The sequence below is a fragment of the Phaethon aethereus genome, assembly GCF_964289735.1.
Source record: "Phaethon aethereus genome assembly, chromosome: 12".
In the NCBI taxonomy this organism is placed as follows: domain Eukaryota; kingdom Metazoa; phylum Chordata; class Aves; order Phaethontiformes; family Phaethontidae; genus Phaethon; species Phaethon aethereus.
The window spans coordinates 973730-1084469 of record NC_138588.1 but is presented as its reverse complement, the minus strand read 5'-3'; the positions used below and the strand labels follow the sequence as shown (position 1 = coordinate 1084469).

General features: G+C 53.5%; 2 protein-coding genes across 3 annotated transcripts; one reads left to right on the top strand and one right to left on the bottom strand.

Annotated features, from left to right (window-relative positions):
• Window positions 1–22194: 22194 nt before the first annotated feature.
• MORF4L1 (mortality factor 4 like 1) lies at window positions 22195–48494 on the bottom strand (the record flags this gene model as incomplete). Of its 2 annotated transcripts, XM_082005270.1 has the most annotated exons (13): window positions 22195–22401; window positions 24064–24148; window positions 24487–24659; window positions 25940–26028; window positions 27680–27781; window positions 28089–28177; window positions 30093–30118; window positions 35457–35519; window positions 38141–38221; window positions 38946–39032; window positions 41352–41419; window positions 44582–44628; window positions 48455–48494. In XM_082005270.1, the coding sequence occupies 13 exons, from the start codon at window positions 48492–48494 to the stop codon at window positions 22317–22319; spliced, it is 1035 nt and encodes a 344-aa protein (XP_081861396.1). In that variant the 3' UTR covers window positions 22195–22316. The 2 variants fall into 2 exon arrangements, with proteins under 2 accessions (XP_081861396.1, XP_081861397.1); XM_082005271.1 differs by lacking the exon at window positions 35457–35519.
• Window positions 48495–50016: 1522 nt separating this feature from the next.
• Window positions 50017–98956, top strand: ADAMTS7 (ADAM metallopeptidase with thrombospondin type 1 motif 7; the record flags this gene model as incomplete). The annotated part of the gene is made up of 24 exons (XM_082004924.1): window positions 50017–50092; window positions 50721–51073; window positions 55292–55463; window positions 58044–58240; window positions 59455–59538; window positions 60164–60288; window positions 61317–61466; window positions 62201–62344; window positions 66338–66482; window positions 66646–66738; window positions 67710–67855; window positions 69446–69615; window positions 69820–69953; window positions 71836–71956; window positions 72487–72731; window positions 76157–76298; window positions 79018–79144; window positions 79751–79964; window positions 83181–84974; window positions 86745–86897; window positions 87518–87691; window positions 88272–88418; window positions 88623–88782; window positions 98784–98956. 24 exons carry the CDS (start codon window positions 50017–50019, stop codon window positions 98954–98956), a joined length of 5439 nt encoding a protein of 1812 aa, XP_081861050.1.
• Between the last annotated feature and the right edge of the window lie 11784 nt (window positions 98957–110740).

Sequence of the window (110740 nt, the reverse complement as noted above, 5' to 3'; positions counted from 1 at the left end):
GGGGGTGGAGTCTTACCCCGTGCGGAGCCGCCCGCCCGCCAGGGGGCGCGCCGCGGGCGGGGCAGAAGCACGCGGCAGGCGGTGCGCCGCTCTGGCGCCAGGGCAGCGCCTCAGGGGCACCACGGAGAAAGCGGTCGGGCCTTGTCCTACTGTGGGGCTCAGGAGGCGGCGGGGGCTGCTCTGCCGTCTGTGCCCGTGCCGCGGGAAGACGCCGCCTCCATCGCTCCAGGCTTGCCGGGTTGGGGAGAGAGGACAGAGCTCCCAGGCCTGGTGGCGGGAGGGAGAGAGTAGGAGCCTGGCACGCGCTTGCCAGGAGCAGAAAATGCAAACCGATCGCTGGCCTCGGAAACATCCTCCCTCTTAATAAAGGAGGTGTTCATTTGCAAAAGATCTTACAAGCTGAGTAGAGGCAGCATTTAAAACAACGTAATTAACTCCCTGCTTCTGCGTAAGGAATGTCTGAGGGTGGCAGTTTGCTTGTTATGGTCCCAGCTTTGTTCAGCCCAAAGTCTATTTAACATCTCCTTTTCATCACATTACTCACAGCCCTGTCACACACAATGGCACAGCACTGGGAAGTTTAAGGTCATGTACAGTTTTCAGACTATTTAATTACAACCCATGGATTGTGTTTAAACTTGTAAAACCTTGCTTACTGCAGCTGGATTGGAACTGTTCAATCAATATATCTCTCTAATATAAGCAGAGCTTGAGGTAAATGTCACTGCTTTTTAATCAATTCAGGTCAACCATGTATTCAAATGCCTAGGTTTCTCTACAGGTGGCCCGTTTAGAGGGAAGGATACCTGGTGTCTTTAAATATATACTGTCGTTTCGTGCACATCAGGGTGGCTGGGAAGTACCAGCATGCTCTGAAATTAAAACCTTCCCCAGATGAGTCTAACCTCCAGCCTAGCCTCATCTAAAAGGGATTAAGCCCAGATTTAAGCTCTTTAGAGAAAAGACATTCACGCTCTGAATGCCATTTAACGGTTTCGGCGTTCTCCTCCCTAAAGAGCCATGCTTCAGGCAGCCTCTTGCCTTTCAGGAGCCACCTCCTATCCCTCTGTGGATGCCTCCAGCTCTACACTTCAAGGCACCGACAGAAACTGCAAGACCAGCTTCTCCTCAGAGCAGAAATAAAATACCTCACGACACTCCTGTCGTTCAGCCACCGCTCTGGCTCTCGAAGGCTGGTGAGTCCCCTTTGAGCCCTGGTTCTCACCACTTTCAGCCTGGTATTGCCACCTTGTCACTGCTGGTAGAGGCAATTCGACTCTGCCTGGCACAAATCAAAGTGACGTGGTGGGTAAAATGACAGCCGCAACTGACAGCTGATCAGGATTCCCTGGTTATTTTCTACCCGTGGCAATACAAGCAGTAGTTTTCTTTAGTTAGCCAAAGGTACAGAATTGAAAAAGCAAATTCCTAGAGCGCACCCAAGCCACAGCACCTCAAAAGGGTGTTTGCGTAAGGATCTGCACAAACATGAGCCAGCAGTGTTCATGTCCACTCACGAATCCAAGCCCCGGCACTAGTCTAACCTGGGGCAGATGAACTGGTTTGAGTTGTTCAGAACATACTGAATAGTTTCAGCTTTATAAAATATTATCTTTCAGGACCAAGCTAATAGCAGTAGCTTTCTTCTCCTTCCACCAACTTTATGATGTTTAAAGGAAGCTCCTTCTGAGTCACTCCAGTATGAGGGAAAGCAGAATTTTAAAAATAACTCCTTGGTATCATGTCAGTGCTGAGAAGCTGCACATAGCAGTTCCCAGTGCCCAACCAATTCCAGAGCCGTTCCCTGTCCCCAGAGAATCACACGCATACATGCGTTTCCACCAACCCGCTGGGTCTCTGCTCTTTTGAGGGCTCAGCAGCCACTGCAGTAAGAGGATGGCATCTGCCTTGTGAACCAGCCTCCTCCTGCTGGACTCATCGCAGGCAAAGCTGGTCCCAGTCACACCACGTTTCTCACTGGCCAGCTCTCTGCAGGGTAAAGCAATCAGCCAGATGAGCCAGAGAGGAGCCTTCCCCTTTTTTCATTCCTGTCAAAGCAGAAAGCTCCCTGTCTGAACACCATCCTTCAGCCCTGGTGAGGCATGTGTCAGCACAAGAACAAGATGTTTCATGTTAAATTACTAGGAACTGACTTGCACATTTGACTGGCATTCAGGCTGTAAAGATTCAGGAGGGAACCCAGCTAACCTTACTGCCTCAGCAGCGTGTACTGCAGCTCTCACCCCTGACTCACCAGCCCACACTGGGCCATAGCAGTGCAGGCTGGACAGATGTCCATGCTCTGGCCCTTCCCCTGACCACGGTGCCAGAACTATTCCCTGATTCTGGACACATCTACTGCAGTCTTTTTCTCCAGGCTTCTCACTTTGCTCTCCAAATTAATTCAAGCTGCTGCTGCTGAGATTCTTGGCATGTAGTTCCTGCTACATCACCCCTCTCTACATCTCATCCCTCTCTGCCTATTAGCTAGATATATCCTCGTTTGTTCTGCTGTACGCTCTCACCATCACTGTTATCGGTTCTTGGCTTCTGTCACCTCACTCCCCACTTGTCTGGCTAGACTTTCTCCCAGCTCTCTTGTAAGTGAGATGAGCCAATACAAGCCAATCTGCTGTGGCTTGTACTTGCTTTGCATGGGCACAAACAGTAGAGCACAACCTGAGGGTGGTTAGATAAGGTCACTTCACTGCTGACAAACAGAGACCAAATGGAAATTTGGAGCTCTTGCTGGCAATTTGCTCCACTGTCTCCCCAACTCCACATACTTCTTTCTCTGTGACTTTATCCTTCAAGCTGTAAGTTTCTTCGGAGCAATGACTGACACTGACTGTACGTCTCCTTGTACGCTGACACACGGTTTGGTGGATGCCCATTAGATGCTCATGCATCAGTGATACGGTGTACAGGGTAGCCGTTGTCCTCACTCCCCGCTGCAATGTGTGGCCTGCCACGGGACTGTCAAGTACTGCTGCGCACAGCTGGCTGCACGCACTAATACACTCTTGGTGCCATTTCAGTAACCATGGCTAAAATCTGATCTAAGCAAGCAGCTTATATAGCTCAGAAACTATCACACTCTGTATCTGCTCAAATGTTTCATCTTTGTGACAACCTTCACTTACTGCAGCACAACAAAGGGTATATTTATTCCAGCAATGTTTGTGTGATAAGTACTGAGTTAATGGCACACAAAATTTGCTGGCCGGTCCTCTAACAGGCCTGGGATCTAATTAATCTCTGGCAAGATCCCCTGAAATAGAAGTAGTGTTGGCCTGCACATCTAGCAGTCGAGACAAACTAATTGGAGCCAAGCTGTACAGGGAGGTAGGAGGAAGGAATAGCTTCACCATGGTGGAGGTTTTTTCAGAGTTACAGTGCCAAAGGCTGCCTTTCTGCTCTATTAGAAGAGCAACATTTGTGCAGTTCTCTTACCCGCAGAGTTCAAGAAGTATTTGAATCGGAGTCACAAACGAGCACAAAGCCAGGTGGTCGTGCACTCCACAAAGCGAGGTGATACCGACTTCCTGAGCTCGTGAGCAGGAGAGACAGGCGAGCAGCAGTTTTCCACGCAGACATGACTCTGGGACCTCCACCTACGCTCAGTGACATCTTCCCTGCGGCCACACAGGGAGCTGGCTGAGGAGCACCCTCTGAACAACCCACTGCATGGCAACGTTTCCAATAAAAGTCTCAACAAGCTTTGGTTCTCAGCTATTTTATAAGGCAGAAAAGCAGACCAGTCTGAATATATTACACTTCTCCAGGCATTTGACTCATCAGTCTGTAACAGGACATAAAAATCAAACCCCAACAGGACTGAAAGGGAAACACGCTCCTTGCTTTCTGTTTCTACCTGGGTCATTGAATTACCCAGCAACTTCTTGCATCACTTGCTGCTTTAATCATCCAGATAAATTAACCTCCATGCCAGACACACGCATGGAGGAGGATATAATTTTATCTCCCTTTGCTCTTTAACCCATGAGGAGTCACAGTCTTCACAGCAAGGACAGAGTGAGGCCTTGTTCTCCTAGGGCGTCTCACACCCGGTCTCATGCCCAGGCTCACGGCTGGACACTGCGCATCTGGCAGAGGCACACTTCTCTATCCGGTGCCTTTCTGAGATGGGTCTCGTGCCACGCCAGGCAAGCCCCAGAGCCTGGCTGCTCTGCCTGCTGCTGACTCCCACCATCCCCTACGGCCGCTTCTCCCCATCGCCCAGGAGCACCAGCCATGTGTGCACAAACCTGCCCGCACGTCTCGCTGCCTCTGCGCTGGGGATGGGGAGGAGACACGGCTGCAGGTACGTACAAGCAAGCAGCGGGAAGTCTTCTACAATGCATAGCCAAAGCAGTCCAGTGTCCAAGCTTTCATTTAGCTCCTTTCACCCCCATTTTGTTCTGGGTTCCAAGACAGGAAGAAAGGAGGAAACATGTTTAGACAGAAACCTCCATGCAGCCAGTGTTTACACACTGTGCTCCTGAACCAGTCTGGCATGGTGCCGAGCTTAGGAAAAAACAAAATATGTGCCAGCCTCTTGGGAGCTGAATTTGACAAAAGCTCAGCTGCCAACTTGGCTGCTCTCGCTTATTACTAGTGGCTATTTCAGAACAGTGCCTGGCAGTCGCAGGAACCACTCAGCCCTGTACACAACGCACGGTGCCCAGACCGAGCGGGAGACCGTGCCTGTCGTGAAGAACTGCCTGTGCGTAACCAACAGGGCAGCAATGGGAATGGAAACGGTTGGGATACAACTTTCCAAAGCTGTACGTCAGGTCAGAAGTGGGTGTAGAAACTAGGGCTTCTGCCTACCACCAAGACAGACAACAGAACGGGCTGTCCCACGTATTCATTACTGATTAAAACACACCCCAAAAGAAGATAACACCCCAAAGGAAGGGAATCTGTTTTGGCAGTGGCAGCGGGTGAAGCTCAGGTTGTGGATGAAGACTGAAACAGAACAGCTCCTCAGTTTTTCCCACACACACACATTTGCAGGAAAGTGGCTAATTTGATTTTCATGACTGCATGCGACTCTAGTTCCAGTTGTAAGGGGAAGATTTTGAAGTATTGCTAGGGAAGATGTACATGTAAAGGCATCTTATCTTGGGTGTCCAAGCCTTGCCGAGCACCTCTGCTGCTGAGAGAAAGCAGATACGTTTTCAGAGAAGTGAAATTGTTGTGATGAGGCAACAGCACTGAGAGACAGCCGTAAAACTGTGTTTTAGCACTGTGCTCCGCAGCATTGTGTGATGAATTATATTAATTAGGCAGCACATTCCAGCACATGTAAGGGAGCTGAATTTCCGAGTGAAACTACAGGCAGTGTGTCACATACAGACTGCAGTACTCACCCCAGAAAGCTGTGACTGAACTCTTTGTAACACGCGCTGTGGTCGTACCCGAGGATGTGAATGCTGCCTAGCCAGAATTAGAAGTGGGTGCAAGACACATACCAAAAACTTCTCGCATTCACATGTGCATCAGGAAATCATCGGGATTAGATTCTGGTTCCCAACACCGCAAAGAAAAGTGGGTTTTTCTGCTGCCTCTGTTTATCAGCAGTAGTAGGCAGGAGCTTCGGTCAGATAATGGAACTCCTGTAACACAGGAGTTTCTGTCCAGGGGCAAATCTGCAGAGAGTGAAGCAGCAGACACTGTGCAAATGGAGAGCCCAGCGTAGCCCCAGTGGATTAGCAAAGCAGTTCAGGAATGGCTGTGGAGGTAGAAAACATGAAACAAGCATCTGGAAATGTGGAGACCCTGAACTCATCCAGTAAGCACTCCCTGACAAGCAGCTCCTCCATGGGCTGGCTTACAGCAGAGAGCTGATGGGGAGCCGCAGGGGCTGTTTCATTCTGGCAGGCTCTGAAACTGCTCAGAGCAGCGGCAAAGGGAACATCAGTACCCTCCGTGCCTGGACCAGTGCTGCTGGGGATGTACCAAGTGAAATATGGCAATGGCAGGACAAAGCCCCATCACTCATGGACTGGTTTGGTCACAGAGATAAAGCCTGACCAGTAACAGGGAGGACAGACAAATAGAAGGGATAAAGAGAAGTGATAAGGAGCCTAAAGGAATGTAAAGATCAAAAAGAACTGAACCAGCCCTGAACGCCTTCCTGCGCCTGATAGAACAGACTAGCCAGGGAGTAACCACGCTCTGGTTTAACAACTGATTCATTTGCAGTGAGACAGGGTAGAAAAATGTGTCTCTGTGGGCATGTATAGTGTGCAAATCCATCTGAACACTAGCAGAGCTGCAGACAGGTCTTCAGAGGGACGATGCTCTGTCTATGGGGAGCCAGCCTGGTTCAGAGGAAAACATCTCAGATGGCCGTTTGTCATTAGCACATCTTTCTCCATCCTCACTGGATTGGTTTTCCTGGCTGGCTACACTGGAAACCAGAGCTCCGAGACACCACCAGTTGCAGTTTCCAAAGCTTTAGCAGTGGAGTCAGCAGCAAAGGCAAGGCTCTTCTTGAGCTTCTCATCCTTGTCTGTATGATGTCTGGGGTTGGACCATCAACAGCTTGGAGCCTTGTTTAAGCTCCCATGGATAAACAGTGAAACCAGAGCCCCTTGACCTTCAGTAGCTCCCTCACACTGTGTCTCCTCTTGGGAACTCCTGTCAGCACAGGAGAGATCCTTGATTCATTTTTAGGTTGATGAGGAGCAAAGCAAGCAGGGTCTCAGGTTAGCAAACATCCAGGCATGGATTTGCAATGTAATAATAGCAACCACAGCGTCTCCCACAATAATCCTAAATAGCAGTGTCTCCTGAAGCCAGAGGAACACCATGCAGCCCTCCAAGCCTCGCAAAATAGCTTCATTATCTCGGCCATACTTTGTCTGCTCTCCATCTGGTCTAATCAGCGGGAAACCGGCAGGGGTTGAAATCCTGCCTTCTGCTGAGATAGCAGCTGAACCCGCAACCGCAAAACCAGCAGCAGCCTGGGGTTCACAGGAGGAGCGAGAGCGGAGCTGCAGCAGAGGAGAAAGGGGCAGCGGCTGGGGGACGCAGAGAGCCCCGGGGTAATGCAGGAGAACAGGAGCGCCTGGGCTGACCCGCGAGCTGGCACACGGCTGTCGGCTCGCGCCGGTGCTGCCCGCTTCCTGCACCCGCCGATTGCACGATACTCCTGCGAAATAAATGTGCGTTTACAGCTCCCGCTTGGATGCTGGCCGATGGCAAACGGGGTGTGAATTTCCTGTGAATGGGATTCGGTTCTGGAAAGGAGCTTTGGCTCATGCTAGGCAGCAATCTGCACACAAATCCAGGAGCTGATCTAGCGCTGATCTAGAGCGGAGGCCTCGGCCCTTGGAGCGGTCCTGGAAGAAGGCGGCAGGCACACTGTGTCCTAATTCCTGTGCCTCACCACAGGGTGCTGGACAAAGCCACCGGGCAGCGAGAGGCTGCCTGAAATACCTGCCGGTTCGGTTCAGCAGCCGCGTAACGTGAGCCAGCTCTGTGTGCTGCAGTCCTGTGGGACCTATTCAGGCATGGATTTTCTCAAAGTCTTGTCATTTTGGGAGAGAGGGAAAAAAAATACCTCTGGGTCAAAGCATCCAAACAGCCTGAGAGCTACTCTGAAGAGAGTCCTTTCCTCTGCCCCTTTCATGTGCTTTTGCACGTGCCAAGTCCCAGGGTGCACTCAAAGCCCACACCAGACACTGTCTCCACAGGCAGGAGCTCCTCCAGCACCGCCGGGATGGCGCGTCTCCCCGAGGCGAGCACGCACGCCTCCGAGCACCCCGCACGGGCTGCTCGCTGGCTCCCAAAGAGCACGCTTCCCTGGCTACACGGGAAACTTCTGCCCCTAGACTTCATGCCTAAATTCAGGGCTTACTTTAGCTGGTGAGACTCCAGCCCTGCTAAACGGTGTCAGTCTTCATCTCTCTTGGATTTTGTTATTTGAACATACTTGTTTGCTCAGTTGGGTGAGCAATCTGCGTTGTAACTCCATTGATAAAATAACCTCTGTCCTGCTAACAGGGCAGCTTCCACTTTCAAATTCCTCCTCGCATACAGCCTGGGAGGCGTTCAGGAATGGCCTCTGCAGCAAGGGCCTCTTAGACAACAAGCTAGCCAGCAACGATGGCCCACGTGCGCGCGATTGCACGGCACCGCTCCCTCCCCGCCTCCCCCGGAGGGCCCAGGCAGCCACGCACGCCTGTGCAAGGGCGGGTAAATCCATTTCAGTCCCAGTTTGCTGCACTGGGCTGAACTCTGCCGTAAGGATTTCCCCCATGTCACATTCCGCTCCACAGCAGACGGCTCCCTGGCCTCCCCCTCCCTGCATTTCCAGCGCGAATAAACACAGGAGCCTGAGTTACTTCAGAAATACCAACTACAAAGACCTGGAAAACAAGGGTTGGGATAAAGCCAGCAGTGAAAAGCACCGAAACTAAGGACTGACCTAGTCTACTATAAAATAATTTTAAGTGTTAAAAAATCAAAAGCTCAGGAGATCATGTTCAGGAGCGAAGCCTTTCCATCTGCAAACTTCTGCACAGCACGGCGCAAAGTGTTTTTCAGCGAAATCCGCAGGTCCGTACAGATGCGCTCTACTTGCACAAATCTAAGATTTGTGTCCCGCGTTGCACGTTCAGGCCTGGAGGAAAAGCGAGTGTACTCCCAGAGCCCCAGCAGCCGTCCGGGCTGCCGCGTCTCACGCAGAGCCATCCAGCCGCCCGCCTCTCCCTGACCCGAGCCCCGGCACGCCGAGGCCCGCAGGGCAGGCGTAGCAGGGGTGTTTGTGCTAACGCTAATAACCTGCCGCTTTAACGTGTCCTCGGAAGAGTGCTCTGGGCTGCCTGCGTGCATCGCTGCGCTGATTTACAGCCGCTGTATATTTTGACATTTTTGTTGTTCGTACTGATGAGGGCAAGAAAATTACTTGTATTTTAAATAAAAGCTTAAATCCTGGAGCACGAGACCCAAACATCAGCAAAGAGAGCCTGTTGCCAAGCCACCCTAATCCGAGCACTTTCCTCCTCTGTATTTAGCATTCCTGTTAATGGAATTTGGACTACAGCTGATGCTGATTAACATTTCCACGTTAGTTATTTCACATAATCTTTTCCTCAGCTGTGGCACAGCCTAGAAACACGCCGTTTATACTTGCTCCGTCTCTGATTTAGCATGCTTTCCTAGCTCTTGCCAGCCAAAGGCACTGAGAATGAAAGGCTGCTATGTTTAACTGATCCTAATATGGATCAATTCCTAAATGCAGGAATGGTGTCCTTTCCCTATAAACGTCCGCCTGGATAACAAGATTTTGATTGCAGGCTAATCCTGGGGCAGGAAAATGGCGGTAGGCGATTGGTGTGGCGCAGGCGAGGCAGAAGTGCGGGCACGAATGAGCACTGTGCTTTTTAGTGATGGAGCACTGGTAACCACCAGCCATAAATAATACATCTAATTTTACACCTGCATTCATTCTTCCGTGCTGGGAATTCAGTGCAGATATACTGCAGCTAAAATTAGTGCAGGTTACAGACATGATCTTTAACATGTTAAAAGTAGAAACATGCCAATGGATGCAATGTTCTCGCCCCATCGCTCCAGCCTGTTTCCACCCGGGGTTGGCAGGAACGTACCAGACACCGCTCGGGGCACCTACAGTGTTTGGTTACATGGCTTGGGCAGCGCGGCACAAACACGGCACCCGTCGGGACCGCGTACCCCAGCACGGTGCTGCGTGCCGCGCTGCCTCGGGGCTCTGGCCGGAGCAGCCCCCAGCTGCTGCTCGCGGTGGAAAGGAGGTGTTGGGGGCTCAGAGGGAGGCGCCCAGAGGAGGGGCTCTGAAGGTCGACCACCGAAACATTCAGTCACCTCTGTCAAACGCCGGCTCTGCCGGGCAAACCTGCCGTGCTCCCCGCCTCAGCTCCTCCTGGCCCCATCCCTCCCGCAGCCTTCACCGCTGCCCCTCGGCATCGCGGCAGCGCTGGGCGGTGAGAGATGCAGGGAGCTGAGCGTGGCTGAGCAGAGGCGAGAGGGTCCCCGAGCCGACCGCTGACAGCTCTGCGTGACTGCAGACATGAGGTCTCTGCCCTACTGCCGTGCTCCTTCCAGCACCGGCCTGCTTGACCTCCTCTTACACCCGCCTGCCTCAGTCTCCCCTGCTCCAGTGCCCGATTTCATCTCCCTGCGTGCCTCAGGGGACCGGCTCAGGCACCAGCTTGGGATTACTCTGGGGTAGCTGAGTTTTTCCTCATTAAAAAACAAAAAAAAAGGCCCAAACTCTTTGTGATAGTTCTCAATCAAAATTATTTTTTATATATCATTAATTCTCGCAAGATGAAAAAAACCCAAACCACTAGCGTGTGTAACTGCATCTGGTTGCAAGATATTATTTGGGCACGAGAGGTACCTCTGCTGTATGGAGATGAGAAAAGCGATTCCTGGAAAGCAGAGGGTCCCTCGCAAGCCGCAGGGAAGAGACGCGGCTTGAGCTCTGTGGACCCTTACAGCCACCACGGATGTTGGCTTTACAGCAGGACCGGCATTTTATTTGTCTTGAGTGTGGGCAGGCGAGGTTACGGCTGCTGCACAGGTTCAGCTGGGGCAAAGAGAAGCAAGGAGTACACATCGGAGCAAATTACGGGGAAGAGCTTCTGATGTGAAACTCCCGTGAGAAAGAACGCACAGGAGAAACTACTCCCCAGCCGCTCCCAAGGGCTAATTGCTGAGAGCGACGGACCAAGAAGCACGCAAGGAAGGCCCAAGCAAGTAATTATCCCACCTCGGGAGGAGAATCATCAGCTTCATCTGCAGCCGGGTTCACGCGGAGGCTTGGAGGTTGGCGCGGGTCAGGGCTCCCGCATGGCAGCCCTGTCGCGCTGGTTTGGGCGCGGTGGAGATGCCAGCCCTGGGCTGGGCTGGCGGCAGGACCAGGATATCAGGACTGGCAAGGGCTGCCGGCAGCAGGCAGGAGCTCAGGCAGCCCTGGCATTCCTCACTCCCGGCGTCCCCAGGGGTCACACATCACTGATGTACTTAAGGCAATCCAGGGAGTAAACAGGGAAAAGTGGAAATCCCTTGAAAATCAGCACAGCCCACTCGTGCCATTCAGCTATCCTGTTCTGTCCTGGCGTCCCTCAGATGTCAACAGGCATGGGAGCAGCAAGCGGGGCAGCCGAGCGTGCCAGGAACCTGCCCTGCAGTTTTGCAGGACCCATGAGCGAAGGGCCCACCCGTCCCTTAAGCTCCGAGCACCTCCACGGCCTGGGGAGGGGACAGGGCTTGGCGGCTGAGGAAGCCGGCACGCAGGGAGGTGACCGGGAGCAGAGCTGGGAGAGACCGCAGAGCCCCCGGGTCCCCCCCGTGGAAACCTGCCCTTCCCCATGGTTTAAAGAAACGAGGAGAGAGAAAGGGACGAAAAAGAGACTGGAGATGCACGTGCCCTCTGTCCAGAGGAGAAGGGAACGTGGATCCTTTGACCTCCAGAGAGCCTTTGGGAGAGGACAAAAAGAAATCCCCTTGCTGCCGCTAGCTCTCTGAAAAAAATTCCCCTTCCGTTCTGTTTTTCACGAATCTGCGGATCAGCTGTGCGAGGCAGCAGCCGTGCGAGGCAGAAGCTGTGCCTTCAGCGGGGCTTGCTCCGGGACCTGACTCTGCCTCCGACTTCAGAGCAGCGTTCAGGCACAAGTCCTCAGCGCTCGCCGTGGTGGCAGGGCCACGGCTTGAGGCACGGCGGCAGCTGAGCCAGAGAGAGGAAAACCTTCAGCTGCCGTTGGGCACATCCGTGCGGCTGGGCTGCCGTTGGGTACGCTCCGCAGGGAAGCAGCGCTTCACTCCTCTGATTGCTGTTGGAGCCTCAAGAAATTGGGGAGCGGGTTTTTTTGCAAGCTGTAACCACACAGGCAGGAACTCAAGAGCCCCCTTCTGACCCCTCCAGGGGTATTTTGAAACAAACATTTTAAAAGGTTTATATTGACAGCAGATTTTTCTTGAGTTGTTTGTGGGGAAAGGAATGGGATGGAAATCGCCAATTACCTTCCTCCGATTAAGACTGAGCCCTTCCAGCCACGCCTGCGCGGCGGCTGCCCCGGCACGCGTCCCTCGGCACGCATCCCTCTTCCCCTGCGGGCAGGGCCACCCGGTGGGACCTGCAGTGGGCTGGGCCAGGCTGGCAGCACCGCCAGCGGGGACCCCGAGCCCTTTCGGTGCCAACTTGGAGACCAGCCTCGGGCACGGGTGCCCCGGCCCCGATAAAGCCGACGTTGCTGGGGGGCCACGAGGCTCGCAGCGATGATGCTCAGCCCATTTCCATGGAGAGCTCAGCAACGAAGATAAGAAGAGATGAGAGAGGGTTGGAGCTTCCTTAGTCCGATTCAGAGAGCTGGGCCCCTGGGTAATAAATCCCTCTCGTTTGTACAGCACGGCGACGGCAGGTTTCCACTCTCCACCCAATTAAAAAACAAAAGCAGCGATTGCAGCAGCAGGAGCGTCGGGCTGATAACGCGCCCTGGCCGCAGACGCAGCAGCCGGCGGGATGCCTCCGGGCTGGCCTCCTCCGTGCCGAAGCCGCTCTCCCGCTCCCTCGGGGCGCGCACAAGGGCTGTCGCAGGGCCAGGAGCCAAGGTGCACGCGCCGTGCCGGCTCCCGGGGACAGGCTCCCGGGTTCAGGTGTGCCTGTGCCTCGCCAGAGACCTGCAGACCCGGTCTGCTGTGCTGGGGACCCGGTAAAGCCACCACGGGGCCACCTGCAGCGAGAGGACAGCCGGCAGGAATGGGGCCACGTCTCATCCAGACACCAGCCCGACGCTCCAGACGAGCGGGAGACACGCTCGTCAGCGCGCTGCAGCCCGAGCGGCCGCGGGCTCGACAGCGACAGTAACAAGGTCCAGCAAATGCAATGACAAATGTGACAATGGGAGAAATATTCCCAAAACAGCAGCAAGCAACTTTGCCGGGAACCCTCCCCAGTCAGGGACCCGCTGGTACGTTGCTCCCCAGAGCGCACGCTGGCAGCGCGCCGGGCCCCCTGCGCCCCTCTGCCCCACGTGCCCCGGCCACCAGCCGCCCTTCCTGGGGCTGCATCGCCGCCCATCCCGCAGGAGCTCCCGTCCGACGCCCTTCTGGGTGCTGTTCAGCCGGCAGCACAAGCCACTCGGGACGCCGTGGGGAGGTTTTCAGCCACGAGCAGCCTTCCCACCGAGCTTCTGCAGCCTCACCTCCACCTCCCCGATCCACCGAGGGCTCCGACATGGGGACAGGCAGCTGTGGGCTCTCAGGGTCACATCAGCCCCGGCTTTTCCATCAGCATCTCTGCCAGACCCAGGGAGGCCCATAACGCACCTGCCCCCCCAGCTCCTCTCAAACATGTTTCCAGGCAGGAGCAGAACACGACGGAGAGGGCAGGGACCCAAAGCTGCGGTTGCCCAAGGCATCGCGCCTGGCCAACCCTAGGCGGGCTGGAAGGAGGGCTGCCCCGCACGGCGTCTGGGCAGGGACACTCCATTACCCCAGAGCCCCCCAGCCAGCACCTCTCCCAGCCCTCCCAGGGCACAGACGCAGCCCCACGGCGACGCATCCAGGCGCCAGCTGAGCAGCTTCTTCCTCTGGTGACGCTGCAGAAGACCGATGAACCAGGTCTGTACCAAAACGGCACAGGGACCAGAGCGAGAAACTGATGCTCTTTTGAGGGCATGACAGCAGCTTGGGCGATTTTCTGTCTTTTAAGCATCATCTCATTTTGCTGTCATGGGACTCGGGACTTCTGCTGCCGCGTCCATGTTCACCAACTACGGCTCCAAAGCTGCCGGGGCAGAGGGACGGCAGCCCCTTCCCACACTCTGGCTTCCTACCGGGAAAGGGCCCCAAGCCCCCCAGGGTTTGGGCGGACACTGCCCCGCTCGCCAGCTCCAGTGTGCCCCGGTGCACCCCGGCAAGCAGCCCGGCTCTCCCGCCCCTGCCGTGCACGCCCACTCCCTCCTTCCCGGGGCCGGCGGCTGAATCCAGCACCCAAAATCCGGGTGGACAATGGTTTGTGTCAGAGCGTGGTGGGCAGCTGCCAGGATACGGCCCAAAGCCCAGACGGCAGCGTGCCTGGCACAAAATGTCTCCCTGCCCACACAAAAGCTTTAGGCAGTGTCACAAGGCAAACAGACTTTAATGAAAAGGTATGCGCCGGCATGCCTGGGCACCGGGCGCTGTCGCAAGCCGCCCTCGGCAGCTGAACGCCTTTGGGGAGTTGGGGCAGGGCTCCGGGGTGCACCCGAGAGCTCCTGTGCGCTAGAATTAAAACAAGGACAAGCTTTTACTTCCTGGAGCACAACGGGAGGCTGCGGAGAGGGAAAACATCTCGGCTTCTCTGCTGGTCCAGCACCGCCAGGATTCCTGCCGGGGGACATACGAGGGGCCGAGAGCCTCCCGGCCTCGCAGTGCTCGTGGAACCTCGTCCCTCTGTGCAGCCACAGCGTCATCGTCTCGTGCTGCGGAAAGGCGCCTGGTGAGGTTAGAAGGGCCCAGACCTGCAGGTATTCTGCCGTCCCAGGACTGCGCCGGGAGGACGAGGCTGCTCCAGCCAGACTGTGTTGTAGTGACCGGGGGAGTCGCTCGGAGCTAGCGGAGGTTTGGGGCAGTTAGAAACCCCGTTCTGACGTGGCAGGTAGCCACACGCTGGCATTTTGAAATGGAAGAATTTGGGGATAAAACTTTTTTTCTTTTTGCACAACATTCTCCAAATTAAAAAAACCCAAAAACCTAAACCAAAACAAATCCCGAAAACTTCCTAAAGCATTGGTGCCCCCCTGCTCGCTGAGGACACGCTCTCCGGCCGCCGCCCCACATGCCCTGGGGGAGGCGAGGTGATGGAGAGAATAGGACAGAGGAAAAAAAGAGAAAGTGAGAAGAAAACCAATAAAGAACTAAACATTGCACAGCCCTGTATTTCATTTGTGGAATTTGTTCAAACACACAATTTATCCATAGCCCTTCACAAAATTTCTCACACTTCTCCCCAGAATCCCAAGTAGCCCTGGGAATGAATGTGATTTCTCAGCAAGCCTGCTCTTAAAAGCGCTCACGGCCGGAGCAATGTGCCGCGTGTGGGGAGGAAGCAGGGACACCACCCCACGGGAGCCTTCGCTGCTTGTTTCTAAATGAAAGCACCAGGGGAAGGAGGGCTGGTCGCAGCTGCTGCTTTCAGCCGGTGACACCATGTGCTGTCACCCAGGCTTTGATCTCCGCAGGCTCCGGGAGATGCGAAGGAGGGAATGTGCACAGGGGTTTGGTTTTTTTCAGCTCCATTAGCTGACCTAATGCAGTAATGACATCCCTCGGCAGCCCTGGCAGGAGGAAGCGTTTCCAGGATGATTTAGTTGCTCCTGAAAGGCTGCTTTAAAGAATAAACTAATTAGCAAGCAGCCTTTGTTTCTGGATTTAGCAACCCTTCAGTGCAAATTAAAGGTGATGAGCAGGGTCCAAGCCGAGAGCTGCACGCAAGCCTCGCCGCACACTCCTCCCCGTCCTGCAAGAGACGGGTGTCTGCGCGGGGCCGAGCAGCTCCCGCGGGCTGCCACCCGCCGCAGCCAGGCTCATGGGAGCTTGCTCGTGCTGCCGGCGGGCGCTGCCCAGACAAGGGCTCCCAGACCTGCCGAGGGGCTGGTGGGACGCGAGGGTGATGTGAAGCTGTTTGGGAAATGAGGCACGGGCAGCCAGCGCTCGCTACAGCGGTTCTGCGCGTCGGGCATCCCTCCTCTTGCACGCAGGCGAGGAGGCACAGCCAAAGGCCGATGCAGGCGTGCGTTTTTAAGAGCACTGAATATTGCAGGCACGTCCACGCATCACCGCCCCCGCCTTCCCAATCCAACAGCATGAAACCCAAGAAGAAACGCTGAGATTTTTGCGCAGAAGCGAGCTGCGGGCCAGGCACGGCCACGGCAGAGCCAGCCCGCTTGGACTGCGGCAAACAGCTCTGGGCAGGAGTGCAGCAGGGTGCCACGTCCCAGAAAGTGCCAGCGTGGGCTGTGACGCCCTTGAAAAGCCAGGCCCCTGCAGCCCCAGGAGCAGGGGCGTCCCGCGGGCAGCCGCTGCTCACGGGCAGGAGGAGGCAGAGCCCCTCGCCCTTCCTCCTCCTTCAGCTCTGGACACTGGTGGGGCCCTTCATGCAGCGTTAGCGCGAGGAGGTGGTAGAGAAAACCACCCAGGCCATTCATCTGCTGCGGTTTAGCTTCCTCCTTTGCTCACTGTAATTCTTTCTTTAAAGATACCGACCTCGGCTAATGGGCTGGGCTTTCCTCTGTGGCTTTTGGGGGTTCCCCCAGGACCCCCTCCCTGCCCCAGCTGCAGGTGAGCCCCTGCAGACGCCTCAAGCCCCTGGGCAGCAACTCCAGGCTTTTCCTTTCTCTCCCGCCTTTACACAGATAGTTAACAGCGACGGGAGGTTTGGGTGACGCTTTGCAAACCAGCTTGGAGAGGAGCAGCAGTCTGTTGCCGCAGCTGGGCTGCGGATTTATTGAGCAGGGAAGAAAATCAGGCTTTCCAGAGGGACAGGATGTTCCTCGGAGTATCCATTCCCCAGATACGCTGTGTCTCCAGGTTCTCCTCAGAGCTGCTGTGAAATGATGGCAAGGAGGGGGAAATAAGAAAGGGAATGCCACGGAAATCAAAACCCAGCGGTGCCAGGCAGCAGCAGCCGCTGGAGGATCCTCAAGGGGACACGCAGTTTCTGGCAGCCCCAGTCAGCCTCTGCTCCCTCCCAGCCCCAGGGCAGCTGCAGAAATCTGATTTACTTGGCGAGAGGCTGATGACAGTTTCCTGACACCCAGGAAGGCGGCGCGGGCAGCAGATCCCGCCGCGGGGCCGGGAGGCTTTGGAGCCATGTTCATCGAGGGGCACCGGCGGGTCCTTCGGAGCGCTGGACCGGGGGCTCCGCAGGTGCTCTCTGCATTCCTCTGCCGTTCAACTCGCTAATTCCACTTTGTGTTACTAATTAACAGGAGTGAGCAGGGCAAGGCTTTGGCATAATCCGCGTGTGGCATTAGAGCGCGCGTAAAGCCCGGTGGGCGCCCGCACGCAAAAGCCTATTGCAGTTAATAGGAGCTACACAAAGACTTAATGGACTTTGGCTCGAGCCCCACGGGGGGACATATTAGCTCTTCTCTCGCTGGCGTAAGCGCCTTACCTCTCGCACGGAGGCAACGCAGGCAGCTCCAGCACCCCCGGCTCCTTCCCTCACGGCGGGTCTGAGCCCCCGCACGCTGGCACGGCCCCATGTTCACGGGCAGCCAGAGCGGAGCGAGGCAGCTCTGCCGCCTGAGCACAGCCATGTGCGGTGCCGCCATGTGATGCGCCGGCACCGAGAGCAGAGAAACGGTGCCGTTCGGCCCGACCCGCCGCGGCACAGCCCCCCAGGAGGGCACACGCTGCCCCCGGCACAACCCAAAGCGGCACGGACACCACGCACACAGGCCACGGCCAGAGGGGACACCGGGGAAGTGCTTATGGGGGAAGTGCTCACCTGTAGGGATGCCATGGCTGAGCTGGGGCAGTCACAGGAACACACTGCTGCCTCCGCTCCTCTCCCGTCTGTCCCGTGGAGTCGGAGCGACGGCCGAGGCAGCCGAGCTTGCGGCGCAGGGCTCGCCCCGAGGATGGAGGAGCATTAGGACCTCGTTTGACACAAATGCTGCTGCGCTGGGCAGACTCTAAATGGCAGCAGGAAAACAAGGCGAGGATGCACCCAGCCCTCCGCACCCCACGGCACAGGAAATCACCCTCAGATTGGAGCAAAGGAAGGAAAAAGGCAAAACAATGCGTGGGGCAGGATACACGGCCAAAACGCCGGCCGCTGCGCAGCACCACCTTACAGCCACAGAGCTGGGGTCAGCCTGAGGAGCACAGTTAATAATCACTGCTCATCAACAACCTCCTAAATAAAATAATTTTCCACGTGTAAAAGCATTTCTGCAGGAGGGAGTTTGGCCCGTTTAGCTCCTCCAGGCTCAGTCACCCCATGCTGGGTGCCAGGAGGGAGGCAGGGGCTCAGCACAGGGCTTGTGGTGCCCAGTTCCAAAAGCTTCCCCTCCTGGGCCACCCTGTTTGGGCTCCGGCACCCCGCACCTGCAAACACTTCGTTTCCTTCTCTACAAAGGCCGCCTGGGCTCCTCCGGCGGGTGCAACCCTGTCTGAGGCACCCGGGCACAGGGAGCTCCGGCCCTCCGAGCACACACAGCCTCCCCCGGCGCTCAGTTCACCACCCACCTCTCCAGGGACGCCGGAGCCTGACAGACACACGGACACTGGCACGGCTCCAGTCACTCACTCCTTGCAGAGCCCTGCTGGGAGGACAGGCTGGCAGAGCTGGGGGGGTTCAGCCTGGAGAGGAGAAGGCTCTGGGGAGACCTGCGGCCTGCCAGTCCCTGGTGGTTACCTTCCAGTACCTACAAGAAAGCTGGAGAGGGACTTGTTACAAGGGCTTGTAGTGACAGGACAAGGGGTGATGGCTTTAAGCTGAAAGAGGGTAAATTTTGATTAGATACAAGGAAGAAATTCTTCACCATGAGGGTGGGGAGGCACTGGCACAGGCTGCCCACAGAAGCTGAGGATGCCCCGTCCCTGAAGCGTTCCAGGCCAGGCTGGACGGGGCTCTCGGCAACCTGGCGGAGCAGAAGGTGTCCCTGCCACGGCAGGGGCTTGGACTGGATGATCAGTAAGGTCAAACCCTTCTGTGGTTCCATATCTAGCTCAGAAGAGACCCGGCTAATGAGGGAGACGAGTCCCCACCCGCGGCCTGGCCTCTGAGCAGCCGGGAAGCTGCGCCTGGGGACAGGCCCGGGGCGTTTGGGGCAGAGGGTGCTTTGATCTGAGGAGGTACAAGGCACATGCTGGAACCCTTCATCCGACAGACACAGCCTGTATTCGGCCGGGCTTTAGCGCCGCGCTCGGCGGGAGATTGCTGCCTGGAAGCAGAGGATTAACGCCTCGGGCCAGAAGAGCTCACCCTTCCCAGGAGGAGCTGTGAGGGGCAGAGGCTGCCCAGCTCAGAGGGGCAACAGGGCCCTGGGCGCGTCCTCTCCCTGGGGCTGCCAAGCACAGCAGGAGCAAAGCCCGGGGAACCTTCCGCTCCGGCAGCCAAAAAGTCCCTTATCTGAAATGCCCGGGGACACGGGGACGGGGCTGCAACGCTCACGAAACCTCGATACTGGCCGAGCCCCCGCCTGCTGCTGGCCTTGCTTCCCCGCACAGCAACTCGGCACCGCGTGCCAACACGGCCAAGGGAAGAAGAGCAGAAAATTTCTCCCGAGTTGAGCACGGAAGCAGCGAAGGGGGAAAGCGCAGCAGGCTTCCCCCTGCGAGGGGACCACTGCTTTGTGACCCCCCCTGAGGTACAGGCCTTGCCCGAGGGGGGCTGCGGGCTGGCACCACCTGCAGCTCCCTCTCCCACCCTCAGGCCAGCTGTCCTGCCCTGGGGAAGCCACCCAAGTCAGCACCAAGGCAGCACCAGAGGGCCCGTGCGGGTCTTGGCTACAAATGCTCTTCTGCGAATGTGAGCCCAGCGACAGCAAAAGGCCATTTTCGCTCTTGGGGCAGTTCGGCAAAGGATAATCCCATTGTTCTGACTCAGAACACAATCTTGGCTCTTTGTTTGGGTAATGGCCATGATAAATAAAGAGCAGTAGCTAATTAGCCTCATGAAGCTCTTCATGAAACAGAGAAGAGCATGCAGGGATTGTAATAATAGCAGGCAGCAAGTGGTGCATACATAGTCTCACACCCACTTGCACATCCCACACAGCTCCAGGGCTTCTCCTCCCACCAGCCCGGAGCTGGGAGAGGGAGCCCCCGGCCCCCTCGCCTGCCCCTGTGCTCCTCTGGACGGATTCCTCCGCAGGAATGCGCCTCCGCTGTGCTGCGGCTGCTCCCCAGCTTCCATGGCAACATCTGCTGACATCATGGCTCAATATTGTTCTTTTCCATTTAAGAGGGCCCCGCTCCTCCTTCAAACAGTTGGGTTTCATTTGTGCTCCAGCAAACGGTCCCTCAGCAGCACCGCCCCACGCAAACGGAACCAAGGGGTAAGGCTTTGCGCCTCGGTACAGAAGGTGGGACATGTCCCAGACAGATTCGTGTCCGGGCCCTCGCCTCAGGAGACAGCCAGCACCGCCCGGAGCCTGCGCACCCCTCCCCGGGCCCGGGCAAGCCCACTCCCACCCCTGCGTGCAAGTAGCTGCTCTGGGCAGGGCCAGCCCGTGCTGGGGGAGCACGCGGTGCGGGGCTCAGGGCCAGCCGGTTCCACAGCCTCCCGCGGGAAGGGCACACTCACACCCACCCGTGGCAGAGCGGTTCTCAGGTCCCCAGATACTGTGGTTTCCTGCAATAACATCTGTGATTAAAACCTGGTATTTTGCCTAGAAATAGCAACTCCTTAGACAACTGCCAAGTCATGCAATGCTTTTAATAGATGTGACCAAAACCCTCATGCTTCATCCCCTACTCGCCCCGAACAGCACCGCTCTCCTGGCAGAAGGGGTGCAGAACACAAGAGAGATGGAGCTTAACGCTTCGCCATCCACAGGAGATGAAGCCATCCACAGGGCAACTCTAGATCCTGCCACAGATGCAGAATCAAAGTAAGAAAGCATTTGCCACTCAATGCAAACCTGATGCACTGAATTCAGTCTAGCTGACTTCCCTTCTTACTGGGTTGGGGAAGTAGCTTCTAAGTAACGAAGTCTGTAGGCACACAGTTTACAAACAGAAGTAACTATAACATTGGTCTAAATGAGCCGTTACAGAAGAGTTTCTCAATACGCCCAAGGGCAGAAGGAGACACAGACGGGAGAGGTGAACAGGAGATGGCTGCCAGACAGAATTTAGCCGAGCAGGCTGGAATAGCGAGTTCGTAACTTCACAATGCCTGAGCACAGAGAAGCTGTCTTGGGAAATATGCAGGGAAGCAAGGAAAAGAAACAAAAGCTAGACAGGACAGACTTGCACAACAGTGTAAGCCGTGTATTGTGTGGCTCAGTTAATTCCATTAGTGACCTTCCCAGAAAAAGTGCGTAAGCTTGCAGGGAACTTGCAACATCAAGAGGAGAGATAAGCTTCACACACCCAATAGTGAGAGGCCGAAGCCAAGTACAACACAACTGCCCCAGAAAATAAGATACACAGGGCATCCGCAGCGTCAGACCCTCTTCCCTGTCAGCATCAGCTCACATTCCTCTTAAGTTTCTTTACCACAGCTCTTTTTGCAGTGGTATTGAGACAAGAATAGGAGCACAGGGAACTACAGCAGCACCCTGAGCGAGCGCTGCCATTCACAGCATGCCTCACTTGCCCTCCCTCCAGTTTACCGCTTAAGATGCTACTGGGCACATAGAATTGTATTAGAACAGCTAAGTACGTGACAGAAGCCAGGCAGTGTGCTCTCAGGATTCAGGCTATTAAGAACAAGCCTTTGAACAATTCTGCAACAAATGTAGTAAAACTGCATCATCGCTACTTACGGACTATATAATGATCCTAGAGCAAAGAATCCACTTCACCCACTGGAACTGGATGCATGGGCTTTAACTACAAGTCCTTAGAATTAAAAAGAAACACAGCATCTCCAAGTTAGTATCGCAGAACTTTATACTACACTTAATACACTTAGATCATACTTGACAGGACACTGTCCTAAGGTAGTGACTGATGCAAATACAAATATTGGAAACAACATCTGAAATTAAAAAAGTTTATTTGAAGAATTGTAAGACAGCTCTGTGAAAGACCAACATTTCCAAGACGCTACAATATGATAATGCATTTTCCTATTGTTAGAATATAAAAAAGTCACAGTCCTTCAACTATCTAAATAAAAGCATACATTTATGGACCAAACATTTTACTTCCAACACCAAGAAAGTCAATGGGTTTGAAAGTCAGACTAATCAATAGCACCAACACTGGGTGATCACAACCCTCATGGGTCTGAGCGTCTGCGTTCATCACTACTAGGCAATAAAGCAGGTTAGTGAAGCAAATCTTAATGTCAAAACAGACCCACGAGTTCATGCAATGAAATAATCACAATGTATTCTTTTTACATTCCATTGACGCAAACAACAGTAGCAAGCCAGAAACACCAGAGTTCCCGTTAAACTCCAAGCTTCCATTTCGGGACAAGAAATCTTCAGAACTTAAAAATGCCAGCTCCATTTTAAACACACAACTTTATTCACTTTATGTTTACATAATTTGTGCAAGAGACATGTGCAATAGAAAGGTGAAGAACAAGATGTAGAAGCTGACAGTATTACAAGGACCCAATTATCACTTCATTGTAAAGCAGCACAGTATTATACTGCTTTCCGATGATACTCAGGAGGGGCTACTTCATAGTCACTGGCACTGAACAATGCAGAGGAATTCTTTGCTAAATACCTATGAAAGATAATAAAAAGATTAATTACACCTTCTTGCCTGAAGTCTCCATTGTTTAACATCACAAGTGATTCGTTAGGTGTCTGCTGAGACCATAAGACATGATTTCAGGAGTAGAAAACCAACATGTATCTACTAAAGTCAGCTGTGTAAAGCAATTAAAGATTTGACAGCTCATGCCAAAAAAAAAAAAATTCCAAACAGGTTGTCAAACAACTCTAGCCCCAAGTGAGCACAGGGAGGTTAAGATTAACAGGATGAAATAGTTTACATCTGAGGTTCAGTCAGCTGCTGTACCAAGAATCCATTTACTACCGACGGTACTCAACAGGGTAGGAACAAGGAGCAGGACAGCATGAAGTTCTGTCTGCACAAATACGAACAGAGACAGCTAATGAGTGAGTACTATGGTTGACCAGTGCTCCTTTTGCTACGTGCAACAGCCGAACATAAGCATTATATGCCATTACTTCTCAAACGGGTTCAGGGATTTGTGGTCAATGCACTGGCTTCACGTTTCTATCTTTACAGCTGAAAGCTCCTTAGCACTTGCGTTTACTTCAGACTTACCCAAAAGACTACGATCAGCTCAAGACTCTAGGACTACTCCAAGGCAAGTTTGCCCGGGAAGTGAGGCTGATCCATTTCTAGTTGTACTGCAGAGCTGTCTTGGATTTCCTGAGGGTTTTCATTCAACTTCCAATAGTTTATCCAATCACACAGAGGTAAAAGCTGGTATTTACTGGCAAAACGGCTTAATGCTTTGTTACCCTAATTATTTGCAAATCAGGATCTCCAAACACTATCAGTAGACCACTGAAGCCTTGTATGAGAATACACAGAACATTTATCTTTTCCATGATGTAATCAATCGGAAGTTTACAGCTTTAGTAAACTTGACCAAGAAAAGCTCCCAGTACAGCAAAAGCTAAAAGCTGTGCCCATGCTGTGAGGTCGCACAGTTTCGTACCGCACACCTTCCCTACATATATGTATAAATGAATTGAAGCAGCATAATCGTGCTGAATGTGTCCCTCCAGCGCGGTACAGATGCATGGAAGCTGCTGATGTCATCCTCATACATATGTATCACAGAATAGAGTTATGACACCTCAGACACTAAACTGAAGTTTAATTCCATTTTAGAATCTCACATTCAGGAAACATTTACAGGTGAACTAAGCAGCAAGTGACTCCGTAGTTCCTTATAGCAGTGAGGAAGTATTTAATCACCTGTCTGAAATCAAATGTGTGATTTGTTTTTTGGTTTTTTTTTTTGTTGTGTTTTTTTTTTGTTGTCATTGTTGGTTTGGGTTGTTTTTGGTTTTTTTAAGAAGCATTTCACATTAGAGGTTTGCATCCCAAGTAACACATCTCCAGCACCACAGGGTACTGCAGTGCACTAAAGCTACAATGACAGCTTGTCCCAGAAATAACATCGGTAAGGTTCATCAGTTTTTAACATTTGCTCAATTGTTGTTGAGTAACTGTTGTGTAATTCAATCGTTTGCTGTAATTGTCATCTGCTTTTTATAGCAACTACAAATAAATGTTTGTAACAAGTAGCAGACTTGGACAGTTTAAAAGTGCAGGCTAATAGGTAAACACACATCTAACTAGCAATAACCTCAGTATAACTGGAGAGACTTAAAAAGTACTTACTTTAAGAAGTCATGCAAATAGTTTAACAGCAGAGCCAGACTCTTCTCATCAAGAGGAGTATAAGCAAGCATAGCTCCAATTCGTACTGTTTCAAAAGAAGTAGCACTTCTTAGTTATAAAGAACTTTAACAAGTATTTAAGTACAGTCTAAAACCTTATAGTAGCATATAAAAGCACTGCAGGAATCTATTCCAATATACACAAGCTCACCTAAAATAACTGGACTGTTGAAAATCCATTTCCATTCAGACCTCTGAATGGCTCTGAACATTTTAAGCACATGTAGTAAGGAAAGAATGGAACCACGTTTCATAGTTGCTTGTCAAATTTCTGCAGTTCATACCCACCGATACTCAAGACAGGAGAAGGAAGCATTTGAATACTTTTAACTGCTCTGCTTCCATCTCTAGAGGTCATACTCACCAAATAACCTCAGCAGGTGTGGGGCACCATAGACTTGAGACATTGGAGCATCTGGGTGATCTGCTAAAATTTCAGCATATTGGGGCCTCTCGAACTTGTACAGCAGTTGAGTTCCCAGCATGACATTGAAGTATTCTTTAATTCCAGCCACAACTTCATTGACTGCGTACTCCCTGGTAAACAGAGAGAACACTGCAAGTCTTGTTCTACTGACTGGATGGACACAAGATGAGACTTGGCTTGGTAAGTCCATCAAAATCGTAAAGGTCTTTCACAAGCCTTCAGATTTTTCAAGGAAATTTGCCAGGAGACCTTAAAGTGTACAGCTGCAGGGAGCAATGTATTTCAAAACCTCCTTCAAAAATGGACTGTTCTGAACTCAGGAAGAATTTAGGCAAACCAAGAAAAGTCTTGCTTTTAGTCATTTACTCAAAGAAGCTAACTCTTAGAGTAGTCCTTTCAAAGCCAGTATTTCTAAGGACACTTAACTAGCTCTTGTGTTTTCAACCAACATTAATACCAGCTCACATCAGTTTAAGAGTACAATACTATAAGTAATCAGACTGAATTCCTGCTTAATGGAAAGGGACAGCCAGACAGTATTTCAGGCAACTGACCCTTTCTAACTAGGCCTCTCAATGCCATACTACCGCAGGACTCCAACTTCACAACTAATTGCAGAATAACTGTGCAGGAATTAGCAGTGACACTGCAAATCTGAGAAGTATAACCCTCACTCCACCCTGCAAACAAGTTTAGAACAGACATTAGGACAATTACATAAGAGAATGTTAAAACACCCTGACAAGTCAATAGTGTGCTTCCTCTTGAATGGAAAAAAATAACGTCACATATACCTAGTTTCTCTCCCTTTAAAACAGGAAAGCTTCGTTCAAGAAACAACAAACAAGGTGTGTTTACAGGGCTGGACTGCTGGGGTAATTACTAATAAGAATCTTCAAAGCTATCACCTCAAGCTAATTAGCTCTGCCCATCTGATTCTTTTAAAAGTCATCATCTACCTCCCTGTCCCCCACCCCTCTACCTCCGTGAGAGTCCACCCATACAGTAACACTTTGCTCATCTGCTAGATAGCTTTTTTGATAGTTTGTTCAGCTCATACATAGCAACTGTCACTGAATCTATTCACCCAGCATAGGAAGCCTGAGCTAGAATGAAGGGGTGGAGAACGAGTCACTTGGCTTGTATCAGCTTCCTTTAGGAAAAGGCTTAGGGGAAGTGGGGGAAGCAGAAATAATGTCAGAAAGCAGAACTGCATTCTTGAATTACCTCCTCAAAGACTTCTAAACTCCTCGATCACTTTGGTCTTGGAACATGAAGCTAGACATAGGGGTGGGACATGTTGAACAGCCTTACCAAATTCTCCATGAAATGCAAGCCCAACAACAGCAGCAAGAGAAGTATTTAAAAGTTTGAAATGACCACTACTTACTTGTTATCAGTATTTCCTCGTGATTTTTTGTAGTTTGCATAATCCTCTAAAATGGAGTCAACATTCTTCTTGGCAGGAAGATAGAAGAGCTACAAAAGAAGTAAAACTGAACAAATAAAAGTTGTCTAATTTATGCAGACATTTACACCTGCATGCTAAATTTAAGCCAAAGTACATAAGGGCATTTCTAGAATAAAATTAACAGGTTAAGATGTTAAGTGTTAAAGGACCAGCCAACTGTTTTAGTTGTGCATACCAAAAAACTGTAAGAACAACTATATCCATGTTTCCTTTTAACATTTGTGCTGCTCAATAGCAACCTGATGATGAACTGCTGAAGTCACCTCAAGAATCAAAAGGTACACAAAGCACACACACCCCCCTACAGACCTGCCTGCACCAGGCCACAGAGCAGTTAAAAGCAACGCTGACCATTTTGCCCATTCTTCTGTTTGCTCTTCGTGCATCCACAGTTCAGCACCTGGCACTACTACCACTGCAAAGCAAATAAGCCTGCCAAGCACCTGCTGGGAAGGTTCACTGCCTGCACAGTCTGAAGAGTATTAGAACTATAGAGCTTACAGATATTCCCAGCCTTGATTCACCAAGGATTAACTTCCTTCTTTAATACCATACACAGATCACTGTACGCACAGACACTAGTTCAGTAGTATATGGCAAGGCTCAGTAGTACGGCAAATTCACATACTTGGGTGTTTTGGTTTGTTGTTGTTTGGGTTTTTTTGGTTGGTTGGGTTTTTTTGTGGCATGGTCCCGACTTCACTTATCTATTTCCTCGCACAAGAGCACTACAGTCTGAAGACATCCGGGCAGAAAAGAAACCCTAATTCTCCATAATTGGAGTCAGCATAACACATAGCAGTGCTTAAGCACCTTTACTGCCAATGCAAGTTTTAAGATTTGTATTCACCAAGAAAAGTCAGCCTTATCCATGCAGGACTTGAACAAGATTTTTATGTGTCTGGGACTGCAAGAACAGAGACAGTACCTGAGTAGCAGTAAGCTACAGCATTCAACTGCAGCCTACCAAACAGCAGCAAATAGTTTGCAGCAGTTATTATTTTCCATGCTTCTTGCCCATTTTAGTAAGCAGTTTCACACAAGAAACAGGTCATGATTCATTAATATATTTTAAGTTCATGAAAATGTTTTATGCTTTTAAAACAGTAAAGCAAAGTTTAATTTACTTAACAGGAAGCTTTATATGGATCCAGCCTGTCAGAAGTTAAGAATCACTATCCTGAGCGACAGCTTTCTGTCAGAGCTGCAGAACAACTTAAGATACTCGCAGAACTTGGCAGTGAGTGACATGTAAACAAGGCAGGAAGGAGCTGAGGCAAAATATGCATCACATGTGATGTTCCTACAGACCAATTCTTTACCAGCTAAGTAAACTGTTCAAAACATACCAGCAGGCCAAGCATGCAGAGTTAACACTGTACTTAACACTTAAGTAAGTTTAAATTATTTGCATTTCTAGCTTATGCTTGATTAGACCAAGTCTATTCCACAAGTTTACATGCAACTCTGCTGAGCCACAGTCCTACTCACAGGTGACCTTTGCTTAAAATCCAACCAGAATGAGGACTATCAAGTAAACCATCAGGCTGCTGTCAAAATCTACAAGAGATTTCACTACACTGCATTCGAAGAGGATATGAAAGTCTAGTTTTAGCGTCCTTGCCTATAAATGGCCAGATTGCTCTTTTGACAAGTTACCTGCTTCTGCCTGGTGATCAAGTCCCAGTCATCTACCAGCCATGGTTTCAGCTCTTCTGGGATTTTCACCTTTACTTCCACTCTGTTCATAAATGTTTCTTCCTAAAAAAAGTGAAGCCAGACCAATTACTTTCAGATAACTGTCCAAGATAAGAGTCACCCATATTCCTTGTTTTCACAACTGAAATATACCACTTCACTGAGGAATTACCACAGTAATTCCTGTAGGCTCTGCAGGGAACAAGGAAATAGCTTAGTTTTTTCAAGGCCACTTGGGAACCTTAGTTTTGCAAGTTGTAACATTTCACAGTGCCATGCTGCAGGACAAAGTATTGCTGCCTGTATTTCTGAGCAAATCAACTCTCCTGTTTTCTATCAAAAATGCTGTGTGAGAATCAGAAATACATACACTTTCAACAGTTGGATCTACTCGAGCCCTCTTCTTCCTAGGAGGCTGAGGAGTCTCACTGGTACTGCTCCCTTCTCCAATCCCTGGAGCTGTACAGAAAAAAAAGACATTATGCTGCTTAGTAAGTTAATAAGAAATACCAGTAAAAAAAGATTTGTAAGGATTTAAAAGTAGACTCAGATTTCTCCCAGGTCGCCTCTTCACTTGTTTTTTTTGTTTTTGTTTTAAACATTACCTGTATTCTGGAAGTTCCACATATTTGTGACAGTTTAAACTGCTATATTTACACTTATCCGAAGATCACAGTTTCTGCATTAAAACCAAACCAGTATGTCAGTATCTGTAACATTAAGAAGAATTTTTGGAACCAGCAACTCAGCTTTGCAGATGTCATAGAGTCTTTGGGTGGGAAGGGACCTTTCAAGGTCATCTAGTCCAACCCCCTGCAGTGAGCAGGGACATCTTCAACTAGAGCAGGGTGCTCAGAGCCCCGTCCAGCCTGACCTGGGATGTGTCCTGGAATGGGGCATCCACCACCTCTCTGGGCAACCTGGGCCAGTATTTCACCACTCTCACTGTGAAAAATTTCTTCTTTATGTCTAGTCTGAATTTGTCCTCTTTTAGTTTAAAACCATCACCCCTTGTCCTGCCGCTACAGGTCCTGCTAAAAAGTCTGTCCCCATCTTTCTTATAAGCCCCATTTAAGTGCTGGCAGGCTGCAGTAAAGTCTCCCTGAAGCCTTCTTTTCTCTAGGCTGAACCACCCCAACTGTCTCAGCCTGTCCTCCCAGCAGAGCTGTTCCAGCCCTCTGATCATTTCTGTGGCCTCCTCTGGCCCCGCTCCCAACAAGACCACGTCCTTCCTGTGCTGAGGGTTCCAGGACTGGATGCAGAACTGCAGGGGGGGGGGTCTCACCAGGGTGGAGCAGAGGGGCAGAATCCCCTCCCTCGACCTGCTGGCCATGCTGCTTTGGATGTGGCCCAGGACACGGTTGGCTTCTGGGCTGCGAGCTCACATTGCCGGCTCCTGTCCAGCTTTTCATCTACCAGGACCCTCAAGTCCTTCTCAGCAGGGCTGCTCTCCATCCCTTCAACCCCTGGCCTGTGCTGATACCAGGGGTTGCCCCAACTCAGGTGTAGGACCCTGTACTTAGCCTTGTTGAACCTCATGAGGTTCACACAGGCACATTCCTCAAGCTTGTCCAGGTCCCTCTGGATGGCATCCCATCCCTCAGGCATGTCAACCGCACCACTCAGCTTGGTGTCATCTGCAAACTTGCTGAGGTGCACTCAATCCCACTGCTGACATCACTGATGAAGATATTAAAGAGTACTGGTCCCAATACACACCCCTGAGGGACACCACTCATCACCAATCTCCATCTGGACATTGAGCCATTGAACACTACCCTCTGGATGCAACCATCCAACCAATTCCTCATCTACCCAACAGTCCACATATCAAATCCATCTTTCCCCAATTTAGAGAGAAGGATGTTGTGGGAGACAGTGTCAAAGGCCTTACAGAAGACCAGAGACGACATCGGTAGCTCTTCCCTTGTCCACTGACCTGGTCACTCCACCACAGAAGGTCCCTAGGTTGGTCAGGCAGGACTGGCCCTTGGTGAAGCCATGCTGGCTGTCCCACATCACCTCCCTGTCCTCCATGTGACTTGGCATAGCTTCTATGTCACGTCTCCATCTCAATAAGGAAGCATAAGCTTGACTTATTAAATTACTTCAACAGCTTCATGCTGTTGAAAAGCATAACTTTGCTTTTAATTTGCAAGAGGTCAGAATCTTGACAGATTGAAACAAGTAGTTTATGTACAAACCAGAAAAGTACGCATTCCTCCTGACCAAAAGGAAGAGACATCTGAAGTCCAAGAGGAACAAAACAAGGTGAGAGTAAGTAAACTTAGCTGGAATAAGACCTTAAATCTGCTTCAACTAGGAAAGCTTCACTAAGATTATCCACTTATATACAAAATAAAGACATACTTACTTTTCTGTTTGTTCTTTTTTGTTTTCCTGCAAGAAGAACACAAATTATTGCAAATATAAAGATAGTGGTACTTAAAGAATCGGAAGTAGAAAGCCAGAAAAATTGTCCACTAGGTTCAGAACAATGAGCAAATACACTGTGGCCTATGGGGTATTTAGATAAAAGCACATGAAAGAAGTGTCTGGTATGATTTAGCACAGTTATAATACTACCAGATTTTTCATTTAACAGGTTATAATTCATCATTTGGGGGGGGCGGGAATCACTAACTTAAACCTACAAAAGCTCAGAAGGCATGCCAAGAACACACGAATACTCAAAAACAGTACTGACTGACACTTATGCAAGTAACATCTACAGATGCTTCATGCTCTTGGAAAACCACACTAGATTGGTAGGTGGTTTATTTCTGTATTTCAGGGATCAGAGATAGAACATGGGACAAGGAAACAGAAGTGCTGTGAGCTATCGGATAGATCTCAGTCAACTGAATTAACTTCCAGTCAAGTTCTGGAAAAAAACCCCAACAAACCCACAGTTTTACCACTACGGCAGTAGAGGGAAGTTTAAATAGCGCTATCGGAATTCTATGCATGAAGCTGCATGAACTGCCTACAATTCTGTCATCACCTTTTAGGTGAGATCGCAATTATACTTGCCACTTACTAGAAACATTTGGAACAGTACTGAATAGCATTGTCCCTAATATTGATCTTCTTCCAAATGCTTCTCTCAGCACTTAGTGTTTCTAATTTACACACTTCACACTTCTCTAAAGTCTCTATCTCTAGCCCTTATTTTTATTCCAAATGAGGACCTGTACTTCCAAAAATTTTAAAGACACCTGAAATAAATGCACACAACATGTCAATATTCAGAAAGGTCAAGAGTGTCAATGACAAAATTAAACTGTCCTAACAAGTATTTTTGTTATTATCTTAACTTTGTAGATTTACTAACCATTTTCAGAAAATTTTAATTCAGAGTACTACTAGTCATGTTTCAGTTTGCTCACTATTAATAGGAGTCCAGTTAAACCTCTCAAAAAAACGCAGACTGTGTGGATAAAACTTTATCAGTACAAGAATATTTCCTTGGAAATTCACCACTATCTCAAGTGACTCGTGTTCAGGCTTTGAACTGGGTTTATCTGGGTCAGGAAGCAGGCAGAGTTTCTAGGAAGGTCTGAACATAGGAAGAGTAAGGCTTTTTTCAAGCTTCAAATCACAAACAAGCATTAGGCTTAAACTATGGGCAGAATAAAGATCATCCCTCCCAGGAAGAAGGAACAATTGCCAAGTTAAGTCACTGATAATGGATTTGTGTATTGAAGAGAAAGTCTTTTCTTCCAAACCTAGAGTAAACAAGGAAGAACAGGGAGTTCTTTCCAGAACTAAAATCACAAGATAAACATAATGTTAAGCATTAGTCTAGAAGTAGTCTCCTAAAAAAATGGAACAGGCAATATAAAGTACTTAAGGAACTACTGCAATTAAGACAGTAAACCACATCTATGTTACCGAAGCACAAAGTCTAGCATAAACCATTCTAGGCAGTTGCTTGTGCTCTCCCACCTCATTCCTTATATTTCAAGTCATATGCCTCTGCTTCAAGACAAAGCAGCCATCTGTTTGAAAAGTCTAAAAGACAAATCTGCGTTAGGGAACAAACAGGAAAAGCTAGGGTTAGAGACAAAACATTAGCATTTGGCAGGTTTTTAACAGCCTGTGCAGCAGACTGTCTGGAATAATGCTCCTCAGTAGGTGAGGGCAGCTCTGCAAGGTGTAATGCCCCAGTTACTGTACACAACAGCAGCACACAGAGCACTGGACATCCAGGAGAAAGATGCAGCATCTGTATCACAGATGTTATAGGCAGCCCTACTGACAGAAGCTGGAGACCGAGATGAGCAGCACATCTTAGATAACTAGATTCCATTAATCAGACCAAGGAGACTCTCATTTTGAGACATACATCTGAAGAACACCATATGTGTTCCTCATGATGGCAGATAATGCCTTCCTGCAAGGACAAATGGAATGCAAGTCCTGAAGTGACAAAAAGATGAAACTCACCTAGGATAGGTTAAAACACATCCTTTTGTGCCACTTCACAACTACATTATGTACAGCAAGCCCTATACTGCTATGTAGAAGCAGCGCAAAAGCCTTCACTGACTTCCCTTTATACAGCAAGTACAGCCCAGCTGCTATTCTTCACTCACATATTTCTCTTACTGGCTGGCATTTTTCACTGAAAACTGACAACAAAACTAAAAAGTAGCATGGAAGTTTCAAAGAAGCTTCTGCGGAAAGAGTTTTAATTAAAAGACTGAACAGAAGTGCAAGGTGCTAAAGACCTTGCAGTTCAAACTTAGAGGGTGCATCCCACTGCAGTCAGACATGACCTCCTCAAAGAAGCAGGGTCAGCAATCAGCTCTGGTGAGAAGCTAACCCAGCCCCCATTGCAGGGTTTTATTTTAGCAGAACAAGAACACACAGCTGCAACAAGAATATTCAAGTATTAGGGACTAAAATGTGAGACTGAATTAGAAAGCCGAAAATAAATGAATGACTGACATAACCATCTGAAATTGTAGAAACAAGATAATCAGTAAAAACCAAACAGTATCACAGCTTACAGAACAGCTCACAACAATGCAATGCTATGTATCAAAGGCAACAGACTCAGAAGGAAAATAAGCAGTCCATGCCATGAGAGTGTAATACTGAACTTCCAACCTCAGTATCCAAAACAGGACTGTGTTCACAATCAAATGGTGAGGCTAAAGAGGACGCCATAGAAAACATACTGAAAGAATGCAGTTCACCTTTCCAGACATTCATCAGAAGAAAGATAATCAATTATGTCAGCAAACCCCAAGAAGCCAGCAATCTTTGCACAAAAAAGTCGGTATTAATGCTCAGAGCTCTAAACTGGAGTGTCTTCTGGGTCATGTCTCGAACTGTCAGTAGAAAATAAAAATAGCTTAGAAAAGGGGAGTTCACAGACAAATGACATCAGGAAAAAAACAAGACTTTGGGAGGTTTACTTACTCCACACAACAGTTAGGAGTCCATGAGCAGGTAGATAAAAGTGGTGTGGACGATAAGAACTACTTTACATTCCCCAAATCCATGTGCCTTTTAAAGGGACTTAGAGGTCTGTTAGAACCTCCCTACAATAGCTTGGTAAAATAGGAGCAGCAGAGAATGAAGGTAGCTACCATTTGGTCTCAGGCATTTGAGTTCAATACATTTTTAAGTCACAGAAGAAGATTAGGTGCCAGTTCACTGATAAAACAACAGTTGCAACTAAGCCATATGAAATCAAAAAGTCTCTCCTAATACAAGGTGACTAGTAATAAAAAAGTAGATTAAAAGATTCAAGTGTGAAAAGTAAGTATGTTGGAAAAAAGTACGAAATCGGCCACTATTGCTCAAGCAGCTCAGTCACTAACTTTGAGAAGCAGCATTCCTGTGAAGATTCAATTAAACCATCAAACACTCTTAGCAAAAGGATAAAAACCAAAGTCAGGATTTTATACATGTATGTCTCCTGTACCTGGTCAGGCAACCTAACCTTAGAAGGCACACAATAAAAGAGAGAAAACAAAAAAGCTGTTGTACACTACCAACTCTTCTATACCAGGAGTAACCAGGCAGACAAGGGCTTTCTCAAGCTGGCAGTTGGGCAAGAAAAGTGTGGTAGAGGTATCACTAGTGATAAAAGGTGAAGCTCGAAGAACTAATCAATCTTTCCTCAAGATTAATGAAAAAGACCAAAAAACCCAAAGCAGCAGATATGAAAGAGAAAGGAGTCACCCGCTTTCCTCCTCTCTTCAACACAGCACTGAATTAAAATGAGAACACGCTGCCACAAGATGGGGATGCCAGAAGTCCAAAGGGTTCAGATTAGATAAACATAAGACAGTCCTACAAAGGGTTATTAAACCCATCACATGGATACAGCCTTCAGCTCGAGTCCCTTAACTACAGACTGCTAGAAGTAAAAAAAAAAAAAAAAAGAGGTATTTGGGGGAGAACAGCATTCTAGACTTGACTCACTTTATTATCCCTAAGCACATGTTACTGGAGACCATCAGACAGCAGAAGAGGTTAGCAAAACCTCTGGCTTCAGCTGGTGTAGTCATTCCAATGCTGTTACAGCCCTAGACAACTGCATGTAGGCAGTGTTCACGTGCCGCTTGACATTTACAGGACTTGAAGTAGCTTGTGAGAGAACTCCTAGCTGTGCCAAAGATAGCAGAGGATGCCACAAGAGACATGCAGCAGGAGCATATGCTTTTGAGTAATATGTTCAGAGTAAGAACAAGACTTCTAATAGAAGAAAAAACAATAACTCCCAAGTTGAGATACTGTTTTAAGAGCATCTCTGATGAGACTGTTTGCATATATATCATTTAAAAACAGATGCTATTCTCAAATTTGTTATTCAGTGCCTTATCTTCCCTCCAGAACACTCTCAGTTGTCCTCCTTATTTTCCAAGTACCCATTAACTCTGATTGTTTACTGATTTTTTGCAAGTTAATCATATTAGGCCTATCAAAAGTAGCATCAACTTTTAGAAGTTGGAATTCAGCAGAGCTACATATAAAACAGTCTGGAAAAGCCAGTATCTGTAGTGTTGTATTTCATTTTTGGCAACCTGCTATAAAAATACAAAATTTTTTTCTATGATAGCTTCTAGTTACTGTAAGAGGAATAATTATTTTAAAAACCAACGTATACAACCTGCACTTCATGCATATTTCTATTTGATCAAATATTGCTCTACAAAGTCTCAAAAGCTTTTGAACCAGTTGCTGCAGTTTACAGAAACAGTTATTCTGAACAGACTCAAGTCAAGAAAAAAAATATAGCACATTAAGGAGCAAGTTCAAACCTCACATTTCTAACCACCTATCATAGCAGCCTCACTCACAAGACTTAGAGCAGACAGTGCAGTTTGTTACTGATTCCCACGGAAGCCAAACTCCAGGCTACAGTAAGCATGCAGACCAACCATAACCTGCTAGAACTACCCAGTTTCAAAAATCTGAAGTCAGTTGTCCTCCACTTCTTTTTAAACAGTGGACACACTGAATGCATATTGTACCCTATTCCAGCTGAAAAGGTATACATTTCAGAGAGACTAAAAACTGGTAGTCCATACTGGCTTTAAAAAAAAAAACAACCCCAAAACCATATACTGCAGTGCTTATAATTGTTAACCGAATTGCTACCAAAGCTTACATTATTACAACTGAAGACTTTAAGAGTCTCTAAAAAGAAATCTATGAAAGCAAGGAGATTTGGATTTCAGGATGAAAATCCTGGTTTGACAATCCATCCTTAACTCACCGCGTCGATATTGTAGGGGTCTCCAAACAGCAAACAGTATGCGCTCCATCTCGTCTGAAAAATCTAGGCACAATGGGGGTTGAGTTAAGGAAAGAATGTCAGACCTAGTGTTTAGCCTTAAAGAGAATCTATTTAAGATTCAAAACTTTACCTTTTTAGCAGCATATTATAGTCTTACTGAACATTCCTGGAGGATAAATTGTGCTTAGATTGTTATTTCCTTTCCATTATTGTTTGGCTATCTGAAGAATAAGGTTCAAAATATAAGTTACCTTTCCCTTTGTTCAATCCTCCAAGAATGCTACAAAAGGTAAATTTTGAGGCCCAAATAGGTTGACAGCGTTACCCTTTTAGAACAGATGCATGATCAGTTTCTCCCCCTCCCCGCCATCCATACTTCATGTATCTGCAGTGACCTTAGTTTCGTAACAAGGGAACAATCCAGAAGTTTTATTTTGGAACTGTGTTTTGAGATTTTTCAGAACCATCTTGCCTTTAGCTGTAAGCAGGTTGTGAGAAGCAGTAGTTCAGTCAATAATATATCGGTATCACAACCCTGCATCGCTGCTAGGGTAAGCCAAAGTATTTACTCTCCCTCAGCCTCCAAACAGGGAAGAAAAATAGGGAGATTTTGTCGAAAGAAGCACAAGTCTAATTTAGAAGGATGCATTGGATGCTAGCAACAGCTAGAGACTAGGAGCAAGATCAGTGCAACAAGCATATGGGACCCTCTTATAAGTAACTTTCACAATGCAAGACTGCTGTTCTCATGACAATAGTTTTCCTTCTTCCCCTTTACAACTGAAAGTCCACCATCAAAGAATTAATTTTTCCAATCAACATGAAACAGAAGCTTTAGAGAATTAGCTTATTGTCTGTTCTGCTATGCTGGAAACAGCCACCCATGCTAGGGATAGTGATGATAGCAAAAAGCAAAGCCACTTCCTTTCCCCAACTGGTTTCAACCAAAGAGTAAAGACAGACCTGGTAACATGCTTTAGAGTTACACAGAGGCTTAAGACGAAGACATTTTTGCTGTGTGGGTCTCCCTTGGATGCAACATTAAGTATCGTTGAGAGGATTAAGCCAACTCTGATTTCAAGCGCCGGTTAACATTTAGCATATACTCAGCCAGAGAGAAAAACTCATTCCACTGCAATCTGTCTGAACTACCAAGATGACTAAAGCTGACAGTATGGGGAACCGAATCCTGAAGTTACCACTGGTATGTTCCCTGTAATGCAAATTGTAGGCATGTACAATGGAGTCATCACTACCTGTGTCAAAATCACACATTAAATTAATTCTACTCCCACTGACTAAAACGCAAGAAGACTCTAAGCAGCTGAATTAGTACTGGTCATAATTTACATCTGTTTTAATCAGATTTTAATGACATTCATTAGAAGATGTCAAAACAGAGATTTGCGTTGGGTTTTTTTTCAGGCCCAAATCAACACAAACAGGTGACTAGGTCCCTGTCAGCAGCCTGTCCTGAGCTGACAGAGCACACCAAACCAGTGGTGTTAAAGCACCTCAGATTCTACAGCAACAGACCACAAGGGAGCAGGCATGCAGCATTACAGCCAGATCCATCAGCCTCCCCATTCCAGAGGCCAAGAGCCAATTTACAGCCTTGGCTAAGCTTTGAATAATCCCAAAATGAAGTCTGCATTCAGGATCTAGAGAAAAAAAACCAAAACAAGCTGCACCCACTACCACTGCACTTCTCAAATCAATGATGCATATTTCATAACATAAAGTTGCCCATAAACGAGATGTGAAATCTGAGGCTGCTGCCAAATGCTCTTCTTAGGTATTGATGTCATTTCAGCAGCTTCCTTATGAAGACTAGAATCATAAATGAAGTCAGGAGTTCAAAGCATCACATTAATTATGAAGATGGTCATTACTAAGTGAAGTACTACCCCAAACAGAAGAGTTTCATGGCACGTGAGCAAAGCAGAAGAGCTGTACTGATCTTAAGAGAATCTAAACATAACACCATACAAGCCTATTCTTGGGGAAAAAAAAAAAAAAAAGATGAAATGAAAGAAATCTGACAGTTACATCCTGAGATTATTTTTTCTAATAAATGTCTGAGCTTGCTTCTGGTCTCTTAAGATGCAAAACAATTTTTAATAGCACATAGGTTTAGTTTTGTCAAAAATGGCAAAACAAAGACTCCTTAAATAAGGTTTTAACAACTGTACAGTAAGAAGGCAAGACATTTTAAGGATTTTATTCAAAAGTGCTTGAACAGCTTGGAAGAACTACAAAATTCTATATAGAAACCAATTTAACAGAGATAAGAGTCTTACAAGGACTCACCACTTTGAGTGTCAATTCACTAACTTAAGAGGAATAGAGTGCAAAGAAAGCACAGAGCGTTAGTGTCTACTCAGTAGCTTGATTCAGTATTAAACATTGAACAATTTAAGAGGGCAGTTTTAATAAAATACTTCAACAAAGGCCTTTTTGATGCCACAAAAAGTGAAACAACTTTTGTATGGGTTATGCCAGAATTAATGTAGTTTAGCCTGCAGAACCATTCTAACAAGGATACTAAAGATGAACAGTAAAACTGACAAGCAAAACTTAGGGAGGGGGTTTTGGGTGGGGTTTTTTGGTTTTGTTTGTGTTGATTTTGGGTTTGTGGGTTTTTTTAATAAAAAGCTTCTTACACTTCAACATTTTTCTGCTGCAGACCAGAAGTCTTCTTGCCCGGAGCAGCACCTCTCATCTTCCCCTCTGCATATTGTTCCCTTTAAAAAGAGTAAATTCATAAATAAGACCTTAATGGAAAAAGAAGCTTGTTTTACCTCAAAGGGGACCAGGTTATGCAAAACATTTAGAGAACGTCTAGCAAATGGCTTTGTGAATCCGCATGTGTCATGAGCAGGAACATATTCAACTCATTATCAAGAAGATTTAGGCTTCTTCATATAGCACTTGGCAGTATAGATACCCACTTCCTCCCCCTCCCACAATCCTTGTTATTCTGAATCACGTGGAAGCGGCACTCTGCTTCAGAAGCTTCTCAATAAAAGATCATCTATTAAAGAAGATTAGCATTCATAAAAATCAAAGTATTTGTAGGCATCTTGCAGCTGTCTGAGGAGATCCTTACCACTTAATCTACTTTCAGGATACTGCACAAGGGTCATTTTTAGCTACATAATTTCCACATTACAGGATGTACTTGCAGTTAGTCAGGCTGCCCCTCCATTTCATCAGCCTACCCCTTCTTGAAACCTCTAATCACTCTTTTAAAACTAAATAGCAGTTTGTTCTTCCTAAACTGCTAGAGGACAAAGATCAGAACAACTCCATAAGCCAAAGCATCTCAAGGGTAAATGAACATATGAACACCTCTTGAAGTTTTTGTTTGTTTGTTTTTTTAAACTAACTTTCCTTGATATATAGTTGTTGGATTGAAGCTCTTCAAAAAAATATATACAGACAAGGACTTTTAACAAACATACTTACTGATTGGCCTTTTGAAGTTCTTTTTGCTTCTGCAAATTGGTATCCACGTATTTGAGCACCCTGCTTTCTGGAACCCATTCATCCCAGCTGAAAAAAGATTAAAAAAAATAATCAAATGATCATTCAAAAACATTACCTAATCGCATTCTACAGGCAATAGTAAATTAAAAGCTTCACAGAATTTGAGGCTGAAATCTGCTTTTGTGTCAAGTCATGGACTGGCACAACTGAAAGTGCAAAGTACCAAACGCATTCCCCACTGACTGAAGCTGTAACGGTTTTTCTAAGGAAGTGTAACCCTCAGTCATTTCCAAAGAGTTTCCCAAACTTGAAGATGGGCGATTTAGGAGGGAGGGGACTGTCTTTAATTTAAAAGAAGCATCTCAGGAAAACAAAAATTTTCTACACTTACTAAATTATGGGACACCTGTAGCCATAATTATGTTATGAAGCAAGTTTCCTTATCTATTCCAACATTTTATAGGTTAACAAATTCAGCAATAAGATCTTACTGTAAGAAGAAGAGCTCTGATTTCTGTCTGTGAAGGAAACCAAGATGGCATGAATATTTGAAGAATCTGAAGTGAACGATTTAAGAGAACAGGTGTTGGGGAAAATTGCCATTACCAGCAAGAATTCCACTTTGACAAAGGTGGATAATCTGAGCAATCTGACAATTTATATCAAATAAAACACATTAAAAGTGGCCAAGTTATTCTAAAGTACACAAATTAAAGCTCTTTTGTACAAAAGAGCTCTGCGTCATTTTCCTTTCATGGCAATAGCTGCCAGTCTTGCAACATCAAGGTGGCAAAACCAATACTACTACAGGAATGCAAGGTCTTCAAGAGTGTTAAGACAAGGCAAGCTTAGCATCCAAAACTTAGAGAAACACACATCCAGCTGTACACATTCTAAGACTATGTTTTTAGGATAGTGCTTTGGTCAGATAATTAAGCCACTTATCTTAATCCTGCCTGTACAGCTGCAAGAGACCTTCAGAAGAAGTGCTACATAACTGTGTGGCACATTATACTGCAGGATGAAGAAACTTTTTTAGTATCCTAACTGTCGATATTTGAAAAAAAAATATTAAGAAGTCAAGCAATCAACAAATAATAAAGGACCATAATTACAGAAGTCAAAATTAAGGAGTCATATTGCCCAGTTGTCTAGATCTTGCAGCAACGCCACTTTTAATGTAGTTAATTGGAAGCTTGAAGGCAAAAAACTCAAACAGCACAAGCGAGAAAAGCAGGAGTCACAACATCACTTATGGCACCCTTCAGAGATAAACGAGGAGCGGAAGGATCAAATTTATGCTGCTCATTAATATACAGCAGCCACTATAAAAATCAGTTACACTCCCTGTAACTGTCGGTGTTTACAATAAGACATTTATCTGTCCATTTGGCAGGGGAGTGTGCAGATGCATTTAAAAAGTCACATATTAAAACACGAAGTTCAGCTTTTAGTCACATTGGTGAGATCAAGATACTAGTGACTAAGAGTCTTCACTCTAGAGTCTGCAGCATTGAAATGAAACAAACCCAAATAAAACAGGAAAAAGTGCTCTCTGAAAGACTTCTGAAGAGCTGAAGCTTTTAATCACTAAGAAAAAAACTCCACTTTTCCTGAATTTGAAACCTAGTGATAACACAATTCAAATGAAAGAAAAAAAGACAAGTACATAAATGTGATAATCTCATGAAAGCATTTACCTTTAATAGGCTGAACATTTATTTCATGGAGACATCTTTATTCTTCAGAAATCTCTTACCTAGAATCCTACCATTTCTGTAGAAGGGAAAAGTATCTCTAACTTTACCTTAGCATGAGAAGTAAGAACTGAAATACAGCCTAAATCTGCTTCTGTGAAGGAAGCATTCTGAAGTTCAGAATTCATCCCATTCTGAAAGCAGCCTTCACTAAGGCACACTTCTCCAATTCTCTGCTACCAAACTTTGCTGCCAAAAGTGGTATAAAAGTAAACTACACTGTGTATTTGAGTAGAGAGTTTTGCTCCACCTCAGTAGGGGTTGCCTCTCCTACCAACACATAACAAGGAAGTTTTTGTACTAGATATTTCTGCCAGGGAGGAATTACAGGAACTATTTTCAAACTTGAACAAACAGAACGTTATAAAGCATTCCCATTAGTCTACTGACACCCTGAGCTAGTCTGTCTATACAACCAAAGCGCTAAAGGAAAAGCTTAGTTAGGCAATGGGGTTTTTTTGTGTTACTATAAATCATTGGCTTATGTATAAAAACCAATTTCAGAAACAATCTCCTAACAACACAGACATGGTAGTGCTAGTCCATCAAGCTCAAATTCAAATGGACAAAGCTTGCATTTTCCCGTAAAGGAAAATGAAATACTGCTTTTCTTTTATGCAATACTTACTTTTTATTCCAACCACTGTAATGGATAAAGTATTTCACTTGCTTGTCCTTTATGGCAACCTTTACACACTGGAACAGAGAAGAAAGTTCAGTCAGTACCAATGAGAACAAAGGGAGCTGAATGAGTTTTGGTTTTTTAGTTTTTGGAATTTAAACATGCAGAGACTTCCATGCAAGCGAATCAAACACTCACAGCTATTTCACAGCAGAAAGTACATTCTCTCACACAAATTACTGCCTATTTACAGGTTTGGAAGGGCTAGGCAAACAAGCAACTCTCCTCAGCTATCCAAAGGGACACCTTCATTCACGAGAAGGATCAGAAACCCCTGAGGATGACCAGAAGAGTAAACAAGCAGTCACTTTACTACCCCCAGGTTAGCCAAAAGCCATTCACTAGAGAGCTTGTTCACATGCAGGCCCCTACCTCACAGACAGGTAAGCTGGCTGAAGTAGAGGAGTCTTCAAAAGTAAAATAAATAATATGGATCTCTACAGCCACAGAGAGAGCATTATACGCAGTAAAAAGAGTTGCAGTAAGGGCTTTTTCTATGTTAAGAATGTATACATGAGGTAAATAAAAACAGTTATTTCCATCAAAAGACTGGCCTATGAATACAGTAACTTCCTCATATACTGATATTAAAGCAAAACCATCAGAAGAGGGAGCAACCTTGTTATGTATGTGTTCCCACCACTCCACAGTATCACTCAGATTCAGAAGCATCCCTCACAAACTTTTCCACCGTATGGTTTACACGGCCCTACTTGCAGCCTGCAAGACCCTGCTGCAGCTCATCCAGACAAGTATGTTCAGGTGAGCTGGAACAACTGTGCACGCTGCCCGATAACAAAACTTCCTCCTACCCCTGCCGTCTGGCATGTAAGAGCTCAAGCTACCACACCTATGTAAAAGAAAAACATAGCCAGAGACATGCCTCTTCCTGCAAAAGCATAGCCCAGAACAGAAACTACATAACCCACCTCATGTCCCTGAACTTCTTAGCTATACCAAATTAAATCCACCAACTTCAGCTTGGATACAGCACTTCATGCAGAAAGGTATCAAGTCTTGTTCTGGATACACTGAGATGCAGATGCCACCGTACCACTTTAATGGTGAAATAATGAGCGTGTTGTAAAACATGAAGAATCACCCTCTCCGGCTCTAGCTTTTAGTCCCTTTTTAAGGATTTTTTTCCAGTGAAGTAAAAAACGACTCAAGTCATAATTGCTATTTTCTTTCCATGCTAATTCAGTTACCTCTAAGTACTCAAGAGGGCAAAGCCTTCTACCATACCGCATTTTCTCAAGACCTTTGTGGTGACTCCTTCCTGTACTCTCACCAATTAAAAAAAAATTAATTGACAACAGAGAGGAACATCATATTTCAGTACTAATCTCCAAAATGCTACATATGGAATTTAAACCCAGTCTCATAGACCTGCAACTAGGAGCAAGGATATCCTAATCTTCTTTGATATACTACTGCACCTGTGGCTCACTGTGATAGTCCTGGAGTTAAAGCCCGCCAAATACAGACTGTGCGCTTAAGAAGTGTCTATTTGTTTTGAAGAATATAAGAACTGAGCATGAAGTAAAAGGAGATTCAAATGTATTTCTATACCAAAATATTTTTCTTCCTGCTGGAGGTTAGAATTGTCTTAAGTGAATCTCATTTAACTCTACATTGCACAGAGATATACCAACAGTTACTGTTTGTCATAATTTTTCATACTACTTTAACACAAACAAGTGCTTCTGTGATCATCTTGCTATGGAAAACCAAGGATACAGTCATCAGGAACAAAATAACTTACATATTGAGAATCACAAAAGAAAAATAAATCAAATGAGCAGGAAGAAAGCTAAGGTTATTATTCATTACCACCTACAAAGCACCTTTGTACAATTAAACCCAGTTCCTTCTGCCATTTCAGGAGCCCAGAAGGATCCAGACTTTCAATATGAATAGCCAGCCAAAAGCTATCTTGCCAACTGGGAAATCCCTTCTAGCACACCAAGCTGGCAGTTCCTGCAACACTTATTCCACCCTTGCGTACAGAAGAGGGGCACAGCATAGCATGGATAAGCACACGGCTGTAGCAGCTCTAAGCTGTTTAATTGACCAAAGAGTTAAAGTTGCTGCTAGCAGAAGTTTGTTTCCACAAAAACAGAAGCCTTGATTACACTCCTCTCTGTACTAGCACCTGGGCAGGCACTGGAAGAAGACAACACTCAGAGCCTACACTCACAAGGAACTTGTCCTCTAGTTCTAGAGCAAGGGAGAGAACAAAATAGAATCACTGAAGTGAAAATGTTTTAGACAAGCAGATCCCTTGTCAATGCTCTGGATGTTATTTTAACATTAGAACAACTATTTCCTGATAGCATGACGAGAGAGGTCATGTACTTCTAGCTGCCTCCCTACTACCACCTTGCTGAAGTTGTCCCATCAGTTAACATTTACTGATACTAAAACCTAATGGATTAAAATTCTTTGTTTAAAGTGCCCCAGGAATTTCTGCAAGTCTTCTAGTCCACACAGCTACAAAAGCCCTTCATTTCAATTTCAGAGGAAGTGGAAACAGGCAGTCAAATTAGGAGCTATTCCTTCAGTAAATCAGATGTCATGGCAGTGACATCCGCTCAAGGCCCACAAGAAAAGGACATCCTTGAAAGTGTTGCAGCAGAGGCCTGCAACTGAAGCAGGGGGGACACTCCTCCAAATTTGCAATGCATCGTTTCTGCAGTTACAAAGCCAGAACTGAGAATGCCACTTCCTTTGTCACTTTAATCCAGCATTGTCTTCTGCAGTGCTGTCCCATTTGAAGACCTCTGATTGTACTCAGCCACCTACACCTCTGAGGAAGCTCAAACTGCAGCTAACTTACTAGCTCATGCATTAGCACCAGCACCGAGTCCTGCGGGCACAAATGCTTTCCAGTGTTCTAGGAACACAGGTGTATCAGATGTTCAGCACGTAAGACCACCCAGCCTCTAGCTGTTTTCCAGAATAGCTGCATAGTACCATTGTGTTTTCTGAAATTCTTCTATAATATAGAGCTCCAGAATTTAAAACTAATTAATTTCATACATTATCAGGTTTTCCTTCATTTTAGTTTCAGTCCTTAATCCCATCTAGTGAGGCACAGCAGGTAAACTAATACAATTCCTTATTTTCTTGGGGAACAGTCGGAACCGTCAGCAGGAATAAGCAACCACACATACCTTTGCTTCATAAAGGAGAGGTCCATGAAAACAAAGTACTCGTTCACCTGAAAGAAAGTTGCAGATCAGAACATCTTTGAACACAACCAATGTGCCATTTCTGTAAACTATACATCATCAGGTACAACATTAGAATGAATTCAGTGTCAGCCTAGAAAGAAATTCAAAGGAAGCAAAGATTCTTCAGGACCTCCCTGAAGAGCACTCATGCAAGGACAGCTGCATGCAAACCATGTCCAAGCCTGCCCAGAGCTTTGCAGAATGGTTGGTGACTTCGGCAAACAACTGGCACCAAAACTTACATTCCTGCCCATACCTCCAGCCACTGCCACCTCAAGTTACAGGCACCCTTGCATCCTGTTATAAGGCTGGCACAGAGAGCTCCTTCAAAGCCTTGAACTTCAGGTGGAGACACCAAAACACACTGGCTTGATACAAATTGGACTACTTCAGCCTAAGTACTTAAGCAGTAAGTAGGTAAAACTGTCTTACTGTAAGGGAGTCTTTAGTCTCCATGACATTGCATTTTGATTCAGAGCAGGAAATTAGCTCTCATAAGACATGTCACCTCTGCATCTTAAGCTTCTGACACGAACAAAAGCAAATGTTATTAGTACTCCTTTTCCTGTAGGAAGTACACCACCTGGTATTTCTAGTTCAATGAAGTCAGGAAGAGAGAGACCCCAACATTGTTTCCCCATCCGACTTACGGGACAGAAGAATGCCAGGTTTGTGCAACAGCAAGAAAAATTGTTCACTTTGTGGTTTTTAAGTAGGAAGAAATTGTTCTTCAGTCTATTTCCCCCCCCCGCCTCAATGGCAAGGTCTTATTGTGTGGTTATGTTGTGGGAATTCAAACGTACTTAACACAGGATATCTGAGTACAGATGTTTCCTTCTTGAAAGCTGCACTACCTCACATTTTCAGGGAGACAAGCTGCAGAATACACTCCAGGGTGTAGCACACATCCAGTCCTTGCCACTATTTCCAGGACATACAGGACAGAAGAGAGCTGTCACAGTCACCATATGCAGGCTGTACAGTACACGTCCACAGGTATTTATTCAGTCCCCTCACAGGGCTGGGAAGGAGGCGCGCAGAAGCGGGCCGTCTCACCAGTCACAGAACTCCGAGTGCCTTCTTCCTTGTGAGCTGCTCCGGAATGACTAGGGTGGGGGAAGGACCAGTTCATGGGCTACAGGTTTAAAAGTACCCTCCATCATAAATTTTATGCTTCAAAACTGGTTTCTGCATATTCAAGCGATAAATAGAGTCAATGGCACATCAAACCATTAACTTTGACTGTCCCAAATCCTGTTCAGTTCTGGCTTTATTTGCCTCTTTACCCCACAGACACATAACATGACGTTAATGAAACTTTTAACCAGATGGGGTCTAAACAGACACTCGCTCTGCAAACAGGAATTGAATGTCCCCACCTCTCAAATTTTTTTTTGTTGAGGGGGCAGAGCAGCTCATCCACTCATTCCCAAAACACTTCTGGCAGAGTCAGGGCAGCTACGCAGTTTGTCAGGGAGCTGATGACAAACCACCTGATTTTGCCTGAAGCAGATGCAGGAGGATTCAGACACACCACTTCACCACTAAGACTGGAAGATGAGCAGATACAGCAACGGCCTCTTTAACCAGCACGGCTACCATGACATTTCATCTAACACATCCAAACTCTGACTGAACAAAATGCAACTATAAATTTACTAGTTCATTCCTACATTGACTAGAAAAAAAACTACTCATGTTTTAAGTTTTCATTATAATCCATTCTGTAGGATCCCATGCTCTCCATAAAGCCAAAACAAGTATTCACAGTAAAGTTGTTGAATCTGACATCTGAGACATTTGTATTTGCTTTAAAAAAGCCAGCGTTGAGATGCAGAACTCCTTAAGTACCCACAACTCTTAATTCATATTTGTCCAAATGCTGATCTCCTTTTTCACGCATACATAAAAACATCAGTCCATTTTAAGGGGTACTTGTACATCCAGCTTGGCCTTTAGGTTTTCCTAGCTCCTGTAGATTTTCACCATAAGTTCAGTCACCTCCTCACCCTTTGCTTTCTGAAAAATACCAACATGGGTAACTTCTAAGTCTACTTACCGCTCTTTGATGTGCATTTAGCTTGAAAAATCTACAAGTAAAATAATTTTCACTTGTCACGCAGTGAAGGGCCACAATAAAGCATTTAAGTTTTAGCCCTGCAGGAAGCTTTATTCATAGCCCTTTTCTCCCTTTTAATGTTACAGCTGAGATCACAAACACATTTACATTTGTGGAAAAAAGCCTAAAAATTTTAACTTCTGTACTAAATTTAGGTTGCTCATATTCCTACAGACATAATTTCAGCCTAGAATTCTACTTAAGTTTTAGTTTCCGCAGTTCCCTTGATTTCAGATTAATTATTATAATGTGAACCATACATTAAAATCTTGATTATTTCTGCAGGTTAATAATACCATTGGTATGAACACATGGCATGGAATGCTGATGCACGACTGAACATGCTCCGCTATAAGCGGCCATGAAGCACACACAATTAGTGTTGTTTAAGCTACCCAGAATGGCTGCCTTCCAGTCATTCTTCTGCAAACTGCGCTTTGAAAGCTACATCACAATCGTGTGGAAAGTCCTGCTTAGAAGCCAAAGTGAGGGACAGGTAGAGAGGAAAGGGTAAAGTAAGCTTTCCTTTACCATTGTCTAAGCATTTTCATTTATTAGTATCAACCACAACCATTATCTAAAACTCAAAATGTATGCAAAGTCTCAGAAAAAGCATAATTGTAACCCTTATTCACCTAAAAAAATAATCTGGTGCTTGTGGTAAATATGGATTCCACCACAGCTGACAGCTGTAGTCCAAATACAGCCCCCATGAATCCTCCTGTATGAGGATCCCTAACTGAGCTCCCTTTCAAGGAAGGGTAAATAATAACCGTGTTTCAAACTGAAGAAAATAAAAGTCCTGATCGACTTAGGAGATTTCAACAGTTTTAATGCCAATGAATGCCCATGCCTGCAAGAAAATGAAGCCTATTTAGAATAATAGGGGATCAGAAAACCCCACATCTTATTGGTAGGAAAGGCGAGGAACAGGAAGAGAGGCAAAAACTACGGCAATGCATTTTTTCCACATATTCTCACGTTGTTAGGGGTGAGCAGTGAAAGCTAAAAAGCAAATCATCCTCTGTGCTGAGGGATCATAAACACTGGAGTCCAAACCTGGTCTAGCTGAAAGCCTTACTGAAAGCTTGCCTCAAGGCCACAAGCACTGCAAGATGGAGCAGATCGCAATTATTCCCTGCTTGATTACGAAGGGGAGTCCTGGCTGAGGGCAGCGGCTGCCTCCAGCAGGGGCTGGGCCCACTTGAGCCGCGGTGCAAGCAGGCAGCTGTGGGGATCTGTCAGGAGCCCCCTCCAAGGCCGCCGCGGGCCCGCCGGCGCTGTGGCTGCCCCCGCCGCTGGCCCGTCTCCTCGCAGCACACCTCGGGCCGCGACCCTTCAGAGACAGCAGCAGGATTTCCGCTCCCCCCCGCCCTTTAAAGCGGTTCCTTTGTTTCTTTTTGGCCCACCCACCACCACCGCCACCACCACGAAGGCAGGGAAACGAGCGGCAGCAGCGGGTTTAAAGCCGGCCTTTCGGGAACCCACCGCCACCCCGCCGGGAGCCGGCCCCGGGCCCCCAAGGGGATCTCCCTCCCCACAGCACCGCCGCCCGCTACCAACCAGGCCGCTGCCCCTGCCACCTTCCCTCAGGCCTGGCCCCCCCATCTCACCTCAGCCGCCCCCCCCTCCCCACATCACCGCCTCCGGACCCCCCACGCCCAAGGCGGGGCGGCCCCCCCATCCACACTCACCCTCCTGGAATTTGGGCTTGGGGTCCTGCTTGGGCGCCATTTATAAGTGCCTCTCCCTCCTCCCGCCCCCTCCCCGCGGGGGCCTCACCACCTCCGCCGCATTATGCGCGGCCTGCCCCGGCCCTCGCCGCGCCGCGCAGGCGCGCTGCGTCCCGCCGCATCCCCCGCGGCACGCTGGGACTTGTAGTCTGCGGCGGGAGAAGGCCGCATCTGGGGCCCCCCTGCTCCGGGGAAGGGTGGGGAATCAGGTACCACTGCAGTTATCCGTCGTTGGCTGCAGGGGACGTGAAGAGCGCGAGTGGGGAAAAATCAGATAAAGGAGGAAAAAGAGATTAAGGGGGGGAACAAAAGGATATTACGCCCAACGTGGGGCTCGAACCCACGACCCTGGGATTAAGAGTCCCATGCTCTACCGACTGAGCTAGCCGGGCACCACGCGCACTCCGTTCCCTCCGCCGTACTCGACAGCGCTCCCCACCCCTGCGCCCCGCCCGTCCCTCGGCGCGACCGCCAGGGGTCGCCCGCTCGGGAGAGCACGAGCCGGGGGGGCGCGCTGCCCCAGCTCATTTGCATACTTAATATTATCGCTTAAATTAAAAAATATTCCCGCCCCCCTCAAGGCCGGCAGAAGCGGAGGGGCAGAAGACGCAACCGCTGCGGGAAAGCTGCGAGATGGTCAGGACCATGAGCAGTCCGCAGCCCGCCGGGCAGGCGTGGGAAAATCCCGTTATTCTGCTTTTCTACATTTCCGCGCTCCCTCCGCCCCGGCCGGCGCGGGGAGCAGCCCGCCTCGTTTCGCCCTGCGGCGCTTCCATCCTACACAACAGGCCTCTCGTGCGGTGTCAGGGCCGCGCCGCGCTCAGAAGTGCGGGTGTCTGTGCGGGGGCCGGCCGTGCGGGGGGCGTCCGCGCTCCGGGTTGGCCGGGCTGGAACGCACAGCCTGGCTCTGCTAGACCTCACGCACCCGGCCCCCTTCGGAACGGGCTTATCGGAAACCAAACACTCGGGAAAATGTTCATTCAGCGTTTTTCCCTTCTGGCTTGTGCGGGCGGACCAGGGTGCTCAGGTGCTGCCGGGCGGGGGCGGGGCGGGGAGCGGCCGGGCTCCTATGGGGGCACCGGAGCGTTTCAGGGGTGGGGGGTTCCTGCGGCCTGTGCGCCCTCCCGAGGGGCCCTTTACGTGGCGTCAAAATACCCGAGTGCTGCCTCTTCCACTCATTTCGTCCTCACAAGCGAAGGCGCAGCAGGTGCCCGAAGGCAGCGGCGCGGCGCGGCTCGCCTCGGCTCGGCTCGCCTCGCCTCGCAGCCTGGGACGGGGCAGCCCCGCGGAAGCGCCGGTTTCTATTTTTCACGGCAATTTGCGCGGCCCCGCGGCGGGAGGGGCACCGCTCGCGGCAGCCGCCGGGAGGCGCCATAGGGCCGCAGCGGGGCCGGCAGGCGCGCGCGCGCCGCCCGACCCGGCCCGGCCCTGCCCGCGCCCTCCGCCGGCGCGGAGCCCCGCCCGCCCCCCCGGCGCCCCCCGCGCCGCCGCCGGCCGCGCTGAGCCGCGCGCTGCCCGCACTCATGCCGGCCCCCGCCGGCCTCGTGCCCCTGGCCGCTGCACTGGCGCTGGCCGCGGGCGGGGGGACGGCGCGGAGAGGTCCGCGGGGCGGTGGGCGGTCGCGGGGGCGTCCGCGGGGTGCGGGGATGTCGGCGGGGCGCAGGGCCGCTCGGAGGCTGCGTGGGGCGCTCCGCGGGGGAGCGCGGCCGCGGCGGGAGCCGGGCAGCCCGGTGCCCCGCCGCGCGGGCGGGCTGCGCAGGGCCGGGACCCCGGGACCCCCGGCTGGGGAAGCTCCGGCGCGCTCGGTACACGGGCGGTGCTTTGCCCTAAGAGACGGCTTCCTAGCACCGCTTCAGAACCGGGATTTGGGGTTGGGGGGGGGTTTTGTTGTTTGGTTTTTATTCTCTTTGCTCCGGAGCAGAGCCCCGGCGCCGCGCGGCCCCCCCTTACCCACCTCCGTCCCTCCCCACCCTAACCCTGGCCTTAACTCTCTGCCACGGAAAATCCCAGCGCCGGACCCCCCGAGGGCAGGAAGGGCGGCATGGGGCCCCACGCACCCCACAGCCGTGTCCCTGCCGTGCCTATGGCACAGCGGGCACCAGCGATCAGATCCCACTGCTATTTGGGTACCCACTGGGCTGCCTTGGGAGGTCAGCGTCCGGCCAAAGGGGCACGAGAGGGAAGGTGATGACCCCTAAAGCTAACCACTGAACCCTTTTCTTCCCAGAGCCTGCTCTGCCCTACTCCAGCAGCGACATTGTTCATCCCATCAAGGTTGACGAGAGCGGATCGTTCCTGTCCTACGATTTGTCCCACCGAGCGCTTCACCGAAGGTCTCCTTCCTCCAGGAGCAAGTTTCTTGCCTTCTATGAACTGCATTACAAAGGACAACCCCTGAAATTCAACCTGAGCCTCAACAACAACCTCCTGGCGCCCGCGTTCGTCAGCGAGCGGCGATACGGGGGGATCGCTGATGCCAAGATCCAGTCTCACGCGTACAACTCCTGCCATATGATCGGGGAGGTTCGGAGCCGTGCGCGGACGGGAGGTCTGGCCGCGCTCAGCACGTGTGATGGCCTGGTAAGTACGGAGATCTTTAATCGCTAAGGAAGTAGCAGAAGCTATGTGAAATCCTTTTTTCTGCTGAAAGCGATAGCAAAAATCCTGACAGCAGCAGAGTCAGGATGTCATCGCGTGGGTTTGATGCGGCCGAGGGTGAGCTGACTGTAAATTTCCCATGGGAAATGAGTTTGGGAACTCTCCGGGACTTTGTTTACTTGTTTGTGCCCAAATTCCCAAAGAGAGCCATTCTCATGTCGCCTCTGCCTTCTAGTACATAAACGTGGGATTATGAGAAACGCGTCTGAAAACAAGGTGTTTGAAACCTGGAGGTATTTGTGGTGATGCAGCTCACGTATAGTGAAACTTCTTTATGTTCCGTGAATACCTCCCCAGCCTTATTCCACTGCAAGTATTTTCAAAGGCTACGGTGACCTGTAAGAGCGTAAATTTTGCTGAAAGCCAAGGTCACGTTCACAAATAAGACTCTCGTGTCGGCGCTTCGCAAGGCGAATTCACGGCTTCAGCGCGAATGTCCGTATCCGCACTAGCTGGCATCCAGCTGGCGCAGGTACCAGGCTCCCACAGGGTTCAAAACCTCCCGGGGGGATGCAGAGGCATCCTGTGATGCACAGAGCCCCATTCCCGAGCGGGGGCCGTGGGGTGACAGAGGCGCTGGGGTTCCCTGGAGGCGGAGGGCGTCGGGGGGTTCCCCTTTGGGGGCAGAGGGAGGCGTTGCTGCGGAGGGGGGTGCTCCCCAGCGGGGCTCGCGCCCGGCGCCACTGCCTTCGGAGGGACACTAACGCGGCCGGATCGTCGCTCTGCTGCCGGGGGTGGCTTTGTTCGGCTGGGGGCTGCGTTTGCGATTGAAGCTTCCTGTGTTTAAACAAAGGCAGCGAGTGTCTGTACGCCAAGTTAGCCGGGTAGAGCGGGGTGGCTTTTATTTAAAAGGTGTGCTGTGGCCACCCGCATCGCTGCGCGTAGTCTCGGGGCGCAAGAGCGCGCTGCTGGATTTCAGGGAGAGCGGAGCGTGGCGCGGAGGCGTGCGGCAGGGAGCGTCACCGCCGCCTCTCCGTCACCTGAAGCTGCAGGAAGAGAGCTCAGACCTTCCCCGCCGTGGCAGTGCTGGCGGGACAGGAGCTGGGCACATCCTGGAAGGTGTTAGTTGCTCTTTTCCTACCAAATGTAACAGCAACTGAAGGGTGGTCGGCGCCCTGCGCTGCATGCAGCACCCCTGTCTCCAGGGCGTTGGATGCTGCAGAAAATAGCCAGGCCCATCACACGGATTAAAAACGGGCCGACGCACCTGGGAAGAGCCCACAACCTTTTGGTTCATTTTCCCGCGAATGTTTGTTTGTAGGAGAGAAACACTGATGGCTGCAGCGTACGCAGAAGGCGAAAGTGTCGTGAATGCTCCCTCGAATGTCTGTTTACACATGGACACCCCCAGTAGTAGATGATGGTGCTGGGAATGTTTGCGCGGTCTCGTCCTGCCAGGGAGCTGAAACCTGCCGTCAGGCTCAGGAATCCAGTCTTGCAGTGCGAGTCGGGCAAAACCGAGCTGCTAACAGGGAATGGGCTAAGGGTCTTCGCCCAGGTCATTTGAAATGCATTCTGGTTACGAGAATTAAACTTCCCTTTGTGAATTAACCGCAGATGGGAGAGCAAAAAAAGGAGTTACTCCTTAAATAATTTGTCTTCCACATAATGTGTCACCTGAAAACACACATTTCGTAGGGATGTTTGGCGAACCCCATCATTAAGGTCTGTAAAGCGTTGAACAGTATCATGCAAACGTTACAGATTAGTATTATTTTTTAAGAAGCAGAAAAAATTGTTAGCTCACAAAAGGCATTAGCACAATATTGTGAGAGGGTCTGCGGCCCATAAACTGCGAGTGGTGGGCGAAACTCAGCCTGAAGTTGCTTTAAACCTTCTCTACTGAGTCTTAAAATAAGCTTGGCTTTTTTTCAAGCAGGTAGTAAGCCACGGAAAACTACGCTTAGCAATATGCTGCACGTCTCATAATTATTATGGAAAATAAAGTGTGTTCTGAGCTACCGCTTCATTACAGGGAATTACTCACACACCACTTGTAAACATCTTTGATGTTACAGGCTGTAAACAGGGAACGCGTTACTGGTGTGGGAAAGCCCAGAGCTATAGGCTGAGGCAGTTCATTACGTTTGTACAGGTGATACGGTGTGATACCTGGTGTTTCAGGCCCGGCGCCGCCGCATCAGAAGCTCTCCATCGGAAGAAGGGTGCAGAGCGCCGCCGGGCTGTCCCAGCCTGCTGGTGGCAGCTCGCGTGTTGAACCGCGGCACACCGGCACCTCGGAGGGCCGAGTTGCCTTTTCCCGCAGCCCCTGCTCCGGTGCCCATCCTGGCGTAGCGCGCAGCGAGCGCACCTTGTCTGACGCCCTCGGCCAGCCTCCCACCCCCCCGTTCCCATGACCAGGCTTCACCTTTCTTACAACACTACTATAACACTTTAAACTCCTCCTGTCAATGATTTTAAAATAAAATAGAGTCGTTAAGAGCTGGGCTCTGCTCTCTCGGGTAGTTTTGCCAGTGGAGGTTCACCTCCTCCAAGGCTATTTCTCACTCGTTGCAGACTGTGGCGAGGGAGCAGGAGACAGGGTTAGGGATGCTGGCGCTGCTTACTGGGGTGAACTGGGACGCGCAAGGTGCAGAAAGGTTAACCAGGTGTGTTTTAAACGGAGAGAACCGAACCTTCCCACGGGCAGCAAATGCCAGTCAGTGCTACCGCAGAGCCCGTCGGCGACGAAACGTGGTCCCTGGGCAGGGCACCCCGGGCAGGTTTCAGCTGGGGCAGTGACCCCTCTTCCATTCCTGGCTCAGAATAACCTGCATCAGGAAACAGAAGGAATCGTGTCTGTGGCCTCTGACCCTTCCTTCCCCATCCCCGTGGTGTTTCCTCCTTGTTGTTTCACATTTGCAAGGAGTTAATGAGGGAGGAAGCCGTTTTCTCTTCTGCGGCACCGCAGGAGCGGTGAGAAAGCATCGCCAGTAGGCTCAGTCCCGTTGTATCTTGGAAACGTTGGAAACAGTTGTAGAGGCGTGTTGTGATCTTGTCTCTCTGTCCCTGCCCTGTCCTGGGGTGTGAAAGTGATGAACATGTCCGAGCAAAAGTGTGGCAAGCAAAGCTGAGCATGAGCGGGCCCCCGAGTGAGCGTAGGACACCTCCGCCTGCTCCACTGTACGGCCGCTCTGAAGCGGCCAAGAGCAGATGGAGTTGTCTTACGGCACAAGCTACATTTGCAAAACGCTCGTGACGGCAGCGCCGTGACTGGCTGAGAGACGCTGCGGCCTCCCGCGGGAGCTCCCGTCCCTTGGGATGAAGCCGCCCGTCCAAAGAGGTTCCCGCGCGGTGAGTGCAGCTGTGTGTTCGTGAGACGCAGCGTGGAGCTGGGGGGCCCTGGGGGAGTCTGTAACGACGACTTGCAGCTGGGCCAGGCCAGGGGGGTCGTGATTATCCACGGAAAGTTTTAGGGTGTCGTTTCCTGCTAAAGGAGAGATGCCAATAACACGTCCTCCCGTTGTTGTGCGGAGGGGCCACGCTCCTTGTCCTGGGGCTGCCTTTCCTCGATCGGAGTTCCTGCCGTGACCAAGTGCTCCTGCAGGTTGCTCTCCCCTGGAGGCTTCCTGCCTCGGACGGCGGGAGGTCTGTAAGGCGATGGTTCACGGCGGTGGTGCTTGGGCAGCGCAAACGGTCAGAAGAAGCTGGCCACACCTGAGGAGGGCGTCCTCGGGAAAACACCTCCGTCTGCGCAGCGCTTACTGTGGTCCAAGCCGTCCTTTGGGCCGTCTCCCTGGACTCCCCAGAGCGTCTCCAGGACGGTCAGAGAGAGGTGGCGTGAGCGCAGCGCGAGGCCACGCGTGTGCCTGCTGCTGGTGTGCTCTGGGTCTCTGGAGAAGGCATTTCTCTGCCTGTGCCTGAGCTCCTGCGTCAGACACCCGCTGGGTTCACCGCCCAGCTGCACTTTGCCGTGGGATCTCTTTAGCTTTTTGCTTTCCTAATGCTCACTCCGTGCTGGCTTGCTCTCTTTTGCCTGGGCGTTTACAGCGCAAAATACACATAAAAAGAGTTTCTTGGGAGAAGTCCTGTTTCTTCCTGGAAAATTTTGCTAAACGCTCTCCCATTCCCAGGCTCTTCAGTGTGAGTCTGTGCTAGGTGCGATGGCTGCACGGTGACAACTTTGTCTCTCCTTGCCAGAAAGGCGTGTTCCAGCTGATGAATGAGGACTATTTCATCGAACCGGTGTCCAGCAGCTTTCGGGAGGATGGAGCGGCGCAGCCCCACAGGATATACAAGCGCCAGGCGCCCGGGCACGGGGGAGAGCGAGGCAAGAGGCCGCCAGCTGCACGGGAGGCCTGTGGCGTGCAAGGTATGGGCCCCTTCTTGCATTTTTGCAATGAGCTGGTGGCAGCCGCGTCCTGGGATTCGTAGGAAGGTAAAAAGGGAGCCGGTCCAAGCCTTAGACCCCTGCAGACTTGTTGGTCTTAATCCCCAGCGTTTGGCTCCCGTGTTAAGCTGCCGGCATCCGTCAGTGACGCTGGTTGCTCTCGGTTGGAGTTTGGCAAGCTGGGCTGGAGGTCTCTCTTGCCACGTAGGCTGGCAAGAAAGAAAACCCTGGGACCAAAGATCTGAGCCGGCGGGGAGGGGCGGACCGCGGGCTGTGCGGCGGCGTGGCGTTTGGCGCGGGAGGCGCAGGGTCGGCAGCGCCACGATGCTGCTGGTGGGCGTGTGTCCGTCGGCCTGGAGCTGCCCGCTGGGGAGAGCCGGTGCGCCCGGGGAGCCCGCACAACCATGCCCACAGGCATTTTTATTATATTTTATACTCGTTTAAATTGCTGGTCAGGAGGGCTCGCTTGCCGAGTGCCAGGCGGCAGGTTTGTGGCATTAACGACTGGAGCCCACGAGTCATGGGAATCACTGCAGAGCACAGGGCTGGTTTTTCTTCTCCTGCCAGTTCTTCTGTATTTGCTGGTGTTTCTCCCATGCATGACTCAATGCGTGCCAAACCTCGGGCCTCTCGCTCTCGTCTTTCCTCCCGGCCCGGCTGCAAGCATCCCATGATGTGGAGACTGAGTATTTGTTTCATTCCCGTGCAGACATCGGTTTCTGACTCCCGGGGCATTGGACTTTTGGAGTGGAACCCGGCTGCTGCCCCGAAAGTGTCTCTGCTGTGGGGCAGAGAGGGCATGCCGGTTCCTTCTCCTCTGTCTGGAGCCGATGGGTTGGAAAAGTTTGGAAATCTTTCCAGTAATGAGGAATTCAGCGCATCCCCAAGCCGCTCATGGGCGCTTTACTCCTCGTCTGCAGCGGTGAAGCTGCACCTTCCAGGAGGTGCATCTTGCTTTGCGTATTTCCTAGAAAAAATTCAGAATTCTTCTTTTGGAAAAATGTTGAGGTTTTCTTTCGGAAAAACTTTTGGAAACTGTTGGAGTTTTTTTCTGTAATCAAGTTATCTTTAGGCATTCTTCCGTTAATCTGAATTAATAATGTAATCTATGGCAATAATCATAATGGCTTCTAGACTTTGAAATCTATTCATTGTAAATGAGTTTTACTGGGTGTAGTATGGCCCCTGCGTAACGCCTGTGGATCTCTGCTGCAGTCTGGGCTAGCAAAGTGGACGTGATGTGTATGCCCTGGACGGGAAACCAAAAGCCTGTAAGATTTTAATTACTGCAAGCCTTTCATTTCGTAGCGATGTGTTGCCGTTTTCCTTTGCAAAACACCGCACAGCCAGACGGTGTTAGGCTGTTAGGTGTTATTTAGCTTCTGTCGGTACATAGTGCAGCCTGTGTGTGCAGCTGGGCAAGCGCTCAAGAGGGGTCTCAAAGGGGAGATGCCGTGCGAGCCCTCCCTGGGGTCCCGGGAGCCCTCCGCACCCGTCCCCTCCGCAGATACCTTCACGTCCCGGCTGGAAGCAGAGCAGCAATGGACACAATGGAAACAAGCTCCAAGGAAGCTGCTGCGATTAAACTGTCACAGTGGTATTAGCAATTCGTCAAATTATCCAGATACTTGGGATTTTTCAGGCTGGGGGATAAAACACTCTTTCACAGCTAAAGTACAGTATAGTCCATAAAATGTAAAAGTCCATTGTTAACAAAGTAAGGCTGAGCCCTTAGAAACTGGTCATAAAAGCAATCCCCACTGGGTGGGATGTGGTTTGTAAAGCCTTTTACCCGCTTGGGGCTGACCCTGACCTTGATCTTGGAGCAGCGTCACAGGAAAAGTCTCCGCATGAGAATTCCCAGTTGCTGGTGTGCGTGAGGAGCGTCCGAGCTCTCCTCCGCCTCCTGTCCCTTTCAGCCCAAAGAATGTTCCCCTTGTTTCTCCCCGGGAAGGAGCAGAGTGAGTTTCCATGTGGCCGAGGAAATCTCTGTATGGGCCGGCAACGTCTCGGTCTTGCCCAGGACACTGACGATCTTTGGGATTTGGCTCAAGACGTCAGTCCAACTTCAGAGTTTATGGTCTTGGGGAACTGTCTGTCTCTGCAACATGCAAATTTGTGATGCTAATCAGAAATGTTGAGCCACCAGGGTTGTTTTTCAGTGGTACCTGCTCAAGCATCTCTGCAGGCTTGCCTGTAAATTTGTACGTCACTACAAACCGTAAGCGCTCTGCTCTGGGAGGCTCCGTGGTCCTCGTGGAATATTGCAAACACTGTTCCAGTCAAAGAAAGTACTTCAGATGCTTTGTTTATTTTTTTTCTATCATGCTACTGCTGCTGTGCAACAAACTGAGGTCAGTGTCTTCACCCCCCAGTGATTTTTTTGGAACATACAGCACAGCAAAATACATGAAGGTTATGGGTGTAAGTGTGGGGCCTCCTTCTCAACATGAAAAGATTATTTCTTTGAACTAAAAAAAACCAAAAAAGTCTTGATGATATTTTACCAAAGTTGCAAAGTTGCAGACATTTTACAAATTTTTTCCCCCTTTGATCCCTCAGAATCTCAGGAAAGCCTGGAGAGGTCTGAGAAGCAGAGGGAAAGATGGGAACAGAAGCAGCACAGGAAGAGAAGAATAAAGCAGCGCTCCATCAGCAAGGAGAAGTGGGTGGAGACGCTGGTGGTGGCAGACACCAAGATGATAGAATACCACGGGAGCGAGAACATAGAGATGTACGTGCTGACCGTGATGAACATGGTGAGTCCTGGTCCTCCCAACGGCAGAGCCACCAGGTCCCTGGGGCCGTGCTGTGAGACATAAACACCACTGGGCTTGCCAGGACTCAGCCCCGGTGGGACCTCAGCAAACCTCTCACCAGACAGGCGGTTCCCGACCGTTTTCTGCATTGCTCAGTGCTCCGTCCGCCGTGGGAGGACGGGTCAGTGTGAGCCGGCCTGAGGCCAAAATCTCCGTGCAGGCGGGAGCAGCTCAGCCGGCAGCGGTTTCACCTCCCCGTGGGCTCAGGGGCTGTTTCCTCCTTCCCACCATGGGGACGGATAACATGGCCTCCCAGGGATATACCCCAAGGGCAGGGCTGCTCCTCCTGCACCCCGGCTCAGGGGAGGGGGGTGGTGGGTGCTGCCCACGGCCACGGCACCGCCACCAGCTCTCCCCCGGCAGGCGTGCAGGCGGCTTGGGCACAGGGACGCAGCCCAAGCTGAAACCACCGCGAAGCCTGCACAGGGGCCACCACCGCCCCGCGGGATAAGGAAACCTCCCGGCAGGAGTGGAGACCGGCGAGGACCTGGGATCTTTGGCTCAGACTGCCTCGATCTGGTGGCTGGCCGTGCCCGCAGAGGGAGCGCTCCGGGAGAGACCTGAACGGTTTCCTGGGAGGGTGCCACTGAGGACAGTTAAGGGAAGGAGCACCAGGCTGTGGTGGTCTCCACTAGGAATCCACGGGGGAGTTTGCTGTTGCCGTAAAACAAGCAGCTAAGTCAGCGTGAGCTGGTTTAGTCTGTTCGCTCTGCTGCCGCTGTGGTGGGACCTCTTCGCACTTCAGAAAAGGGCTTTGGTCGATGGCCAGAAAAGAGGGTGGGATTGGGCAGAGGACCCCCCAGGTAGCGTTCCTGAGGGTTGGTGAAGGCACCCGGAGAGCACAGGCTTCCTTTGAGACGGTTGAACGCACCTATTTGGAGTGAAAGCAGAGGTGTTCCCCCAGGCATTTCTGGTTGAGTTTCAGTGTGCTGCTCAGATTATATCAACTCGAAATGGATATCATCGCACTCCGCTTTAGTCCAGGTCTGCATCTGGTCTTGTCTTTCATTTTGGGGAACTCCCTGAGATGTTGTCAGCAGCTTTCCGTAGCTTCCCCTGGAGCTCGTGTTCCGCCGCAGATGTACTTACCACCAGCAGTGTCACAGGGCGAGGTCTTTTTCGGGCTTTATTTCTTTGGCTTTTGCGTGTTGCAGGTGGCGGGTCTGTTCCACCACGCCAGCATCGGGAACCCCATCAACATTGCCATAGTGCGACTCATCCTGCTGGAGGACGAAGAGGTAAAAAGAAAATGCGGTGACCTACCCTCCCTCCCCAGCCAGGCTGGGGTACGCGGGGAGCTGCCCTGGAAAGCCCGTAAGCTCTCTCTTGCGCTGTTTTCATGGCCTGGGTGAATTGCTGTAAGACGAACGCAGGCGCTTGTGCCTTGCTTCCTTGTCTTCCGCATGGGCTGCAGCCCCGGTCAAGTCAGGTGGACGGCACGGTCAGAGGAGCTGCAGAGTCTGACCCTTATAATAACTTACGATAACTCACCAGGGGCAGCGGGGGGCTGTGAAGCGCTGGTGGCTTGTGCCCCCAGCTGCGGCAGTGGCTCTCGGGGAGCCTGACGCCGCTCAGATGGGCTCCCCAGCTGCGTCCTTCACCGTGAGCCAGGACGGAATATTTTCCCGCAGTGTTTCTTAACCCCCGGTATCAGATGATTTCATTTTTCGGTTGAATCACAGATGAAAAGAAAGCAGAAAAGGACTGTGTTCCCACCCAGCCTACAACCTCTAGATATGGAGCAATTCCACCTGGGTGGCAGTTACTCCTGATGCCTCTGAGATCAGACCCTTCCCCGCTGCATCTGAAAAACCAAACAGATCCGGCAGCAATATGACAGCAGACTTCTAATTATGTTGGCAGGAGGATCTGAAAATCTCCCACCACGCAGACAACACCTTGAAAAGCTTTTGCAAATGGCAGAAAAGCATCAACGTTAAAGGAGATTCCCATCCCCTGCATCACGACGTTGCAGTTCTGCTCACAAGGTATTGTGCCCGTGCACTGACTTTTACGCTGTAGATGCTACGCTGGCAGCTAGGAACACCTCTGCCTGCTGCAGGCAGGAGGGCAGACAGGCAGGCGGAGGAACATCTCCGTGGGAGCTGTTGAAACCTCACTCCCCATGCCTGTGCCCTGCCTGGACACCGGCACGTGAGATATGTAACATGAAATCTGAAGATAACCTGGTCCTAATGGCTGGAACTGGTCTCAAATCTTAGGTCTAAACCTGGAGGCAGCTCCCAGTTGATTAGCAGTTGAGGTTTCCAAACCAGGTTTTCACCATGGCCCTATTGCCAAGCCCCAGAATGGCTGGATCCTCCCAGCAGATGTGCACAGGGATTAACTCGCCTTTTTCCCTTGGAGGATAATGCTGGGCTTGGCAGAGGAGCCTTTGAGAAGGCCCTGACCTCCCACGAAGCTCACAGGAATTCATGCCTCTGGCCAAGTTTATATACCTTGCGGTCCGAATGTAGTTGGATGGTTTCAGGCTGCATCGGCTTGGCTCTTGGCTGTAGCACGCTGGTTTGTGTGATGATTCACAACCCACAACAGTTTTATCTTCTTTAGGAAGTTTGCTTTGTAGGAGAAATAAGGCACTTAAGGCCCTGCACTTCAATGGAGTTATTCTTCCTGGGTGGCTGGAGCTTCTCTGCCCTGGACCACAGCACCCCTGGGATGTGCTTCCCCAAGCGGCGCAGTAATTGCTTAATTATTCCCAACATCAGACTTATTTATACAACGGAACAAGTGTAGCCAGGCTGGCTAGCAGTTCCCATTAATCAGGCTTAATAATAAGCTGGGGATACCAGGAGAGTAAAGGGGAAACAAAAGGTCATAAATCTTTCCGTTGCGGAAAGACGTTGGATGTCTCCGTTCTCGCTTCTGTTTGGCCAGCGCGTCTTCCTCCGTGGGCTGGGACGCGTCCCGTGCTCCTTCCCTCGCGTTGGGTCCTGCCACTTTCAAACCCTCTCTTTGCTCTGTGTGTTTGTGTTCGTTGTCTCCATCGCCCAAGGAAGGACATCTGCGCAGCGATGAACAGACCCTGCGAGACCCTGGGTCTGTCCCACGTGGCGGGGATGTGCCAGCCCCACAGGAGCTGCAACATCAACGAGGACACGGGACTGCCCCTGGCCTTCACCGTGGCCCATGAGCTCGGACACAGGTACCACCGGCTTCCTCCTCCTCTCCTCTGACCTCCGTCCACTGCGCTCGGGCAGGGCTGGAGAAGGCGCGGGTGGAAGGTGGGAGAAGGTCGCTGAGCCGTTCCTCAGCGGTGCGAACCTTCCTCTGCTCCTGCGGGAGCTTACCCTGGGAGTTTCGTTTCAGAGTTAAGTTTTTGGTTGCCCCAGGTTTAATTAAAATCACATAATCTGAGGCAACCCGGACAAATTGCGTCCGTATGTTATCCTGTGTTGCTGATGCTGAAGGTTTTGGGTTTCGGTTTTGAAGAGGGTTGCCCACTAAGAAGCTTTGAAATAGGGTCTGCGTATAGAATCAGCGACAGAATTTTGCTTGCCCCGATTTCAATTACATTTTGACAAGATCACTTGAACATCATAGTTTATAATAGATGTCTGTGTATGGTAAAAACACGTACCCAGTAAGTTTAATTAACTCGATCTTGTTTGATATTGTCATTACATTTTTCTTGGCTGAATTTTCAGTAAGAAAGCTGAAATAAAAGCATGGTACAAAGTTCAGGGCAGTGTCCCTGGTATCGCTACAATGTCCCCCACAGCCAGATCCCCCGGCGCCTGTTAATGAGCGAGTCCCCGCGGAGCCGGGACGGTTTGCGACGTCCGGCGTCGCGTGTTGTTGTACTGGAAAGCAGAGAGGCTGCGCGGTTGTAGCGGCGTGCAGCTCACCTGTCCTTTGTGGGACTGTGCTCTTACACAGTTTTGGGATTCAGCATGATGGAAGCAGCAATGACTGTGAGCCAGTTGGGAAACGACCTTTCATCATGTCTCCACAGCTCCTGTATGACACGTCCCCACTCACCTGGTCCCGCTGCAGCCGGGAGTACATCACACGATTCCTCGAGTAAGTCCTCCCTTCCTCTTCCTCCTCGCTTGCGGGGTGCTGGGGGTGGCTTGGGTCTGGGGCCGGGGCCGGACCCGGCCGGTTGCGCTCAGAAGTCGGCGCCGGGGCACGTGGGGACGCCATTGCCTCGCGCGGCTGCCTCGGCCCCTGCTGTGAAGGACGGGGGTTTGAACGCCAAAGCAGCGCGAGCGTTTGGGCGGCGGCACGGGGGTTGTGGCTTGAACAAATAAAGCCGGAGTGGTTTTCTTCCAGGCTCGGCGCAGTTTTCTTTGGTGCTCTGCAAGAGGCAGATGATGTTTGCCTGAGGCAGGAGGCATCACGTGAGGAAACGAGGCCCAGCCAAATTCTTCCATGCGTTTGTTTATTTTTAGCACCCCGTGGCTGATTTTCCAGGCTGTTGTTATTAAGTTCCTAGGAACACGGCCCAGAGATTTATGTTTGTCAGCCAGTGGCTTGCACTGGGGAAACGTTTTCCTTCCTTGCCACGGGAAAGCTTGAACACAGTGAGAACATCAGCAAGAAACGGCGACGGGGAGGGCTGGGCGAGGGACCGGCAGTTATGTGGCGGGGAGGCTGCCTGGGGCCACGCTCCCGCTTCCAAACCCCAGCCTGGAACCGGTGGGCTTGGCCCCCTCGCAGGGTGCATTATTGTTGATTTACGGCTTTCAGAGAAATGGCGCTTTCTCATATCCGTAGCGTTCTTGGGCCTCTGCTTTTAACCTTCACTTTTGAATTAAGAATTCCTGCTTGCAGTGACCTTGGGCTTCTCCAGTTGGGTTTTGGTCTCTTTGCTCCCCGCAGAAGGGGCAGCTCCTCCTTAAGAGCGGAGCAGAGCCCGGCAGGCGTCTTTCACCGGCTGCGCCATCCCCAGGCGAGGGAGAGGCCCATTGCCAGCACAGACGCGAGTGCGTTAGAATACGATGTTGGCAGGAGAAGAGGAAGGAGCGAGCCAGAAAATGAGACCCTGCTGACCTGGGGTTGCTGGATGTGCTTGGAACAGACCTTGCGTTTGAGGGGGAAAAAAAAAAAGCACACTCAGATGATGATTATTATTTTACAAAAAATTATTATTATTTTACAAATGCTGACGAACATTTAAGCATCTGAAAATGATTCACATCTTTGACAGCAGCACGGCCCCGGTGCTGCAGGTCAGGTCCTGGGTGCAGCCGGGGCTGGGCAACCCCCTTGGCAAGGGGTCCGCTCAGGCAGCCAGGGGCGACGGAAGCGGTCACCCCCCTGCCGTGGTGTCCCCCCAAGGGAACGAGCACCCCTCGTTCAGGCTGGTGAGGGAGGCGGGCGCAGGGTGGGTGGCGGTGCTCCCGCGGCGGAGGGACCGCTCTGCCACTCCCCGCTCCGCACCCGAACCAGCCCTTTTTGGCGTTCAGTGATTTTCCCCTCTACCCCTCGGAGGAGCCGGAAGATGCTGTGAGGCTCTTTGCTGCCCACCCCGCACCCTGAGGTGGGCCCTTTCCCAGCCCGGCTGCTGAGGCACCCCTGTAAAACAGGGCCCGGTGTCCCGTGGGTGCCCCGCCTGCGCCGCGAGCCCGCGACGGCCCGCAGCAGCCTCCCTTACCTCAGCAGCAGCCCCGGGTTGTCTCGTCTCCCTTCAGGCTTTTCTCTAGGCCGGACGACCAGTTTGTCAGCCTCTTTGCACAGTGCTGGACATCTTCGTCAGCCGTGCTCCCACGGGCTCCTTCCGGCTCATCCCCACCCGCCCGGCGCCTGGGGACGCTGGTCCTCCCGGCCGCCCCCAGTCCTCCCGGCAGCCCCCGGCCCTGCCGGCCGCCCCGCTGCTCTGCCTGTGCTGCCAGATCCCCTCTTTGCGCAGCTGATTCTTCCCAAGCTCAGATCCTTGCCTTTGTTTTTACTGAATTCCCTCCTGGCTTTTTGGACCCTTCCTCCGGTTCTCCGAGGGCTTCTGGAATTTTAATCCTGCGCTCGAATGTAGCTGCGGGTCCTCCCAGCGCGCTCACGTACGGGGATTTAATCATCATCCCGTCTACTTCATCATCCGGCTCATTGACGAACGGACTGAAGCGGGCAGGCGCGGCGCAGGCCCCTGTGCTTTTTTACTGCAGAGTGTGGTTTATTGCGTATCCCTGCAAAGCCAGAGGGAAACTCGTGCCAATTTTTGCTGGCTCGGGAATGTGTTTTGGCCAATGGAGGAGACCAGTAGGACGATTGTAAAATATTTGATGAAGAAATAGATTTTGAACAGAGCACTGGAAAGCTGACGGCAAATCTAAATCACCCCCCCCCCAACGCTGGGGCAGAGACCTCTGCCGTAAACTGGGGCAAGACAGAAAGTGCCTCGAGCGGATCGGAGGGCAAGGAGGGTTGGGGGCAGTTTCGGGGTGACGTCGGGGGCCCCATGTGCTGGTACCTGAATAGGCAGTTGGTGAACTAGTCCAGAGGAGCACCAGTGTCATGCATGTAGCTCCTGCAGAGGCACAGTGCTTAAGCCTGGACTTTTCCCCAGTAAGGTTGTCATCCTTTGAATTTTTAAAGAAAAAACTTTTAAAGTGTTTTCCACCAGCAGGTAAAGAAATACCTCTGGAGGTGCAACGCAGTGACTCCACCGTGTGCCTGAAACAGGCTGCACCGTGGTACTGCGTCCAGCTGCCTAATGCACGCTCGGTTCGCTGCAGCTCAGCCCTGCGTCGCCCGCAGCGATCCTCCCTCCGCGCCGGGCTGTGAGAGGCAGGATGCTTTCTTCTGACCGTGGAAACAGAGACTCTCAAGCCCCTGGGCTGCTGAAAGCAACCTGTTTATTGATTTGTCCAAGGGGGAAGCTGCTTATAAAATACATATACTTGATATTTTAGGGGGCTGTCTGCAGCCAAGCAAGCTGTTTGCAAGTGTCTGGCGTGGACCTCACTAGAGTGGGATGGGGAAGGGGGGGTGCCGGTTCTGCCGGGCATCGCCCCACGGCACTGTCAGCACCCCAGAGCAGCAGCCCTCCTGTGCTGCTGGCCCTTGTTCCTGTGTTGCTGCTTTGGGTTAAAAAGGAATCTTGTTTCGAGTTAATTTAGACCTGTTCCCAATCACAACAAGCCAAGGTAATCTAATCTGCTGAGAAACCCTCGCCAGACACTTCGCCTTGCTGGAAACAAGTTTGTTTAAATCAACACTGAAAGCTAAACTAGTGACAATTCCTTGTGTGTTTGTGAAGTATCGTAGCAAAACCTCTCAGAGCAGAGAGGGGCGGCCAGGAGCGTCCCGCGTGGCTCCCAGGCAGCCTGGCTGCCTGCCACCAGCCGCCTCGATGGCTCAGTTTTAATATCTCTTTTCTAAAGACGTCCTGTCCAGCACAGTTTGAGCACTGTTTGTAGTGGCAAATATGAGAGTGAGTGTGTTTTGCTGCTATCATCTACTTTATTTCTATTAGCAGGGCATTGACACGTGGGCTGTGGCGTCCGCAGGGACGTTTCTGGGGTCAGCGTGATGTATGAACGCAGGGACGGCATCTGTTTCTCAGGAATGAATGTTTGTCCAGTGAAACCCTTCCCCTCGAATGGTGAATGCGGTGTCCCGACCGAGGCCTGAGCCGATGACCTGGTCGCAAAGCAAAGATCCAGGGGGTTATTCCTGGGGAAAATGACATTTCTGGGTTTCCAGCGGGGGTCAGGGACGTCTCGGGGGGTGAAGGGGGAGCGTGTGAGGCACTGGCCCGGCAGCTGCACAAAGAAGCTGCTGCTGCCTTTGCCCCTTCGCCTTCCCCATAACCCGCTGTGCCCGGGGGGGGCGGCTGGGTGAGCGCTCTGGGAGCGGGCACCCACCCCGAAAAGCAGGCACCCACATGTGCCCGTCCGCATGCTGGAGCAGCTCCGGGGTTGATCGGAGAGCCAGGGTCATAGCAGCTAGAAACGCTAATTGCTCCTTATCATGGCGGCACATTAACGAGCTGTTGGTTCCTCCGTTAGCAGCTGCTGGAGCGTTGTATGGGTGTGCCTGGCCGGCGCTGACGCCGCTCTGACCTCTCTCTTTCAGCCGGGGCTGGGGGCTGTGCCTGGATGACCCCCCTGCCCGGGAGGTGCTGGACTACCCCTTGGTGCCCCCGGGCGTCCTCTACGACGTGGGCCACCAGTGCCGGCTGCAGTACGGTGCCTACTCCACCTTCTGCGACGACATGGATGTAAGCCAGGGTCCCCCCCGTGTGGCAGGGGCTCGTGCAGCTCAGAGGGGCTCTCTGGGGCCGGGGGGCTTTGCACGGGGCCATCCTCTCCCTGCAAGTTACATTTGTGCTGAAGGGTCGGCCGGCGTAGTGACCGTGTCCTGCGCAACCATGTTTTCTGCAGAGCGTCTGCAACACGCTGTGGTGCACGGTGGGGAACACGTGCCACTCCAAGCTGGACGCTGCCGTTGACGGCACAGCATGCGGGGAGAACAAGGTAACGGGGAGCCGTCCCCTCCGCGGCTGCAGAGACCACTCGTCCCGCGCAGGGCGGCTTCGCGGGCTCCGGCACTCGGGGACGGGCTCAGCTCGCTGCCCTGGCTCTGCCCACACACCCGCTGCCGCCAGGGAGGGTCTGCCTTCCCTGAAGCTGAAAATGCCTCAGGGAGGTGAAGCGCGCGGTTAGTTACCGTGGCGGGAGAGCGCAAGCCCTGTTCTGCTCTCCGACTGCTGTGGTGGTGGATGCTTGGCTCTGGGACCCGGTCCCCGCAGCGGGGGCACCTCTCCCCGCTCTGGGGCACGGAGGGTCTGGCAGCGCCCGCGGGCGGCAGCTCGGCGCAGGCGGCTCCGGGCACGGGGTGTGGCGGGGACCAGCTCTCTGCAGCCAGCTCTAGTCACCCTCGCGTGGGTGACGCTGGCTCCCGTACCGCGGCAGCCCGGGGACCGAGCCGTTGCGCGTCGCTCTTCCGGAGCAGGGGATTCCTGCCCAAGGTAGCATAAAACTACAGAGCTATAAAAATACCTGCAGGTGTCTCTCCTGGGGAGGTTCAGCGTCCCCTCCTGAAGCCCTGGCCCCAGAGCACCCAGGATGACCCTGGGCTTAGCCGCTGCTCCCCGCAAAACCCCCCGCCGGGCCAGCGCCTGTGGCTGTGCCTCGCTGGCTCTTCCCCCGGGGCTGAGATCGGGCGATGGCTCCCCGTGCCGAGGGCTCTCGGTGGAGGTTTGGGTCTGTTGCCTCATGCAAATCCGCGAACAGCCCAGCACCTCCGAATTTCCTGATGCTTAGCGGTGTGCCGAGCTCTGTCAGAACCCAGCTGACGCCAGGCTCCTCCGTGCCAGCAAATGGCGGGTTTTCGCAGGGCAGTACCGGTGCTGGGCCCCAGTGCTGCCCGCGGCGGGGCTCTCTGGCTCAGCATCAATTATTGCATTCTTAACCCTTGTTTTCTCTTCTGGCCTGTCCCTCTGCAGTGGTGCTTCAACGGCGAGTGCGTGCCCGTGGGTTACCGTCCCGACGCGATCGACGGGGGCTGGGGCTCCTGGAGCTCGTGGGCCGCCTGCTCGCGCAGCTGCGGCGCGGGCGTGCAGAGCGCGGAGAGGCAGTGCAGCAGCCCCACGTAAGCGAGCGCTCGCTCCCCCGGAGCTCGCCCGGCCCCTCCGCGGGACCCCATTTAGGAGAGGAGCCCAACACTGCCCGGTTGCCCCGTAAAGCCGGGGACTGTCGACATTGCACGGCAAAACTGTGCCGTTAACGCAGTTATCAGTGTGAACAACGTGCTCTTGAAGCACTTGGGGGATTCATTTTGGGGGGTTATCCAGCCGGCTGGGCCACGAAAGCCTCCGGAGGGGCAGAGTTTGTTCTGCCTCCTTCCACGAGTAAGTTGCTCCTGCTCCGCACAGGCGGAGAGCGGTTGCAGTATGCCCCAAACAAAGAGCAAAGGCTCCACGCCTGTAGGTGTAAAACATATCCAGTGTCCTTTAATGACAGGAAAGAAAAATAGGTGTTCTTTGAGCCTGAGTCAGAGTGGTTTTGAAAAATCCTGCTACTGTTTATCACCCCATTGCTTTCCATGAGTGATTTTTTGACCAGCGCCCAGCCGGAGGCTGCCTCGCCCCAGCCTGCCGGTGCCGCAGCCGGCACTGGCTCTCTCCTGGAAGCGTCGGGGCGCTGACGGAGGAGCAGCCGTGTCCACCCCGTGATTCCTGGGCTGTTAAAATCGGCTCCCCAGATGCCCCCTTCCCCACCAAATCGCTGTGGCGTGGGATTCAGCCAGAGCCCCCAGCTTGCCCAGGTGTCGGGGCGCCCTGTGGCGGGGAGAGAAAAGGGCTTTGTGAGCAGTTTGCCAGTGGCAGGTGCTTTTCAGTGGCTTGAGGAGATCTGACGGCTACGGGAGCGGGCTCTCTGATGAGCCCAGAGGTGCTTTCTGCCCAGCTTCTTCCTTGGGCACGGCGTTCTCAGCGCATGCTACTGAGCTGTGTAAAGCAGCGCTGTGTAGTCTCGGTCCCAGGTCAAGAACTGGGTTTGTGTTTGACATGAGTTTTGTGGCAGAAGTGCAATCATAGTTTATGGAGTGTTTTAAACACAGCTGTGGGCAGGCAGGAGAGCAAGCACTGGAAAAGCAGGAGATTTTCCGCGGGCAGTTGTTTGCTTTGGCCACTGTAGGTAAATCTGCAGCTTTGCCTTTTGGATGGAGTGAACAAATGTGAGCACTGGGCAGTCCTCCTCCCGCAGGCATTTCCTCAGCGTGGGGTATGTAAACACAGCCCTAAAATAATAATTAACTTTATTCCGTTCAGCAAAGCGTGCCCAGACTTAACTGATGGGGGAAAAGTGATTTTCCTGAGGTCGTGGGGATGTGGGCCATGGAGAGCGCTGTGACCAAATGAAAAGGCAAGCATCAGGAGATGCTGGCAGTATTCTGAGAGTCTGTTGGCATCTGAGAAAAACATACCGTTGCTTTTGAAGTCCCTCTTACTTTAGAACTTTTTACCATGAGGGTGGTGAGACACCGGAACAGGTTGCCCAGAGAAGTTGTGGATGCCCCATCCCTGGAAGTGTTCGAGGTCAGCTTGGATGAGGCTTTGAGGAACCTGACCTAGTGGAAGATATCCCTGGCAGGGGGGTTGGACTAGATGATCTTTAAGGTCCCTTCCGACCCAAACCCTTCTGTAATTCTCTGATTTTGCCTTTTCCATCCCACGGACAGGCCGAAGTACGGGGGCAGGTACTGCCTGGGGGAGCGGAAGCGGTTCCGGATTTGCAACGTCAGGCCGTGTCCCCCCGACAAGCCCTCCTTCCGCCAGGTCCAGTGCAGCCAGTTCAACCCCATGCTCTACAAAGGGAAACTCTACAGGTGGACGCCGGTGCCCAACAACAGTGAGTCAAGCCCCAGTGAAAATCCTGAAACACAGTCTTGCTATTGGCTCGATTTTGCTGTTCGTGTCTGTAAAATTTGCCTTGCAGCGTGTTCGTGCCGTATTTTAAATTATGGCTGAGCTTGCAGGGTTAATTTATGGTTTTGGGGATGATGATGTGGTCCCCCGGCTGCTCGGTTACGTTTCTGCCTGTTGGGCTCCCCAGTTAACCCCTGCGAGCTGCACTGCCGGCCAGAGGACGAATACTTCGCAGAAAAGCTGCGGGACGCCGTCATCGACGGGACGCCGTGCTATGAGATGAACGCCAGCCGCGACATGTGCATCAATGGCATCTGCAAGGTGGGTGCTGCACCGGGGCGCTCTGGGGAGGGAGCCCAGGGACCCCCAGGCTCGGGGAAATGCAGGTGGGTGCCATGACCCATCCCTTGGGTGAACATGGTCCCCTTTCTCCCGTGCACCGATGGGCTGAGCTTACTTGTTTTGTCATTCACCACTCCCCGTAGTTCCACGAGGTACGCGGTATGGACGTATTTCAGCCTCTGTGCTGGCCTCAAGGAAATAGAGCACAAAACCAAGGCAATAAAGGAAGAGGGGTTTCACATGAAAATAAGGTGGGGGATGTGAAAGGATGCATAGAGAGGGCGCCCAGCCCAGCCCTGCACCCTGAGCACGGCTGCGGGTCTGACCTGCGGCGACGGAGGTGCCTCCCCCGGCTTGGCAGCCTCTCCGAGTGCTGGGATCTGTCCTTCCTTCTGGGTTGTTATTTTGCATTCTTGAAATCTCCCTACAAACATGTGGCGGCGTTGCTCCGGCTGCCAGCCGGGAAGGCATCTCCCAGTGCAGGAGGCGCAGGAATCTGGTGGAGATGGCGCCGTCGATGCTGGGAATCATCTGGGAGATGCTGCCACAGCTGGGGAGGCTTTGCCGAGCTGTGCCCTGGGTCGTCCAGCTGCCTTCGGTCGTAGCAAGAGGGTCCCTTCGCTCACAGCTTCCCTGTCCCTAGGGAAGCGGTCCTGAGGTTTAGGAGTGAGCGCGCATGTGGGACATTGGATTTGTGCTAAATGAGGGAATGGACGGTGGTCTGAGCTGCCGTGGTGCTGTGGTCTGTGGGGCAGATTCCCACCGCAGGACTCACCAAAGCCACGCTGCTGCAAAGCTGATGGCCGCGCGTGACCAGGGATTTGCACACGTGGGAGGGGACGCGGTCGGGTCTGCCCTAGCGTTACATGAAGATGGTTTCTGAAAGGCTTTTTGGAAAAAAGGTGTTTTGGATGGCACAAAGACCGGCAGGAAAGAGGAAAAATAATCAGTCAAGGAGTTTCCTTGCAGCCTCTTACATGAAAACCGTTCATGGAAACTTCCCCCTCTTGCTGGCTGTGCTGCCGGCAGCCGCAGGCAGGGGCCCGACGGCAACCGGAGGCTTTGAGAAGGTCCCGTTTGCCCCGGTGACAGCTTCTAAGCTACTTCAAAGGCTGCGGCATGCCGATGCATGGGCACCGGCTGGAGGGAGAGCGCAGGGGTCATGATTTTTGCTTGGCGTGTACGACGGGGTGCGATCCAGCAGCTCACGGCATATGACGGCACGTTTTGCCAGAGCTCGCTGCGCACAAAATCCTCGTCGCCGCTCAGCCTGCTGCCGGCCGCGGCACCGGGGTTAAACCTGGCCAAACCTTCCCAGGCAGCGAAGGCTGAAGGCTCCTCGCTGGCACAGGGCCCCGTGGGACCTGTCGGGGTCTTGGCCACGGCTTTTACGGTGCAAAATCGCAGGGAGTCTGTCACTCTGCTCAGGTTGAGAGATTTGGCACGAGGCATAGAGAGTTTCAGCAGAATATAAAAAAGGTTTGCGGGAAGTATTTTGAAAGAGGACTGGCAGGGCCAAGGACGGAGGCGCTTTCCTAGCTCGGCTCAGCGCTCACGTGTGCCGACAGGCTCTGCTGCCCGGGGACTTGGGTAGGAAAAAGTAAAAGCGAGATCTGGGTTGTGCTTCTCGCTGCGTGTGAACAGGACCACGAGGATACGTTAGCATGAGGAACCTGTGTCGCTGCCCATCCTGCAAAAGGACTCCAGCTCGCCCCGCTCTCCCACCCATGTTCCTTATTTCCCACCATTTAGGACCAAGGCTGGTCCTCCTCCCGCTCGTTCCTCCCGCGTCGGTGGCCGATGGCGCGGCGCGAGGCTGGGGCGTGCGGGGGCGCGGGCGGCTGATGGGGCTGCCTTGCAGAACGTGGGCTGCGACTACGAGATCGACTCCAACGCGGTGGAGGACCGCTGCGGCGTCTGCCACGGGGACGGCTCCACCTGCCACACCATCAAGAAGACCTTTGAGGACAGCGAGGGGCTGGGTAAGGGCGCTCGGCTCCGTCCCCAGAGCACCAGGTCCCTGTTCCGCTCGGAGCCAGGCTCGCTGCTGCTGCTCGTTTGCAGGGGGCTTTTAATCCCAGCTTGTCAATTTTGATGGGATAAGACCCGAGCGGCAGCACGGGGAGATGTGGTGTTGCTGTTCCACGTCTTGTTCCTCAGAAGAGGAATATCCCCTTACTGCTCTTTGTGTCTAAAGGCCCGAAAACAAACCTGTGCACACTGGAGCCAGCTTGGAGAGGTTTAAGGGGATTTTGTGTGTTGACAAGAACACGCTGAAAGCGTGATAAATGCCTTTCCAGCACCCATGTGCGAAACGTCTTGCTCTGCGATGGGCTCTCCCAGCGGGGAACGCAGCGGGGCTCAGTGGGGTTTGGTGCCTGCTAGTGCCTTACAGAGGTGTAAGGATCGGCATGTGCTGACACCCGAGGGACACTAGCACCCACCCGAGGGCGCGGATTCTCTCTGCCACATTTTTGACTCCCCCAAGACCAATGCTTGGTTCCGTTCCCAGGTTACGTTGATATTGGGATTATCCCTGTGGGAGCGCGGGAGATCCGGATTGAGGAAGTCGCAGAAGCCGGGAATTTTCTGGCGCTGCGGAGCGAGGACCCGGAGAAGTATTTCCTGAATGGTGGCTGGACCATCCAGTGGAACGGGGACTACAGGGTGGCAGGAACCACCTTCACCTACAAGAGGACGGGGAACTGGGAGAACCTCACCTCTCCGGGGCCCACCGTGGAGCCCGTGTGGATCCAGGTACGGTCTGGGATCTGCTGGTGGCCGGGGGACACGGGGGGGTCGGGACGTGGGGGCAGAGCCGCCAGCTCTCCTGCCTGCCCTTGCGGGGCTGAGCTGCCGTGGTCTGTCCTGGCCCTTCCCTGCCGTCCGAGGGATGGGGCTGTGCGTCTCCTCGCCACGCATGTTTCTCTGGGAGCCAACGTCAGGAGCAGCCAAGCACACGCTGCCGGCCCGAGGAGTGTTTCCAGCCCATGCCGCTTCCAGCTGAGCCTCGTCCCCTTTGCAGCATTCCTCAAAATATTTACACAGCAAAGAGCACAAGGAGAAAGAGCCCCTTTTCCTGAGGCCTTTCGCATATTTTATCACGAGCAGGGGAAGAGCCTGCGGTGCTTCTGGCAGGGCTGGAGCAGCCGGCAGAGGCGGTGGGAGCTGGGAGCCGTCGCGGTGCTGTGCGTGGTGGCAGAGGGTGGCCCCCCGGCAGCCCTCGGCAGTGCTGCGCTCCCGCCGGCACCGTGCCCAGGAGCTCAGCCCATGGGGTCGTGCTTCGTGGTCCAAACCCGGGTGATGCTGCCCACGGCGCCGCAGGTCAGGCTCCACTTCCTCGCAAAAGCCCTTTAGCGAGAAGGTAAAAATCCAAAAGGATCATTTAAAATCCTCTGAAACAACTAAAAATTTCAAGTTTTACTCCTTTTTTGCATGTGGGAATTTCCGTAAAGCTACTTCCTACTTCCCTCCCCAGAATAAGTCGTTTTTCACCAGACCCCTGAGGCTTTGAGGAGGCGAGCCCCGTCACAGGGTGATGCTGCCTGGCATCAGCCGCGGCTCCCAGGGCAGGGGAGGGCACCCGGGAGCTGCTGCTCCACCTGCCTGGCTCTGGGCAGAAGGGGTTACAATTAACCACATAGTGTGTCCCCCCCAAATTTCTTTTTTAAAATGTTGCATCGCAGCAGTGTGTTTCCAGGATGGCAGAGTTGCAGGCGGGAGAGCATCTGCCCGTCTCCTGCTCCCGTCAGGCGCTGCCGCCGGCAGACAGCCTGTGTGCAGGGCAGACACTGGGCTACGATAATGAACTTCAGGGGTTATTTATTTCTGTGTGAACCTGCTCACCCTAACGGCCCTGTCGCCTCCGGGTCGGCAGGAGGGTCTCCGCCTCTGCGCCCACGATGGGAGCGCACGTTTGCTGCCCCGCCACGGGAGGTTGCTGATGGTTTCTGGAAGCAAAGCTGCTTCCTCGAGCTGGCGCGGCTGCTCCGAGCCCCTTCCCTTCCCGAACTCCCACCTGGAATATGAGCCCAACTCGACTGTCACTAATCCCCTCCTCCGCCGCAGCAGCGGCAGCTCTGGGGCTTATCTGGAAATTGCCTTATTTTGCAAACCAGTCCCACTCTATCAATTTTCGCCTTGTATCCATGGAAAAGAGTTGCCTGGGGGGTTACGTTTCAGCCTGGCTTTATATTTCAGTGAGCTTTGCACAGCTTTGCAGGGGTTGTAACTGGCGGCGGGGAGGCGGCGTGGTGTGGGGGGCTCGGGGCCGTCCCTGCCGGGCAGGGCCCTCGGGAGCTGCTGCTGCTGCCGTGCCTGGCTCCGCGATTCCTTCCCCTGGGAAGGGTCACCAGGACGGTCAGGAGCGAGGGATCTGCCAGTTAATGCAAAGCTCTCGGGAGCCAACATCCTCACGCCTGCGAGGCCATGCTTTCCCCCGGAGAAGCCGGTGGGAATTGTCCCACGGGCGATGGCGCAGCCGGCGCCAGGCTGAAATTCCTCATGGTGCGAAGTGCGGTGCAGAGGCGGTGACTGCCACGGAGGTCCGTCCGCCCCACAGACACCCGGGAGCCCCCCCGGCCCCCACAAGCACAGCCCGGCGCGCTCTTCCCGAGCATTGGCCCCTTCGCACAGGCTCGCCCTGGAGCCGGCCACGCCGAGCGGCCCACGTCTTCGCCCTCGGCATTTCTTTCAGCAGAGGCTCAGGATGAAATGTGAGTGGGATACTGGGCTCATCTGCCGCCATGTGCTGCTGTTAATGGGGACGCTGGCGTGCTCGGCACCCGCACATCACTTTCTGGGATTCGTAACCTAATTAAAAACTTTTGACAAAAATGCTTCAATATTGATGAAGAGGTTTTGGAAAGATGCCCTCGCTCCTCCCCGAAGCTCCAAGAACAACAAAGCTTTGGCAATAATGAGAGCACTTAGGCTAAGAAAAACAAGGTTAAACTCCCAGCCTTTGCCGAGCGCGGGTGCGGGAGGTGCTTTGGGCAGGATTTGTGTCAACCGCAGGAGCCGCTTCGTGCGTGTTGAGAGCAGCTGGAACCTGTTTCAAGCGGGGAGCAATTAAGGAAATTCCTTCAGGCGTGTGTCGCCGTCACCGGCGTTTGCTCCCTCCTCTTTGCCGCAGCCCATTCCTCCACCGCGCGAGCGGGGTGTCACGCCGGCGCGGGCGCACCCCCAGCCGCGGCGCACGGCAGGCTGCAGCCCCAATGCGGTCGAGCCGCTGGCTGGTGCTGCCCGGGGCACGTTGGTGGCAGGTTGGAAGTGCAAGTGGTGACCACACAGGTAGCTGGCATCTCAAGCCGGGACGTGCCGCGGTGCTTCCCCGGGGCCATTTCTGGAGCACGACGCTCCCTGGGACACGCGGAGGAGAGGAGATCTGCGTCCTCTGCAGGGCCAGGCTCGTGCTGCCGTCCCCTTCCCTTCCTTCTGGCGCCATCCCAAAGGACCGGTCGCAGTGACTGCTCTTCACCTGAGTGTCCGTCCGTCCGGGCCAGCCACCACCAGTGCAGCACACGGGCTGGGAGCAGTCGCAGCTCGCTCCGGCCATAACGTCCCCACTGCAGAGCTCAGGAAGGGTGATGGGGAGCGGCAGAGGTTGCTCAGTGGGCTCCCGACCCGCGGGAGGGTCGTTGTGGCCCCACGTGCTGCAGAGCCCGGGCTGGGCTGGGGCCGGTGGTGCCCCAGCTCCGACTGCAGGGGAGGGGACGGGGAAGGGGCTGTCCGGCCGTCCTGGGCCCTGCACCGTGCCGAACCTCAAGAAGATCCTTGGATGGGGCTGCAGACAGCAGTGGGACTGAATGGGATTAGCAGGGGAATCCTTCCAGGCTCTTCATCAGGGGAAACGTAAAAGCAACATCCTGGTGCTTCTGAGTGTTCTCACTGTTATTTTTTATTATTACCTGACATTTCCACAACCCAATGCTCTGAGCTGAGGCAGCTCCTCTGCTCCTACACTGCTTCAGCCGATTGCTAACCCCGTGTCTGAAATGGTTGTGTGCTGGAACCATCGCTGTCCCTCGCCAACAGGCAGCGCAAGGGGACACATGCAGCCTTGGTCGTGACATGATGTCTTTATGGCCGTGCTAGGCAGGTTGTTATCTCCTGGGGTGCAACGGCCAGCCCCGGCTGCTCTGCACTAGCCACTCCCCTGACCCCCTGTTGTCCCCCTACAGCTGCTGTTTCAGGAGACCAACCCCGGCGTGCGGTACCAGTACACCATCCAGCGCCCGGCTGACAGCGAGAACGAGATCGAGCAGGCAGAGTTCCTCTGGCGCTTCGGCTCCTGGACCACGTGCACTGCCACGTGCGGGACCGGTGAGTCCGGCTGCCGCAGGACCCCGGGGCTCGGCCGCCCGTGGTGGAAGAGCAGAGCAGGCAGAGCATCCCCGTGCCGCGGGGTTGCCTTAGAAATTCCTGGGTCTTTGGTTTCAGGAGGTCTTGGGGGAGGAAAAAAGCGGCATCTGCTGAGGTCACCGCCCTCCGGTGCCCCTGCCGTGCTCGCCTGCCAGACTCTGTGCTTTATCAGCGCTTTGCTCCTTGCTCCATGTCCTGTTACCGTGCCAGGTGTTCCTTGGTGTCGGGGTGATGGAGACAAAAGAGCTTTAGAGAAATCCAGGGAGTGTTGAAGGGCCAGTCTCCCACCTGGCCGGGCCTCTCCAGCAGGGATCCTTTCCAGGGTTTTACGGAGAGCACGTGGGAGGGTGCCCAGCACGGGCAGAGCACCGGGATCCCGTGCTGCCCCGTGGTGTTGGACACTTGCTTCCCCCCTCCCGCCCCACTGCGCCACTGGCCGGGCATCCCGGGGTCCCCAGGGCAGCTTTTGGGGCGGCCGATGGAGGGGGATGGTCCGGGCACGCTGCGAGGGGGGAGGCTGGGACCAGCGAGTTCTTCCTTGAGTGCGGCTGCCGCTGCAAGAGAGAGAATTCAAGGACACTCACACGTCCGACGTTTCCTGCCTGTTCCTGGAGGCGGGTTCCTGCTGGGAGCAGGGGGGTCGTGGTGTGGCAGCAGCCGTCGGGGCGTTTTACGCAGATTTATGCTGGGAGCTCTTCGCCGTGGGTATGCACGGGCCCTGCGGCGTGGGGAGTCGAGGAGGATGGGAGCTGAGGGCACTTGCTTTTGTTTAAAACCGGCTTTTCTTTGCAAGGTTTGAGTGCTTGGCTTCCAGAACAGAAGGGATTTACAGGAGCAAACCAGGCAGGAGTTGGGTGAGGATGCTCTCCCTGCCCGGCTGCAGGCGAGCGGCTGGAGGAGGGCTGAGCCCCTCTCCCTGGGCTGGACGACAGTGTGAGCTGAGACATGGATTTGGGAGAGCCCAGGCTGCGCTTCTTCTGCGGGGGCCAGCCCCAGTGCCCTGGCCCCGTAAGCTCCCGAGCGCTGGAGCCAGAGCACAACTCGGCAGCGTCAGCAGGGTCGTATCAGCCTCAGCTATTGCAGTGGTTGTTATTTACAGCTCTCCCGAGTCACAGGTCAAGTACGTGTTACAAAAAGGAGGACAAAAGCAGGCAGCAAGGCAGCGTGTCGAGGGTGAGGTCACCCTGAAAAATGTCATCCCGTGAGTGCTGCAGGCTGGGGGCAGGAGGCTTCGGCGGGGGTTTATCCATGCGCTGCAGCTGGGGCAGAAGGCTGCCAAACCAGAGCTGTGCCGCTGTCGGTTGGCTCCCCTGCGGACACAGCCTCCCCGAAAGCCTCAGCGCGTGTGTGCGCGTGCTCCGAGGGCTGGATGTGGCTCCGGGCGGCGGTGCCAGGACGGTGCTCCCCCCCGGGCTGCAGCGTCTCCACCGTTCGCCGTCCTGCCCCGCACGTGCTCCTCCGCCTGGCTTTGGCAGCCCCGAATACCTGGTGCATCCTGCAGCGCGGCTGAGGAGGCTTTTTGCAGGGGGAGAGGTGGGGAAAGGCCTTTCCCCCTGCCGAGAGGTCCCTCCGGCAGCGGGGTGTTTTCCGCGGAGCCTCTACCGGCTGCGTCGCTATTAAATCCCATTAGGCAGCTTGTGGAAGGGCGTTTTTCTGCATCTCTTCCATCTCAGTGCTGACTATAAAAGCTGTAGGATAGTAGAGGCTTTACTGCAGAGATTTCTGCTCAGCAGCTCACCCAGCAGTGCCCCTTGCATTGCCTGTGACCGGTCTGTGCAGTCAGAGGCCACCAGGACCAAGCTGGGGTCGTTGCAGAAATCAGAGTGGGAGCCAGCAGAAGAGTGGAGACGTTCCTGCTTTTAACCCGTCTTGTCCCTGTGAACCGCTTGGTGCAGAGACAAAGCACCGGGAGGGCCAGCGGAGATGTCCCATGGAGTCTGCGAGATTGAAACAAGCCACCTCTCCGAGTTTGGGGTCTGCTGGCAGTTCTGGTTGCCCTCACCTTGCCTTCTGTGGAAACTCTTGCCGTTCCTTAGGTATTTCCTGGCATCCCTAAGCCCTGAAAGAACAGGTATAATCTGGCAGCTTTTTTCGAAGGGAGAACAGGAGTTGCCAGCTCTTCCTGTGATCTGTTTTTAGCTTTCTGCGAGAGCAGCCCTGGACTCCGTCTCAGGGCAGGAGCCAAGGCTGGCCTTGTGCAGGACAGACAGACACCGTGTCCCGCCAGCCCCAGGGAGGGGCTTCAGCTGCAGTCTGCTGCTTGTAGTGCCCAGGAGCCCGTGTCCTGGCTGCAGCGGCGTTGCTTACTTCCATCCATCTGTCCATCCGTGCAGCCAGTCCCAGGCGTCCCTGCTTTGCAGCTGCGTATCCAGGGTCACTTTCCAGCCCAGTTAAGCTCCGTAGGTCTCATCACACACGTGTCAGCTTGAGACCGGGTGTCCAGCTCTGCTTTTCCCACTCGGGTACACTGGGAGCGCTGGTGCTGCTGGGCTCCGTGAGGGCATCAGCACCTCAGCAGAAGTGGGCTCTTGACTTCCAGTTTCAGTGGTGGCTTCACTTTCTGTCCCCTGTTTTCGGTGGCTCAGACTTACCTTAGGGCCTCCTGTTGCCTGCTGGCAGAGGATGCTCGGTGCTTCAGTTTGATTTTCATCTCGAGCCAAGCCCTTGCCTGTGTCCGCAGGGGTGCAGCGGCAGATCGTGCATTGCGTGGAGAAGCTGGCCGGCATCGTGGAGGAGCGGTACTGCGACGCGCTCACCCGCCCCGACGACCAGCAGAGGACATGCAGCGAGGAGCCCTGCCCGGCCAGGTCCGCTGGATTTCCCCTCGCTCCTTCTCAGCAGAGCTTTAATCTCCAAACTGCCCTAAGGGGGTGACCAGTGTCAGGGGGACCTCGGTCGCTGCTGCGCCCGCATTGCCCCAGGGCACGTGCAGCTGTTTGCACCCCTGGTTCTGCACCTCCGCTCTCCTTCGGGCTTGAGAATGGCTCCCAGGCCCTGCACTGGTCCGCGGCATCAAATCCCTGTTGTTGCCCGACCGCCGCGGTGCGCTGGTCGTCTGCAGACAACGAGCCGCGCGGGAAGGCACCGTCCTGGCGGGGCCGGGAGCCCCTCTCTGCCTCCGTCCAAATAACCACCCCTGGCACAATACGGGGGACCAATCCACCCCTGACCCTCGATCCGGGCACCCTGACCTCGGGCTGAAACACAACGCAGGGATGTGACCGTGACCCCGGCCCCCACTGATCGTTACAGGCTGCCGAAGCCCGTGCGCGTCTCCTGGCCCCAAACGCCTCTCGCCTGGCGGTGGCTAAAACCCGCCGCCCTGCAGCGCGCGGCGCAGCGCGGCGCGGGACAGAGCCCGGCTTGCGGCCGCTCGCTCCGCCTGAGACGTTTCCCCTTTCACGTTTCCCCAGGTGGTGGGTCGGCGAATGGCAGAAATGCTCGGCCACCTGCGGCCCGTCGGGGCTGATGAAGAGGACGGTGCTCTGCATCCAGAGCGTGGGGCTGGACGAGCAGAGGGCCTTGCAGCAAGCAGACTGCCAGCACCTCTCCAAGCCAGAGGCCACGGCACCCTGTCACCAGGAGGTCCCCTGTCCCTCCCAGTGGGCTGTGGGGAACTGGTCTGAGGTGAGAAGGAGCGCCGGGGAGGTCCCAGTGTCTCGCCAAGCTGGCGGGAGCTGGGGCCACCGTGCCCCCAGGATGGCCGCAGCCTGCCCAGGAGCAGCGCGCGGGCTCCGGCTTACAGGGGAGACTCATCTGGATGTGCTTCTGTGGGCTCGCGCTGTGACACCAGCTCACACGGGCGGGAATTTCGTGGCACAGGGAGGTCTCGGAGTGAGGAAGGAGCACTGGGCTGTTTGACTCTGCCCCATCTTCTCTGAACCTTGCTGCATCCTCAGCCGGGGTGATGGCCACGCTCTGTGCTTGATGCAAGGAGGGCAGAAACAAGAAGTTTTCAACCCGTCAGTGTATTTTCCAGCCCCACAAGCCTTCCCCTGTGTTTTGACAGAAGCCTTAAAGGTAATTCTTGCCTGCTGAAGCAAGGTGCTAGGGGCAAGCCGGGGTCTGGACGCACCGCACATGTGTGTGCCGGCTGCTGGGCGTCTGCTCCCCGGCAGCGTGACCTGGCGCTGGGCTGTAGCTGCCCCGTGTGCCGCAGGGGTGGGCAGAGGCAGAGACCCCTCAGCGGTGCTCCCAGGGAGCAGGGGAGCCTTTGCAGACTTTTTAACAATTTATTTAAAAAGAGAGGGAGAGAAGAAGGGAAAAAAAAATCTAAAATGCCATGATCTGTGGACACCTTGAGTAGCCTGTATTTTTCTATTTCTATGGATCAGCTTAACCACAAGTTGAGGGTTTTAACCAGAAAATTATACCTCCTAATTTAAGCAGTGGTTTCAAGCAGCGTTCAGTGTGAAGGCAAGTATCAGGAGAGAAATGAGAGCGCCTGGGAACTGCGCTTGTTGCTAAGGAACAAATGGAATAAAAATGCGAACAGAAAATTTGCAGGCTAAATGAGAGCTATTTAGAAACATTTTTCTAGGGGCCCACAAAAGCCACAATTGCAGGGCTGAGAAAGGAGGCTGCAACAGTTCAAAGGGAAAATCATGAACTTCCCGTGGGTCCGTGCTGTGCCTGGCCCAGCACAAGCGTCACAGTTGTCCTCTGTGGTGCTGACATCGCTGGACCTGTGAGCCCAGGAAAACGTGCTCGGGATTTTGAGATGTCTGTAATTTTTCTGTCCTCCTTTCTCTTAAAGTGAGAGCCCGCTCTCTTCCCCATTTCCGCCACCACCAGTAAGTAGAGAAATTTGAGGGGCTTGGAGGCTTCCCAGAAACCTGGGGGGTTGTTGCTTGCTTTGTGCTTGCAGACCCTCGGGCAAGGCAGCACGCACACCTGCGGGGCACTGGCGGTTTGGGTAGCCCAACAAAGTGCTTGAACACTGGGGCTTAGTGCCTTCGGAAGGACCCTAAAGCAACATATATCCAGCTCTCTGGGCTTTCCAAAGAAGTTATCGGTGCGCTCAGAAGCATCATTTGTTGTCCATTAATACATGAGCGTTTGCATACAGGAGCGTCTGTGCGCTGCTGGCCGGAGCGCATCCCACCGTGCAGCCTGCCGTGATCCTCCTGCCTCACGTGCTTGACGCGCTCCTGCAAGCCCCGGGTGTTCCTCCGTGAGGCTCCCAACAGCCGTCGTTTCTTATCTGCGTCCTGGAGGCTTTTCTGATAACCCAGCCTTGGCAAATAAGCCTCCTCTTTTCCCCTGCCAGAGCTGCGATACCTGGAAATTATCTCCTGGGTGGAGCTGAAGGCGTTTGCTGAGAGATTTTAGCTTAAGGTGCACGCTGCGGGCGCTGACCGGTGTTCCCTGATCTGGCCATCCCGGTAGGGTGAAGCTTGCACCCCCGCCGCAGATGTTGGTGTGCGGTAATGTTTTACTTCAGCAGCGTCGCGAAGCTGGTGGCAATGCCTGGCAGCGGCCACGCGGTATTAGAGACCATCCCTCCGGCCGGGCACAGTCCTTGGGGTCGTTTCTGCTCCCGCCTGGCATTGCCCGGGAGACGTGGAGCTGGGGACGTCCCGGCCGGCACGGCATGGCACAGCACGGGGCCCCAGCTGCTGGGTCAGCATCTCCTTCGGACAGTCCCTGCCTGGGAGGAGACGTCCCGCAGGGTGGGCACCCACCCGGGAGCCCACCAGGACCGGCGCAGGTAGCGGGGCAGGTCCCATCCAGGCACCTGGCCCTCGCGAGGACTGAGCAAAGGCGAGAAAGGCTCAAATACAGGAGCACACATTGTCTGAGGAGCACGTCTCCCGGCCGGCCCAGCCCACAGCTCTGCCTGTCCACCTCAGCCTCTTAATTTCCTCGTGCTGGTGGCTGTGCCTCAAACCCTCGCCTCAGCCCATCCGTCTTCATCCAAACAGCAGCGATTTCAGCAGAAATCCCCTCCGTTGGGTTGGTTTGCCTTGTTGACCATTTGTTCTTGTTGGCTGGGTTGCATGAGGCACTTTGATGTACGTGACTAATGTTCCATGCGTCCGTCACCACAAACTGCCCCGGCCTGTGGCTTGCGCAGCCCACATGCGATGGTAGTAGCGCTGTGATTTACTTATCCAGCAGAAAATTCTGCTGTCCTTCTTTCCAGCTTGTGGGTTTCTTTTATGCTGAACAGTCTCAAAGAGACCATTATGGTGGAGGAGGGAGTGTCCTCAACAAAGCTGCTTATTGACCCTTGCTTTTTCCCTACTAGGACAACACCCATGTTATTATCCCCTGCTTCAAAAAATTCTCTTCTAGAAGAAGAGATGCAATTCATGGCGATAGGTCATAGAAAAGACGTGTTAGATCATCTTGCCCAACGCCCTTTGCAATGTCCATCTCCAGGGAAAATTCTTTCTGGCTGGAGTGTGGGTGAAGGATCACTCTGAGCAGAGTACCCTGCAGTGCCAGGTTCCCTGCACTGGGGCAGCCTCTAAGGGGGGGCAGCGCCGGAGGTAGATGTGGCCAGTAATGACACTGCTTACCGGTGCGATCGGTACCCCCTGCTCCCGACTCCTGCTACAGGCCGCGCCGTGCCACAGGTGGGACTGGCGCAGGAGACGTCTCGGGACCCAGGTGGGTGGTGGGAGCGTGGCAGAGCGACACGGAGCCCCTTCTCCCTGTGCCCAAAGCATCACAGCGCATGGGACGGTCAAGCGCCCGCTTCAGTATCTTGGTGGGGAGCACCGGCGAGTGGCACGGGCAGGGCTGCGGCACCGCTGCCGGCCCCTTCCCCGCTCCTCCCGCTGCCCCCCTGCGTCGCCCCGCTCCCAGCCCTGACGTGTGCATCTCTTCCTTCCCCAGTGCTCCGCGACGTGTGGAAACGGGACGCAGAGGCGCCCTGTTTACTGCAGCAACAGCACCGGAGCCGCTTGTGACCCTGCGGAAAGGCCCAGCTCGGAAACCATTTGCTCCTCGCCGCAGTGCCAGCAGAAATTAGACAATGCCAACGCAGACTGGTCTGGCAGCGGGTCCTCCAGCAGAGAGATATTTAATGAAATCCATTACATCCCCAGCAACCACATTGCTAAATTTAACCCCTTAATTCCAAATATTCCGGAGTCCAATGATGTCAATATCATCACTGAGGAGGACTTCTCAGCCAGAAAGGGAAATGTCTTTGTTGATGATTTTTACTACGATTATAATTTTATCAACTTCCATGAGGATCTGTCTTACTATCCCTTCATGGAGAAAGAGACCAAAGGCGAGGAGTCTAAGCCGGAGCTGAGCCCCAACGATGTGGAGGGGGCCCGTGAGATGCCCGCTGACGTCCTGCACGCTGTCAAGCCAGGAGGAGAGGCAAGTGAGGACCATCCAGTGACCAGCGAAGCAATCACTTCAGCTCCTGTGCATGGCGAAGGAGAGATGGACCCTGGGGGTTTCACCATGAATGACCTCGTGAGCGCAGTCCCTGCGGATGCGGGGACGGCCGCTCCCAAATACGCCATCCGTGACTTCATGGGTGAGGAGGAGGATGCAACACTTGTGCCCTGCTCCGAGGACCATCCGCCCACCCAGAGCACCACGAGTCACAACTCTGCAAACAGCCACAACCACCCGCCCCCAGATGAGCCCCAGGGAACCGTGCCGACGAGGACTGGTCCTGGGCAGGATGCACCAGCCAGCAGCCTCGCTCCCCGGGCTCCTTACCCGGCCGATCCCTCCCCACCAGTGCCCACTGGCGGGGCCGGTGCTGGTGCAGACACGTTCGATAGTCTGGGAGAGCCGGGGAGCAGCGGCGAGGGACATGCAAACACTGAGGGGCCGGGTAACGCCAGCAGTGAGGAACGTGACGTGTCCAGCTCTGCGGGGAGAGGCCGTGAAGACCCAGGGGAAATGGGTCTTGTCACCATGAACGGTGCTGCCCCCAAGACCAAGGAGCAGGGAGGGTGGGCAGAAATGCCAGCGCCGGAGGGGACGGCGGGCACACGCGCAGAGCCGGTGGCCGACGAGCAAGCCCGTGGGACAGAGAGGGCAGGTCTTTCCTTCCCCACCCCACAGGGGCTGGGGTGGGAGATGGCAAAGGGTGCTGGCAGCACCCCTCCCACTGCAGGGCCCTGTCCTGTGGCTGCTGACCGGGGCCCTGCAGAGCAGGCAAGGCAGCCGCCAGAGCTCCACATCCCCACCTCCCTGGGCTCGGACCCCTCGGTGGCCATGACAGCCTTTCCACCTGCAGCGTCCCAGTCCCCTGCCATGCCAGCGCCAGCCACCCAGCTCACCGCCAGCGGCCTCGCCCAGCAAGATGCCCTGGCACCAGCTGAGCCCACGGCCCTGGCGCACAGCCCTCCCGTGCACCCGGCGGGAGCATCGCCCTCCGAGCCCCCCGCAGCGTGGTGGACCACGGGGGTGTCCCACCGCCCGGAGCCGGCGTCGCCCCGTGCACAGCAGACCGCCCGCAGGGCCCCGCTCAGCAGCGCCGTGCCACGGGAGCGCTCGCCGGGGGCGGCTCTCAGTGACGGGGAGCATGAGTTATCCCAGCCCACCCCTGCCCCCCGGCCGAAGGAAGAGATGGAGAAGGAGGAGGCTTTGCTTCCGCTATCGACCGCCGTGGCAGCCACTGCGATCCCCAGCTGGGAGGTCGGGAGCTGGAGCGAGGTACGTGTCGAGTCCCATTAAAAGTGTGCGACGGCCAGTACAGAGGTGAGGGACCTGTCTCTCTCCTGGCTGGTCTCTGGGGCATTGCTCTTTGCATGCAAAAAAATGGGCATAGCTCACACATGCTCCGTCCTGTCCCGCTCCCGTGGGCACCGGCCACGGCGGCGGCTCCCGGCGCTCTGCGGCGCTCGGTGCAGCCAGCCTGGCTCAGCTGCAGTCGGCCCGCTCGCTGCCCCGGCTCACCTCCCGCTCCGGGAGGGCTGCGCGCCCCTCACGGCGATCCCCCGTGCTGCCGGGGGGTCCTGGGCAGTGGGCGCTGGTCGCGGTACGTGGTGGGCAGGGAATCGCGCTCCCCAGCTGAATCCCTGCCCGCTCCAGAGGAGCAGGCCAGCACGGAGCCCCCGCACCGGGGCTGAGCACCCAGGGAGGCCTGCTGGCATGGGAGCAAGCTGCTGCCATTTTATAGGAGAGATTATCTTAAAATATCTTAAAATATAGGAAATGACAAAAATTCGAATGTCAAGCGCAAGGCGCGTCAAGGCTGCAAATCACCAGAGGGAAGGGGCTGTGCTGGATGCGGTGAATGGGGGATTATCGGCGAGGAGCCCCTATCCTCCGGCTGCCTCGCTGCCCCTGGGCTGCTCCCCGCATCGCGTTCGCCGTGACAGACAAAAGGCTGCGGCGGTTCACGGTAATGGGCTTTTGTCAGAAAGCGCAAAAGTAAGCCGTGGATGTCATGGAGCACGGGAGCCTGGGCGTTGGGCGAGTCCTTTAAGAAGGCTGCACAGAGGACCCGGTAGCGGCCGGGACAATGCTTAAGCCAGCACAAATACAGCTGTTTAGGTTTTATAAACGGGCTTTGAACATCGCTTGAGCCGGGGCGTTGCAGGGAGCTCTGCCGCGGCGGTGGGACTGGTGGCAACCCTGTGACATGGAGGCACACGGTGTGTTTTGGCACCCTGTGAAGGCTTTTAAGATGGAAAGGCGGCTACAAAATAAATCAGATCAGTTTGGACAGCGAGGGGTGGGTCCAGAAGAGGAAGTGGAGGCACTGCCTTCCAGGTGGAGAAGACCCTTCACTGGAGCTTTTAACACTGAAAGAGCAGGGGACAGGCAGTGCTCAAAGGCATGAAACAGCTTCATGAGGCAGCAGGCAAATGGTTGAAGCCATTAGTGCTAATTAAGAGAGACGGAGCAACAAAAAAGCTTTAGCTTTTTTCTCTGCACCCCCAGCCGCAGAGATCCCCGGTGCTGCCCCGTTTCCCACCGAGCTGCGGGCGGCCGTGGCCGCGACGCTGGCGCGGGGCGATGGCCATCGCTGCGGGGGTCTGGGGTCAGCGTGAGAATCCTTCCGGAAGCCAAAAGCTGCACAGGGAAAGAACAGTCCCAGCCAGACCAGAAAGGACTGACATGGGTTATGGAGGAGGGTTTTCCTCCTTCTTCCCCCAAACCAAGGGCTGCCTGATGTGGGACTGGTTCGAGAGGAGCCTCTCGCTATGGGGAGCTCTCCATGGGGCTGGGTCCCGGCCAGGCAGTGCCTCTCTCCTCATCCCGCGGCCCTGCCTCCGCACACCCCGGTTTTACTGGCACCCCTCCCGATGCCCACGGAGGGGGCGACGAGCCGAGTCCCCCCAGGGTCACTGGGCTCCGTCCTTGGCCAGAGCCAGCCACGGGGCACCAAGGGCATTGGGGGTATCAGGGGCATCAAGGGACGGCCCCGCAGGCGCCGGCAGAGGGGAAGGGAGCTGGAGTCTGCCCCGTGTGTTGCAGTGCTCGGCCACCTGCGGCGTGGGTGCGATCTGGAGGACCGTGCGCTGCAGCACCGGCAGTGACGACGGCTGCGCCGCTGTGAACAAACCCGTCCCCGCTCGGAGATGTTCCCTGAGACCGTGTTCGTCGTGGCGCGTGGGCAACTGGAGTAAGGTAAGCGTGCGTGCAGGTGGTGGGGAGGGTCCCGAAAAATCCACAGAAAAATGGTGCCTGCCCTGTGGCTGGAGCGGTACCCGCTCTCGGGGCGTGCTCTTGCCCCACGGCTCACAAAGGCAGAGGGTAAAGATTTGCATTTTCCACAGGGATTAAACTACGCCATCGCACAATAATCTTTTCATTTTTCCTGCTCTTGGGCTGGCTAAAAAGCCAGGAATTTGCAAACGCTAAACGAAGCGTGGTTTGAAAGTTTCTGGAAAACATTCTTGCCAACCTGCACTACCAGAGGGTGTTTGCAGGGGGGTGGGTGAATCCAGTAGGTTCAACGGGGGGGAGCAACCCTCCCTGCTCTGGGTGGGCGCCGTTTCTTGGCCGTGCCGGTGGGAGGTCATCAGTTGTAAGGAAAGACTTTGTTGCTGTTACAACTGGAAGCCGATTCAGGGCTGCATGGACTTTTCTCCAGCTTGCACTCAAGAAAGGGGTGAAAAGAGGTTGAATATCAACTCAATCCAGCCCAAGGCAGAGCGTGTCTCTTGGGTCACCTCCCTTTGCTGGAGCGATTCCCCCTTACCAGCCCACGCCGCCCTGCCCCGGCGTGATGCTCGTGTCGTTCCCAGTGCTCCCGGAGCTGCGGCGGGGGGATGAAGGTTCGGGATGTGCATTGCATCGACACTAGAGACCAGAGGCTCCTACGGCCCTTCCACTGCCAGGCCGTCCTCTACAAACCACCCGCGCAGCTCCCCTGCCCGAGCACGCCGTGCCTGGCCTGGTACACGTCCTCCTGGAGAGAGGTAGGGGCTGTGGGGAGGGGGCTGCATGGCGGGGGGCAGTGCTGGACCCCGAGCGTCGCCGCGGGGCTGCGTCCCTGGCCGGGCACGCGCAGCAGGCGTGCCTGTGACGGGCTGTTTCGCAGCCACCACGCTCTTGCCTCTCTCTCCCTGGAAGCACGTGCAGCCGGTGCTCAACGTTCGCTCGCCTGGGGCAAACGCTCGGCAGCTGCTGCTGGGCAAGCGCGCGGCCCGCGGGGCCGAGCTGCCCGCGGCCGTGCAGACGCTTCGCCGGGGCCCCCCGATCGAGGGAGGCAGCGGGCTCGGGCTGCCTCTCCTCATGTGTCCGCAAAATGAAAGCAGATACTTGCAGTGGGTCTGCTGGATCCTCCTGCCTCTGGGACTCTCCCAGCCGGTTTCGAGTGCCAAGGCCACAGTCGGCGGTCGCAGCAGGGGTGGCTGCGAAGCCACGCGCCACCCGGGAAGTGGGTTCGGTCTGTTTGCAGGGTGGGTTTGTGGTGCGTGTCCTTAAGACACCAATGCATGGAGCGCGTGCCTTTCCTGCTCCGCTGGCTTCCCCTTTCAACGGCTCGTGTCTCGGCAGTGCTCGGAGTCGTGCGGCGGCGGGGAGCAGGAGCGGCTGGTGACGTGCCCGGAGCTGGGCCGCTGCGAGGAGCAGCTGCGGCCCAACGCCACCCGGCCCTGCAACACACACCCTTGCACCACCTGGGTGGTGGGCTCCTGGGGAGAGGTGAGCGGGCGCGGGTGGGAGCGCGCTGCTCCTCTTGACGGGGCTTTTGCACGAAGGGCAAGGAACGGGGGAAAAACCCAACCCTCAAAACCAAACGGGGGGCCGGGGTCTGGTTCTGCCGGCACAGCGCGGCATTGGGGGGTGGCTTGGTGGGGCACGGGGATGGGTGCCCCCCGGGCTGACGGGGCTGCCCCGCTCCCGCAGTGCACGGCTCCCTGCGGCGGGGGCATCCAGCGGCGCCAGGTCAAGTGCATCAACACCAAGACGGGACTGGCCGAGGAGGACAGCAGCCTCTGCGACCACGAGCCCTGGCCCGAGAGCACCCAGAAGTGCAACCCGCAGGACTGCGAGAGCTCCGAGTCGGGTAAGCGACGTCCTGCCCGCCTGAACGCCGAATCTTTTCTCTTTAGCGTGCTTACGCTCCACAAGAGCTTGCGTGCTCTGTGCGGGATAACTGCTGCCTTTTGAGGACACGGTGCTGGTCGTGGGGATTGGTGTGTGAAAACCACCCGGCTCTCAGCTACGGAATATTGCCTGGTGAGCGGGTGGCTGCTCCGTCGTTGGTTTTATGGAGGAGCGACACATCGTCCTCCATCACCATCCTCTGCCGTGGCTGGAGACACTTTTCCACCACGCAGCACTGGTGAGGGCTGATGCAGCGACGCCCGGTTAGAGGCTCAGGTCTGCGCAGTTTTTACGCTCATTGCGGGTCCCGCAGCAAGGTGACGAGGCGCGGCACGGTGTCACTGGGCGTGCTGCGTGCTGGGAGGCTTAAATGGCACCGTGTTAGTGGGCAGCGGGCGGGCGCGCTGTGCGCCGGCTGGGTGGTCTGCTTGGTCTCTTCGAAGCTGCGCCATGAAACGCGGTAAAGGCCATGTAAGAACACGACCCGTTTCTGGATCCAGTAGCTGTAGACGTTTTTTTCTAGCCAAGTTTAGACTCGTTCTTTATTTTTCTTCTCCCCACCTTTTGCTTTTTGGTCCCCCCGGATAGTCTGGAGGAGGGCGCCAGCAATTACTGGCCGTGCTGAAAGACGAGCTACACCCAATTAATTTTCCCAGGGCAGGCTGTGCCCCGCGCTCTCCCAGCTGGCCGGTGGCGCGACGCTGTCCCACTCCCACAAAGGGACCCCAGGAAGCGCTGGGCAGCTGGCACCGGCGCAGCGGCGCCCGGGGTGGGACGGGCTGGGGGCCGGGGGCGAGGCGGGGGCCGGGCACGGGGAAGGGCAATGGGCGCATGGTGCTGCTGAGCTGGGACCTGGTGCCGGCCGCAGCAAGGGGAGTGGTGGGGGAGGAAGGAAGAACCAGTCAGGCCGCTAAAAAGCAATGTGTCTGCGGGACGATGGAGGGGGTGTTTTATTCGTCAGTTGTGTAAGGCTAGCTTGGCTGATCGATAATTAAGTGGGGATGTTGTAACCGCCTACAAATGTCCAGCGTGTTCAGCTCTCACGGGGCCGAGTGTGGTTTTTCACTGGCAGGAATGTGAGCTGGGATGTGCTTGTCGGAGGCAGCAGCATCACCTGGCGAAGGGACCGCTGGCGTCTGCCCGAGTGCCCGCACTGGGGGTGGCGTGGGGCGGGGGGACCTGGTTCAGAACTAAGGTGTAATTCAGAAAAAGGAAAGAAGGAAATGTCAAGCCATTAAGCTCTCTGACCACCAGAAGGCTGTTTGGTGATAAAGCCCCAGAGCATAAAACTTGAAATGAGCCTGGGCTGAAAGACCCGTTCTGCAGCATCTTTGGGTATGTCCGAGCGGATGCTCCAGCGAGTCAGTCCCGACTCTAACCTGAGCCATGTCTGCCAGCTTCGTTTACCAGCTCCAGCTGCAGCCGCCGGGCTCTGCCGTGCTGCGGGCGCTCGCCCGGCTTCTCCTCTCACCTTCACTTGGAGAGGTACGTCCCACGGCACCAGGCAGTTCCCTGTAAGCCAGAACTTTGTGGGCTGCAAGGGTTAACAGCACGTAAAGGGAAAAGCAATAAAATGAGGGGATTAGATGTCATTGATAGTAGCATGTTAATCATTAATCAGCCTTATCTTTTTAATGTGTCTGGACAAAAAAAAGCTTTTTGTCTGCCCGGAAAGAAACATTAGACCCTCAGTGATTTTATTGAACAAAGAGAGGGCTGAAAGCCAGAGCGGGGTGGGCAGGAGGGCGGCGGGTGGCTGGGGGCCGGGGTGCAGGAGCCAGCCCCGCAGCCTGCCCCGCACCTCCATGGAGGTCCCGCTCTGCAGCCTGGGACACCCATTCTCGTCCTTTCAGCCACTCGTATTTGTCCTGTGTCTGGCTGCGTTCCTCCAAACGCCTCTTCTGGAGAGGGCAGAAGCACCGGCTTTGATTAACCGGGATTTGGAGACTGTGACCGCCGGCCATTGGGATGCTTTTAGCCATCAAACCGCTCCTTTTTGGTGGCTGCGCCACACTCCTGCATTTGCAAGTCTGTTGGGCAGTTCAGCATTTAGGAAATAATTAGTCAGGCTTGCTCAAGAAATGATGCGCGGTTCTGGCTATTTTTGTCAAGGGAAAATTTCCGTGCCGGGCTTGGTGATGAGAGCCGTGGAGCCACACGGCGCAGCCAAGGTTGTACCAGAATAACCACTTAGATGTGTAGGAAGCACACAAATAAATGTTAAAATCCTGGATTAAAAATGACATAAATGCTCTGGCTGTAGCCCAGGGCAGGAAACGCCTCTTGGAAATACAAACATTTCCTGCCGAACCATGAAGAGGAACAAAACTTTCACATGGCAGGAAATCACAGATGTGTAAATCCACAAGCAGAGGCTCCCAGAAAAGGCATGAACGTAAACTCCAACCCTTTTCTGTGTTTTAAAGGATCTTTATTGCAGAAGATTAATGCAGATTGGAGCGATTCATGTGTTTATGTTAGAAGCACAAGGAGCCTCTGTCTCCTGTAAGATGAAGCGCACCGATACCAGCAAAATCATGTATTTGTCTTTGCGAGCGGTCGTGTTCTCGCTGGACACAAAAATGTGAATAACCCCAGTAGAATTTAAATGCTAAAACCATTATCAGATGAATTTTTAACAGAAATGGAACAGATGAAGCATAAACAAACGTCTCACCGGCAATCAGCCCTCTTCAATTAAAGGAGGTCAGAATTAATTAGAACCAGAATCCTGTTCTGTTGCCAGGTTATAAATTAATTGAAGATTACACAGAGGTTATTTCTAAATGTGCCTGTCGCTTTGCAGCTGCATGCAGCTGGGAGCGGGGAAGACAAGGCTGGCCGTGTCCTCGGGCGGCTCCTGGGCAGCATCGGCGCCCGTCGGGCACCCAGATGCCTCCATGCAAAGCTTCAGCAAGGCTGCGGACCTTTCTCTTGCTCCGTGCTGCGACGAGGAACTCGCTCAAACGCGAGGTTTTCCTGCGCGGGGGCTGAGAGCCATGGCTCTCGCCCACGCTAGCGGCAGCCGGGAAAGCCCTGCGGCTCCGTGCCGGCGCCCGGGGAGGCGAGGAGGACGTTGCTCCCTCCTGACAGCACGGCCTGGGCGACTGGAGCGGGAACAGATTTGCTGGACCTCGGGCAGGGCCGCCGGGGAGATACGAGCAGCCTCTGGCTCAGGAAAAGCCGGTTGCCCTCTGATTTCCACCCGTGCCTAGCTCCGAGCCGAGCAGCGCGCTCACACCCACACTGGCCGCTCCTCGTACCAGACCGTTTCTTGCCACGCAGAAAGCTGGGAAGAACCCTCGCAGCGTGTTTATTTCTGCGTTGAACTATTACACTTTGGTTTGTGTCCACCTTGGGAAGCAGCGGAGCCGCAGGTCCCGCGTGAGAGCTCGGAGAAACCAGCGCCGGCTTATCCGGCGGGTCAAGCGGCTTTAAAGCACAGAAGCAGCAATTGCTCTGCACAGGAGGAGGGTGCTAAGGGCTGGACCGAGCTGCAGCCGCCCCGCTGCCGCCAGCGCCGTGGCTGTGCCCGCACGACGGCTTTTGGCCAGACCCTCACCGGCGATGGGCGAAACAGCCCTGTACAGGCCCGGACGCACGCAGCCCCCGGGGTGCTCATTGTGGTAAATGGCGTAAAATTACTCATTTTCCTCATGCCCATTTCTCTGCATCTGGTACTGGGTGGGTCTGCAGGCTCCCCAAATTCACACCACGCAGGTGAGGGGTCTGGTTCTTTGCTCCAGCCGAGGCACTTTAGCAAACACGACCGTTCCCACAAGCGTCTCAGGCTCTGAATGCCGAAGGAACCAAGGTAAAGCGTTCAGCTGGCCCGAGAGCAAATGTGTCTGACCGGCTGCGGATGCAGGTTCTTGGGGAACGAGCCAAAGGTTTCCAGCCAGCGGGAAGGGACGGAGCGGGATGGGGTTCAGCCTTGTGTCCCTGGAGCAGCCAGCACAGGGGACTGTGTTTGGTGGGGCTGGGCGATGCCTCGGGGGGGACCGAGGGGCGCAGCCCCCCCGCTCACACCAGGGACGTGCTGGGGCGAATCCCAGACGCCAGCACCCTCTTCTGCTGCCGTTTGCGGTGCTCCAGGCTCATTATCCAGGGTCTGGTGGTATTTCTATATTAATTGGCAATTAAATGTTATATTCCTTCTTGCTTTGAGTAGGGAAATGATATTATTCACGGTTCTGCACGTAGCTGAATTTGCCCGCGAGGGATACGGACTAGAAATAATTGCAGCAAATTCCAATTTTCTCTGTCGTTTGAGCATGTAAATCTGTACCCAAGTGGCAAGACAGGGAGGTGCTGCTGTGCCAGTCATTAAGTGCCCTTTCTGGTCTGCTAATTAACAACAGCCGCCGATGAAAAATGGGTGCTTGGGAAAGGATTCCCCGTTTTTATTAGAAGTAGGAGAAATGAACGTTGCCCATCTCAGCCTTACGGAGAGACAGGCTTTCGATGGCGCGGGCTGGCAGAGGCTGCTCAGGCGTCCCCGTATCGACCCTCCTGCTGAGCGGGTGGATGCAAGCGCCAGGCCCGCGCCGGGGGGTGCCGGGCAGGTCCCCTGGAACGCGCCCGCGCCCCAGCCCCCCCACGCCGTGCCTGCACAGCGGCTCCCGTGAAAACCTGGGAAATGGGAGGCAAAACGCTAGTAACCGCCGGGCCGATGCAGCAGAAGAGGGAGGTGTCCTCGCCCCCACGGAGCGGTAGGGTGTCCTTACTGCGGTGCCGCACGCTTTTATGGCAGTGACCTTGGTTTGACCCACGGCGGTGGGAGATGCTTCTCATCCCTCCTTGGCAACCGCTGAGTAGGTCGAGGTTTTGGAAGGCGTAAATCACAGTGGACCTCAGCAGCCAGCGCAGGCCGCTAGGAGGGAACGAGAAGCTGCTTCCCATCTGCCTTGGGTGCAGGCTGGCGGGCACGGGGCACCCTGTGCGGGCACCCGAGGGACCCAGAGGCTGCAGCCAGGAGCCCCTTGCCAGCACCTCTGGTAACAGCCTTGCAGGCAGGAGGTGAAGCCTAATCCTGACAGCAACAGATTAACCCGTACTTAGCTTTTTTGAAAACCCTCCAGAATGCATCAAGGGCATATTTCTCCTGCAGAAGAAAGACCTTCAGCAGAGGCGATACTGGCCTTGGCCTTGAAGTGCTAAAAACGGGGAAGGCAAGGACAAAAATGAAATGGCTCTTTCCCTGCGGCTGGAGGAACAACCGTGCTCAGCCACGGCAGTCACGTGCTGGGGGTCCTGCCTGGGTTCGGTTTCCCTCGGGTCTTGAATCAGTGGAGGGCACGGCGCCGCTGCCAAGCGCCGTTCCCTGCCTCATCGTCACGTTAACAAAAGGCGTAAGCAGCCACGACTCCGTAGCTGTGATGCGGTCTGCTCAAGCCCGACTGCTCCGGGTAGGGCTGGCTGTGGGAAGCTCCGGACATGGCGTGTTTAAAGTGGTTTGGGATTTTGGAGAGGAACCAGGGTCATGTTCAGCGACTCGTTTCGGCAGAGCCGGCTTTCTCTCCCCGTCTCTGCACTCATGAGAAGGAAGGGGAAGACGACGCACAGCGTAGGGAGAGTCCTGGCTCTGCCGCAGCTCTTCGGAAATGAGAATTTCTCTCTGTGAGATACAGAGACTCTAAAAAATGGATAATCCCGCTGAACCTCTTAAAGAGCACCGGCGTCTTCCTCCCCTGGCCTGTAATCCCCAGGCTGGATGCTCAGGGGGTGTCGACGGGAGCTCCGCGCCGGCGCTGGGGCTGGGACGTGCCGGAAGCGGCAGGCTGAGACCTGAAAACCGGTGGGGTTTTGTGCTTTTGTCCCAGTTTCCCAAGCTGCGGCCGTGTCGGTGCCTGCCCGTGCAGGCAAACCTGGCGGCGGAGCACACGTCGCTTGCTCGCTGACCAGCGACCGCGGCCCCGGCGCTGCCTGCGAGGAATCGTGCTGCCCTCGCCGGTGCTCGCTCCCGGGGGCACTGCGGGCGCCGGAGCAGGAGCCTGGGATAATACTTGTTAAATTCGGCACTGGCTCTGAGCGCATCCCGAAGGCCAGAGGTCAGCAGCTTAATTCCCTGGTTTTGCTAGCTCAGCTCTACGCTCAACCTTTCCTTGTTTTTACAAAACCTGTTCCAGGAAGTTTATTTTTCCCGAGCATAAAAGTAAACGCTTAGGTCTGTATGGCAGAAGCTTAAATGAAATTTAAAGCGACTTCCACGCCAACTTAAAAAAACAACCAAAAAAAAGTGGAGGTTTTCAGTTTCTAATGTGCTGACTTAGCCTGGATTGTAAAAGGCCTGCTTTAAGCTATTTCTTTAGACTAAAATTTGGCGTAGACTTGAATACTGTAGCGTATGTTCAAATGAAGTGTTAGGATTATACTAAAAAAATTGTTAATAGAAAAAAATAACAGTAAGAGGATTAAATGAAAATTGGGTCAATTCTGCAGGGACCCTCTCTGAAGAGCTGACAAATTAAGTGCTTATTACAGCTTCCCTTGCCCAAGACCAAATTCCAGGGAGGAATCATGAGCTCAGCCAAGATTTTCAGACCTGAGCTTGACCCCGCACACATCCACGCTGAGATGCTACATCAGACCGAAGCACGACTCGATCTGCAAAAATGATGAGCGCTCAACAACTCCCGTTGACTTCAGTTTGTAAAAATGCTTTGGAAACCTGGCGTCCTGCTGCGGGGTCTCGGGGAAGGTCGGCAGAGGAGTTGCAGCAATGCCTCCAGCCACGGGCGGTGGCTCTTCTCTACGCTCCGCTAAGCCCATCCCAGATGTTATTCCGCAGTAGGCTCATACCTTGGCGGACAACATGGTGTACAAAGAGAAGTAACTCCTGGCCGGCGAGCGATGGGCTTATTTATGCCTGTGTACGGCTCTGGGTACTGTAGGTACGGGAGTTTCCGCGGCAGCACCGAGGGTGCCAGCCTGTTGGGAAGGGATCAGAAAAGAGCTGAACCATCGCCTCTGGCCCTGGAAGGCTACTTTCCCGCGACAGGCTCCAGAAGCCTAGCCTTTACGGCTTGTTCAAGGGGAGGCAGGAGGCAACTCGGTTGCGATCCGTAAACAGCTTTCTAGGAAGACCATTGCGATAAGCAGGAGGCTCCTGAACAGAAACGGGCCCAGCAAGGCACAGCGGCAACGCTAAAAATGCCGAGGTGCTCGGCGGGGGTCTGCCTCAGCACAGCATCCCCCAGCAGCGCCGCCCGGGACTGCAGCAATGACCTTCCGAAATGCCGGTGACATACCCACCCACCCACCCACCCACCCACCCATCCATCCATCCATCCATCCATCCATCCATCCATCCATCCATCATTTTTAATTGAGTTCTTCTAAATGCTGTGGAGTTTTTACTGCTCTTACACTTGCTCCGCGCAGTGCCGTGAATACCGAACCCCCGGCGCACGCCGGCCCCTCTCCGTGCCTGCCGGGAGCCATTGCTGTGTTCTCCATCTCTCCTGCTCAATGTCGCTTCCAAAAGCGGCAGCCCACCGAGGTTTATAAATCCTGCAGGAAGCACAGGTCGGGCAGGTGGGGGTCACCCAGCGGCCGTGCCCCGGTGAGTACTGCACGAGGGGAGCGAGGGCCGAGGTCGGCGTGCTCAGCCGGAGGTCGGCGTGCTCAGCCGGAGCTGGGCACCAGCGCGTTTTACGGCACAGCTCCGCTGGTGGTTGGTACGCCCCGGTACTGCCCTTGCCAGCTGTTGGGGGCAGGAGGGGGGCTTCTGCAGGCTGACATGTTGCTTTTCATCTTCTCTCTCTCGTCAGAGACCCCGGAGGTATTTTGGGATCCCTGCTTGGGACACCCCTGTCCTGCAGCGTGCGCGAAGGGGACTACAGCCGTGCGTTGGGGCGTGCACAAGGGCTGTGGGGCTCGGGGGCTGCCGTGCCGGGACACTCCCTGCTCAGGGAACACCGTCCCCGAGGCCTTGATGGAACGTCGCCCACGCAAACGCTTCCCTTACCTGACGGGCTCTGGCGCTGTCGCGCGGCGTGGCTGCTCTCCCGGCAGCTCCGGGGCGCGCACCGCTCCCGGCCCGGCCCTCTCTGGGCTTCACAGCAATTCCTCATCCTCTCTGCTCAACCCGCGGGAAAAACCCGCGTTATCCCCCAGCATCCAGGGGGTCGGACCAAACCCCCAGCCCGGGAGTGTGACGCGGGGGCCGGGATCCGGCGCTCGGTCCCGGTGCGTCGGCATCTGTTGGATCCGACAGCGCTGGCCAGCAGCAGCTTCTGTGTTAAGTGGTTTCTTCAGGGCACAGAGACACCATTGCTGGGCAGAAAGAGTTGTTGCTTGAGAGGAAGAGAGGAAATGCCTCTACTGAAATAGAAAATTAATTGTAGACCAGTGTAGTGACCTCCTTACTGACAGGCTGGGGGGGTGAGGGCTGTGACCGAAATCCCAAACAGTTCTGCGTCTGCTGCATCCTTTGCATTAACCGCTGCGGGTCGGCTCATCCCCCGTGGGAATCGGGGCAGCAGCCTTTCCCTGAGCAAAGTCGCTTGTTCGCAGAGGGGAGATGGCAAGGGGCGATGGTCAGCAAGAGCTCCCCCGGCTCGGTCCCAGCGTTTCCCCAGCAGAAAAGTGTCCTGAGAAGGAGCAAAGCTCATTTTCTTGCCCCGTTTCTGCTCTTTTTGGCGTGGTCGCAGGCGGAGGGTGCCCGCAGGAGAGGCAGCGTGGGGGGACCAGGGGTGCCGGCCCTGTGCGTCCGCCCCGGGGAGCACCGACTCTGCCCTTTTTCGGAGAAGAGCTGTCATTTATTGTAATCACTTGTACAGGAGATAAAATTAGACAGAGCTGATGTAATCTAAATGAGTCTTACACAACTGGGTGAGATGCTGGAGGCTCAGTGAGGCGCACGCTTGTTTTGGGATAAAGGAGGAAATTAAATACTGAAGGGAACTGACTATATATGCTTATAAACAATGCACATTTGGTGACGGCTCTCTGCTGCTGTAACTAAGCCGAGCCGCAGCCTGTCTGAGCCCGCTCTGGCTGGCGATGGAGCTGGGAGCCGCCGGGGCTGACTTCTGCAGCCTCTGCCGGCGGCGTGGGGGGGCTGTCCCCTCCGCGCCGCGTCCCACGGGATGCGCAGCACCACGGCTCGCGTGCGGTGGCAGGTGTGAGGGGGTTTCAGGGTGGTGGGATGTTCCGCTCTATCGCACGCCAAGGGCAAGATCCCTTTGGGGCAGCGCTCGCCGCTCCCCGCCGCCGCGAACCCGAGCGCTGGACTGAACACCCCGACGTGTCGCTCCTGGCCCCGGAGAGGGATTTGTGATTTCCAGACTGTTTGCAGAGAGGAAACGGTTTCTGCAAACAGTTTGCTCAGCCTGCGAGTGACTCAGCTGGGGCGGCCGGGCTGCGACCCGCGGCCACGCTGCTGCTGCTGCAGCTGGTCCCGGCGCTGCCCCCGCCGTGGGGCTGGGCGCCGCGCTGGAGCAGCGGTTCCCAAAACAAAGCCCGTCCTCGAAGGAGCGCTGGTGTTGTTCTGAGGTTTGTGAGACACCTGCAGGAAGCGGACCAGATGATGCGGGTTCTCAAAATAATCTAAAAATAAATGAATTATCGCCTTGCCGCCGCCTTCTGCTGGAGCGGCGGGGAAGGGTCTGGGGCCTGGGAAGAGATGCCGTTGCGGGGAGGTCTGTCGCCTCTCCGAGGCCGCCAGCACGGACCCTCCTCCCTGGGGAGCAAGCCCAGGGCTCAGCCCCACTCCCCATATGGCTTCGCTGCTCTGGGAAGATGCTGCAGAGCTGCAGACAGCAGCAGAGGTGTTATTTCTGCTGGCAGTTAGAGATGGCGAGAATGCTCCGTGCTCAGACGAGGGCGGGCTCTGCATTTGGTGAGGGCTTTGGTTTGTCTCTCCCAACCACGTGCCAATTTTCGCATCAAACGCCTGATAACCGCGCCGGCGACACCGGCAATAACACTGTCTTTGCCCTCTCGCCTCCCCTCCAGGCTTCGTCTGCGAGCGCGACCGCTTGACGTTCGGCTTCTGCCAGACCCTGCGGGTCCTGGGAAGGTGCCACCTCCCGACGGTCCACCTCCAGTGCTGCCGAAGCTGCCGCCAGCACGGGCACCGCGTGGCACCCGACCGGGACCGCGGGGACGAGCGGGCCTCCAGGAGGTGACAGGACCGTCCCCGAGGACGAGAAGCGCCAGGACCCGCGGCGGCTCCCAGAGCAGCGTGGCGGCGGCGGGAGCCGGGTCACAGCCAGGACTTGCGGCTCTGCCTCGTCCCGTGGCAGCGCCGGACGGTGCCGCCTGTGAGCCGTGCGGTGCTCTTTCAGAACACGAGGAAGGCTTGATTTCTTTAATTTGTGCTACACTATAACGGTGCTCAAACCATTGGTCTGAAAAGTAAGGTCTGGCGTGGGCTGGGTGTGCAGGTCCCTCAGGTCCCACGGGAGATGCCGGGGCAGCTGGGACCCTCCGTCGGGGTCACGCTGCCAGTGGGCAACTAGTGGGGAAACGTTTTGGGGAGGGGAAACCGAAAGTAGCAATAGTTCGGGGGACACCTCTCAGAAATGCTTATGGTGCTATCATTTGACATTTGCAGCCTCTTGATGGTGTTGGCAGGCCAGCACAAAACTCTTGACTTTTATTATTATTTTTATATATATGAAGTGAGCATCTAGCATTCCAGTACAGCCGACCGTTTGGATTAGTTGGTTTTTTCACTTAAGGGACTTGAAGCTGGCAACACATTTCTGTATTTTCATTAAAATGTTTACCCACTGAAGCTAAACAGCCGTAATTTAAGAAATGGAGACAGGGCAGAGGAATAAAGTATTGGCTTCAGTTACGCCTGTGAGTCCTGGGCTCGCGGCGTCCCCACTCCCGGCTTTCTGTGCCAAAGCCATTGCCCGTATCACGCTGGGGCAGAGGGGCTGGTCAGGGACACCAAGTCACGAGTGAAGTGACATGCTGGTTTTGGAGTCCCAGCAGTGCATTCCCTTGCATGTATTTGTGAAGGAGGGGGAAAGCTGCTCTGGCCCCGGTGGTGAGCCGTGCATCCCCTGCGCTGCATCCTTCCTCGTGAGCAGCAAAGTATTTACACTTGGAATTCTGTATGCAGCTACGGTGTAGCAGTTTAATGGTTGGTTAAGGTGTTTTCCTGTGTTCTTACAAGCTAAAAACCTTTTTCCTGCTTATATAGATTCCTCTCTGTTAAGGTTAGTTGATTCTTTTAACTAGAATATCCCATATTGTACGAGGAGCGGCACTTGGCCGGTGCAGCCCTTACCGCCCGGTCGTATGTTAATCCCTCCCTGTCTTAGGGAGGATTTGCAGTTGGGTTGGTACCCGGAGGAGAGTCAGGAGCATTTAGGTAGGAATTCCCTTCCATATTACTCTTCAGGCTATGGAGGACGCCCGAAGACTGGGAGACCGTGAAGGCAGTCCATGCATTGGAGGGCACGGAGAAAGGCTCGAGCCCAGCATCAGCCCAGGACGCGTTTCTTCTTCACCTGTGCTGGGAGCAACGTTCGGTCCCGAAACAGGGGAGACTCCTGCGTGTAGTTTGTATGTAAAACGCAAGCCATGATTTCACTATTTGTGTTTTATTCCTTTCCAATGTGGTGTAAATTTTTATGTTTCAAGAGCCTGTGCTCCGTCCCGTTTGCCTTCGCACCGGCACCGCCCGTCCCGTGCTTCGTCACGCTCCCAGCTTTGCTAAGGGGCAGCCGCTGAATGCCTTGGGCTTTAACGGCTGTGGCCCACGAGTGTGTTGAATTAAACAGTCACTAAAGGAAATGGAAGGGCTTTGTATTTTCTCTTCCCCTCGGGGAATTTTGAGGGATTTTTCACTGACAACGCAGTGGAGACGCTTTAGGTACTGGCAGCAGCGGGGGAGCGATCGCTCTCGTAGCTGCAGCAGAAAGGGGCAATCGGTTTGCATCGGAAAATCATTTAAGGCTCCCGTTTGCACCCGGGATTTGTGTGATTCAATCGTGAGCCGGGTCGATGGGGTAAATGCTGGCAGCCAGCCGCGACTCGCAGGTCGAAAGGCTCAGCCCCTGCTTATTTTGATGCCTGCTCCGGTTTTGCAAATCAATTCCTTTCAGTGCCAGCCCGGCCTGGTGAGCCTCTCCTGCGGTACGAGTCCCCGCGCAGGGTGACATCCGCGGCCGGGACACGGGCACAGGATAATCCTTCCCACGGGAGACCCAGCCAAACCCCTTGCACCGTCCGGGCAACGGTGTCGGGAATGCCGGAGAAGCGATTGCAGCCGAGGGGAAGACCGTAACGGCAGCCGCTGTTTCGTAAATGCTTCAGCCTGGCCAAACGTAAACCTTTGGGAATAGGCTGATGAAACAGGCCCTAAATCAAAGGCACTGAGCTGCTGCAAGAGCGCTGTGCGCCGCTTGCTGTGCGGCGAGCGGGTTTTCTCGTCCCAGAGCATCCCCAGCCGGCACAGCCGCAGCTGCCGCTTGACGGCCAGAGCGCGATGCCCACCAGCGCCGTCGTGCCCCGGCAGCCCCGAGCGGGCTGGCTCTGCGGCCCAGGGAACCGCAGCAGCCAGGGAAAACCTTTCTGTTTCAGGAAGCTCCAACCCCAACGCGTCCGAAGCCTCGAGGTTTGCAGAGCAGAGGTGGGCGTCCCGGCTCCGCCGTGACTTTCAGCTGTCACAGCACCACGGCAGGGCCGGGGCATCCTTCTGGGAAGGGCTGAGCAGAGCCGCTTCCCAAGCGCTGAGACCAGGAGCGGCAGGAATTAATGTAAACCAAAAGCGTGGCCAGCCCCCGAGCCCAACGGCTCCCAAACTGCGGAGGTTTCTCGTGGGCGCCGAGGCTGGAGAAGTTTGCATCGCGGTGTGGGAATCTCTGCTAGAAAGGCATCTCGCCTGACGTGTAGCCACAAAATGAGCCGGGCCTCCTACCAGCACACAAATTGCGTTACAAGTAACGATCGCACACGTTTTGCTTGAATACCTGCAACGCTTTCTTTCCATAAGACACCTACAGCTTGGAAAATGGACTGCAACGAAAAACTCTCCAGAATTGGTGCAGTTCTGACTCTCTGCTCCGGCCGTCGCGAGCTCTGCCACGTCTGACGGCAGAATCTGCGCAGAGCTCCTCGCTTCCTCTCGCAGCAAGGCCAGACCCTACCCAGATCTGGGTATTTACTTGCTCGGCTTTGTTAGGCTGTGCATTCGCTTGCTCCTTTTAACCCAGGAACTAACTAGAAATGCCATTTTTCCATCTTTTAAAGACGCTTTTATTAATGCGTCGACACAAGAAGGACGTTACTTTAGAAATAGCTGCTGCGGTAGTGTGCAAAGGAAAGCAAGAAAGTAATTATGAATCAAAAGATGTTTAAAACAGAAAGATGTTTTTCCCTGGGGTATCGAAGGACGGTTTGCCAGGAAAGCAAGTTTGTCCTTTTTGCTCAGTTAATTAGAGCAGAGTATGAAAGAGAAAAGCAAGAACACGTCAGCCAGCCCACCGCAGAGGTCCCTGAGCTCCGCAGCCGGCGTCCTTCGGCCCGGCGCCAGCAGAGCAGGAGGAAGCCCGCCACCGCCGGCTTCCCCGCCGCTGGTGCGTCGGTCGCACCGTCAACACGCCTGCGTTTGACCGGAGACCCCGGCAGAGCCTTCCCCTCCGAGCCTCCCAGAGAGCCCTGGCTATGCCCGGTGCAGACAGAAGAAAAGCCCTACTCGTGCTTTTCATTAGCGATACAGGATGCACGGTGACCAGGATGCATTCACTTTGTCATTCTAAGATCCTTTTGGTTCATTACTTCAGAAAGACCCCATTGAAGGCCAGCGCTGCAGAACTCGCATGCTTCATTTGGCACACAGTAAAGGGGGGGATTCCCACTCATTGTGAGCCGTAGCGATGGAGGGGCCGAAGTCCCTCCGACCTTTGGCCGCTTGGTTTTACTTGGCCCGTTCGAAAAACATTTGGTTTCTCCGCTAAGCTGTCGGAGGCTACAGGGAATTTTGTTCTTGCAGCCTGGTTGCCTCCCAGCACCGGCTGGATGTCAGCACTGGGTTAATGGGAGCTGTGGGCTGGTTTCTAAGGCAGGAATGGACCTTTATACAAATGTAGGCAAGCTTAATCACAACAGCAACGGATACCGGAGCTACGTCTCCTCTTTCAAATGAGTTGTTCTTAAAATTTTGTGCCATTGAAGACTTTTTTTGGGCGCACGGTGTAGACTGTGCTGTGGCTTCCTTGGCAGGCAGCTCAGGCTGACTGAAACCTGCCGGCCCCCGTCTCCGCATATAGGTATATAGATACATACATGCACGCATGCACAGGTATGTATTCAGCAAGACCCCTCGCTGTCACCCGTGCCAGGGTAGGGAACTGGGAAAGCACATGCACGATCTTCCACAAGGCGAGCTCGGGGCTCGGCTTGAGCAGCTGGAGGGTCCCTTGCCGCAGCGCCGGAGGGGGTGACCAGGGGCTGCAACCGAAAAAGAGCAGAAATCACCGGGACGTGCTGGGTAGAGGAAAAAACAAGCTGTTTTGGGCAATGTCATGCACATAGCTGCCCTTCGTCCCACGCTCGGGGGTTTACTTGCCGCAGTCTGCCTGGCAGTCGTCCAGATGATTTGTCAGTAAAAATACTTCCTTTTATTTGATAAAAAACAGGCATTTTTTATGCTTAAGAACGTATTCAAGAACCAACTCCCTGTAAGCCAGATCTTTGCTAAATGTCTGACTGCGCCAGAGTTTGAAAACGACTGTCCCTTCCCATTCAAATCACCTCATCCGCAGGGACCGGGGAAGGGAGAGGGAGGAGGGAGCCGGCCGGATCCCGCTCCCCCCAGCAGCTGTGGCTTTTTGGCCAGAAGCTGTGAAGCTGTGTCTTAAAATGGTTCCTGTGGCGCTGGCAAATCTCAGGTGCAGACGCTACCGGGGGTCCTGCTCCAGGGCCCTGCAAGCGCCCGAGGAAGGTCCGAGCGCATCCGTCTGCAGGCACCTCCGGGCTGGCTGGGGGTCCCAGGGCAGCCACCTTCTGGGCTACCTTCAAGACCAAAAAAAACAAGTGTTCCGGCAGCTCATGAAGGAAGGAAGAGCTGAGGAGAAGGCAAAATTCTGAGTAATGCAAGGTCTAAAAAGATAAACCCTACAAAATCCAAAGATAGAAAGTTATGAACAGAAATTTAGGCACATAAAGCTTCACAATGACTAGAAACTGCCTTTCCAAAGCTTTCCTAAGAGGTTGCACTCAGCTTCTAGGTGTTAGATTTAGCCACCCTGCCTGTTCCCAAAGCAACCTGATGCCCAAAGTCGGGTGAGTCGCTCTAGTGAACGAATGCAGCCGTGGTGCCTCCGAGCCTCCTTCGCCTGCTCTTCTCGCCGTGCCCCCAGGCCCCGCCATATGCCCAGCACCAAGCTCTGACAGACACCCCTAAGTAGTTTTTTCCTATATTTTCCTCAGACGAAACAGAACAAACAATATGTTTTTAAAAGAGGAGTTCAGCTAAGTTTCCTGAAATCTATTGTAACCTCCAGCTGGTACTTACCAAACAGGGAAAGAATTGCTCACAGGTTTCAGTTGCTGTTTTTTGGACTAACAGATGATAAATCCACAGAAGGCGGATTTGGAACATGGGAAAACCCTCACGTTGTGCAGGCTTCATTCTCAAGAAACTGTTGATGAAGTTAATTAAAAACATCATTTGATCCTGGAGCCAACCGACCCTGAAGTGCAGGTTTCAGTTGCTCCGCTCAGATGCGGTTTGCTAGCTGGAGGCTGTTGAGGACCTCGGGATGCACAGGGGCTACACGGGCGGCTCGGACCAAACCAGAAGACAATTTAAGTTTAGTGCAAACACAGGATGAACTAAACCCCTTAGCCAGGCCACTTGCTCCTTCAGAGTAATATTTAAACCTGGTCAGTTGACTGTTTTCATTACAGAAACATTGACTTAAATGACAGACCTTTCCTCCCAGATTTTGCTGTTTTCCCGTCCTGCCTGCAGCTGCGGCTCCCGTTCAAGCCACCCTGACATCCATGAAACTGAACTTCCAAAGGACTTTGCCTGTTTTTTTTCAGAACCAATTGTAAATATAAGAGCTCCCTGAAATATTTTCTGTTTCTCTGCAGGCTTTCAGTTTGTGCTTTTATTTATAAACATCCGATTTTGCTACAGGTCAGCCGCACAAACCATTGACATTAAGACACCGTCAAGGCTGGCCATGCTCAGGGTCCCCACCTCTTCTCCCACCTCCATCCAGCATCTTCTTAATAGCCTCTTCTCACCCCCATCCTTATCAGAGGTAGGACGAAATCAGCCGTCTCCGCACTGCATCCATCAGGGGAGTGGGATCCAGCCCAATTGCTGGAGACAAATGGCAGGCATGATTTAAGAAAAAATTTTGCAAGATGTGAGAGCTCCCTTTCAGTGGGCAACAAAGAATGTGGGAAAGAACTGGGCTAGGATCCAGCGGGAAATCTGTGAAGGCTTGTGACTATAAAAGGAGACCAAGGCCGGTGGTGTTAAAGCACGGGAAGACGAAAGGAGGGTGGTCGGAGCGAACACCTTGCCCTGCAGCTGCACAGTCTGCGTCATTACTTGCGCCGGTGTTTTGGGCTGTTCGGGCAAGGCTTGTCCCCATGTGGTGGTGGTGGGACAGGGGACAGCAGAGACTTGGAAAGGTAAGTGCGAAGCAGAACTATTGGATGTAACCAAAACAATGAGGCCCTCTAAAAGAAGTGGAGCCCAAGGTCTTGTCCATTGGCACGGCTTAGTCGAAGGAAGCAGCTCACAGATGTCCATCGGGGGACCCTTGTGCCGAGCTCAGCCGGCTCCGGTGGGGAGGCTTCCCCGAGCAAGGCGAGACCTGGAGAACAAAATGAGACGTGGACCTGCTGAAAGCGAAGCTCTGGGGACACGCCGACAAGGCTGCTGCCTTCAGCCTGGGCAGGGAGAGGCTGCAGGGGCGCGGCAGGCGCTCAGCGGTGGCATCGGCATTGCCGCCGCCGGGAAGAGGTGCTGGGCACTCCCTGGCCCCACAGCCAGCGCCACGCTGCCCTTGCCCGGGGGATGAGTAGGGCTGTCCTGCGACCCGGCATTCGGCAGCAGGACGGTGCTTGCGAACACTTTGAGACTCCTCCCGACGGCAGCATCGCAGGAGAACCTGTGCAGGGAAGGCATCGGGCACTAACCCGTAGCTCATGTTTTGCTGTTGCTTCTGTTTATTCCTCGGGACCTCCTGAAAGCCCCTCTGAGAGGAGCCAGAGGCTTTTGGCTTCAGATTAGAAATCAGACCTTGTGCCTCCCCTGGTCACCTCCAGACATTTCCAGAGCTGGAGACAGGAAGGAACTGGGAGCTCATTAACTGGGAAGCAGCAGGCATTTTATGGAAGAAGTTGTTTGTGTCTCTTACTAACAATAACACTTAAAACGCTTCCGCATCTCAAGAAGCGGTTGGGTCACCCTGTCAGAGCACCTGTGTTTTGCAGGCTCTCAAATCTTACCCAGGTGCTTCTGTCCGGGCCAGATGATCTCAGCTGGAGTATTTTAATCCCCAAAGAGCCAGAGGGGTCATCAGCCCTTCATCCACTGCAGCGACCGGTGAGGGATGCAGTCCCACTGGCGACTCAAGCACGCGAGGAGGCAGTGAGGTCCAGACGGACCAGGAATAGCTCGCAGCATCCATCCACGCCGCTCCAGCTAAGAATAAGAGATGTTTTTATTTTCTCTTGTTCTTAAAACCTCTAGCCCTTGTGCTACACAGAAGGGTTTCACACGCACAGCCTTGAGGGTCGGAAGAGCAAAGGCAGGACACTAAGAAAAGGATTCGAAGAATTTAGTTGTTTTATCTTCTTTTGGCTTTTGTATTGCAGCCGATCACTGTCGGCTGCTCAGGGTGGAGAGCTCAGGCAAGGGAACAGCCATCGTGCGACCGCTTCGGGGTGCCAAACCCCAGCAAGTGCTCCAGCAGGTCATGGCCGTCCCGGGGCTGCCTGCCACAGGCAGCGGGTGGGCAGAGGGACATCCCCAGCGGGAAGTCCAGCAGCAGAAAACAAGAGGAGGAAAGCAAGGGGAGAGAAAAAGCTGCCTCGTTCCTTGGCCACGTAGCTGGTACCAAGGCATGGCATGCTTTGCTCGCCCAGAGCAATCGCTTTTGTCAAGAAATTAAGCAAGCTGTTTCACACGCGTGTCGAAACGGGGGAGAAAGAGAGGGGGGACCCACACAGCCCGAGTCAGAGCGAATACGGCCACCGCTCGCCGCCCCGGGACCCTCAGTTGCTGACCTGCACTTGTGCTTTAAGGAAAGCTCAGCATGACTGGATGCAAATATTTAGAAATATCTATATGCTAAAAATAGTTCTGTTCTATATGCAAGAGCTCTGTTGCCATCCGTAGGGATTGTTACGCCCTGACGTCGAGCGTCTGCAGCCGAGCCCCGAGATCCCTGTATGCCGCCCTGCTGCCGTCAGGGTGGGAGCAGGAGGAGAGGCAGCAAACGGGCCCTTCACCTCGCGGTTTACGTCTCGCTGGCAAGGGCTTGCAGCCAGTGCTCCGGGACTGGAAACACGATTTCAGATCTGTTAAGTCCGGCCTGGAAAAACCAAAGCTACGTGCCCCTTTGCGCGCCACAGGAGCCTAGCAAAGGGGAAAAAGGATGACGCTGGCTCGTTGCGGAGGGAGATGGGGGATGGCCTGCCTCTGTGCCTGCACTGCGGTCTGGGGCTGCGCTGGGCACGGCAGAGCCGCGGGGCAGGAGCCAGACCCGGGCTCGGGCAGCTCCGCTCCTGCCGGGCGGGCGAGCTGGCCGGGGCGAAGGGGCTGCACCAGCACCCACCCTGGCCGAGGTCCCCACAGCTCCACGCGTGGCGGCGGCGGCTGCTGAGCTCTCTCCTTCCTTTCACATCCCTGCAGCCGTTTCCCGGATTCCCTCCCATCCTCTGGCAGAGGTGCAGCCCCAGGTGCCTGCGCTCCCGCCGTGAAACGTGGCTCCTCTGCGGTGGGTGCCGGCGGGGAGAGCCAAAACCCTGGAGAACCCATCGCAGCCCAGCCCAGGCGCTGCCGCCGTCGGCTCCGCCGCTTCCCAGCTTGCCCACAGCTTCTCCCGCAGCCGCGCAGGCTGCCCAGCCACAGGACACCAGCCTGGCGCCAGATGGCCGCCCGGCGGCGGCGCAGCCCGGCTGGGGGCTCGGGGGGAGCGCAGGCCGAGAGGAGCGGCGGGAGCCCGGGGCAGGGGTGCCCCTCACCCGGCAGACAGCGCTGGTTGTAAGACCACCCTGTGGCTTGCCGGTGCCCTCTGCAGTTGTTTCTCCTCATTGTAAATGCAAAATATTAATAATATGAAGGGACGATTTTATTACTTGATGAGGGCAAGTGAGGACAGGTGACGCATGCCTGTCTTCCCGGGTTCGGAGAAACGTCCTATGGTCCTCAGGCACCTAAAATCCTGCCTCGGCCTGTTCCTCCGCTCGCACGCAGACGGCGCGACCTGCTCGCTGGCTGTTTCTCTGCCACCACGCGGTACGGCCTCGCCGACGCGGTGACCCCGAAACCCTGTGGCTGTGGCGGGAGCGCGGCGAAGCCTCTGCCCGCCCCCGTCTGCAGGGCAGCAGCAACAGGGGTGGACAAAGCTCCCGACCCCAATTTAATAGGGAGCTGCCGAAAAGCGCAGCGGCTCTGGAGCTGCGTCCCGAGCTGCGGGAGGCCAGCCCTGGGGAGCCACCTCCCAGGCCTCCGGCACTGACCCGTGCCCGCAGGAACTGGGCCTATTCCTGGTTCCAGAGACCCACTTTTGAGGTCAGGTCCATTTTTCCCTCCTGCTGCTCTGAACAGCCTCCCCGCTGCAGCACAAAGCCGTCAGCGCTAACGATCTCAACCCACTGCAGCAAGAGGGAAAGTCCTCGGAGCATCCTGCTCCCTGTCCGGCAAGGGCAAAGCTTTCGGCTGCGGTGGGAGCACCTTCCCCGGGGTGTTTTGCAGAAGGACCACTTGCTCCAACTTAACTCCGTGTGTGTCACCGTTGCTCTCAGCGAGGCTGGACAAAGAAGACCCAGGCTATTATTTCAGCAAAGAACAATGAACTGCGTTTTATTTTGCAAAGGAGTTTGTTTTCTATATTTATTTTTAAACAACTGAATCTAGAACAGAAGCCGTCTTTTGGGGTTTTAAGGAGACATCTCAGAAGAACAGCCGAACCTGCGCAATCCCTAAAACCTTTCTGTGGTGCGACCTGAGGCTGCGCACAGGCACCGGGCACCCAGCAAATTACCAGGCAACTCATCCGTGAAGAGGAGCCGCATATCGCACGGTCACAGTATTTCACCAAACCTCATGGCTCCCAGCAGATACCTTCATTCTGAAAAGAAAATACCAACCCCCTCGCTGGAAAGCAAAAAAAGCAAGTTCCAGGAAACCAGCTGATAGATAAAGCAGCTCATGCTCACAGGTTCGTTTAATTATCTGCCTGTAGTAACCTCTTCTCACCAGCACGGTTGTATCGCAGGACGTGCCCCTGCGGCGCCGACACAGCCATGCACACTCGTTCCTTCCCTCAGATCTCAGAAAGTCAGACAAGCTGCCTGGGCAGTAAAACACACTCTCTTGCAGGGATGCTTTTTTTTCCTGTGAGAGAGAGAAGTGGCAGGAGGTGCCTTAAATCTAGTTCAAAGTTAGGAAAAAAAGAAAAAAAATTGCTTTTCCCGAATTACTTTTTTCTGACTCAGGGTTAGGACTTGGATAAAGTCCTTCCAGGTCCGATAGGCACAGGGGCAATCCCTGCCGGCACCCTCTCCAGTTCTCTCTATACGGCGTTTTCTCACTTTTGGTCCACTGCAAATTCATTACTTAAGGCAAAGTCTCCCAAGGCCTCGGTTAGAATAACTCACGGCTTCAGCTTCTGCCAGCACCAGCAGGTCTTGCTCACGTACCTTGCTCAGACAGCCCGTCCCTGGTGCCTGCAGGCAGCTGCCTGGTACACAGGCACTTTCGGCAACACGGGTCTGCGCTGGCGAGCGGTGAAACCCCGTGGGCGTACAGCAAAGCCGCTACCAAAGATGACAGTGTATCTTCGAAATTACGTCTTGCCACAGCTACAATTTGCGTACAATTGCATCTTTTGATCATCTGTCAAGAAAAACATACTCTGGAAAAATCCATTTTAGTAATTTGAACTAGACCCGTGCCTCTCAAGAAGCGAAACAAGCTGCAGACGTCACGCTTTTCACTTTATCTGGGTGGCACTAACACCAACAAACTCCCATGCGTTGCACTTCAGCAACCACTGGCTCTCCAGAGCTGAAGACCTCCTCCGGGCAGGGGTTTCGTCCTCCTGCAAAAGTAAAGTTGTTTTTAAAAACTCGGCTCGCAAGCTCCATCGGTCACTGGGACTAAGCAGGAGTCAGCAATTGCAACTGCAACAGCAGCTGGCTCCCGCTTTTATGCAAAGCTCCCAGAAACCAAAGCCAGTCCCCGGGGACGCGGAAGGCCTTGCCGGACTCCTCTGGAGGCAAATAGCCTTGGGGGCCGGCAGCTTCGGGGACGTCTGAAGCAGCGGAAACCAGACCTGCTGCTGGAGAAATAACGCTTTGAAGTTCCATAGGGGAACTGTATTTTAGCCGTCTCCGGCCCCGTACCGTTAGCAGCGTGGGCTCCAAGTGCCGGTGTGCGGAGAGGTACGGAACAGCAGGCGCCTGCTGCCCTCAGCCTGCTCTGTGCAAACCTCACGCTCACCCGCCTTATTGCCATCCAGAAGCCATTTATTTAAATTAAAGGTTATCTGAAACGGGTTGAGACTCTGAAAGCATGACTTGGAGCATTTTTTTGTTGGATCAGGAAATGGAATAACGTAACCCTCTTGGGATTAAACTCCTAGAGAAATAAAGCGAACCATTGCCATTTCCCTTTCCCTTTTCCCAGGGTACTTCGGGTCTTTCTCATGGTGTTTTGAAGGATACACTTACATGTAAATTGGAACAGAGCTAGTGTC